This window comes from Cupressus sempervirens, chromosome 2 (genome assembly GCF_028749045.1).
Source record: "Cupressus sempervirens isolate cs-2001-9-10 chromosome 2, ASM2874904v1, whole genome shotgun sequence".
Taxonomy (NCBI): Eukaryota; Viridiplantae; Streptophyta; class Pinopsida; order Cupressales; family Cupressaceae; genus Cupressus; species Cupressus sempervirens.
Genome location: NC_143119.1, coordinates 420,469,958 through 420,614,136, shown reverse-complemented (window position 1 = coordinate 420,614,136; position 144,179 = coordinate 420,469,958). Strand labels below are relative to the sequence as shown.

Genomic DNA, 144,179 nt, shown 5'->3' with positions numbered 1-144,179 from the left:
TCACTCTTAACTATCATCCTACCAAAGGGATTTGCAAAATATCAAATGCAACTATGTCTTTTGTGTTGCATATGAAAACAATTGTGTTATGTTTTCTATAAAAATTAGGAACTATTTTTTGTGTGTGCAGGGGTTGACCCACCTAATCTTATCCATTTTATAAAAACTCTAGTAGATTAGAAAGTAGATTCATAGCACTACAATTTATATGTTTTACAAATTTTGTTATTTTTTGGATGACCCTCAAATGTCTCGTCTAAGTTCAGGTTCACCTAATTTCATAAAGAAGGTGTCCACTTATACCCCATTTTTGTACACCAACTTGGTGCACTTACCCTAACATACAAATAGATGGTGTCATTAATGAAAAAAATAGTCATCAATATAACATCTCAACAACTAATTAAGTGCCAATAAAGGCCTCAATTCCTAACATGTATATGCTAAAAACCCTTGTTTCACACCTCATCCCTAGCTCTCAAACTAATTTTACACAATCTTAGTATCATATCCAAGTCAAACAAAGATTGTTGAATCTACTTTATGATGAATTTATTGACCTAAATAGATCACTCTCCTTCAATATAATTGAATTAAAAATAGACCCAGTTTCTTAATTTGCATGCATAAGCCAGTAAACCCTATTTCCCTACATTACATTAACATAAACTTACAAATGCATATCAAAAAACTAACTATGATGTATAATAATAGAAAAGAGATCTAGAAAGAAACTTGTGCCTAAAATTTGAGCTCAAATTGGGTAGATATCATCAATGGATGGCATAGTGCTCTAGGTGTCCTAGGTTCAAGCATAAGTCAACCTAGTCTTAGGAGCCTCCATTTTATCTCTAGATCAACTTTCAAATCAAATTACAATTATTATGGTGCTAGGTGCTTTGTGTCCTAGGAGACTATGGTGTTAAGTGCCCTAGTCCCTCTAATGAATTATGTCAAATTTATCTTCTCTCAATATACATTATGCTCTTATACCTTAGATCTAAACCTAAAACTTATTTTTGGATTTGAATCTACACAAAAAGAGATAAAATGGTGTTATACTATATAAGGGTTTATCTAAGTCAAATTCTAGGTTGGAAATCAATCCAACAATGATGATGACATGAAAAGGAAATCTCAAGTATGAAGGAAATGCTCCAAGTAGAATGATTATACCCTTGTTTGATTATGCAATACTCTTACTCCATTTGTTGATGCAATAGTCATCATAATATCCATCAAAAACTCATAAATTGAAGATGCTTTGTCGTAGCTTCATACTCCTTGAGTCAAAATTTAGCTTGAGTTGAATCCTTGTTCTTAAGTTGGAAATGATAAAAATGAGATGTTGAGATATAGTGAAATGAATTAGAAGGGGCTCCTTACATAGTCTCCTCAAGATGTTTTTACATTTGGGCCAACATACAATGGTCATGCTCTCATTTCAAGGCTAGATCTAGGAATACCAAGGCCTAAACAATATCAACAAAATCAAAGTGGTCATTTGTTTGCATTTAAATTTTAAATAGGATAAGGCCCATATAATCTTAAAATAAAATAAGAATAAAGGGTACATTAAAATAAGGGTACTAAGAGGAATGCATTGAGATTTAATATAGCATAAGACTCATGTTCTTGAATTGATTGTAAATAAAATAAAATGCGGTCTTAAATGGAATGGAAAACTAAAATGAGTGTTAGGATAGTGTAAAATGGGGCTTGCTAATTAAAAGAGTAAAATTTCACACAATGTAATTATAGTTTAGGGTTGTATTGAAACAAGTCAATTCTATGTGTGTGTGTGCGCGATATATATATATATATATATATATATATATATATATATATATATATATTGATGCAAGAGAACTCTGGGTGTAAGAGCAATATTGCATCACCCAAAAATGTTTTTCATTTCAGTCTTTTCTATTTTAATAAGGACTAGTAGACATTTGGTTACTATTTATGGGAACTTGCTATTTTTAGTAAGTTTCTCATATGAGCTCAGAATGTTCTTATTTTCTACATGAAGGTTCATTTTGGAATTATAAGCCTACCATAAAAATCCCATTGCTCCAGTTTAAGTACCGGAGATGTTATTGTGGATTTTTGGTGGAAAAATTTGCAGAAATTTCTTCAGGCTCACTGTTGGAGGCCTTGAGGTTCTCTGATGAGGTCCAAAAACTTGATGGAAGGGCACTAGCACATTTCGAGCCTATAGATCAGGAGCTAGTGTTTCAAAAAAGTGGCTATAATAGCCAATCGGAGCAATGGTTCGAGAGTTATGGCATTCCAAAGTTGGGCTACCAAAATATCTAAAATAATTTGTCAAAGATGTATTTAGTCAACTTATATATATTGTTAGGGTCCATCAACCCTAGGTATTAAGCTTGAGCATCTAGAACCTTCTCGGGTGGCATAAAATTACCTATTTAAGAAAGGCTCGAACATTGTCTAGGAGAGCTCTGGGTGATATTTCACAGCTTGTCTTGCATATTATTGTAATGAAGGTGCCCATGTGGGTTAGCATATTGTACTTATAAATTTTGTAATTTTGCATTTGCGGCACAATTAAGAAGTCCATATTTTGTTCACACATTTGTTGTTGTTTCTTTGTTTCTGTAATGTGTTTATAGTATTAAGGGGACCACCCTTCGTCATATATGCATATACGTATGTATGTATATATATGTATGTAAATGTATGTATATGTATGTATGTGTATGTATGTGTATGTATATATGTGTGTGTATGTGTGTGAGCGCACGCACATGTGTGTGAGTGTGTGTGCCTTGTATGTGTGTGTGTGTTGTGCATGCACATGGGTGTGTGTGTGCCACACCATCTTTTACAAAATATACAAAAGTGAATGAATTATTCCAAGGGAAATCTTGTTTCACTATGAGAACATGTCCTTTGGGAGATGAATTTTTTTTGTAAAACCTATTTGTGAATGCTAAGTTAATAGAAGCAAATCATTCCTTAAGACCTACTTTCAACAAAGGGAAAAATAGTTAAGATGCTCTACCAAGGGGTTGAATTGAATCCATCTATCATGGGGGCTTGGATCAAACCTAGTATCTCATGAATGAGTTCTCATGGTTTGAATTAAGGTTTGTACCACCTAGCTAGTGGGATAAGTAGTGTAAATTTGTCCTACCTTCAAGTATATTATTAGTTATATGCTCATTGTTGTCATTGATGTCAAATCATTACATTTAAGAAGTTGTGATTAACATTATTGATTGCATGCAATGAAGATTTTTGCTATGTGAGAAAGAGTATTTGATGTTTGATATGAAAAAATAGTAATTGAAGAATAATATATTCTTGACATTGTGTTTTTAGATGATGTTTTGTTGCTAATAGTAAGTTAAAATGAGGTATATCCAAATGTTGGAAGCATGGCAAGCTAGAATATGCAAGAGGGAATTTTTGAAGACCTTGTGGGAGAATGTTTTGCATTCCTTCACATAAGATGATAGGTGGCTTATGGTTTTGGTTATAATAACTATATACTATGATTATTGTACTATCCTATTTTCTAGTCCCCAACTATTTTTTTGAAGAGGTTGTGATGTGTTGTTTGTTGACAATAAGGTTACATGTCAAGAATGATAAGATAAGCTCAAAGAATTCTCTACATTGATATACATCGGTATCTGAAGTTAGGTGATTTGGTGGTTTGGATGACTTGTGTAGTGCTTTAGTTCAGATATTTTATATTGGTTTATTCCATAAGAGAAGATTGTTGTCTTGAGCAGAATATTATTGTGTGTCAACCTTTGGGCTACTCAATTGTTTTGTGATAACTCAATGTAAGCATTTGGTTTGGATGTAGAATGAGGAAAGAGATAAGAGTGATTGTGTCATTGTGTGTTATGTGCCTCAGATTTTAATTGAGCTAACTACTAATGTGTTTTTAATGTATTTCTACACATTACATTTGAGTTAGGCTTTAAAGAGTATTTTGATATGTGCACTTGATCATATCATTTTAGGATGACTTAATGTGATGCATTTGGGTCTCTTGTATCACATAGAATGGATCATATTAAGTGTTTATGTTCATATTCATAATGTCCTACTTTGTGTTGACATTGTTAAGTTTGTAGTTACTGTCAGATTGATATGATCATAAGATTCATTATTGATAGTAAAGCATCATTAGATAAATATTCTTTTCTATATATATATGGTTATACTAACTAATGATGATTAATTATAAAGACATGTCTCCTCTCATATTTATGAGTCCACAAATTTGCATTCAAAAAATATCTATAACAATGGCTATATAATTACATTTGAAGAGATCCTAGAAAATCACCTGGTATCGAAGCCAACTACAAATGTACCAAAGGGAAAAAAACAATGTGGATATGGAAAATAAAAGATAGGGTTTGAATGCAATACAAGGGAGAACCAAAGCTAATTGATATCTTATATGTTCAAATGAGAAGGTCCTAAAGTAAGTAAAGTACTCATGCAACCAAATATTGGACTCGAACCCCATAAAGGTTAAGCATTTGGTGTGATCCAAATAATATAATAGGCATATGTATTTCAAGTCTAAAATCCACCACTTCCTAAGAAACCATCAAACTGGTGTCCACATCTTATAAGAATCATATTATATCAAGATTGAAAATAGAAATCTCTAATGATGTTACCATAGTTTACAGATAAAGGAGGGTTTTAAGGACAATCACATGAAAAGTTAATATATATACAAGAGGAAGAAAATCATTTCAACCATAAGAAACCAAGTTAGTACCATTGAAATTATCAAACTAAGAAAGAAGAGTTCGGATGTTGTGGAAATTGTCATTACAAAATTTATGAATCTAAGACAAAGTAATGGAGATCAAAACAAGGAATGAACATATCTGAACATACACAATTTGTAGATACATTGAAATCATAAAACAATAACCATATATGATAGTATTGGCACATCACCATATATGATGCAAACAATGTTGAGAAGAAATAGATTCCTATCATGCAATACATAGGTGTTAACTGACATCATCGACTATCTATAATGAAGACTTTAAAGCCACGATGAATAGATATGAAGACAAGATAAAATATAGATATACATAGGTATATCATAGACAAAGAATAAACATTGATAGAATGAGAAAATCATATAAAGGAGGAATACATAATAATATATTGGTAGTATTTGATTTTCAAAGAGGTAGTGACGATTTGTCATAAGGTTGCATGTGAAGATTATAGTTTAAGACCAGTATATTTTATATTGCACATGTATCAATCATTAGTAAAATAGAGAGAAATATAAAATGAAATATTATCAAAATGAAAGGTCCTACCATCCTATGAAATACTATCTAGAAAAATAAATTACAAAATGTTTAATCAAAGATATTTTTAGATAAAAATATATGAAGTGTGACTGATATTTGTGCCTAAGATCAAAATATTTTAATCCAGGCATCAAGTTATCACTTGGAAAGAATTTATAAGTGCTTAATCACAAGAATCCATACACACTCAAACTATTAAAGTGTGCACAAAAAATTAAGGAATTCATTTCTTATTAAGTATCAAAGGAGAGAAAATGTGGAGTAATAAAAAGAAAATTTGAACTACTAGTGATGGGTTCAAGTTGCATGATATCCTTGGCATGTACAAAAGACTCCTACTAGAAATCACAAACCATGGATTTTTGGATACAATAGACATTTTTCTCAAAGGAGGTGTCCATCCACTCAAAGAACAAGATTGTGATGGTTGGACTACTCTCCATTATGTTGTGAAAGCCAAAGGAAACGAAATAGAATTTGAGTAAATTATTATTAAGAAAATTCGAAGCTAGTGAAAAGAATATTATTATGGCTCTTATTATGGACCTCTGAAGCAGTCCTAAGCACCACTGATAACAGTCTTAGTAATGATAATCCACTTCACAGATTTCTTCTAGATGAAAAGAATAAGACTATAGAACACCTTGTTGCAGGAAATTCATTGAAAATTGTAAATTTGTTAAAAGTTGTTGTTACAGAAGATATTAGAAATGATTCTTGTGTTCTCCCATCTAAATTTTATATTGAAAAAAAAGAATTGATAAACACGATATTCAATATACATGAGTGTATAGGCTCAAAGAGGTGAATCTATGAATTTGACATTGGTGGCAGGAAGCATGTGGAATAATCAATCATCTGACATGGACTGAGCAAAAGACCTCAATGTCATGGTCTGATCACCATGAGGACTAGAGGGTCTTGTTGTTAAAGTCATATCTTGACTTTGAAAAAGGTGGGATATAAATTCATAAAGATGAAACTTGAAATTATAGGGAAACAAATATGAGAGGTATGTAAGGTTAAGTGTTTATTAATTGTAAAGTTTGTATTTATTTTTTATTATTGTTATTAATATAAATATGACTATTATTATTATTATTATAATATATGAATTTATAATAATTATTTATAGTTATATTATATGACATAACCAAAAAATATATGTTGATTGTTATTTTTTATGAATATAAGTGAAATTGGTTACCTTAGTTTTTTATGTGGTATTTATAAGGAAATAATATGTTAATATATAGATTGAAATATATATAGAACTTTGAATATATGTATGTTCAAAATATATTTTATCTGCATTTTTATTGGAATGGTCTTATTATGTAGAATAATTACTATCCTTGAATATTATTGTAGTCTCTCTCTCATAAAGATATTTTTTATTTTCCTTGATCTTTTCCTTTGAGAATGTTCTTGCAGGAGAAGAAGAAAAAAAAAAAGGGAGATTGAGATTAAAAGGGAGTCGAACATTTGGCATTTCATCAACTGCAACCTTGAAAGAGAAGATCAAATAGAGGATATGGTTTTGTCAACCTTTAGTGATCTCGATCATACTAATTTAGAGGGAGTAAGCCATGTTGTAATAGAATCTTCAGTGATAGATAAATTGTAACAGTCAAGAGGATTGTAATTCATGCAACTATGTGATTTTAATGGGCCTACCCCTTGTGTACATCATAAGAAAGTAGTGACTTCAATTGAATCATCTACAAGTCTCTCTTTGATAGATGAAACTTGACGTATGAGTTGTAGAGTCATTCAAGTGGCACAATCATACTTAATCAAGATATTGGTGTATTCTGGATGAGTTTGTGTTCACTTTTACTACTAGCTTATATATATATATATATATATATATATATATATATAATGTCACGAGTAATCGTTCTTGAGGCGCCTATTTTTATTTAATCTCAAGGTTATTTTAATCAAAATAGAGATTTATGAAAAAAATAGGCGCCTCGAGAACAATTACTCCAAAACTTTTTTGCAGGTGAGATTTCTATTTTTTCTTTTTACATTTTCATTTAGATTTAGATGTAGATCTAAATTGAAATTCAAAATTAGTTATAATATTCTACTTTGATTTAGATTTCAATTTTAATTAGTTTCATTTAGATTTAGAATTCTATTCATAACTATTTAGGCTTGCATTTAATAGTTTAATCTTGCATGTTTGATTTAGATTTAGATTTGTATTCAAAAAAAAATTAAAGTGCATGTTTCAAATTAGTTTTATATTTGCATGTTTCATATTAGTTTTAGATTTGCATATTTCAAAATAGTTTTGGTTTGCATGTTTTAGATTTGAATGTTTCATAATAGTTTTACATTTGCATGTTTCTAAGTATTTATATTTTCATGTTTCTAAGTATTTATATTTTCATGTTTCTAAGTATAATTTTATCATTAATCTGGATGAGAATGCCACCATATCAATACAATTTGTATTTTATTAAATTTAATGAGTTATTTAAAGTAGATGAATCATATATTTAGTATATATTTTATCATTATTGAATTATAAAATAAAATAAAATTCTCAAAATAATAGTTGGCAAAAATAATATTAAACCAAATGGATGCCAAAATAATAGGGCCTAAAAAGAGGGGCCAACAAAGAGGACCCAAAAAATAAGGCCAAAAAAATAGAACTCAAGAAAATAGGGTTGAAATAACTTAATTAAAAATTTTAATATAAAACATTTTCTTTTTGTTAAATATATTTTTGCATGCACATTCATGCTTATTTTTGTGAGGAGTGGGGGAATTTGAAACAAATGCGTGGAATGTCAAAAGACGTCTATTGGGGGATATGAGGGTTCTCTCATAAATTATAAAACAAATGCTCCTCATTTCATTTTCATTTTGTGTTTTTACAAGGAGGAAGAGATGGAGATTATTGGAGCAAATTAGAGTTTTTGAAGAGGAATAGATTAAAGTTTCATATAGTTTAGGCTTGTATGTTTGATTTAGATTTAGGATTCAAAAACTATTTGATTTAGATATTTGATAATACATTTCTTTTGCAAATTTTTAATATGTATGTTTCAATTTAGTTTTACATTAGTTTTAGATTTGCATATTTCAAAATACTTTTGGTTTCCATGTTTTAGATTTGTATGTTTCATAATAGTTTTATATTTGCATGTTTCAAAATATTTATATTTTTAACGTTTTATAATTAAATTTAATCGTTGATGTGGACAACAAGGTCACCTTATCAATAAAATTTGTATTTTATTAAAGTTAATGATTAATTTAAAATAAACGAATCATATATTTAGTTTATATTTTGTCCTTATTTAATTAGATTATATATGTGTTTTATTTAAATATTTTTCATAGTATATATAGATCTTTATTAATATTTATGTTTGTAATGTTTGAAAAGTGGAAGACAATGCCACCATATTTCAAACATTACAATCTAACTATTTCATTTGAAATAGTTTTGATTTTTATTTATGTTATTTTGAACATTATTCATTTGAAAGAATTTATGTTAACTATTAATACTTTTTCATTCTGATTATTTTCATATGTTGATTTTTTTTTATAAGTTTGCAAGTTACTATTTGAGTTATGGATACCTCGAATAGAGAATCAAACACTATTGGATACTAGAGCTTGACTACTTCAATGATCTCAAATGATTTCTTTGAGATCGAGTTTGACAAATGCCTACAAATAATTAAAGAGGCACACACAACTATAATTAAAGTTGTAGAGAAGCAATATTTCCAATTGATTGTGTTGAGGAAATGGAAGAAATGCATATGGAAGATGCATAAAAATTTATGTGTGACACATCTACAAAAGTGGATGGGTTTCCCTCAATGATGAAAGAAGTATTTCACAATCATTGTTCAAATAAAGGTCACAAAAGAATCCTAATCATTGAAGAATGTGACATGTATTTACACCATCATAGATATATTTTTTATATATTGTTCATTCTTGTCTCTGGTTTCAAATTTTTACTTCTAATTAGTTGTGTTGGCAGTTTTATTTCCTCATTGTTCAATGTAACTTTCATGGAGAAGAGAACAAGACAAAATCAATTTATTGTTGTACAAAAAAATTCTTCAATGGATCTGGCTACTAAATATGTTAATTAAGAAAGAAAATTATAAGTCTAAATAGATTCCTTAATGATAGGCATATTTATTGATTACAATTCTTAATCATTGCAATAAAAATTGCATTAGCATTATTAAAAATTCAACAATATATAATGTTCTCACATCATCATGGAGAAATAATTTTCATAAGATTGACTCTTATATATTCTTTCACACTTTTAACATCATCTAAATTATTGTGTTGGGACTTATAATTTCCCTTTCATGAATTAATTTTTCCACTATTCAAGTCATTTGTATAACATATATCCCAAATTTGACCATAGTTGTACTCCAAATATTCCAAAACTATACCCAAATCTCATACTTCCCTTAACTGTGTCCCTTATTTTAGTGTAACATTTAACCACTTATTAACCCTAACCATAACACCAAGTGTCATATAAATGAAATTGTAAACCTTGGATCCTAACTTTAACTCTTACTCTATATATGATCATACTAATCATTTAGTAAATTATATAGCTTAGCCTAACCCTATATGTACAAGTAACTAGAAATAATATTATATTTTTTATAAGTGAGAATATGTATATACACACACCCAGAGAGAGAGAGAGAGAGAGAGAGAGAGAGAGAGAGAGAGAGATTATAAGGTTATCTAGATAGTAGAAAGAGAGACAGATTAGGGGTGTATCTAGAGAGCATAAAGGGAGAGAGAGATTAGGAGGAGTATCTAGAAAGCAAGGTGAGAGAGATAAGTGGGTGTATCTAGAGATTAGAGAGACATATTAGGGAGCATATCTAGAGACTAGAGAAAGAGAGGGTATATTTAGATAGTTGGGGGAGATATTAATGGGTGTAGTTAGAGAGAGAGAGGTAGAGAAAGGGGGGGGGGGGGGGGGGGGGGGGGGGAGAGAGAGAGGCGGGGGAGGGATTACATTATTAACAATGTTAATAACTTGTATCACAATAGCACTAATCATGGGCACTATAATAAAACTAACCCACATTAAAATTTAACCTATCAGTTATCCTAACACCAAGGTAAAGTGTAATAATAGCACTACCATCAGCTATAATATGATTAGTAACCTAAAAATTACCTTAACCACAATAATAACACAAACCCTAACTCTAACTCTAACTCTAACTCTAACTAGATAATTCTAATTTTAACCCTAACCCTAACTTTAACCCTTTATAATCCTAAATATAATGCAAATTCTAACCCTAACCTTAATTCTAGCACTAACCCTAAGCCTTCCTATAACTCTAATCCTAACTCTAATTCTAACCCTAACTCTAATTCTAACCCTAACGCTAATTCTAACCCTAAATCTAATCCTATTTTTAACCCATATTCTAACTCTAACTCCAACTCTATCTCTAACCCTAACCCTACCCATAACCCTAATTCTAACCCTAACTCTAGCTCTAACTCTAACCCTAACTATAACTACAACTCTAACTCTAATTGTAACCCTAACTCAAACCCTAATCCTACCCATAATCCTAATCCTTACACTATATATAATGCTAATCCTAACCCTAACACTATATGTAACTCTAACTCTAATCCTAACCCTAATTGTCATGCCTGACCACTACTTCATTTTTTCTACATATCAAGACTTTGTTGTTATAAGTTCCTTTCAGATGTTATGTTTTTATTTCTATAGAACTTGGTTATATTATTGTCCTTTGGAATACGAGACTTATGTTTAACGTATTTTTTGTCTAGAACTATTTATTAGCATTGAAGGTGATTTAGGATTTTATGATTTGAAACTGGCATATAAATAATTGCATCTTAATTGGGTATCAATTATGTTTATTAAGTTTCAAACTCATTGTAAACTGCATTCTTTGTTTGTATGTATTGGAAAGAAAGTTATATATTGTATGTTGACATTGCAAATATATTTGTATGTCAATATGTTGTATGTATTTGGAACTTTTCATTGTATTTTCATATGCATGATTGAGAAGGGATTGAATTATTGCATTAGATTTGTTTTCAGTATAGCATATAGGCATATGATGTAATGGGTCTAGATACTTTTTATTGCATATAACCTTAGGTTGGTTTTGATTACATAACTTATATTCATTTTTTATTTTTTATTAGGTTTAATAACCCGTAGTCGGTATAGTATATACATATGTTATTAAAAAGGGTTTTAATATTTCTTAAATAACATGCAACCCTAAATGGGTTTTGAAAGCCATGTAACGGGATATCAGCATTGTTCATAGCCAAATTCATGGCAGTGGTTTTGGTACTACCGAATACATGGCTCTGTGATATGTGATGTGTATTGAATGCATGTTTATGAGGAATTATGGCACAAAAGGTTTGGTCAGCCATTTCTTTTTGTGAGTTGGGTTTCTTGTAGAATTTGGGTCAAAAACTTGGCCGCATTGCTCTATTTTTCTTAACATTTGTGACCCTTGTTGCTAAGGTATCGGCATAATGAAGGGTTTTGTTGGAAGGGGATACTTGCATATGTGGCTAAGCACAATGGAGTTACTCATCAGAAGTTGTTTGTAGTTATTGTTGGTTTCTTCTGCTTCACTCCATTGTGAAGTCATTTGTGAGTTATATGTGTGCATTGTGGAGATTTTTTACCAGTTTTGACTTGGCTTTTGGGGCTTTGGCATCGAGCTTTATTGCAAAGCATTGTATTGAGCATTTTCCATCTTCTGTATTACACGTAGGGGAAATTTCTTACCCTACTCTCTCTCTGTTTACAATTGCATTGTTATTTTGATAAGCATGTTGTAAATGGTTATCAGTTTTACATGATGTGTATTGACACTCAAGGATGGATATATGCGGAGCATGGGACTGTGTGCAATGCTTAGCCCTATATATATCCACATTTGAATGTGAAGTATGAAGATATCATTTTGGGTGTTTCTATATGTATATATTTGGGCTTTTCCCTAAACATACTTTTTCTTCTCCGAGTTGAACCCGGTTGGAGACTCATCCTTGCGACAATAAGTATGCATGTGATTGTGTTATACTCATGGGTATTCGGCTTTGTCTGGGCCGAGCTCTGAGAGAACCCATATCTTAGAGTTCATAGATATTTATGGTTCGGCCACACTCACGAGCTCACATTAGGTTGTAGACTCATGACTGATCAAGGGCATAGTCACTCTGTTTTAAGAATTAATTAACTTGAACCGAGGGTTAAGTCATTATAATAAACAGTGCACTTGAATTCTAAAGCTCGGTCATTATATATTAAAAATAGTAATATAGTGAACAGCATATGACAACTGATGGTAATGACATTTTGTCAAATAGTCAAAAGGAAGCTCGAATCAAGTAGAAAATTCTCTGCGACAACATAATTTACCCATTAATATATGATGGAAATTGAGTCGTAATTAACTGTTGTTTTGTGAAATTGTTTGCAACTGAATAAGGCATTATTTTATAAACAAAGACATAGATAGATGTTTTTATTTCAATATCGAAATAGTCATTATGTGAACAGCTAGTGTGCATCTTATGGCTTAGGGATTTTACATTCTAATCACTTTTCGACATTGGCATGATGAAAGTTACATTGCATATTTGTGAATCGCATTTTGAATTGATTTCACATATTGTACTTTCATATGTTGTTGTAGTTATAATTGGGTGGTGGCTTATTTTCAAACAGTGGTATAACTTCAATAGACACTTGAATATTCAATAACATTGTAAATGATCATTTGTTAAGCATTGGTTGCACTTGGATTCAATTATGTTTAATTTTTCTATGAAGTGTCTTAATAGCATTTATGGATTGTTTTGAGAGAAGATGTTTGAAACAGAATCCTTTTATTATAAAGATGTATTTCAGTTCATAATTGAAATGGAAAGTCGTTTCAAGTAATGAGGCAAATTTAGAATGTATGTTTGATGATATGTCATTTAAAGCAAAAATATCATATGTGCGTTGTTTTATTATCTTAGGTCATTTCGAAGGATAAGTTTAGTTTATTATAACAGTAGGAGTAAATAGTATAGTACTATGACTGGTAAATATCATTAAACTGATGTATCTGTTTAGTTATATTTATGAGATCATAATATTGTAGTATTTATTTCTATTGTTAAAATAATCTAATTTTACTTTCAAATTTGGCAGTAGAAGATGAGATTTTCAATAGATGAAGAATGTAATATCATGTGAAAACTGACTTGTTCTTCGTTGCATGTGCATTCTTAGAATATCTGTTTGATGTATATTTTAAGGATAGCTGTAATGATCATATATCCAGGTGGCTGAATATCGATTTATCCTATTTAGTTAATTAATTCAGTGATAATTTTAAGATGAATTGGGTGGGTTAATTACATACAAAAGATAATTGGCCTTACCTATGACTTAAACTAGTAAGGTTAAGTACGGAGAACAAGGCAAGTCTCTATTACGTCATTTCACGAGTACTATAGAGAATTCCACTATGTGTTGTCTATGAGCTTACCATATATGGATGCAGTATCTTAGCACCATAGTGATGACACCTCAGTATATATATGATTCATTTATTGGTTATTCTTAGTGCGAGTTTAATTTTGCATTGTTAAGAAGATGTTTACTTCTTGCATAGTAATTTTAGAATTGCACTATGTTATGTGGTTCAGATATCAGCATTATGGTTTTGTATATATTTATTCTAACATGTATGCAGGTGGACTATGCTTTTCAACTCAGTGTGTACTGAGCCCTCTTTGTGTTGTGTTGCATTTTTGTGTGTTTTTAGGTGTTTCAAGTTGATTAACGAGTAGCTAAGGATGACTATTGAAGTTACTTCTTGAAACAGAATTTGTTACTTGTAGGGTCCATATGTTGGACATAGGCGTTTAAGAATGATATCATACTTCATTATTGTACTGAACTCTTTATGTATTAACATCATTATGGAAATTTATTTGGATGATATCTTCTTCTATTTTGAGGTTTACAAATTGAGAGTGGCTCAATCATTGTTCTTGTTCTTGTAATATGTTGATTAAATAAAATAAAATAAAAATTCGTTCATTATTCTTGTTCTTTGTTTCTAATTTATTTTTTTTGTTTAGTTTAGCATTACATTTGGTATCAGAGCTTGGTTAGAATAACCAAGACTCTTGGGTTATAGGGTTTTACTAGTCATCAATGCATTATTAACAGTTAATTGTTTTTAGGTTGCTATCATGCCTCCTGTCACTATAGGAGCTCGAGGAGACGACATTCCTGAGGATAACTTTTCTGGTAGAGGCAGAGGTAGGGGCAGGGGTCGTGGTAGAGGTCCTAAGCACCAGAATATTGCTGGGGATGGTCAGTTTGATCAGAATGTTGGGGTTGGAAACAACCAAGATAACCAGGCAAATCAAGCTATGGTACTTCAACGGATACTGGAATGTCTCAATAATATTGAGACTAACAACCAGATTCCTGGTGGGGGAGCGAATGTTAGGATACCTCTTGTGTAGGGTATTAACCTTCCTGTAGAGGATGATCCAGTAGCAAGAGCTCAGCTCAAGGATCTTTCCAAGGTGAAAGGGTCGTTATTTTATGGTACAGAATAGGGTACAGTAGCAGAAGCTTGGCTGCTGAATATTGAGTGGTGTTTTATCTTACACCATTACTTGAGTAACGTGACAGTAAGATGGACGGTTATGTATTTGAGGGATTCAGTTCCTTGTGGTGGGAACAAGAGTTGGAGAAGCTTGGCATTGATATCTCTTTAGTTACTTGGAAGCTCTTTGTAGAGCATTTCAAGGACAGGTTCATGTCTGAATATTGGCATCAAGCCCGTGCAGAGGAGTTCTTTTAGATTATGTAGTCTAGCTCTACAGTGGAAGCTTATGAACGTAGGTTCTATGAGCTTAAAAAAAAAATTGGGTAGGAAAAAAATGATAAGGCCATGATACAGCATTTCATCAGAGGGCTTTTGCCCAAGATCGGGGAGGAAGTGAGAACCTTCAGACCTATGTCTATGCAAGAAGCTTCAGAGCGAGCAAAGCTAATTGAGATGAAGTTTGGCTATCATGGGACTTCATACAAAATCAGAATGGATCCACCTACCCCGAATGTCAGTAAGAATCAAAAGCCTCCTCATAATAGTTCGAAATCAGGATATTCAGGTGGGAAATTCAAGAAGAGGAAGTTTGATAAGAACTCCAAGGGTTCAAAACGGCCTAGACCATCTCAACCACCTCAGAGTGTGTAGAGTAATAATCCATCTCCTAGTCCTTCAGGTTAGAACATGGGATTCAGGAAATCTATTGAGTGTTATCATTGTGGACACTTAGGTCATTACCAGCCTCAGTGCCCTAACTAGGACAAGCCGAAGGTTGGACCTAAGCCGGCTAGGTCTGAAGTGACAGTTGGTGATTCTGTCAGGAACCATCGTGTTTTTGCTACCCTGGATTAGAAGCAGGCCGAACACCAGAACACGGTTATTGAAGCTCAGGGTAATACTCAAAGTATGAAAGTATCTATCTTATTTGACTCTGGAGCTACAGACTCATTTATTTCTTCTACTTTAGTTGCATATAGTGGAATTCCTATGGTTAGGGCAAGGAATAGTTGGCAAGTGGAGTTAGTGTCAAGTTCTAGGGTGAACGTTGATATTGTTGTTCCCGACTGTAAGATTCAAATGAAACCTTTTACTACTTTAGTGAACCTTAGGGTTATACCTTTACGATCGTATGACATAGTTTTGGGAATGGATTGGTTAGAACAGCATCAAGCTATTATGGATTGCAAGGATAAGACAATTAATTGTTTAGATGATGTTTAGATGATGTTGGATCAGCTAGGGTTATTGCTGGAATCAAGAGACCCATCTCTTTGCGGACAATTTTTGCCAAGCAATTGGCAAGGTGTGCTCGAAAAGGCTGCAGTTTGCCATATCAGTAAACGACTTAGAAGATTCCATGGTTAATGGTTCTTCTCTCGATCATCCAGTCTTGCAGATTTTTTCGGATGTTTTTGTTGAGGAGATTCCTAGAATACCTCCGAGAAGAGAAATTGATTTTGGAATCGATTTAGTGCCAAGAACAGAACCAATTTCCAAGACTCCATACAGAATGATAGCTCAAGAGCTGGTTGAACTTAAATTTTAGTTGGAGGAGCTTTTGGAGAAAGGTTTGATTCGTCCTAGTGTATCACCTTGGGGTGCTCCAGTAATCTTTTTCAAGAAGAAAGATGGCTCCTTAAGATTTTGCATAGACTATAGACAGTTAAACAAGGTCACTGTTAAGAATAGGTATCATTTACCTAGAATTGATGACTTGTTTGATCAAGTCAAGGGTGCCCAAGTCTTTTCGAAGATTGATCTGAAATTTGGGTATCATGAACTTAGAATCCAGGAAGCTGATATTCATAAGACAACTTTTCGCACCAGGTATGGGCACTACAAATTCACAGTAGTACCTTCTGGGTTAACAAATGTACCTTCTGTCTTTATGAGCCTAATGAATGGTGTGTTTAGAACTTACCTAGACAAGTTTGTGGTGGTTTTTCTGGATGATATTATGATGTATTCTAATACTGCTAAAGAGCACGACTAGCATTTAGAACAAGTTTTGGAATGCCTTCGTGGGAACAGACTGTATGCCAATCCTGTGAAGTGCAAATTTTTCAAATCGAAGATTTTTTACTTAGGACATATCATTTTAGGGGATGGAATTTCTATAGATCCATCCAAAATTCGAGCTATTGTAGATTGGCCAGCACCTACGAATGTGTCCAAGGTTCGAAGTTTCATGGGCTTAGCAAGCTATTACCGTAGATTTGTGTCAAAATTTTCCAAGATAGCGCATCCTATCACATCTCTTCAGAGAAAAGGGAAGAGATTTGTATGGACAAAGGAGTGCGAGGTAGCATTTCAGAAACTTAAGGAATGTTTGACCAATGCACCAGTTCTGGTAGTCCCTGATTCAACTAAGGAGTTCGTGGTTTGCATTGATGCATCTTTGGATGGCATAGGGGCAGTGTTGATGCAAGAAGGACGTGTTATAGCTTATGAGTGCAGAAAGCTAAAGAGTCATGAGGTGAATTACCCTACTCATGATCTCCAACTTGTGGCGATTATGCATGCTTTGAACCAAGTGGTGGTATTTTCTTCTGGGTCAACGATTTGAGTTACATACTGATCACTGAAGCCTTCAGTATCTTTTCACACAACCAGACCTCAATGCTAGGTAGCAAAGATGGATGGAGTTCCTGTGTGAATATGACTTCAAGATTAGTTATGTGCAAGGGAAGGAGAACGTGGTTGCTGATGCACTTAGTAAAAGGCGACATGAATTATCTTCTTTGATCCTAATAGCGGATCTTAAGGATAAGATTTTACATAACCTTTTCGTAGATCATTGGTTTCAGGATGTTAAGGCTATTATTGATAGTGGAAGCATCTTGGAAGGGCGTTTTGAGGGGTATTCAGTAAATTTTGAAGGTTTACTGCTATTTAGAGGGGGTGTGTACGTTCCTAAGTTGGGTGATTTGAGAAATCTTGTTTTGTTTGAGGCTCACAAAGCACCGTATTCGGCTCACCCGGGTGTCAAGAAAATGCATGTTGACCTTAAGCAGCATTACTATTGGCTTGGAATGAAGAGAGACATAGTAGATTTTGTGGCTCGATGCTTGGAATGTTAGTAGATTAAGGCTGAACATCAGCACCCTGCGGGATTATTGCAGCCACATAATATTCCAGAATGGAAATGGGACACCATTTCTATAGATTTTATTACTGGATTGCCTATTACAGCTCGTAGGCATGATGCTATTATGGTGGTAGTGGACCATTTTTCTAATCCCTGTTAGATCTTCCTATAATGCAACAACGGTTACCAAGATATATATGGAGCAAGTAGTTAAGTTACATGGTATTCCTATAAAGATTATTTCTGATAGGGATCAAGTGTTTACTTCTTCTCTTTGGAAATCCATGTAGCGAGAGTTAGGTACTCAGCTGAATTTCAGTTCAGTTTATCACCCAGAGACAGACGGACAAACTGAACGTGTCAACCAAATTTTGGAAGACATGCTTAGGATGTACGTAATGGATAGACAAAATAAATGGGAGGAGTATCTACACTTGGTAGAATTCGCTTATAATAATGGATATCACAGTTCCATAGGTATGGCACCCTTTCAAGCATTGTATGGTAGACCTTGTAGGACACCTCTCAGTTCAGATAATTTGGGGGATAGGACTCTTTTAGGACCTAATTTGTTGCAAGATTTGGAACAGCAAGTTAAGAGGATCAGAGAGCACCTTATTACTACTCAGGATAGATAGAAGAAATATGTCGGTAAGCATAGAATTGACCATCAATTCTCAATAGGTGATAAAGTGTTTCTCCGAGTAAGAGTCCAATTCATTATGGAAAGGGATCCAAGTTAGCACCACAATTCGTGGGTCTGTTTGAAATTCTGGAACAGATTGGACCTGTTGCCTATAAACTTGCCTTGCCACCGAGTCTTTCACGCATTCATAATGTATTTCATATTTCAGTTTTGCATAAGTATATACCTGATATTGCTCACGTGCTTGATTGGAAAAATATGCAGATTATGGATGGTCAAATCATGCTGGAACCAGTGCAGATCACGCAAAGCAAAACTATGAGTTTAAGAGGGAGAGAAATAAGGCAGGTAAAGATCCTATGGGACCCCAATGATGAAACATCTGCTACCTGGGAGGACACTGAAATGATGAGAGCAGCTCATATGTTCTTGTTTACTGACTTCCAAGAGAAAGTTGAATCCTAGCGAGGGAGGGTGTCATGCTTGACCACTACTTCGGTTTTTCTGCATATTAGGACTTTGTTGTTATAAGTTCCTTTCAGATGTTATGTTTTTATTTCTGTAGAACTTGGTTATATTATTGTCCTTTGGAACACGAGACTTATGTTGAACGTATTTTCTGTTTAGAACTATTTTATTAGCGTTGAAAGTGATTTAGGATTTTATGATTTGAAACTGGCATATAAATAATTGCATGTTGATTGGGTATCGATTATGTTTATTAAGTTTCAAACTCATTGTAAACTACATTCTATGTTTATATGTATTGGAAAGAAAGTTATATATTGTATGTTAACTTGACATTGCAAATACATTTGTATGTTAATATGCTATATGTATTTGGAACTTGTCATTGTATTTTCATTGATTGAGAAGGGATTGAATTATTGCATTAGATTTGTTTTCAGTATAGCATATAGGCATATGATGTAACGGGTTTAGATACTTTTTATTGCATATAACCTTAGGTTGGTTTTGATTACATAACTTATATTCATTTTTTTTATTAGGTTTAATAACCCGTAGTTGGCATAGTATATACATATGTTATTAAAAAGGGGTTTAATATTTCTTAAATAACATGCAACCCTAAATGGGTTTTGAATTCCATGTAACCGGATATCAGCATTGTTCATAGCCAAATTCATGGCAGTGGTTTTGGTACTGCCGAATACATGGCTCTGTGATACGTGATGTGTATTGAATGCATGTTTATGAGGAATTATGGCACTAAAGGTTTGTTCGGCCATTTCTTTTTGTGAGTTGGGTTTCTTGTAGAATTTGGGTTGGAAACTTGGCCACATTGCTCTATTTTGCTTAACATTTGTGACCCTAGTTGTTGAGGTATCGGCATAATGAAGGGTTTTGTTTGAAGGGGATACTTGCATATGTGGCTAAGCGCGATGGAGTTACTCATCAGAAGTTGTTTATTGTTATTCTTGGGTTCTTCTACTTCACTCCATTGTGAAGTCATTTGTGAGTTATGTGTGTGCATTGTGGAGATTGTTTACCAGTTTTGACTTGGCTTTTGGGGCTTTGGCATCGAGCTTTATTGCAAAGCATTGTATTGAGCATTTTCCATCTTCTGTATTACACATAAGGGCAATTTCTTACCCTACTCTCTCTCTGTTTACAATTGCATTGTTATTTTGATAAGCATGTTGTAAATGGTTATCAGTTTTACATGATGTGTATTGACACTCAAGGATGGATATATGCGGAGCATGGCACTATGTGCAATGCTTAGCCCTATATATATCCACATTTGAATGTGAAGTATGAAGATATCATTTTGGGTGTTGCTATATGTATATATTTGGGCTTTGCCCTAAACATACTTTTTCTTCTCCAAGTTGAACCCGATCGGAGACTCATGCTTGCGACAGTAATTATGCATGTGATTGTGTTATACTTATGGGTATTCGGCTTTGTCAGTGCCGAGCTCTGAGAGAACCCATATCTTAAAGTTCATAGATATTTGTGGTTCGGCCACAGTCACGAGCTCGCATTAGGTTGCAGACTCATGACTGATCAAGGGCACAATCACTCTGTTTTAAGAATTAATTAACTTGAACCGAGGGTTAAGTCATTATAATAAATAGTGCGCTTGAATTCTAAAGCTCGATCATTATATATTAAAAACAGTAATATAGTGAACAGTATATGACAACTGATGGTAATGACATTTTGTCAAATAGTCAAAAGGAAGCTCGAATCAAGTAGAAAATTCTCTGCAACAGCATAATTTACCCATTAATATATGATGGAAATTGAGTCATAATTAACTGTTGTTTTGTGAAATTGTTCGCAACTGAATAAGGCATTATTTTATAAACAAAGACATAGATAGATGTTGTTATTTCAATATCGACATGGTCATTATGTGAACAACTAGTGTGCATCTTATAGCTTAGGGATTTTACATTCTAATCACTTTTGGACATTGACATGATGAAAGTTACATTGCATATTTGTGAATTGTATTTTGAATTGATTTCACATATTGTACTTTCATATGTTGTTGTAGTTATAACTAGGTGGTGGCTTATTGTCAAATAGTGGTATAACTTCAATAGACACTTGAATATTCAATAACATTGTAAATGATCATTTGTTAAGCATTGGATGTACTTGGATTCAATTATGTTTAATTTTTCTATGAAGTGTCTTAATAGCATTTATGGATTGTTTTGAGAGAAGATGTTTGAAACAGAATCCTTTTATTATAAAGATGTATTTTAGTTTATAATTGAAATGGAAAGTCGTTTCAAGTAATGAGGCAGATTTATGATATATGTTTGATGATATGTCATTTAAAGCAAAAATATCATATGTGCATTGTTTTATTATCTTAGGTCATTTCGAAGGATAAGTTTAGTTTATTATAACAATAGGAGTAAATAGTATAGTACTACGACTGGTAAATATCATTAAACTAATGTATCAGTTTAGTTATATTTACGAGATCGTAATATTGTAGTATTTATTTCTGTTGTTAAAATAATCTAAGTTTACTTTGGAAATTGGCAGTAGAAGATGAGATTTTCAATAGATGAAGAATGTAATATCATGTGAAAACTGACTTGTTCTTCATTGCATTTGCATTCTTAGAATATCTGTTTGATGTGTATTTTAAGGATAGCTGTAATGATCGTATATCAAGGTGGCTGAATATTGATTTATCCTATTTAGTTAATTGATTCAGTGATAATTTTAAGATGAATTGGGTGGGTTAATTACATAAAAAATATAATTGGCCTTACCTATGACTTAAACTAGTAAGGTTAAGTACGGAGAACAAGGCAAGTCTCTATTACGTCATTTCACGGGTACCATAGAGAATTCCACTATGTGTTGTCTATGAGCTTACCATATACAGATGCAGTATCTTAGCACCATAGTGATGACACCTCAGTATATATATGATTCATTTACTAGTTATTCTTAGTGCGAGTTTAATTTTGCATTGTTAAGAAGATGTTTACTTCTTGCATATTAATTTTAGAATTGCACTATGTTATGTGGTTCAGATATCTGCATTATGGTTTTGTATATGTTTATTCTAACATGTATGCAGGTGGACTTCACTTTTCAACTCAGTGTGTACTGAGCCCTCTTTGTGTTGTGTTGCATTTTTGTGTGTTTTCAGGTGTTTCAAGTTGATTAACAAGTAGCTAAGGATGACTGTTGAAGTTACTTCTTGAAACAAAATTTGTTACTTGTAGGGTCCATAAGTTGGACATAGGCATTTAAGAATGATATCGTACTTCATTATTGTACTGAACTCTTTATGTATTAACATCATTATGGAAATTTATTTGGATGATATCTTCTTCTATTTTGAGGTTTACGAATTGAGAGTGGCTCAATCATTGTTCTTGTTCTTGTAATATGTTGATTAAATAATAATAATAATTCGTTCATTATGCTTGTTCTTTGTTTCCAATTTATTTTTTTGTTTAGTGTAGTACTACACTAATTCTAATCATAAACCCAATCCTAATTCTAACCCTAACTCTAACTCTAAACCTAAATCTAACCCTAAATCTGACCCTAACTCTAGCCCTAATCCTAAATCTAACCCTAACCCCAACTCTATCTCCAACTTTAACTCTAACTTGATCCCTTACTCTAACTCTAATTCTAACCATAACCCTAACCCTAATCCTAACCCTACCCTCAATTTTAGCCCCAATTCTAACCCTAACACTAACACTAACACTAATTATAACCCTAACCATAATGCTAACCCTAACTCTAACCATAACCGTTATGCTAACCATAATCCTAGCCCTAATTCTAACCCTAGCTCTAACTCTAACTCTTTTTCTAACTCTAATTCTAACTCTAACTCTAGCTCAAATCCTACCTCTAAATCTAACCCTAACCCTAACCCTAATTCTTATCCTTACCCTAACCCTAACTCTAACTCAATATGTAACGTTGATTATATTTGTAACCCTAATTCTAACCCTAACCCTAATTCTAACCCTAACCCTAATTTTAACTCTAACTCTAATTATAACTCTAATTCTACCCCTAATCCTAACCCTAACTCTAACCCTAACCCCAATTCTAGCTCTAACCCTAACCTAATTCTAACCCTAACTATAACTCTAATCCTAACTCTAACCCTAACTATAACTCTAACTCTAATTCTTACCCTAACCCTAACCCTAACTCTAACTCTAATGCTAATTCTAATCCTAACCCTAATTTTAACCATGATTCTTACCTTAAATCTAACTCTAACTCTAAGTCTAACCCTAACTTTAACCCTAACTTTACCTCTAATTCTAACCCTACCCCTAATTCTAACCCTAACTCTAACTCTAACTCTTTTTGTAACCCTAACCCCAATATTAACCCTTACCCTAACTTTGACTATAAACCTACCCCTAATCCTAACCCTAACACTATATATAACTCTAAATCTAACCCTAACCCTAATTCTAATCCTAATCCCAACCCTAACTCTTACCCCAACCCTAAATCTAATCAGGTAACTTTAACCCTAACCCTAATCTAACCCTGACCACAACTCTATCTCTAAATTTAACTCTAACTCTAACTTGAACCCTAACTCTAACTGTAATTCTAATGATAACCCTAACCCTAACCGTAAGCCTAATTCTATCCCTAATTCTAACCCTGACTCTAACTCTAATTCTAACTCTAACTCTTATACTAACACTAACACTAACATTACCTCTAATTTTAACTCTAACTCTAATTATAACCCTAACCCTAACACTAACCCTGACCCTAGCTCTAACACTAACCCTGACCCTAACTCTAACACTAATTCTAATCCTAAACTTAATTCTAACCCTAAATATTAACCTAACTTTAACTCTAACTCTAACTCTAACCCATATTCTAACTCTAATTCTAATTCTATCTCTAACCCTAACCCTAACTCTTATTCTAACCCTAACACTAACCCTAACTGTATTTGTAACCCTAATTCTAATCCTCACCCTAATTCTTACCCTTACCCTAACCCTAACTCTAACTCTAATCCTAACTATATTGTAACCCTAATTCTAACCCTAACCCTAATCCCAACTCTAACTCTAATTTTAAACCTAATCCTAACCCTAACCCTAACTCTAACCCTAACTGTAACTCTAACCCTAACCCTGACTCTAGCTCTAATTGTAAACCTAACCCTAACAAGAACCCAACTCTAATTCAAACCCTATCCCTCACCCTAATTTTCATCCTAATGCTAACCCTAACTCTAACTCTAACCCTAACCCTAACCCTAACACTAACCGTAACCTTAATTCTAACCTTAACCCTAACCTTAACTCTAACTCTAACCCTGACCCTGACCTTAACACTAACCTTAACCATAAACATTAATTTGCCCCTAACTCTAACCCTAAATCTAACTACCAGAATTGGACTCTAACCATAACCCTAACCCTAACTTTAATCCTGACTCAAAACTTAACTCGAACCATAACTCTAGAACCTTAACCCTTACTCAAGCCCTAACCCTAACCCTAACCCTACTATAATCATAACCATAACCATAAACATAAGTCTAACCCTAACCTTAACCATGAGCATAACTCTAACCATAAACATAACTCTATCCCTAACTATAACCCTAAATCTAACTCTACTATAATTAGACTCTAACTCTAATCCTAACCCTAACTTTAATCCTAAATAAAACCCTAACCCTAATCCTAAATCTAACCTTAACCCTGACTCAAACCCTAACCCTATCCCTACAATAACCTAACTCGAGCCCTATAATAACCCTAACCCTAACCATAACCATAACTCTAACCCTAACCTTAATCATGAGCATAACTCTAACCCTAAATCTAACTCTACCATAATTGGACTCTAACCCTAACCCTAACCCTAACTTTAATCCTAACTCAAACTCTAACCTTGACTCTAACCTTAACCCTGACTCAAACCCTAACCCTAGCCTTACTATAACACTAACCCTAACCATAACCATAACTCTAACCCTAACCTTAACCAATACCATAACTCTAACCCTAACCTTAACCATAAACATAACTCTAATCCAAACCTTAACCATAACTCTAACAATAACCATAACCATAACTCTAACCCTAACCTTAACCATAACTCAAACCCTAACCCTAACTCCAGCCCTAACCCTAATGCTAACCCTAACCCTTATTCTATCCCTAAGGTTAACATTAACTATAATGTTAACTTTGTCCCTAACCATATATCTATGTTTGACTATAACATTTTACATTACAATATGCCAAAAATAAAATTACTTTTTTAAATCTAAATTAAACTCCATAAATTAAATTTTTTTTTTTTAAAATTTTGAAGCATAATTTTATAGTACCTTTATACAACTCTAATTAAAATTAATTAACAATTTTATAATAACCTTGTCAAAATATAAATAAAAAGTAAATGCTTTTCGTATTGTGCCATGACTGCCACTAGCTTACATATATATATATATATATATATATAACACCGAGAGTAATCGTTCTCGAGGCGCCTATTTTTTTCATAAATCCCAATTTTGATTAAAATAACCTTGGGATTAAATAAAAATAGGTGCCTCAAGAACGATTACTCTTGGCGTAATATATATATATATATATATATATATATATATATATATATATATATATATATATATATATATATATATATATATATATATATATATATATATATATATATAAGCTAGTTTATTTTATGATTTAATAATTAAAATTTAATTTAAAAGTTTGTAACCGCTCCCAGTTCTTTTTTATTGACGAAGAATCTTTTTTGGCATATTCTCGTGTTGGCATTTGTGTTGTGATTGTATAGAACGCCTCTCGGCGTAATTAAGTTAAATGAATGTTTGGACTTTCAGTGGCTAACAAGAGCAAGTTAGAACTTAGAAAGGAGTTATCATATTTGATACAAAATTGTTCAAATAATAAGTGGAAATTTTACATTATGGGGAATACTAGTCAATATTATATTCCCATTTTTAGGGGGGAGATGTTCCATTCTCAAATAATTTAAGAAGAAAATTATGAATCTTCATGTGTATATAAATATTCTTATTTTTGACATTTATCTCTCTTGTTTGTAATTTCTATACATACTATAAAATTTATTTGCCTTGATCTTTTCCTTTATGTTTGAGGATGTTCTTACAGGAAAAGAAAGTTAGTACTTTACACATGCTACCAGATATTGTGCAGACTCAACCTAATGATAGTAGCTCTAAAGAACCTAATGATCAAGATGGATTAAATAAGGCTCTCATCTTTGATGATTAAGATTATGAGAATTTTTTGCATTAAGAGAGAGTATGACACTTTTCTGAAGGCAACATAGGAGCTTAGAAGATTGATACTCAGAGAGAGTCTAGAAATACATGTGGATCACTACATGATGTTGATGGGCCTACTCCTATGTATATCATGAGAAAGTGATGACTTATCACCAGAAAATCAAAAAATTGATATCAAATTCAGAGTGAGTTCGACAAGCATTCTTGGGTGAAGAGAGTTTCTGAGGAAGTAACTAGAGGACCTAGCTTCCTAGGATCGATGTTCAGAGGGAGAAATTTTGAGATGTAATCCTTTGTGGATGATATCTTCTTTGTAATGTGTTGTCCCCTATGAGAGAGAAGTCTGAGGTAAAAACCCTTGTTCCACCCTCTAATAGTGGCTATGGTGGGTCCACCCTCTGACTTGGTTTATGGTGGATATCATGTGAGTCACTACATGATGTTGTTGTGATTATGTCATGAAAGGTGACAATCTTTCATCGATGTATATGTTTAAAGGGGAGCTATTGAAAGGTGACGATCTTATCAATAGTTGACCTATCTCCTAACACCAAAATGTGTTGGAGCAAGTGTTATCTTGGTTCTTCAGGCCGGATTTTGCCAAACACCTTGATAACCAACTTATCATGGTTCTTCAGGCCAAATTTTGTCGAACACCATGAAAGTTGTTATGGTTCTTTGAGACAGATTTTGTCAGACACCATAACTTAAATTTATTTTAGACCACACTTAAGGTGGTATTTAAACTTATATTAAAGTTATAGAAATGCTTAATTTCACTCCTTGTTGAAAGAAAAAGTGTTGGGAAATTTAGTCTAATTTTGAATCATATCCAATTCCATATATAATATATATGTGTTGATGGATTTATGTTGATATCCTTAAATATGTAATTCTAGGAATATCATACTAAGAAGATCCTAGAAAATTACAAACATTGCTTATATTTCTAATGGTGGACCTTGTTTAAGTTTTTTACATACAAACTATTACATATTTATGCACAAATGGATGAAAAGTGCAAGAGAATATGTGAGGAAGTTGTGAACACATGTAAATCAAATGTGAAGACAAAGTATCAACAGTTGACCTATCTTTTAACACCAAAATGTGTTGGAGCAAGTGTTATCTTGGTTCTTCAGGCCAGATTTTGCCAAACACCTTGATAACCAATTTATCATGGTTCTTCAGGCCAGATTTTGTTGGACACCGTGAAAGTTGTTGTGGTTCTTCGGGACGGATATTGTCAAACACCATAACTTAAATTTATTTTACACCACACTTAAGGTGGTATTTAAACTTATATTAAAGTTAGAGAAAAGCTTAATTTCACTCCTTGCCAAAAGAAAAAGTGTCGAGAATTTTAGTCTAATTTTGAATCGTATCCAATTCCATATATAATATGTGTGTTGATGGATTTATGTTGATATCCTTAAATATGTAATTCTAAGAATATCATACTAAGATGATATCTCTTCGTATACTCAAGAACATAATATGTTCTATATCAATCCTTCCTAACTAAGAAGGAGTGTTAAGTTTGTAGTTACTGTCAGACTGATATGATCATAAGATTCACTATTGATAGTAAATCATCATTAGATAAACTCTCTCTCTCTCTCTCTCTCTCTCTCTCTCTCTCTCTCTCTCTCTCTCTCTATATATATATATATATATATATATATAAATAATAACTAATGAATCTATCTATCTATATATGGTTATAATAACTAATGATGATTAATTATAGAGACATGTATCATGATGAGACATGTCTCCTCCTCTCATATTCAAAGCCCTCAAATCTACATTTGAAAAATATCTATAACAATGGCAATATAATTACATTTGTAGGGATCCTAGAAAATTACAAACATTGCCTATATTTCTAATGGTGGACCTTGTTTAAGTTTTTTATGTACAAACTATTACATATTTATGCGCAAATGGATGAAAAGTGCAAGAGCATATGTGAGGAAGTTGTGAACACATGTAAATCAAATGTGAAGACAAAGTATCAATAGTTGACCTATCTCCTAATACCAAAATGTGTTGGAGCAAGTGTTATCTTGGTTCTTTGAGCTGGATTTTGCCAAACACCTTGATAACCAACTTATCATGGTTCTTCAGACCAGATTTTGTCAGACACCATGAAAGTTGTTATGGTTCTTCGGGACGAATATTGTCGGACACCATAACTTAAATTTATTTTAGACCACACTTAAGGTGGTATTTAAGCTTATATTAAAGTTATAGAAATGCTTAATTTCACTCCTTGCTAAAAGAAAAAGTGTTGAGAAATTTAGTCTAATTTTGAATCGTAGCCAATTCCATATATAATATGTGTGTGTTGATGGATTTATGTTGATATCCTTAAATATGTAATTCTAGGAATATCATACTAAGATGATATCTCTTCGTATACTCAAAAACATAATATGTTCTATATCAATCCTTCCTAACTAAGGAGTGTTAAGTTTGTAGTTACTGTCAAATTGATATGATCATAAGATTCACTATTGATACAAAACACCCCATACGGCCCTACAATTCTATGGGCGATTGCACTCAAAGATTCTATACGTAACAAGGGTAAATCATCATCATTATATATATATATATATAACTAATGATGATTAATTATATAGACATGTCTCGTCTCATATTCAGAGCCCTCAAATCTACATTTGAAAAATATCTATAACAATGGCAATATAATTACATTTGTAGACATCCTAGAAAATTACAAACATTGCTTATATTTCTAGTGGTGGACCTTGTTTAAGTTTTTTACGTACAAACTATTATGCGCAGATGGATGAAAAGTGCAAGAGCATATGTGAGGAAGTTGTTAACACATGTAAATCAAATGCGAAGACAAAGTAGAGAAAATAAGGAAGAGTACGAGCGTGAATTGTTGAATTGAACAAAGAGGTTATAGAAGGTAATCAAAAGATCCTACATTTTTTCTTTTATATACTTTCTATGTGCCTATTTGAAGACTGCACACACTATTTTCCCAACTTTGTACAACTTTGTATCGTGCATTAGGCATGTGCAAGTCCTCTAGGAATAGTGAGTTCCTCACCCTCTAGACTAAAGCTTTGTAGTCAATTATTTCATACACTGAGTGTCATACTCTAATAGTTTTCTTACATTGAGTTTCCACATAAATGTGATGTGCATATGTGCATGCATGTACATGTTTGTTATATCAGTGCTATATCTCCTGTTGATGATTAATTACATTAATAACAACTGTGAATTATGATCACCCCAGCAATGAGGTGTTAAAAAATGACAGCTTCTCAACCCTTAACACAAGTAGATCCTCATATAATTTATTGGCTAAAAAAGTAGGAAGCCCCATCAATTATAGAATTAGAAGAAGCTTGAATTGAAAGTAACCTAATCCATCAGTCCCCCCATTTCCTGCCATGTCGTACGATGGGAGTGTTGAATAAATTTTGTTGAAGACAATCCAATCAACCCCATACAATCTTCAACATTGTTTGTTTTTGCATTTTTCCTTTTCACCCGAAACTCCCTTATGAACTTTCATCCGTAGCTAATGAAAGTTTCAAGGTGTAGACCAAAGGTCTTTCATCTAATTTATGAGAAAAAGTTATAATATAATTAGCATGCCCCATCAATTATAGATTTGGAAGAGGCTTCAATCAAAAGTGATTCATTCAAACCCAATCCAAACATTGTGGATCGTAGGTGTGTTGATCAGGTTCAGGTGAAAATAAAATGGTTCAATCACTCCAGTGATTTTGGAAATCATTTATATTAACCCGAAACTAAGATTCCCTAATGTTCTTTCACCCATAGCTAATGGAAGTTTGAAAAATAGATTAGGAAACAATCCTCAACATCTGCCATATGGACTTGACAATGATTCCACTGAGGTATATTAAACATGAACTTTATTCAGGTAGCCATATGCTTTTTCTCCTCTGTGTGCCAAAAAGAATTGTAGTGTTTTTATCTGTGTCTTTTAAATAAGAATATAATGTTCATATAATTATAAACAGTATTTTGTGTTCGCCTATTGGATTATTCAAGTTGGATATCAAAGTTAGGTATAACACGAACTACGGTTACCGAGATTTGCAATAGTAGAAATGTGGGATGGAGTATTTTTAGCTTGGGAGCATTTTTTCTGAATATGTTGACAGTCAAGAGAGCTCCTCTGTAAGTTGTAGTCTAGTTTAGGGGTCCAATTGTTTTTGAATTATTCTGCATGCCTTCAATTTGATGGTATCGTCCTGTGTAATTGGGGTTGTCCAACAAAATCTGGCCAGAGTAAAAGCATCAATATATCAGAAGCCAAGGTCTGGTAGAGATCGTATTTCAATATCTTCGGGCTTCTCAGTTTTGGGTATAATTTTCTTTGATTGTGACCCTTTTTCGATAGGAAAGACGAAAGTAATACCACAAATACATGATATTATATAGTTGATTTCAACTCTTTGTGAGAGGCCATCCTGGTTACCTTTTCTTTTAGGGAAAAGCATTTTAAATACTCTCTAAATCAGCTAACAGAACATTATGTTAAACGGATAACTGGATAAAGTGACAGGTTCAGATTGATTCTTATCACTAGGCAATCTCTATTTTCGGGAAAAACAATTCTCAGATCGGGTCTTGGAAGGCTCTAGATTTGAGCTTCACATTTACCAAATTGCATATCCTGCCAACGGACCTAACCATACCCAAATGAGGGCCCCCAGTTTAATTTCCCGCATGGTTCATGCATGCAGGAAAGATTGTTTTGACTAATTCGATGAAACTAATTCCAAAGTATACATTTGCTCAAAGTAAAAGATTTGCATAGACCTAATGCTGTGAACGCTATGTCCTGTAATGCTCACAATATTACCAGTAATTCTGAACGTTGGACTGATTTGCTTTCTGTGAGTGCCAAGACTCAATCTACAGCAATGTTTCAATGCGAGCACTTGCAGAAGGTAGTCCACATCCTGTAAAAGTAATCACTTCCTTTAACGTTTATAACAAAGAATTTTAACAAGGTATTGGGTCTTCTCAGAAAGTGCTTCTGTTCTCAGCCTCTGTTTTGATACGTTTCACAGGTGGGGATTTTGATCGATCTTTGGACTCGAGAATGGAATCGTACAATATCTTTATAGTTCCATCTTCGAAAACTTCCGAATTCTTGGCCAAAACTGGAAGTGTTTCATGCACAGAATTGGAGGCTGGATGTTTTCGATTTCTCTCTTCTTTGTGTATTGGCTCCATATTCCCAGCAGGAATAGTTCCAACATCAACCGCAACATCAGACAACTGCACAAAAGAAACTGTGAGAGCAGAGAGGTTTTGACTCTTGATTGAGTTGTTTGCTTTGTGTTGCTCTTCAAGCATCTTCTGCAGATATCTTCCGTGTTCTTCTATCTGCAACTGCAAAGACCTTTGGATCTGCACCAGTACATATGCCTCATTTAAGAACTTAATCCGACAAACCTTTTATGATGTTTATGTATTACAATAACCAAAATATCATAGCCATAAGTACCTTAACCTGCTCGTGTAACAACATTTGGACCTCCATCTGCACCCGCAGTGTCTCTGTTACCTGCATTCCCCTGCCCCCCAAATAAAAGCATGTCATTAACTGCTATTAAGACAATTTCATCTGGAGATTGCACTTCAAATCAATGAAACACTTAGCAGAAAAACATTTCTATATGCAACAAAAGTACATGCCAATATTTGCATTTTCAATAAACTGCTTATTGGAAAAACATTTCTACATGTAACAAAAGTGTGTGGCATTAGGATACAATTCAAAAACATAATATATGAAAACAGTCAAATTTTAGTGCACAAAATTAAATTAATATCAAAACAGAGGAGTTCCCTGATAAATCTATTTCAGAATCATTTGCTCAGGCATTCTCACATTTAACTTGCTTTGAAGATAAATTAAAAATACATCCAAGCAATAGCACTTCAGCAAATGTCTGCTATTTTAAGCTAAGTTGCCGATTCGGGTTTGGGGACGGATTCAGGTTTGGGGTTCGGGTTCGTGGGTTCAGGCAATTTTTTTTTCCCCATTTGGGTTCGTGAATGTATATATATATAAGTGCAAAAAAAAAAAATAACTCACATAGTTGTAAAAGTAAAACTAAGTCATTCCATAGTATGAATATATCAATGTTACTTGATTATTGATCAATGCCAAATGTCAAAGATAAATGTTAAATACTCACTCATTAATCTATGCTAATGTTGTAAATAAAATCATACATTGAATTACTAAAATGCAAAATGGAATTTCAAAACATAGACTACTTCATCAGATTGATAGATAATAAATTATGACTTAATACAGTTTGAAACTGTGAAACATGGTGATAAATTATAAATAACTCAATGAGTCAATGATAAATGTTTAAACATAGTTTATCAAAGATGCAAATGCCCTTCAAGGGTCAAATGGGTCATCAAAATATGAGGGATCAATAGCTTCATCCTCATCTATATCATTGACATTTTTCTCATCATTGGAATCCAAACTAGTTCCACTAGCCACAGATGCAACCACATCCTCCTCAACATCTAGCAAAGCAATTCTAGATATATCTTGGACAGTCATATCTAAGTCAGAAGTCTCAGGTAGTACATCCCACAACTTCTCTGGTCCCTTCTTATATCCTGGATCCTTGCGTGATAGGAGGTGCAAGTTGTTGTGAATAAATACCAAGTTCTCTACTTTCTTCGAAGCCAACCGGTTACACTTCACTGAGTGGATAAAGGAGTATGTACTCCAATTCCGCTTAGCAGCAAAAGAGCTCGCAACCTAGAGAGACAACCAACAAATTTTTAAAAATTAGCTAAGTAATTTTACAATACAATAGGAATTTAAGAGTGCTAATTCGACAAGCTAAGTGGCCATAAGAAAAGGAAAAAAACTTAAATCCATACTTGTGACAAGATCTTAATGGCAAAAGGTTGGAGGTACATGTAACTTTCCCCATGTAAGTACCACCATCCAATGGCATCCAATCTACTTTGGTCATTGATTGCATCAGGTTTTGCATTTTTGCCGAGACAAAATCAACAAACTCTCTCCTAACATTTGATGCCACATCAGGATCACTAAAGAGCCTATTAAGTGCCCTCTTAGACCCAGCAGCAACTTCAGGATCTTTATATGGTGCCACTCTACCAGGAATAGCAAGTATCTCACTACTATAATATCTAGGAGAAAGTGCATATGCCAGGAGGTGTAAAGGTGTAGTCATCTTGTTCCAACGATGTAGAACAATTTTCTCCACCTTAGTGTACAAGGTATCAGGATCCTGCTCTCTCCTCTGAATGACTTGGGATGTCAAATGATGTACATGTAAGTTATCTTGGTGTAGTGTTAATAACTTAATTAAAATCAAAAATCAAAATCTCTCAATAAACAAGGATAAAGTATTGTATAAAAATTTGAACTTACTAATTTCATTCTTCCTAGCATGGAGTCCATGGCATCATATATGTTCCCCAAACAAGGCTCATCCGTGTCGGCATACCGAAGCATAGACATGATGGGCTTAGTGAGTTCTGATGCATATTCCACCCTATTCCAAAAATCATCACTCAAGATCAAATCTTTTACAATTTTGGCCTTTTCTGTATTAGCTTGCTTCCATCCACCCCATTTGTTGCTCATAACCATTTGACACAATGCCTCTTTCACCCTCACAAGTCGTCTAAGGACGATTGTGTGTGAAGCAAACCTTGTTTCAGCAACCTATTACCATGTTAATTCAAATTGTAAGTTACTATGATAAGTTGATAACACAAAAATTTAAGAATATGTATTAAATTTTGTAAAGTATGACACAAATTAAAATGATAAACGAAGCTAAATAAAGTTTAAAATTTACCTTCAATAATTTCAAGTGGGAGAAAGTTCTGAAAATTACTTGTGACATATGGTGATTTGTCATAAACATTTGGATCTGCTCACCCTCCTCATACACATTTTTCATCCATTCAATTTGGCTGCCCATTGTTTTCATCACCAAGTTCAAGGTGTGGACAGTGCATGGTGTCCAAAAGATATGCTCATATCGTGCTTCTACCAAAGCACCTGCAGCCTTACAAACTTTAGCATTGTCCGTTATTACTTGGACAACATTGTCAGCTCCCACGGACTCTATGGATTCAATGAGAAGTTGGGCAATAAAATTTGCATCCTTTACTTGCCCTTCACAGTCAACCGCCTTCAAAAACATTGCTCCCTTGGGGCAAACAGCAATCACATTTATAAATGGACGGTTTTGCAATCTTTCCATCCATCAGAGACAATGCTCACCCCCATTTGGATCCAAGAATCTCTTTTTAGTTTGAGGAGGTTTTCTACATTCTTTCTCTCCTTATGCAATATGGTGGTTCTCAACTTTTCATATCCATGGGATCGGTAACCATGAGGTGCATCATTTATTCCTTTCACCATCTCTCTCTAATAAGGGGATCTCACTAGATTATATGAAACATCATTTGTAATGAGGCAATGCCCAATTTTTATGTCAGCAATTTCTCTCTTGTCATTTTCAAATGCCGTATCTAATGGGCCTCTCTCGCAGGATGCGGGTGTTTCTATTTCATCTTCATCCACAGATGGGGTAGGTAGGAAGGGATGTGGTCTACTGATTGTTTGAGAGGGTGGTGTTGGTGGTTTTTGCTTTGACTTATCTTTTTTTTCCTTTGACACTAACCTATCAGCCTCTTGTTGTTCTTTTAACATGTCTGCTATTTGAGGAGCCGACAACCTTTTTTTACCTCCCTTTGGGGGGCCCTCACACATGGAAATCCCTTGACCTGGTGGACCTATCAAATGATGTTTAACCCGGTAATAGGAGCTTCTATATTGGTTTTGGCAAAAATTGCATTTCCATATATACCCTCCCCCACCAACACATTGCTCAATTCTTGTTGTATACTTCCACAAAGGAGAGCCTTTATCAATTTTAAATCTTTGGGATCCCACCCCACCCACTGAACCCTGACTACTCATTTTTGGATTCTTGCAATCTATAAAAACAAATTTTAAAAAAATTTCAAAACTTATATAAAACTTGATAAAAATTTAGAACTAAATATTTTTAAAAAAAACTAAAAACAAACTATGAAATAAGCAAAAGGAAGGATCAAATGCCTACCTGGAACACTCAGCACTGATTATTTTAAAGATTTGAGACTCCACAAACAATCTCTACAACCTTCTCTTCAAACTTGCAAAATGGCCACACCAAAATGAGAGAGCAAAATGACAAAGAAAATGAGAGATTAGATGAATGAAATGCATCTAATATGCCTTACTTTAGGGTTTGGCAAAAAGAAAAAAAAAAAACATATTTTTAATGCTTTTTTGGGCCACTTTTTGGCCCCACCTGCCACAGGTCCACCTGGATTCACCCGACGGACCCGAGCGGACCCGCAAGCCAAAACACGGACCCTACCCAGACCCATGACGGACCCGGGCTTGAATCCGGACCCGGACCCGAGCTCGAATCCGGACCCGGACCCGAGCTCCAAGGTCCGAATCCGACAACTTAGATTTTAAGCAATGTTAGTATTGGCATTCATGCTTATGGGACAGACAGGATCTTGTTTGTAGTTCCTTCACATTTCAAAGTCTTATCCAAGGAAAAACAATACAAAACAAGGGTTCCATCAAGAAGGTAGGAGTGTGTCACATACCATAGATGTTGGAATGTTGAACACATGGCAATTTAAAGAGTAAACCATTGCAGAGAAAACAATAAACCGAAATAGATATTCCATAAAAGCTTGACATAACATTGACTTGCTAATGAATTTGGGTGCCCAAGTAAAAATCTACATTTCTCTTAAGTTGCTGATTCGGAAGTGGATTCGGAAATGAATGTAAGATTCGGATGCGGAAATTTTTATTTATTTTTGGATACGGATGTGTTTGGAAATGTGTGTCTGCACGCGCACACACAGAATTTAAGAAACTTATAAATACAAGAACTTAGCAACTTAGAAATGTACAAACATACGTCATTCGATAGGATCATATGATACTTCAAAATTGATCAAGATTCAAGATTCAAGATATTTCATGTCAATTAAATAGTTCAAACTTCAAATTAAAACTTCATAGGCACAAATATTCATATTGAAATTTACTCAAGTTCTAGACTCCAAACTAAAAAGTCAAAAGCATAGTTTATGTTTCAATGTTCACTAACTAGAATCATAAGGATTGTCAAGAAAATCTGGATCCTCCTCATCTCCAACTATTGCAAGGTCAATATCTTTTGAACCAAGAATCGTTCGACTTGTGCTTGATGCACCATGTGTCATGGACCTATCATCACCATCATCTATCATCTTAGTAAGATCATGAAGTGTTGCATCCAGGTTTACACAAGCAAGGGCTACATCCTAAAGTTAGGCTGCCCCATCCATCTATTCATCATCCTTACATGACAAAAGACGCAAGTTGGTATGAATGTAGACCAAGTCCTCAACTTTCTTTGACCCCAACTGGTTATGCTTCACTGAATGGATATAGGAGTATGTACTCCAATTCCTTTCAACAACAGAAGAACTTGCAACCTAGATTGTGTTCACAAAATTAATTTTTAAACATACAAAAAAAAAGCAAATGACAATATGACAAATGTTAAACACTAGATTGTAGAATACAAGTTGTAATCTAAAAATAAAAATAAAAACTTACTTGTAAAAGGATTTTAATTGCAAGAGGTTGTAGATGCTTGTATGGCTGACCATACATGTACTACCACGTGATTGCTCCCATTTTATTTTGGTCCTTAATAGCATATGGAGTAAGCTTTGTTCCGGAAGCAAATAAACCAAACTCTAGCCTCACCTTTTCATGCATGTTATCATCTTTGAAGATTCTTGCAAAATCTCTGGAGCACCCATTAGCAACCTCATCATCAGCATATGGTGCAATTATGTCCGGCATAGGAAGTATTGCCTCACTATAATACCTTGGAGATAAAGCATATGCAAGGAGGTGCAATGGGGTAATAATCTTCTTCCAACGATGAAGAATTATTGCTTTCACTTTACTGCATAATGTTTGACATTATGTAGGGTCACTCTCATGTGCTTGTATAGAATGTTTAACCTTCTCAATCATGGTGTCCATGCCATCATACGCATCTCCCAAGCAAGGTGTATCTGTATTAGCAAGGCAAAGCATAGTCATGATGGGCTTGATGAAAACCAATACAAATTGCACACGAGCCCACCATCATCCAAGACCAAAGCCTTGACATTTTGGCCTCTCTTTGTATTTGAAGGCTTCCACATACCCTGTTGAGGAGAAATGACCATTTGGCTCAAAGCATCTTACACCTTGAGATGTCATCTCATAACAATAATATGAGATGCAAAACGAGTCTCAGCAACCTAAGCATGTTAACAATATGTCAATTGACGATAAAATTATAAATATTAACTAAATTACAAATCCATGAAACTCAAAATTAATTCACCTTCAGCAACTCCAATTTTGTATATGTTCTAAAAATGGATTATGACATGTTGTGGTTAGTCACAAACATTTGTATGTCCTCTCCCTCTCGGTATATTTGCTTCACCCAATCTATTTGAGTGCCAATCTGTTGCATCACCAAGTTGCACCAAGTTGAGGGATTCTACAGTGCATGGTGTCCAAAAAATATGGTCATACTGACCCCCAATCAAAGTACCAACTCCCCTACAATTTGGCATTGTCTGTAACAATCTAGACCACATTCTTATTATGAAGTAATTGGTAAAATACTTGCTTGATATTAACAGAGACCAAGAGGTCAATATATACAAAAGAATAAAATGATGTTTCCTTAGGAAACAATTGTAATGAATAGAAATATTCTATTCTAGCTAAAAGAAAACTAAAGATAGCTATAACATAACTACAAACTAACTAATATTAGAAAAATTCTAATATTTACAATAGATTACAAATAGATAGCCATTAACTAATAATAGAAGCTTATGTATTATCATAATAATTCTCACTACCCACCATATCTATGGCCTCAATAAGAACTCTAGAAATGAACTGTGAATCCTTCATCTCCCCTTCACAATCAATTGCCTTTAGAAACAGTGCCCCTTTGGGGGACATTGTAATCACATTAATTAATGGATTGTAATCACATTAATTAATGGTCTGTTTTTTCTATCTTTCCAACCAACAGACACAATAGTCACACCCGAAGTTTTCCACGAATTTCTAATGGGTTGAAGTGCTTTCTCTATAGAAACTCTCTCCTATTGAAAGAGTGTGGTACGCACCTTTTCATACTCAAGACTTTTGTAATCAGCTAGTGCTTCTTTGATAGTTGCTACTATTTCCTACCAATATGGTGATCTTACCAAGTTGAAAGGAAGGCCATTAGCATAGAGGCAATGTCCAATGGGCCTCTTTTCCGGGCTGATGCTATATTTTCTACTTCTTCCTCCTCTCCTGGTACAAGTACTTGCATGAATAGATGTTTGGAAGATACAATTGGTTTCCATTCAGTGGGTGTTTGAATTTTGTTCTTTGACAAAGGAGGTTGACAATAACCTTTTTTTAATCTTCTAACCAAATGATCAACATCTTCTTGTTCTTTTACAAATGAAGTTATATGTGCATCACACAACCCCTTCCCATCTGCACCTTTGCACATTCCAAAACCTTTACCAATAGGGCCCATGAAATGAAATTTTACCTAGGAATAAGAGGTATTGAAGGTTTTCCTTTGTTACTTTGACAATAATTACAACTCAAAATATAGGAGGCACCTCTTGAAACTTGCAATAATATAGAGGAGACCTAAATCAATTTTGAAATTATCCCCTCCTTACTCCCCCACTGAACTCTAACTGTCGATGGTGATCATTCTTGCACAATACAATGTAGTTTCTTTCTATAATAAGAATTAAATAAATTTAAATCAATAAAAAAAACTATGAATATCAATCTTACAAGTCAAATACAATGATACAAAACTATTCAAATAGATACCTCAATAGGTTTCTTTATTTCTTTCACAAAAAAAAACTTGAAAATTTTATTTACAAACTTGAAAAAATTCATTAAAACACTCAAGAATGGGATCAAATGCTTACCTCTAAGGTTAAAACTCCTTTGTGGAAGCCACCTCTCACCCTTCGATCCTCTTCGAAAATAATCAAGTTGCCTTCAAAATGCCAAAATGGAAGCCAAATGAGAAGAGTAAACCCAACTGCAAACAAAATGGAGATTGAATGGTTGAAAGGCCTCTATTAGGGTTGTTTTAGGGTTTGGCACAAAAAATAATATTAAAATGTGCAAATAAGCACGTGCCTTTCTGGTGTTTTATGTGAAAAAGGCATTTTTTTTACTTTAATTGGGCATCAACCCGTAGGTGCACCCAGGTGCCACCCAGATGCCACCCACAGGCACCAAAATGCAGATGGATGCACAGGCATTTGGGTGCCTATGGGTGGGCACCCACATGGCATCTGTCCGCCTCTAGGTACCCACACACATCGGCTTCGACCTCCACTGTCTGAGCACAAGTATTAGCATCTGAGTGTAATGTCCCTGATTTTGGCAAGTCTACATAGTTGATAGAGTTAGCTCATCATAGCGACCCTCGTGAGCTAACAAGGTGTTTTAGGGGTCTCACTTGTGGACTTACTATTTTTAGTAAGTCTATTTTCGATAGTTGTTATTTTTGGCAGTGCAATGGGTGGCTTCAGCAGTTGGTCATCAACTACAGTTAATAAAGTAATAAATTGCATGAGCTCTTATTTATTTATTAATCATTGAGTTGCATTATTATAATAACATTCATATTATTATAATAATGACTTCAAGAGATATTTCTAAAAAGCAAGTTGGAAAGTTTCCAGTGTTGAGTTCTTTTGGGAAACTTCCACAATTTCTGAAGTGGAGTTTTGAGGAAACTTTGACCAATGGTAGCTTATAAATGAGAGCTCATTTCATTGGAAAACCATGCTTGAATATTTATTTGATTTTGTGCCTTTGCGGCTTTTTCTTGGGTTCCTAACTATATGCCCTTGCTGATGTATATTAGTTGGAAATACTTTGCAAATTAGCTGCTGAGGTATAGCTAAGTTTGCCCAACTTCTCTATTGTCATCGCTGTCTCTCAGGACTGTTTTCATTCAATTGCTGAAGTATAGTGGATCTAATATTTGTTAGATAATCTCCTACTGTATCCCTATGGCTAAGGAGAGAACGGTGGACATCTCCCAAATTGCAGTAATTCAAATTGCCTGGCAGCTGCGAATTCTGATTGGGGAGAGCAATTGACTTTCTGAGGACAGCATTTTTGGTGTGGCAGCATTTGTGAAGTCAGAGTTGTACTCGTAAGACAAAGTTGCATCTTGGAGATTGCAGATGGCTTGATACCAGTCCTGTGTCCATTTTACCTAGCTGTTGGATGTGGAATTACTACCTGCAGTGCTCATTTGAAGGTCACGCATTCATCCAATGCTTCTGTATTAGTGGTCGGCCTGCACATTCATTTTGGGTAGCGATTGGTGTTGGAGTGGAGAGCAACTTTCATCTGCGGTTGTTGTTTGGTTTGAGGAGCTACGTGTTAATAAGGAAAGCATCATTGGTGGTACGACTAGGCAAAACACTTGCTTTCCAGGTGCCAATGAATTAATTGCTATGCTGATATATGTTTGTCAAAAACATAATGCAAAGTAGATCTTCAGTTTCAGTCAGATTATCTATTTTGTGTATTTTAAATTACTTGAAGTTTGTTGATTTATATTTTCAAAGGAATATTACATACGAAATTAGAGAACTTTGAAAGAATTGCAAAAACGATAAGAAGTGCAGAATTGTAGCCAGCTTAGGTCTTTATAGTGGTATGTATTTTATTAAAAAATCAGAAAATCATCCAAACATATAAAAATATCAATTTGTTCATCAATATAATGGTTTGGGCCAAGTCGGGGTTTTTACACTAAGACATTTCTATCAATGATTGAGTATGCACTAGTGACCACCGAATTAACCTCAGCAAGGAGCTTTTCAAAATTCATTCCCCCCGCCCATACATGAATCGAATCTAGCAAAGTAAATAGTTGATTATGCTTTGCACGCCATCCCAGGTTCTTCAAATGAAGATTATCTACAGTTTTGGGCATGCATACTTTTTAGTGAGTTTTGGTAGCAATGACTTGTTAGTGAGTTTTGATGTGGTCTCTCTTTTCACCAAAGTCCCTATTCTTGATATGATTGAGATTTTGAGACGTAAGGTGAGTTCAGACGTTGCATCTTTAGTGGAGTTATGCTTGACTTCAACCTTTTTCACTTTTCAAGGTGTCATTATGAGAAAGCTTATGGGGTAGCTATGGGCTCCCCTCTATCTCCCATCATGAATAACCTCTTTATGGAAGATTTCAAAGGAAAGGCCCTCTTCTCTGCCTCTCTCAAACCTAAGTGGTGGAAATGATACATCGATGACACTAATGTTTGTTGGACCCATGGGTGGGACAAACTTGGTGATTTCTTGAGTCACATCAACAACTTTGCTCCGTCCATCACCTTCACCATGGAAATTGAGTCCAATGGACAACTCCCTTTCTTGGATGTTTGTCTTATATAAAAATGGATGGCTACCTTGGTCGTCGTGGTTTTTGTAAAGCCACCCATAATGATCTTTACCTCCACTCGCTTTCACATCACCATCCTAGTCATAGATTTGGAATCTTAAACAACTCTTTCCTTGAGGGCCTATAGAATAAGTGATGAAGACAATATTAATCAAGAGCTTGACCATCTTTGCCACATCTTTAGGTTGAATGGGTATTCTAGTAAGCAAATTTCTAAAGCCTTCACCTAGGCCAAATCTCAGTTTCTTTCCCATTATGCTCATCTTCCTTCTCTAGACCCCCCTAGCGTCACCCTACCTTATGTTCAAGGTATCTCCCACAAACTATCCAAAATCCTTTGAGCAAGAAAGGCATCTGTTGTTCTTTTAAACCTCTCTCTTTAGTTAGGAATCGCATTTCATCTCTCAAGGACCCTAGAGATTGTCTCTCTAAGTTAGGGGTGTACAAAGTGACTTGTTCATGTGGTACACCTTACATAGGTGAAACTAGTCGTTCTTTCAAAACAAGATTCAAAGAACACAATGCCAACATTAATCATGAGCGAGTCTTCAAATCAGCCCTTACGGAACACTCCCTCACCACCAAACACCACATTTGTCTTGAGGAGGCAAAAATCTATCTGAGGAGGATAATTTCTTTAGGAGAAAAATGAAGGAAGCCATTGCAATCAATAACCACCCATCTAACCTCAATTGTGGCGAGGGGTGGAGTTTAAGCATATCATAGCAACCTTTGCTTGCCAACATTAAAAGCAATAGCTAGCTCTCCTCTTTTGGTCCTAAAACTCGTTGTGGTCAACCCTCCTGCTTGTGTTCGTTGTGTTCTTGGTGCATCCTCTTTTTCCCCCCAACCCTCTCCTTTTTGTCTTGTGTTTTGGTCGTAGCTTGCAGTTTACTTGCTTTCTAGCTCACCCCCTTCCTTTTAGTCTATATATATATATATATATATACCTTTCGAGTTTGCGTTCTTTCTTTTTGCCCTTGTATTTGGTGCGAGTGAGGTCTTGATACACACTCACACACACATATTCTTGTTCATAGGTATGTGTATGTTTATACATACAAACATATATGCATATACATAAACATATACATATGCATACATATAGACGTGTGTGTGAGTATGTGTTCATATATATATATATATAATATGTATATGTGTGTGTGTGTGTGTATATATATATATATATATATATATATATACACATACACACAATTTAGTTTTACTAACATCTATATATAAATATAGATGTGCCTTTGGCTTTTGGATTTTATTCTTCTTGTCTTGGTTTAGGTTTAATATTTAGTAGTTCTCTATCTTCTTTTTGGGCTTGTTGCTTATGGTGTTTTAACACTAATTCTCTCACCCCCCCTTTTTATTGCTAAGTCTGCTATGTTTCATCATTCATGTTCTCTATCTTTCTTCATCTTGATGATGGATCATAGAGTGTGATACGAAACGTTGATGCAAAAAACAGTAACACAATTGAATCCAAAAACATTCTAAGAAAGAATACTTTTGTTGTTTTTTGGCATCTTGGGCCCTGCATGCATCCAAATGCTCATGGATGCTCTCTTGGTGCCTACAAGAAGTGTATCAACGACCTATGGATGCTCTATACATGCATTAATGTTTGGTTAATTTCTATATTGGGTCTTATCATGATGAAATCCTATGTGATATAATGTCCATGGATGCTTGTCACATTTCACTTGGAAGGTTGTGGCAACATGATAGGAAGGCTATTCACAATGGTGAGAAGAACACAAATCATCACCAAGGATGGTAAGGAATATATCTTACAACCACTAAAGGATAGAGAGGAAGAAGCAAAGAACATAAGCCATGTCTTATTTCGGGAAAGCAATTTTTTAGTGAAATCAAGAATGAAAAATTATGTTTTGCTATTACTTCTAAGAATGCTGGAAAAGGAGCAGCAGCAGAAAGGGAAGAAGAAACTCCAACTGCAGTTTGAAATTACTTGAAGAATATGCTGAAATCATGTCTCATGAATTGCCAAGTCTCCCTCTAAAGAGAAGCATTAGTCATCACGTAGATATAATTCCTAGGGCAAGTTTAGCTAATAAGGCTGCATATAGGATGATCTGAGAGGAAAATGATGAAAAAAAGACAATAAGCGCTATTAGATTTCCACAATCCATAATAATGTTGTTTTGGTTTTTGGATTTGATTCTATGAGATTTTTTTGGACATCAACATTTCAGATCACACTCTATGATCCCTCATTAGGATGCGAGTATGAAGCAAGAGAAAGGAAAATTAAAATACCAAGTTGCAGACCGAGGACAAGAAGAAAAAGGAAGGAGGGAGGAGGAAGACTACAAGGTAGCCAAGGATTTCCCTAGAGGATGATAAGAACAAAAACTAAAAATCAAAAAAGTCAAAACAAAAACAAACCTCCAAAAAACTGAAAACTCACCATACACACATGCCTAGAGATAATCAAAATATAAAATATTAAAGAAACGAAAAAGGAAGAAAAGGAAGAAATAAACAGAACTCAAACAAATAAAGAAAATGCACAACAAAGCACACAAAAAAAGCTCAAAAAAACTAAAAACACAAAACAACAAAAAAATATAAAAAGTAAAAACCAATAAATACGAAAAAATATATATAAGTGAGACAATTCAAAATAGTGAAGAAAACAAATTCGAGAGAAAACTAACACGAAAAGAAGCACAAATATAAATAAATAAATAAATAAATATATATATATAGGCAAGGTCATGTATAAAAATTATAAATAAATAGAAAAAATATATATAAATTAATATTCTATAAAGCTTGACATTACATTGTGTTGCACATGGCATTTTAAAGCCTTATTTTTCTTGTGCAAAACTGACTTATGAGAATGAACTTCCCAATCAACAAACTAACCTAAACGAAATATAATATTGAATGGAAACCTTATTTCGTAAAAAGACGTATGGGTTTGAGCTCCATTTTTACTTCACAAAAGGATTCTCGAGAGATTCTTTGAAAATATACAATTCAGATTTGCTGCATCAAAAACAAAGGAAAATGAAGACCAGAAAAGACATTTTGTTGTGAAATGCATTTGGGCTATAGAGTTTTCGTGGGTAAGTGCAACTGATCAATCATATGCGGTCAAAAGGCTTTTGGAAGGGGACCATGGATTGAACAACTACATTAGCCAAGCACATTCGAATAACTAATTTAGATGAGGTTGATGATTGAATCCAAGAACATAAAGGTGAGGAATGAAAGAAATGATAAAAGAATGATTAAAATAGTGAAAATGTCACCTGAATTAAGTAGCAAATGACTGTTGTGCTGCCGGTACAAATTAGCTAATCTTCAATGAGGAAATTTTGAATACCCTTGTGAATTTGTCCTAATCTAGGATAAGGCACACAGTAATGAGAACTTCAAAATACAGATGCATAGCAGATAATTACAACTTCAAATCAGTTTTTCAGTCCTTAGAAAAGCTTAGAAGATTTCCTCCACAACTGATGTTCCTCACAGCTGCACAAAAATTCACTATATGCAGTCTTTCTATTTTGCAACTATCTTTATGCTAATTCATCTAAGAATTGTGAAGAATGCTGAAAGTGCAAAGTGAAAACAAAAAAACAGCAATAGAAATTAAATACACAACACGAGTATTTATCGTGATTCACCACAATTTGTGGCTACGTCCACACTGCAGGGGAAATTTTCTTATTAAAATAAGTTTGAATCTTACATCACAGCTGTAGCTTCAGCTCTTCGAATACGACATATCTAATAAGCCTTCAATGACATATATTTAAAGAGACTCAAATGAAATGAAGAGTCATTACAATTGGAGGGAAAACATAATGAAATCAGAGAATAAAGTAAATGGTTGGGCTTCACACATACAGCCAACAAACACCCACCTGAAGTCCAACTGCTGTAAAGTTAGATACTCCCCTGAATTCCCCTACTGTTATTTCTTTACAATGTCGAGAGAAGCTCAGCAAAACTAAAACTTCTCTTGTGGAACAACCTTTGTAAGTGCATTAGCTGGATTGTCCTTGGTGTTAATCTTCATGACTTGAAGTTTACCCTCCTCAAGTTTTCTTCACACGAAATGATAACAAACTTCAATATGCTTAGTCCTACTAAGAAAATCATGGCACTTTTACTATCACAAAACAAAACTGAACCTTGTTGAGGACAATCAAAATCACCAAACAAATGCTGCAACCAAATCAACTCTTTTGCCCCTTCAGTGAGAGCAATATATTCAGCCTCGGTGGATGAAAATGAGACCATTTGTTGCAACTTTGATGCCAACTGATCGCTACTCCAGCAAATGTAAATATATAACAAGTAGTGGATCTTCTATTATCAAAATTTCCAGCCATATCCGAATTACTGTACCTTCTAAGAGAAGCACTCTTGCCACCAAAACACAACACAAAATCAGAAGTACCCTTAAGATAGCTCAAGATTTGACCACATCCCAATGTTGTTTACCCAGATTGCTCATAAATTTGCTCACAACCCCCACTACTTGGGCAATATCCGGATGAGTACATACCATCGCATAAATAAGGCTGCCCGCCACTGAAGAATATGGGATGTTCTTCATGTAGTTTTATTTTCTTGTGTCTTGGGACACATGGCTGAAGATAAACGAAAATGATCAGCAAGAGTGCTGACCGGTTTGGCATCCACCATGCCAAATCTTTATAACACCTTGAGAAAATAATGTTCTTGAGAAAGTTTAATTTCCCGCTTGTGTCTACCACGAATATATTCATGCCAAGTATCCATCTCGCTGCCCCTAAATCCTTCATTACAAATCTTTGTGACAACTTTTCTTTCAATTCAGAAATCAGTTTCACAGATGAACCAATTACACGCATGTCATCAACATAAAGCGATAAAAGAACAAAGGAACCATTAGGTAACTTCGTATAGTAGGCACACGGATCAGATTCACACCAAATAAAGTTATTTTCAATCATGAATCGATCAAACTTGAGGTACCACTGTCTCAGTGCTTGCTTGAGACCATACAAACTCTTCCTCAATCTGCAACATAAGTTTTCCTTTCCATGTTTGACAAATCCCTCGGGCTGCATCATGTAGTTTTCTTCATTCATGTCACCATGAAAGAATGTCATTTTGACATCCGATTGTTCAAGTTCAAGATTATTAACAACAACTAAACCAAGGATAGTCCGGATTGTAGTCATCTTGACCATGGTGAAAAGATTTCATTGAAATCTATTCCCTTTTACTGATCAAAGCCTTTAACAACCTCATGCAAGAGCATCCTGGGTTGCCTTGTTGTCTTGTTTGTCTTTGTTGTGTTTCCGAGTTCCAGTGTTGGCTGAGTTGCAGTTTCGACCGAGTTCGAATTCCACTGTTGGCCGAATTGTAGTTTCGACCCAGTTCAAGTTCCAGCATTGATCAAGTTGCAGTATGTGCCAAGCGCCAATATTTGTCAAGAGCTATTTTGGCCAAGACTATTCGGTGGTCGTTTTCTCTGATGCTTGATCGTGTCTAAGTCTTTCTTTGGTCGAGCTTCTCTGTACGTTTGTTCTTTTGTGAGCCGACTTGTTCATTTATTTTAAGTTGTGCATTTATTGTAAGGATCATGCATTGGGATGTGTGCAGACCATTATGTGGTTGGCCTTCTCTAATGTGAAGATCTAGAATCTTCTATAAGTCATTTTGGCAAGTACAAATCAAGATGTCTAGGCTCAGGTTTGGCAGTATTGAAGGGGCAGATAAAGGAGGAGTAGCACATAGAGTCAGATTGACAATGAGATCGTGGATCTCGATTTTTAATTTGTAAATCATTTTGTTGGCCACAACTCAGAAGGCCTTACAATGGGTCATGTTTGCGGATCATTAGATGAATTTATAGGATATTGATGTTTCTCTCTCTTTGATGTTGTTCTCTGTGGTTTGCTTCCGTTGTGTTTACTTAGCAAGGTGGTTTGATAGTTAGGCATGCCTTTAGACCTACTTACCAGATTTTCCCCTTGTGTCAGGTGGTATCAGAGCAAGGTTCATCCTTGTAGAGATTGGATCATGTAGAACCTAGTTGATCTTTGTTGTAGGGTGGTAGATCTGAGTCTGACCTGCAGAGGGTTACGATCTTGTAGGAACCTATTCAAGATGGTTTGAGGCAGAGAAAATGTTGATAATGCTATTATGGATATGTTGAGACAAATTGCAGCCAGATTAGATGTTGAGACAGCCCAAAGGAGAGAAGTACATATTGATGATGTTAGTGATAACGAAGGAGCATCTGGAGCACCAAACCCTAATCTTGAAAATGAGGTGGAATCTAATGAGGAAAGATTATTGCGAGTCCTATCGAGGGAACATTCAAAGCCTGTTGTTGAAGTGACAAGTTATGATGGAAAATTGGACACCAATGCTTTGTTGGATTGGATCTCTGAGATGGAGAAATTCTTTGAATTTGAAGGCAACTTTGATAATAGAAAGGTAAAGATAATTGCTACTAAATTGAAAGGTCATGACTCACTTTGGTGGGAGCATTTCCAAATTGATAGGCACGGGAAGGGCAAACAAAAGATAAGAATCTAGTTAAAGATGGTGAATAAATTGAAAAAGTTTCTCCCTGCTGACTATCAAGTAAATATTTTGAGGAAGATGAAAAATTTGAGACAAAAGGGCATGACTGTGAAGGAGTGCATTGTGGAATTTTATAAGGACATCACATCTGGACATGCTGATGATGAGGTTGAGAAAGTTGTACGGTACTTGAATGGTTTGAGATCTGCAACTTAAGATGAGATCAATTTTGTAAAACTAGATATTGTGGAAGAAGCATACCAATATGCCTTGAAAGCTAAGTAGATTTTGACAAAGAAGCATGAGCAAAGACAAAGAGGTAGAGGTGGTAGATTTCAAAGAGGCAGAGGTAGATCTTATGGAGAAAGTGGCATATCTGACAATTATGTGCAAAATAAGGGCAAAACCAAGTGGAAAAATGAAGACAAAGGCAAGGGCGAGCGGAAAGGTGGTAGTTCTTACCGAGGAAGAGGTAGATCTTACCGAGGTAGTTATGGAAGAAGAGGATTTAGTGGTACTTGTTTTAAATGTGGTGAAGGACATAAAGCCTTCGAATGTAAAAATTCTAGAAGGAAGAATGAAGGTAATAATGGTCGAAATGCTATGGTTCAAGGAGATCTTGAGGGTTCACCGAGTGGACCTAAGGCTGGAGAAAACTTGATGGTGAGAAGAATTTTGTGTAGTGAAAGAGTTGATGAAGAACCTGGCTTGAGGAGAAGCCTTTTCAAAACCAGTTTTCAAAACTAGATGTAAGATGGCTGAGAAATGTTGCAAAGTGATCATTGACAGTGGTAGTTCAGGAAATTTGGCATCCGAGGAGATGGTTACAAAGTTGCAGTTGCAGAGGTTGAGACACCCTAAGCCCTATCATGTTTCATGGATCAAAGATAAGCATAAATTGTTGGTATGTGAGCAATATGCTGTGAAATTCAAGATTGGAAACTACTTTGATGAAGTTATGTGTGATATTATGCCCATGGATTGTTGTCATACTCTGTTGGGTAGACCTTGGCAATACAATAGACATATTGTACATGATGGTAGATTAAATCAATATACTCTTTGGGTAAATGGAAGAAAGAAAACATTGTTGCTTTTGATTGAAGTTTCGGATGAGGTAACTTGTACTATTGTTAGAGTTTGTATGGTTAATGGGAAACAATTTGAAAAAGACATGAAGAACAAAGTTTGTTTTTCTATGATTCCTAGAGGATCTAGTTGTAATAGTATTGACCGAGTGACAGCAAAAGATGACAGTGTAAGCTAAGTGTCAGTAGAAATTGAAACATTGCTCAATGAATACAAGGAGATTGTTGCAGAAGTTATACCTGATGGTTTACCACCAGTAAGAAGTATAAGTCCTTGTATGGATCTAATTCCTGGAGCAAGTTTTCTGAATAAAGCACCATATAGATTGACACCTACCGAGAATGAAGAACTTAACAGGCAAATGCAAGAGTTGTTGCAAAAAGGTTTGATCAGAGAAAGCTTGAGTCCATGTGTTGTACCTACTGTATTGGCACTTAAGAAGAATGGAGAATGGAAAATGTGTATTGATTCCAAAGCTATTAACAAGATAAAAGTGAAATATAGGTTTTCTATATCGAGAATGGATGACATAATGGATTGTTTGAGTGGAGCAATATACTTTACCAAGATTGATTTGAAGAGTGGCTATCATCATATCAAAATCAGAGAGGGTGATGAGTGGAAGACTGCTTTCAAAATGATTTGTATGATTTGTAGGTAATGCCTTTTGGTTTGACTAATGTCCCAAGTACATGGATATATCTCCTATATTCAATTTTGCTGATTTATATAAGTGTCATGAGTCAGATGATGAAGTTGTTCTACCGAGTGATTATCCTAAGAATTAACAAGAGTACAAGAGGCAAGGATTACCATGAGTATTTCGTAAAGTGAAAGAACAGACCAATTTAAGATAAGTTATATGGATTTCCTAATCTGAGTTGGATTTAGCTCAGATTGTGACACCTTCATAATTTAGAAGAATCGTTTCTTTTCAACCCCAGTTGTTTGATGCAGGAGCATCCTAGGTTGCCTTGCTATCCTACTTGTCTTTGTTGTTTTACCAAGTTCCAGTGTTGGCTGAGTTGCAGTTTGTGCCAAGCACCAATATTCGCCAAGTGCTATATTGGCCGAGCCTATTCAGTGGTCATTTTCCCTGATGCTCAATCGTGTCCAAGTCCTTCTTTGGTCGAGTTTCTCTGTGCGTTGGTTGTTTTGTGAGCCAAATTGTTCGTTTATTTTAAGTTGTGCATTTAATGTAAGGATTGTGCATTGGGACATGTGCAGACCGTTATGTGGTTGGTCTTCTCTAATGTGACGATCTAGAATCTTCTATAAGTTGTTTTGGCAAGTATAAATCGAGATGTCTAGGCTCAGGTTTAGCGGTATTGAATGCACAGATGAAGGAGGAGCAGCACATAGAGTCAGATTGACAATGAGATCGTGGATCTTGATTTTTAATTTGTAAATCATTTTGTTGGCCGCAACTCATAAGGCCTTACAACCGAGCATGTTTGCTGATCATTGGATGAATTTATAAGATATTGTTGTCTCTCTCTCCTTGGTGTTGTTCTCTGTGTTTTTCTTCCATTGTGTTTACTCAGCAAGGTGGTTTAATAGTTAGGCATGCCTCTGGCCCTAATTACCAGACTTTTCCCTTGCGTCACAACCAGCCTAGCTTTGTATCATTTCCGACCTTGGCCTTCATCATTCAACTGAAAAATCCATCAATTTTTTAGAGTTTTCCAATATGGTGGTGATGGAACCAAATCCCAAGTGTTATTAGCCAATAGAGAATCTATCTCTTCTTGCATCGCTGCCTCCCATTTGTGAGAATTTGATGCTTTGCAAGCTTCTTTTAACCTTGTTGGTTCAACTTGGTTTGATAATAATAATTCGGGCTCTGCTTCTTTGGAATAAAGAAGTACATAATCAGAGAATCTGGTAGGAAGCCTTCTTTGTCAAGTGGATTTCCTCAATCCCTAAGCATTTTCATTTGCATTTTGTATATTCATATGCCTACTAATATCAACACATTCCCTGTTTCTATTGATATTTTCTTGAGTTACTTCTCTGTAATTCAAGAGTGTTGCCTTTGGAAGATATACAATGCTTCTTTTGTGTGTGAGTATGATCAACATTTTTATTTTTTATACTCTTTATGCTTAAATTTGAAGGTGTGTCATTAGAATTACTGGCACTAGAATTTGAAAAATGGTGGCTCTTAGAACATTGGTCCTACCGAAGAATCAAATCTTTGTTATTTTGCCCATCTAAATTGCATTGTGTATTTATGGACTGAGGGCCTTCTTCCAAAACCCTATGACTTATTTGTTGTAGACTGTGATATCCCCATTGTGATATATAATAATAAATAAGTATTATATATTATTAAAAAACATTAATAATGTAGATAAATTGAAAAAATATAAGTTATATATATATATATATATACCATAAATATTATCATATAACTATACATGTATATAATAAATATATATACTTCTATATATATATATTAGATATTAAAATACTATATTATTGAATATAAATAATTAATATACATACACATAAATTAACTATTGACAAATATATCTTAATTACTTCTTAATAGTATTATTAATTACAAGGAATATGATTTATATAATTTATAATCATATTTAATAGAATAATAAATAATATAGTTATCTTATTAATATATTTAATTTTTAATAATGAGAGGACATGTCACTTGGAGATACACACACATATATATAGGATATAGAAGGCATTGGAAAGGATATCAAGAAGGGAAAAATAAAATATACACACAACTAGGGTTAAAAATCTAATGGCCAAAAACGGGTCATTACAAGTGGTATCAAAGCATGATCCTGCCATCCTGAATTAAAAATATGAAAACAAGAAGTTGAAGAATTTATCGCCCAGCAATATGACTTAACGATATCAGTGTGATACATACAGATTTTAGATATTAAATTGGTAAACATTACAGGGAACTGAATATAAAGATGAAACACAGTCTGGGAATGCTTGAGTCAATGGCCATACACACTCAACAATCTGATCAGCGACGGCAAAAGCAAGGCGTAGAAGTTGAGGGTAGCAGTTTGCAATTAATAGAGATGGCACTCATAATCCAGGAGCTGCAAATACGTCATTGAACATCCAGAGAAGAAACCACAAATGAAAAACAAAAACCTACCAAATAAGAAAAGAAATGCGCAGAAAGGCTCTATATTTACAGATGTAAAAGTCCAAGTACCTTGTATTCTGAAAGGGGCCAACTTTATTTGCATAAAGAGGCACACGATCTCCGTCACTGTATTTGTGATCAGAATACCCGGCCTGCACCTGAGCTCCCCATGACAGAACTAGAAAACCCAGCAGAAACACCCAACTTTCCATCCTGCAGATGCCAAAATCATAAACCAGATCTGGGTCTGTGTATCATAAAAAAATTGACGTTTATGTTTGAGGAAACCTAGAAACCAAACTTAGGATTGAACGCAAGAAATGAGATGCTTGATTTGGGATATGGCTCCACTACTGCAGATTTTTACTGATTCGTTCACTTGCGACAAATTCTCCAATCATGCAATTTTGTAGCTTGGGCATCTTTGGATTTAGTTTGGACATAATCATAAAATCACCACTTGAATGACTTCCCGAGACCCAAAAAATATATGGTATTGACTACAACCTTCAAAGAAATGAGGCACGAAGATAAAGAGAGAATAGGTTTTGAGGTGGCTCGGTACATGTTCTTGATCATTTGGTCATGGAGATTTTGGGTTCGTGTGATCTTCAGAAAGAACAAGACAAAATGTCAGATGTTGAATCACAAATGTTGATCAGTCGATTATGCAAAAGGAATCATGGTTATCTCATGGAACTAATTTATTCATACAAGATTTGTCCTTTGGCGTAAACGGGAATAACTATTGCATTGATCCCTAGCTTGCAATACAAGCATCTTGCCCTATATGCAAGTCATCTATGAAAGCACGTCAGCTATTTAGGAGACAATTAGCTTGACATGCAAAGCATGATCACTTTGTTCACATATGCATTTCTGATTTGATGACCGGAGATATCAGGCACTAATGCTAATGAGACTATTAAGTGCTCTTTTCTAATAATTGAGTAATAATGTGTCCATTTTTATCTCTATCACAGCCTGATGGTTTCTCGCCTTCAAGATGTATTGCATCGATGTGTTTATGGAACATTATATATATATATGTTTGAACAAACTATCACAATATGAGAGATAAGAGATATCCAATCAAGGATAGTTTGACCGAGCTAATGATGGGACCCGATTCATATCTGATGTGGTTTCAATTGAGGTATGTTATAATGTTTTGACTATAATATCTCGAATAGAAAGGTGAGTATTTATTCATCTCATTATTACTAAACTCTCATGTTTATAATATTTAATATAGGGGGGGAATTTGTTAGAATCAATTGTATATAAATTAAATATTGGTAAAGAGTTACATTACTAAATATGAGTTACTCACTATTTGAAAAGGAAATCCTTTATCAAAGTTAAATATTTGATAATAAAATAATATGTTTGAGGGACATAGATTGAAATACGTAAATAGAAGGTCTATTATAGATGTCAAAATATACATTTTTGAAGGATCTAATATTAATGTTAAATTATATTGAGTAAAGATGTGTGGATAATACTATTCATGGTTGAATACATAAGGACTATTGTGTTATCCCTGGAGTTGGATAGGGAGTGTGCACAGGGTGAGGAGTAAATCGGTCGCTTTGGGGCGCGAAAATCCCAATATAGATTAAAAATCTAGGGGAGCCCCAAGCTAAGCGTGTCCAAACTCAGAGCCGCAGTAAATCTTCCATCCATGTCAAAATTAAACATGTTCATAGTAGGTAGGGAGTGGGCACAGGGGGAGGAGTAAATCGATCATGTTGGGGCGCAAAAATCCCAATATGGATTAAAAGATCTGAGGGAGTCCCAAGCTGAGCGTGTCCAAACTCAGAGCCGTAGTAAATCTTTCATCCACATCAAAAATTAAGTATGTTCCTAGTGGGTAGGGAGTGTGCACAGGGGGAGGAGTAAATTGGTCACGTTGGGGCGCGAGAATCCCAATATGGATTAAAAATCTGAGGGAGCCCCAAGCTGAGCGTGTCCAAACTCAGAGCCGCACTAAATCTTCCACTATGAAATGATACACCCTATTATAGTACTAGCTATAAAAAATATGCATTTCCAATCTAAATTTGATTTTGAGACAAGGGAAAGGAGCACGACATTCACAATCAAGGTGGTAAAACATTTCCTTACTTTTGCTTATTTCAATTTGTAAGCAAAGTTTTAACATGTATACTATGTGTCTACATCGTGTCTTCATGCATCAATGTGTTTGCTTCATGTCTTCTTCGTGTCTTCCTACATTCATGTATCTACATCGTATTTGTATTGCATCTTCATGCATTAATGTGTCTATTTTGTGTCTTTATACATACGTTCTTGTAAATGCTATTATATACTAACATATTTACTTTGCAAGTATCTAACACATATGCAAGAAAGAGAATGAATCCAGACTATCAATTAATGAGGACCAAATCGATTGCTTGAGGACAAGCAAATTCGAGAGGGGAGGACTGTGATATCCCCATTTTGATATATTATAATAAATAAGTATTATATATTATTAAAAAAGATTAATAATGTAGATAACTTGAAAAAATATAAATTATATATATACCATAAATATTATCATATAACTATACATGTATATAATAAATATATATACTTCTATATATATTAGATATTAAAATATTATATTATTGAATATAAATAATTAATATACATACACATAAATTAACTATTGACAAATATATCTTAATTACTTCTTAATAGTATTATTAATTACAAGGAATATGGTTTATAAAATTTATAATCATATTTAATATAATAATAAATAATATAGTTATCTTATTAATATATTTAATTTTTAATAATGAGAGGACATGTCGCTTGGAGATACACACACATATATATAGGATATAGAAGGCATTGGAAAGGATATCAAGAAGGGAAAAATAAAATATACACACAATTAGGGTTAAAAATCTAATGGCCTAAAAAGGGTCATTACATAGACTGGGAATGTCGAGCCTGCTGGCTATTCCCATTTGATCCTCGGGATGAGTATAAACCTGTCCAAGCTGAAAATCATGACCAAGCTCTGTGTGAGTATTGTAATGCAAGCTTGAGGAAAGACTTGCACGTCTTGAGGCTGAAAAGGGGCTTGTGGACCATCACAAATACAGTCTTGAGAATGTTCACTACCCATATTGCCAAAGGTATGCGCTTATTCCGACCATCATGGAAGTGATTTGCGTTTGGGTAGGCCACTGAGTTCGGAGTGAGAGCATGAAACAACGAGCTGAAGTTGGTAGCTCATGGGTGGGGATTTTGCATGGAGGCATTATGAGTTTCATGGAGAATCATATGTGAATTAATGTCATCACTTGAATGTATGGTATGTTTTGAACCATAAAGAGGAGTAGGGGCATGGTGGGTAAGAGAAAATTCTTCTTTACATGGAGCTATAGAAAGGGACTGTAAACACACAGAGCTTTCATTGTATATATTAGCGTTTGAATAAGGTTCAAAAACAGAGCATGGTCTATTAGAATTAATTTGGTCTTCATTAATATGTTTTGTATCATGATTCCACATACTAGTAGAAGAAGATAGAGGACTTGCTGGTTAGACAGAGGTAGGTGAAAAAACATTTGGAGAAGTAATGTTTTGATTTCTACCAGCATTTATGTTATTATGAAAAATAGAGAAAGGAACATATTTAGAGATTGATTTTTCTTCCATATTAAATGCTGGAAATACCGTTTCATTAAAGCCTATGTCTTTGCTCCTGTAATGATTTGGAGTTAGTAGGATCAAAAAAAAAAAATTAAATCTCCACTTGGGATATTTCGTCAAACAGTTGGCATGTATCCTAAATGCTTTAAATCTTGCCACAGCTGAAAGAAAACTGACTCTAGGGAGTACAACAATATGACAGAAGCTTTGCAAAACTATTTGAAATCTCAAGAAATAACAGTACTGGTTATACTATCCTTTGCTATAGAAGATTTTTACACAATGATATATCTATTCTGAATCATAGCGAAATACAGACTTAATGTATTACAATGTGCTCTTATGTTACACCCTTAACACAAGCCTAAAACGCAAATGGAAATAAATAATGGAACCTGATCTTAGAGCGCATAGAGCGGGAAATCTATATTACTGCTCATGGCCTGACTCTAATAGTCTCAGTTCCAAAACTACCTATTGGTGTAAATAAGTATTTACTTATTACACTTACTTAAGTTTACTTAGGTTAATGCATTATTTAATTATTTTGCATTATTTTATTATTTATTTAGGTGAGACACTTAGGAGTTTGTGTACTCTCATTGATGTACGCAACTCTAATTATGCACATGGTGTCTACAACACAGGTGTTCGCATCATTCACTGAGTTGTCATGTTGACAACACAATTATCCGCACTCCTCATTTAGCACATGTTGTCTACACCACTGATTTGCGCGCTACACCATTGTAGGCTTATCCTCACATCATCGCACTTAATTCCGTGCTTAATGGAGGATAACCCATATCTGGTGGACATGTGCCTAGTTGTATGACTTATCATGTTGCTAACTTCTATCTAGAAGCTCTCTTGAGGCCTTTATATACAGGCACTCCTAGTGTACTCTAAAGCTGGCATATTGAATGAATATCGTCATCCTGATCATACTCTCTCTATTTTGGTCTACTGTGTGTTTGTGTTGAGTTCTTTAGTTCTTGAGTGAATTTTGGCCTAAGCCAAATTCTTACACGGTATCAGAGCTGAGGGAGATTCTCTACACATAGCCATTTGAGACCGTTCATGCTTCAGCACCTCGACACGAATCCGAAGGATCTGCAGAAATTGGGAGCCTCTAGAGCCAAATCTGACCTCACCATTGCGTCCGGAGCATCGATTTGATGAATATCGACTATAAATTTGCCTATGCTGGGTGAAAGTTGATCATGAGGCAAAAAAATTTGCAAATCGGAACCTAAAGGCCACGATTTGCAATTCAAGTATGGTCATTCTATTGATCTGATTATTATTTTTTCAGATCTGAATTATTTTATTCTCTGCAATTTATTTCTGAATCTGGATATTTTCGAATTTTTTAATGAGTTGCACAAGCAGAGAAAAAAAATTTGCCAAACCGAGCAGTGTCACCCCAGCTCAGCTCTGTATTTTGGTGAAGCAGAATTATTTTATTTGCAGGGTTTTGATCAATTAATTGGCGGGTTAATTTACCCAAATTTCGACCGGCATCTCATATTAAACAACAGAAAGCATAGAGTACTAATTCTGCGACAATCCGTACAAGTACTGCCCAACATCTGTGCACTGGCTGTGCAAACCAAATTCCAGCAACGGCCAATTGCAAATTTCTGGCAAGCCACACACTACACCACTGGACGGGCCCCTTTCTACACCAGCGGCCATTTGCAATTCCAACAGCCGACGAGCGCTTTTAAACAGCGTAAAGTCTCCTAACCCCACGCATGTGGGATTTATGCAATCCAACCCAATGATCGGAAAAGGTTTCTAGCACCCCGCAGGCATATTCCGTCAAGCCCAGCAAATCTTCAGCCACCTGCATAGACCTTGCCCTCCACGCATCACAATATCATTCACCCACAATGGACACAGTCAACAACAGCGTAGACAGCGAATTGTGATACGCGGGCAAATCTCAAATGTCCACATGGCAAACTCGCCACGCTGTAATCCAAATCAGCCTTATACAGTCAGCAAATCCGTATGTTGAGTCAGAGGGCACGTAGATTTTTCATACAATTTTGTACAGTCTGTACAGTATGGAACTGCCACATCAGCTGCTGACGTCATTCGAGGGCCAAGGTGTGCTAACATCATCAATTCACTGCATTAAATTTGACGCATGTTTGGACGTCATTTCAGGGCGAATTATAAATGCTGAGACAATCGTATGATCGTCAAATTTAACCCCGTCTTTTACTGGCGCAACCCCTCTCCAGATTGATTTGGTTTTTGAAATCCGACTTCGGGAGGTCATAACTTGAACATCCGGACTCCAAATCATGTGCGATTTTTTTTGAAATTGAGTAGAATTTTCTAAATTTTTTAGCGGTGCAGCTATTTTCTAGTTTTGGTGCACAAATTATTCAGAAATTGCATTTTTTGGCGACTATACCTACATAATCGTGCTTTTTGCAACTTCAAACGCTCCGTACAGGCACATCTGGAGTCAAAATCAAGTTCTGTTTTTTTTTTAAAGTGCGTTATTTTTGGTCTACTTTCTAGATCTACTATCGGATTGTAGGGTTGTGTGGACAAAATTGTCACTTTCAGCAATAGGGTCTTTCTTTACTTTGTAATGCTTCAGAATTGTAGCACATTGTAAAGTTTCAGATTTGTACTCTATTAAGAGGTTGTAATAAGCAAAATTAAAAGTCCACGAAGGCCAAAATTGGCAAGTGGTCCATTGTAATCGCACTACCGATAAAGTGCCCAAAGCATCTATTTTGGGGGAGTTTCTTGATTTAGTGAAAAGGGGGGGTGTTCTTGGTGTTGTGTTCTTTCTTTTCTGCACTTTTTTTTCATTTTCTGCATTATGGGCAACTTTAAGTTTCCTAAGTTAACTCCTCATAACTATGCTACGTGGTCAATTAAAATGTGGTATCACTTAATGCATAATGGAGTCTCACAATATGTAGATGGTACTCTTCCTAAACTGGCAGGTGACAAGGCATTAGATAGTGATATTTCAGCTTGGGTAGAAATGGATAGGAAAGCCCTGAGTGATATATGTTTGGAGGTAAATGATAAGATCATGTATCAAATCAAGAAGTGTACTACATCCAAGGAAGCTCAGGATACCCTTGAAAACCTTTATGGTAAAGTGTCTGAAGAGGATGTGTTCAAAATTGAAGATGAGCTTGTATCCTTAGATCCTATGTCATATGACTCCATACAGGATTTCATCATCAAGGTGAATGAACTAAGGACAAAGCTTACTAATTGTGGGAGTTCTATCAAAGATGATAGACTGATCTATCTCATCCATAACAAGCTATCATCGGAGTATTCCACATTTGTATCTTCTTTTAACACCTCAAAGACTACCTTAGGGTCTGCCTACAAGAAAGTCACTTTTGATGAATATGCTAAACTATTGGATGATGAAGAAAAGAAGTTGAAATCAATGGAGATTCACCTCTGTCTAAAGCATTGGTAGCCAATGAGGGTTCTTAAAATTCAGCTAGACAGTCTTCAAACAAAGGAAAGGGTAAGAAGAAATGGAAGAACAAATCAGAGGATGTAGAAAAGACAACACCACAATCCAATCAACAAAGCAAGTCCTCGAATTCGAACAAGAAAGGGGACAACAATAAGGAGAAGAAGTGCACTTATTGCAAGAAATCGAGTCATGAAGAGCATGAGTGCTATCTTAAAAAAATTGATGAGTTGACCAACATCATGAAGAAACATAATATTCCATTGCCTAATGCTTATAAGGATAAAGGGTCTTCACCAAATTCCAAGGGCAAAGGGCAAGCATTCATGGTAAATGCAAACTGTTCAAAGGAATGGATATTTGACTCAGGTGCCTCATATCATATGGGTTCTTCAAAGGAGGATTTTTCTTCATTGAATCACTCAAAGGTACCGCACATCTTCATGGGGAATGATAGCAAAATGGAAGTTGAAAGAAAAGGAAACGCGGAGATGGAAAATGGAGAGTTTCAAGATGTTCTCTATGTTCCAAACCTAAGTTCAAATCTTCTTTCAATCTACCAAATCACTCACCTTGGAGATGGACATAGAGTTGAATTCCTTCCAGACTTAGTAAAAGTGCACAGTCTTAAAGACAATTCCTTGGTTGTAGTGGGGAAAGTGAATCATAACAAGAGGTTGTACTCTTTCTCTCATTTTGTGCCCAAGTCTCCTTCAAAGGCCTTGTTATCACAATCAAATTCAAACATGCAATTATGGCATCAGCGGTATGGTCATCTTGACTTCTGCCATCTTCAGCAACTTTGCACATATAGAATGGTCAAAGGTCTACCTCAAATCAACTTTTCTAAAGGTGAATGTTCAACAGATTCAGTGGATATGCATTCAGGGGGGAAGTTACAGAGAGGGAAGTCTTCAAGAGCACCAGGTGTTCTACAGATGGTTCACATGGTATTAGCAAGTCCTTTTGCATTCAACCAGGGTCACTATATACTTACCTTTGTTGATGACTTTTCAAGGTTCACTTGGGTCTACTTTCTGCATAACAAGAATTAAGTGTTGGACAAATTTCTAGCCTTCAAGACTCATGTAGAAAGGAAATCCAGAAAGGCCATTTAGGTTCTCCGAATGGACAATGGAAGAATGTATGTGAACAGAAGACTTATGGACTTTTGCAAACATGAGGGCATTGATCTTCAGACTCCGCTAGCATTCAGTCTGCATAAGACAGATGTTGCAACTTTGAGGATCCGAACTCTTAAGTCTATGGCAAGTTGCATGATCCATGCCAAGTCTCTAGATCCATCATTAGAAGTCGAAGCAATCTCTTCTGCCACTCACATTCTTAATCGTTCTCGTCATCCAACCTTAGATGGCAAAACTCCTTTTGAGGCATGGTACGGCAGAAAACCTATTGTGACACACTTCAGAGTCTTTGATTGTCCTGCATGGGCAAACAGATCTTCCAGAGGATGCAAGGCACAATCATCTTGGCCTTGTACTTTCATTGGTTATGAAGACGGTGTGAAGGCATACAGACTTCTAGATCCTGAGACACATCAGATTTTTGTGGAGAAGGATGTTCACTTTGAGGAAAGTTCTCCAAGTTTGTCCTCTACTCCTCTCCACACATCATATAGTATGGAAACTGATAGTGACACCAGCAATAGTGCTTCAACAGATTCAAACACGTGGGGTTCTGTCTACAATTGCAGTGAGAGGCCACTACATCAGTTCAATCCGCATGCATACATCGCCACAGTGATAGGTCTGGAACAGCAGGGTACATTCAGTGTTCCAGATACAAGTTCAGTGACAGATTTGGGCAACAGTATTGATGATTTGCCTCTTCTTCTTGATGCACAATCACCTTCTTCAGTTGTCACGAGGGCTCCATCCGACTCTCTTGTTCATTCTCTACATGATCGATCGTCACAGGTTGAAGTGATTGTGGATACTTATGATCAGCAGTTGCAACAGGGTTCTTCATCAGTTGCAGAGACAGACAGTTCTTTGGGACAAGTTCTTCAACCAGTTGAGCAAGTTTCAGAGACATCACTTATTCATGGGATTCTTTCCACACACAGCGGAAGTGTCTCATTTGTACCTTTGGCATTGTTTCTTCCTAAGGGAAGGAACACCATTCTGCAATCTTGGATCAGCTTCTTCGTCAGAGCAGTCACTGTTTGGCATTCTTCTTTGGGGGGGGGGGGGGGGGAGCCTATCCTATCTCTCTTCCTCTTCTCATCATTCTCTTATGTATATACTGGATGTATGTCGTAATGGGGGGGTCTTGATTACTCCATCCATCCATACATCGTTTTATCTCTCTTTTTGGGGGAGGGTTTTTCCCATGAGGTCTTCCCTCTTTCTCTGCTTTATGAGAGATTGCATATCATTATGTACATGGGTACCTAACATGGCCTAGTAGCCGGGACCCATATTGCATTTCATCCTAGATTTCGTAAGCTTAAGGGCATTCCCCTAAGTTGCACTTAAGGGGGGGTGTTGGTGTAAATAAGTATTTACTTATTACACTTACTTAAGTTTACTTAGGTTAATGCATTATTTAATTATTTTGCATTATTTTATTATTTATTTAGGTGAGACACTTAGGAGTTTGTGTACTCTCATTGATGTATGCAACTCTAATTATGCACATGGTGTCTACAACATAGGAGTTCGCATCATTCACTGAGCTGTCATGTTGACAACACAGTTATCCGCACTCCTCATTTAGCACATGTTGTCTACACCAATGATTTGCGTGCTACACCATTGTAGGCTTATCCTCACATCATCGCACTTAATTCCGTGCTTAATGGAGGATAACCCATATCTGGTGGACACGTGCCTGGTTGTATGACTTATCATGTTGCTAACTTCTATGCATTCTAGAAGCTCTCCTGAGGACTTTATATATAGGCACTCCTAGTGTACTCTAAAGCTGGCATATTGAATGAATATCGTCATTCTGATCATATTCTCTCTATTTTGGTTTACTGTGTGCTTGTGTTGAGTTCTTTAGTTCTTGGGTGAATTCTGGCCTAAGCCAAATTCTTACACTACCAACTTCTAATTATCTCCACGTCCCTTCTAGTCATTGTGCTTGTCCTAGCATCGTATCCCAAGCCTACGGCTCCTTAGTAAATGCAATGCCCCTGCCGTGACCAGACTTTTGTGCTGACCCTATTGTCCTTAATACTTCCTACGGACTATGCTATAGACTTCTCGGTTTGAGTACCTTGTTGTAGCCATCCACCTTTCCAGTGAGTTTGGTGATAGTTTCTGCCTACGTAAACGCTCTCACTCCGGCTTTGATATATCCAATCACCCTGCCTACCGTCAAACACCCAATTGATCCGTAGAACCTGTGTGCGCTACACAAACTACTAAACTTAGATACCCCGGCTTCTTGCTGTCGTGAACTCCAACTTCCTAAAGATCATTGTATTACTTTGAAACTTAATTTTGGAAGTGCAGTGTGAGTACTAGGTTTGCATCTAGTCTCACCATTTTTCCATAAGGAATTTCGTCCTTAGGAAATTACCCAGTCACATTTAAGCAACTCTTAAGATTTTAGAAAATAACATAATTCATGGTGTCAATCCCAAAGCAAAAGCTCTCTTTTATAACCTCAAAGTGAGGAACGATATAAACAACTTAGCAACGTGGGATAAAAGACTATTTCGTCTATTAGTCACATTAAGTCATTTTTTCATAAAGTGACTTTAAACAATAAAGTACTTTATATTCCAATCTTCATAAAATAATGTGACTTTAACCTTAGACTATCCCCTTTAAAATCTCCCCAACTGAAACCAAAGCTCCTATGACTAGGTAGCATTCTAAATCAAATGTCGTTAGCCTATCCGAATGGGAAGATAGACCAACTAGGCGCCCATTACAGTCCTCCCTTCCCGGGATTGCTTGTCCTCAAGCAATCTCAATGCTGAATGTTGTAGGATTGACTCACTTTCCCAAGTGGCATCCACATGAGGAAAATCGTTTCAGCGAATCAGATATTCCTTGATGGCCCTATTACGCAGCTTCCTTTCTGTGACCTCTAACACCTCTGCTAGAACTAATACAAGCTTCCCTTCCTCATCAAGTGGAGGGTACTGCATGCTGGCCAATCACTTTCTTGAGACATGAAATGTGGAACACATTATGAATTCTGCTGTCCTCGAGCAAATCTAGCTCATAGGCGACCTCACCAACCTTCCTAGCGATGCGACATGGACCAAAAAATATGGTTGAAGCTTTTGCGACCCACTCTTCTTCAAGGAACTCTGTATGTATGGTTAGAGACAAAGATAAACCATGTCATTCAACTCAAAACTCTGCTCAATCCATCAGCGATCAGCATACATCTTCTGCTGATTTCGGGCCTATAAAATGTCCTCCCAAAGAGATCAGAGGATATCTTGTTGATCATGTATCCAATCCCCAGCTAGAGGTGCCCTACTATCCTACAAAGCCAAGTCTACGAATGATAGGGGCTCGCTACCATAGAGAGCTCGAAAAGGAGACATATGAATGGTCATGTGGTAGGAGTTGTAATAGTACTCCCCTAGTAACAACCACTTAACCCAAGCTCTTTGTTGTCCTGCTACATAACTCTGGAGATAACCCTCCACCCATTTGTTAACTATCTCTGTCTGTCTATCCGTCTGGGGGTGATAACTTGTACTAGATGTCAACTCCGCACTAATCAATCTAAACAATTCCTGCCAAAAAGTGCTAAGGAATTTGCTATCCCTATCACTTACAATGGTGCGAGGAAGGCCATGTAAATGAAAAACCTCCCAAAAGAATAATTCAGCTACCTGAGAGGCTGACCAATCTGTTGCTATAGCAAAGAAGTGAGCGAACTTCGTTAATCTATCCACCACCACAAAAATAGAATCTATGCCCTACACCCTAGGCAACCCTATAATAAAATTCATGGAAATACTCTCCCATATCTGTGTCGAAATGGGGAGAGGTTGTAATAACCCGACTGGAAACTCATGCCCTGACTTGTTTTGCTGACAAGTCTGACACTTCCTAATAAGCTATAGGACATCGTCCTGGAGGCCTTTCCATGAAAATCTTTCCCTGACTTGTCTGTAGGTTTTGAAGAAACTTGGGTGTTGGCTGATGGTGCATCATGTAGAGTTTCCACTATCTTACCCTTGAATTTAAATCCTAGTACGAGGTAAATACGATCCTTATAGAAAATCGCATCATCTATTACCTTGTACTGACTATCCTGAAGCTGTCCATCCATAATCTAACATGCTTGAGTATTCTTAGAATACTCTACTAGCAACTGAGACTTCCAATTTGCTGAAATCTCAAAAATAGCACAACATTCCGCTACTGAGGGTCTCCTAAAAAATGCATCAACAACTACATTGTTCTTACCTTTGACGTACTCAATGTCAAAATCATATGCCTGAATCTTGTTGACCCACTTTTGTTGTCTTTCATTAAGGTCCTTCTGTTCTAAGAAGTAGCACAAACTATTGTGATCTGTCCTAACTATGAATTTGCCCCCACTAAGTATTGTCTAAACTTGGCTAAAGCATGCATAATAGCCAACATTTCCTTATCATAAGTGGAATATAGTCTCTCACCATCCTTGAGATTCCTGCTCTTGTAAGCAATAAGATGCCTATCCTGCATAAGAACCGTGCCAATACCACTCCCTAAAGCATCACACTCAAGAACAAACAGTCGAGAGAAATTAGGCAGTGCTAATACTAGGTAGATGCTCATCACCTATTTGAGCCTATCAAAGGTCTTGTCTGCCTTAACTATCCATCTGAATGCCCCTTTCTGTGTGAGGTCGATGAGGGGAGCCGCTATCTATGAGAGACCTCTAGTGAACCTCTTATAATAAGAGCAAAGACCCATGAATCCCCTCAAGTCTGATACATTCCTCAATGGTGGCCAATCTAGGATCACCTAAATCTTTTCTTGATGTACCTTCACCCCATCTGCACCAATCACATGACCAAGGTAAAGAATCTCGGTCAATCCAAACTTACACTTGGACTCCTTGGCCAACAACGAGTGCTCCTCCATGATACTGAGTACCTCGTCTAGATTTTGCAAGTGCTCCTCCCAAGTTCTGCTAAAATTCAATATGTCATCAAAAAATATTAGTACGCTCTTCCGCAACTGCTTTCTAAAGATGTGGTTCATACATGACAGAAATGTAGCTGGCACATTAGTGAATCCAAAAGGCATAACCAAGAACTCGTAGTGATCATAGTGACACTGGAAGGTTGTTTTATGCACATCCTCCTCGTGAACCCGTATCTGATGGTACCCTCATCTAAGATCTATCATTGAGAAGTAGAATGCCTCGTGTAATTCATCCAGTAGCTCATCAATGTGAGGGATTGGGTACCTATTCTTGATGGTTCTCTTATTGAGAGCACAGTAATCGATACACATGCGTAGAGTGTCATTCTTTTCACCAATACAACTGAAGAAGCAAAGGGACTGGAGCTAGGTTTGATGTGTCCTATGTCTAGAAGTTCCTTAATTGTCTTTTCTATTTCCTCCTTATAGTGCCTGGGATGATGATAAGGTGTCGTGATGACAGGTTTGGCGCCCTCCTCCAACTCGATGATATGCTCAAACCCTCTGTCTAGGGGAATGCCCGATGGTATGTCCTCAAAAACCCTCTCGTGCTTATCAAGCACTGGTTGAATGTCAATATGAAGCTAATGTCCTAAGTTTAAGGTAGCCTTAGAGGAAATGAAACAATGTGCTGCCCACTCCATGTCATCATGCCTCATAATAGCCTCCATCCTGTGAGCTGAATTCAACCTAGGTTCACCCTCTGGCATAGCCTTAAGAATCAACTGTTGGCCATCCTATAAGAATTTCAACTGCATCGTTTCATGATCAACCGTGTACCTGCCAATGGTCTGTAACCACTGTCTCCCCAACATGGCGTCTAGCCCAAACAAATCAACCACATAAAAATCTGCCTCAAGAAGGAAATCATCAAAATGAATCGAAAGTCCTGACACCTTCCTTACACATCTCAATCTCTCTCCTCCTGCCACTCTAACCTCGAACTCAGGTATGTCATCAATCTGTAACTTCCTCTTGGTAACCTAGTGTGAGCTTATGTAGTTATGCGATGCCCCTATATCTAAGAGGCATATAACATGCTGCCCTCTAACAATTCCCTTCAAATGAACGGGGGTGTCCCGTGGGATCACTAGAAAGTGATACTATAATAGGAGGTTGTCCCTGAGTGCATTCCTTCTTTCTCCCTCTATGTGGTCACTCCTCATTTTCTCCCTCATCGCTGGCCTCCTGCTGCTCATCCTCCTTTGAAAGTACCTCAACATAATGTATCTTGTCTTTACTAAGGCATCTATGATCCGATGTCCATGGCTCTTTGCAAGTGAAGCATAGCTTTTTCCTCCTAAGTTCATTTCATGTCTCAAAGTCCATCTTGGGAGGTGTAGCCTTATGCTAGTTCTTGTTCTTTCAAAACGAAGTGGACCCCTTATAAGGTTTCTTAGGGGGCTGTAAGATCGAAGAGGGTGAATCTAGATCGTGTGTGATCCTGATAGCATCATCCAAGGTGTTTGGTTTAAGTACCTTAACCAAACCTCTGTATCTGTCTTGTAAATCCTCAGTGAACAGCATTACCTTGTGTTGTTCTGACATATCTGGAACCATCATCGATATTCGTTGAAACTCGTCAATGATATCATCCAGAGATCCACCCTGTTGTAATTGTGTCAAATCCCTGTAATAGATCTCTATATCCTTTCTGTCAAAGCGAGTAATCAGCTTAGAGCTGAAAATCTCATAAGACATAATGAGACCATGATCTTGGGTGACCAACCCATGATGCCACCAATCATATGTTGCTCCATCTAAATGCATCGTAGCAAATTTGATGGCTTTTGTCTTTGACATAGGTTTAAGTGTTAGGTAAGCGTCTAGCTTGTGAATCCAAGCTCTCGCAGATGTCTTACTACCACCATCAAAAATAGGGAGGGATCGTTTGTTCATAGCACGCTCTCTGTTCGGTGCCCTAGGTCTCCTGTCATGTTGTTGTCTTTCTATCTCCCTTTTTTTATTTAAGTGTTGCATGAAGGACATATTCTGTTTAACTGGGTCAGGGAATAAATCCCACTCATCGTACATTTCCATAACATTTTCTAGTAAGTTTGGTGCTGCTGGTGGTGCCACCTCTTCATCTACATTAAAAATGGGCATTAAAGGCTTATCAGTGTTTCATGTGGGGGGCCTAATAGCTCAAGGTGATCCTGCCACACTACAACCTCCACTATGTTGGCTCGGGGCTCTCCTATTAACCGGAGCTAATTGTTGCATAGTACCTACAAGTTGCTGAAGCACATTAGCAATATTGTTTTGTCCATCTCTGATAGCCCTCAATGTTTCCCTTACTTCACGTTCCTGTTCAGTCACATTATGAGCCATTTGAATGTTGTTTGCCCATTTAGCCTGTCCAATCTATTCAACCTGAGTAGCCTGTTCAACCTATTCACTTGTTCCAAAAGTTAACTCCTCATCTACAGAATACCTATCTTCTATGTCGATCTATTCTAAAGACTTAGCCTGTTCCGATTGGAGATGACTAAATTTATAAAGTTTCTTCCTCATGCCTGGCTATCATTTTTTCTGTTTATTCCAACCTGGAGTGTAATAAATTTTCCCACCAGATGGCAGGATTTATGGCTCTGATACCACTGTAATGATCTGGACTTAGTAGGATCAAAAAAATAATTAAATCTCCACTTGGGATATTTCGTCAAACAGTTGGCATGTATCCTGGATGCTTTAAATCTTGCCACAGCTGAAAGAAAATTGACTCTAGGGAGTACAACAATATGACAAAAGCTTTGCAAAACAATGTGAAATCTCAAGAAATAACAATACTGGTTATACTATCCTTTGCTATAGCAGATTTTTACACGATGATATATCTATTCTGAATCATAGCGAAATACAAACTGAATGTATTACAACGTGCTATTTCGTTACACCCTTAACACAAGCTTAAAACACAAATGGAAATAAATAATGGAACTTGGTCTTAGAGCGCATAGAGCTGGAAATCTGTATTACTGCTCACAGCCTGCCTCCAGTAGTCTCAGTTTCGGAGCTACCAACTTCTTATTATCTCCGCATCTCTACTAGTCACTGTGCCTGTCCTAGCATCGTATCCCAAGCCTGCGACTCCTTAGTAAATGCAATGCCCCTGCCGTGACCAGACTTCTATGCTGACCCTATTGTCCTTAATACTTCCTGCGGACTGTGCTATAGACTTCTCGACTTGAGTACCCTGTTGTAGTCGTCCAACTTTCCAGTGAGTTTGGTGATAGCTTCTGCCTACATGAACTCTCACTTCGACTTTGATATATTTAATCACCCTGCCTACCGTCAAACACCCAACTGATCTGTAGAACCTGTGTCTAAACTTAGATACCCCAGCTTCTTGCTGCCATGAACTCCAACCTCCTGAAGATCGTTATATTACTTCGAAACTTAATCTTGAAAATGCAGTGTGAGTACTAGGTTTGCGTCTAGTCTCACCAGTTTTCCATAAGGGATTTCGTCCTTAGGAAATTATCCAGTCACATTTAAGCAACTCTTAGGATTTTAGAAAATAACATAAATTCATGGTGTCATTCCCAAAGCAAAAGCTCTCTTTTATAACCTCAAAGTGAGGGAAGATACAAACCACTTAGCAATGTGGGATAAAAGACTATTTCGTCTTTTAGTCACTTAAGTCATTTTGTCATAAAGTGACTTTAAACAATAATGTACTTTATATTCCAATCTTCATAAAATTATGTGATTTTAACCTTAGAATATCCCCTTTAAAATCTCCTCAACTGTAACCAAAGCTCCTGTGATTGGCTGGCATCCTAAATCAAATGTTGTTAGCCTATCCGGATGGGAAGATAAACCAACTAGGTGCTACTATAGCTAGCGCAAAGAAGGGGACATTACAACTCCTGATTTTCTTCTCAACCAAATTCCAAATTCTGAAACCAAACTAGTCTTCGCCATAACCCATGAATATACCTCTGGGTGGCTTACGATCAAGCGTCATTCTCTTCTCCTTAGGAACATGGACATGTGCTTCACATCCAAATAGTCAAATGTGAGAATATGAAATTCTTTTACCCAACCATTCTTCCTCCAGTATGCCAAAATCTAACCGAGATGGACTTCGATTAATCAAGTACACTATTGAATTACATGCCTCTGCCCAAACCAGTGTTAGAGAGCATACAACGAGATCTCTCAAGGATTGTCCTATTCATACTCTTCGCTGCTCCATTTTCTTGAGGAGAGTATGGGACAATCTTAATTCTACGAATACCATTATCCGTACAAAATGAATCAAACTCTAATGAACAAAACTCTCCACCATTATCCGTTTACAAACACTTTATATTGTAACCAATATGATTATCAACCAATGATTTAAAAGTTTTAAAATTGCTGAAAACGTTAGACTACTTCTGCAACATGTAAATCCATACCTTTCTAGTGCAATCATCAAGAAAAGTAAGAAAATAATTTGCTCCTCCAACGGAGATTACCTCGGCAGGTTCGAATACATCGGAGTAGACCAGCGCTAAGGGTGTGCTCTTTGTGTCATGCCCAGACCTCAAAAAGTTGACCTGCTTTTGTTTTCCATAAAGGCAATGTTGACAAAATTGCAAATCAACTGATTTCAGCCCTGGTAATTGCTCCCTCTTATGCATAACATCAAGGCCCTTTTTTCTCGTATGACCAAGCCTTTGATGCCACAATTTTGAATTACTATCTACAACTGTCATGTCAGCCCCCACTTACCAATATTTTCTACAATATATAAACTCTCAATCTTGTCTCCTTTCGCAACTATCATGGATCCTTATGTGACTTTCCATGAGTCAGTCAGAAAAGTGAGAAAACCTTGTGTAAATAGGTGACTTACGGAAATCGGATTTCTTTTTAATTTAGGAACATGACACATCTTTTAATAGCCATTTAATACCTCCTTTCAAAGACAACAAAATATCTCCTTTGCCAACTATTTCACATGCTTTATTATCACCTAAATAGACTTCACCGAACTTACCTTCTTGGTAATTCGAGAAGTATTATGTACATGGAACGGCATGAAATGATGCATCGGAATCCAATACCCAAGAGGCTGAAGTAGTTTCGGTTGTCGATATAATCAAGACACTATCATCTTTCTCATAGGCTATGTTGGCTTCACTTTCCCACATTCATTCTTGTGCTCTTTTATAATTTCTACAATCTTTCTTCATGTGGCCATTTTTGCCACAAAACTTGCAATCTCCTCCTTTGCTTTTCTTGGACTTCGAGTGCCTAGCTGATTTGGATCTTCTATTATGGTTGTTTCTCCCCCTATTGTGGCTTCTTCCTCTAGTTTTGGTGCTAACCGCCATCAAGGCTTCATCGGATGAGGATTATTTGTTGCTTCTTCTCATATCCTCACTAAGTAGAGTGGCCACTACTTCATCATAGACCAGCTTGCTCTTAACGGAATTTGAAGTCCTAACGGTTGTAACTAAGAATCCCAACTGTCAGGTAAGGAACATAACAAGATGAAAGCCTTAGTTTCGACATCTTGAGTCATGCCAACCGAGGTTGCCTAACATAATAAGCTGTTCAACTAATTTATATGATTTGACATCACAATTCCTTCCGTCATTTTACGCTTGTAGAGCTTCATCATAATAAAAAAACTATTTGCAACAAATGTTGTTTCGTACATGCTTTGGAGTTTATCCCAAACTTCCTTTGTTGTTGCTTTGTTCAGTACATTGAACAAAACATTTTGAGATAATGAAAGAAATATTGTTGCCATTGCCTTTTCATCAAGTTTTTCTCAATCTTCATTTGAAATTGCAACCTGCTTCTTGGTTTTACCCCCAATTGCAAGTGAGAGGTCTTTCTTAACCAGCAACAAATGCATCTATACTTTCCACAGACTAGAATTTCGTCCAAAATTTTAAACATTGAAATCGATCCCAGCAATTAAACCTAGCTTTGTACCAATTGTGAAGAATGTTGAAAGTGCAAAGTGGAAAGAAACAAAACAGCAATAGAAATTAAATATACAACACGAGTATTTATCATGGTTCACCACAATTTGTGGCTACCTCTACAGTGCAAGGGAAAATCTCTTATTAATATATGTTTGAATCTTACATCACAGTTGTAGCTTCAGCTCTTCGAATATGACATATCTGATAAGCCTCCAATGATATATATTTATAGACTCAAATGAAATGAAAAGTCATTACAATTGGAGAGAAAACATAATAAAAATAGAGAATAAAGTAACTGGTTGTTGGGCATCACACGTACACCCAACAAAAATCTAATCCACAAAAAATCAGCCTTACAAAAAACATCTCTATTTTTCGAAATTAAGGTCTCTCAACCTTAGCAATTCCAAGGTATTTATTTATTATTATTTTATATTTTCCAATGCTTATTTTACATTATGCTACTAAAATAATTGTGCTCCACCATAAGGTGTGTTAGTATTATGAGTTGGTACTTTTACCACATGTCAGTGACTTAAAAACAAGGTATTACTAGTTGAAATATACCTATTAAGTGATATAACATGGAATGCCTATTTTAAAGGATATTATGGACTTATGAGAACTGCAAGAGCTAAAAAAATAAAATTGGACTATTTTGGATGTCAGAATCAATTATTATGACAAATGTAAGAGTCTTGAAATAAGTTTTTAATAGTCTATGATGCATGTAAGAGCATCTCCCATTTTGGGGAGATTCTTATGGCGATCTGTAAGAAAGTTTAATGCCATATAATAGACTATGTTTGGCGTGTAGAGGTCGGATGAATTTTCACCATGGCATTTCGGAACCTTGTTTTGACCCATGGTAAAAGTGTTGTGGTATTTTCAGCCCCCATGAGGATGTGTATTAAGGAGTTGAGTTGGAGACAATATGTGGTGTCTCCGAATCAGAATAACAAGATATTCAATTAAATAAACTTTAATTGAAGATTTAAACTTATAATATTATGTATATATGAGGACAATTCGTATCCATATCACCATTACAAGGACAAAGGCACAATCATATGTTCAGTAATACATTGTGAAAGAACTTATTACCCACTATAGAGGGTAGCGCTGATACCAATATATAGATAAGTAGAGAGAAGACTAGAAATATTCAATGATGAATTCAAGCATTAACATAATATGAGGAAGCTGCAGTAATAGTTAACTAAGATTAAGAGCCAAGCCAAGCATGATTAATTATTCACTAGTTATAATTGCCACAGGATAGAGTACTGCCAAAGATTGAATCTATCAACGGAATATGTAACGACTAAACAAAGATTAATATATACAAAAATAATAAACGATGATATGGTGATATTAGAAACATAACCAGTAATAGATTACAATCATGAAGACGTGGACATGGCCAATACACTTACGGAAGAATCCATCATCAATAACTCCAATGATGAACAATACTGTGGACTATAAAGGGCCAGTAGAGATTCATCACTGTCAAGAAGATATAGTAAGATGAGTTGATAAAGATTATAATCTTGATCATCCTATTGATAATTATGTATAGCTTCCGTTACCAGGATACACCGCATGTTATTGTCATGGAAAAGCACACTGATTAGTGAGAATAATAATTGCCTAACTATTAATTTAATATGGAGAACCAAAACCTACATCAACCGGTCAAAGACATTAAATATATTGATTGATTATTGCTAATATAAATAGGAAACCCTCAATAACACATAATTATTCATCGTGAACAGAAAATTAGACCATTATTGCCGAGGAATCACCATTCACTATGCCAGAGTAACAAGACTCGCCACGAGTCAGGCAAGTCATCCAAGTCGGCGAGTCGAGTTACCTCAACCGGGTCAAAATGACCCATGACCCTAACTCGACGGGTCAACTCGGCTAACTCGCCCAACTCGGCTGACTCGCCTGGCTGACTCGGTTGATTCGTCTGAGTTTTTATTTTTGTTTTCAAAATTTTCTTAATACATCTAAAATTTACTTTTGTACTTATGTAATCGATGTATGTTATGTATATGATCAAATTACCTTCTATTTCATGATGTTATTGTCTTTAAGCTTTATTTAATAATGGGTGCATGGAATTTCTTTAAATCCTAAAAAATATATAAATTTCAAGGGTTTTGTCACTTTGCCAAATCACCAGCAAATCCAAGCCAGGTCTTGAGTCGAGTTACCCTTGCGAAGTTTGGGCAGGGTCCGAGTCTCGTTACTATGATTCAAATCACTAAAAAATAGCAAATAACAGTTTTCCAACTATGGCACCCAAATATTGATTATTTACTTTATCAAATACAACAATAAATATTGTTAAATCATCTCTAACAAATCTACAAATGGGTGCCCAAAATGTTTGACTACTTCTAGCAGAAGCAAATTGTATTTCCCTTACAAGTGGTACATCAGGCCACCAAAAGAAAAAAGGAAGTACAATAGTTATTAAGTTTTCTGCAAAAAGTTCAGCACTGGCTGGGAATGAGGTTTGCAGCTAGAAAACACGTGTAATGTCTGAAACTCTTCAAATATCAACAAAAAAACCATAATGGCATTTCAGATCCTTGAAACTTGCAAATCAGCAATAAATGACCTGAACAGTAGCAAGACAGTGGCTTAAAATAATGATGATAGCAGCAATGTAATCAAAATAGAGGATTTAGGCTTCGAAACCCTGAAAATGGGCAACTCTTTGCCTGTATGATAGCAATATTAAGAAACCCTTTGCCTGTATGATAGCAGCAATGTAATCAAAATAGAAGATTTAGGCTTTGAAAACCTCAAAATGGGTAACTCTTTGCCTGTATGATAGCAATAAATTGGAAACCCTCAATAACACATAATTATTCATCGTGAACAGAAAATCAGATCATCATTGCTGAGGAATCACCATTCAAATCACCAAAAAATAGCAAATAACAGTTTGCCAACTAGGGCACCCGAAAAATGATTATTTATTTTATCATATACAACAACAATAAACCTTGTTAAATCATCTCTAACAAATCTACAGATGGGTGCCCAAAATATTTGAATACTTCTAGCAGATGCAAATTGTAATTCACTTACAAGTGGTACATCAGGCTACCGCAAGAAAAAAGTAAGTACAATAGTTATTAAGTTTTCTGCAAAAAGTTCAGTACTGGCTGGGAATGAGGCTGGCAGCTAGAAAGCATGTGTAATGTCTGAAACTCTTCAAATTTCAACAAAAAAAACTGTCATGGCATTTCAGATCCTTGAAACTTGCAAATCGGCAATAAATCACCTGAACTGTAGCAAGACAGTGGCTGAAAATAATGATTATAGCAGCAATGTAATCAAAATAGTAGATTTAGGCTTTGAAACCATGAAAATGGGCAACTCTTTGCCTGTATGATAGCAATATTAACTGATGTGGTGGATGAAAGTGAAGATAACAGTAGAGTGCAGTAATAGTTATCCTCCAAATCCTGGCAAATATGAATATTAAGATGTTATTAGATAAGTTATCTTGCAAAATACTCAACCAATGCAATCCTTGTTGATTAAATCTTCAATATAATCTGACCCAAAAAAAAGGCTGTACCGATGTTCGGGGGCCTCATGCCTATAAAGGCATTGCACATAAGGCCTCAATATATTAAAAACTACAAAAAAGATTGAAAATTGACAGGAAAAGATTAGCTGATTTTAGTTCCCTTGTACACCCATATATACCTATCAAGACAATAACACCAAGTTGTGACCCCAAATATTTGCTGATAGAGCATGATGTGGAGATCCAATCCACAGAATATGCTGAATATAAATGGTCAGAAAGGGGAAATGTTCAGAAGGCCTTAGTTATTAAATTCTAATAAATGCATGCAATCATATGGTTTTGGGACCTGAATGCATGGCAGAGTTAGATTTGGCTCAAAATGCTCCCAATGTTAAGTTATCTACGGATACCTAACAAAGATATTTCCTTCAAACCCTTCCACAACTCATATACTTTCATTATAATGATATTGTCTATGAGTTGCTCCATCATTCACCAAACAAACCTACAACATGATGCCATCAAAGGGAGTCCAAGATCATAATCTCTTTTTCAGACTTCTCAAATTCAACAAATCATTTGAAGATTCAAAAGAAGAGCATTTTAAGTTTTAGGAAGATCTTCTTTCTTCAGCGAAGATGGGCAAGCTTGAAGCCATAAACTACTTTGATGTCATATAAGAGATACTACAATCTGCTCTGATAATATGTAAGATTTTCTATAGGGGCAAACCTACCAAACTTTAATTACACAAAAAAGTCCCAATAGCAAAGGCACGCTAAAAGTTGCAGATATGCAATATGACTGCTCTTCCAAAACTAAAAGATGCTATATAATGAATGAGATAAGCTATACAATGTATGCTACAAGTGAATATATATAGAATACACAACTATGAGATGTGAATGTATAATATATGTGGGATAAATTTGTAAAGGATTTAATGCACCCTTCTCAAGTGATAGTCAGATGGGCAAAGGGTTGACCTATCACTCAAGTTCCTGTAGGTCAACGCTAGGATTAGGGGACTGATTATGAGGGTCATAGAGCATTGCAAAGGCTCTATGAGCCATTTATAGCTTTCAGATAGCAGTTCCTACTTTTTGTTGCCAGTTTGGCTAGATTACATAGTGTGAAGTTGTCATTTATGGCAACATATAATCAAGATTGAGTGAGAAGATCTTGAAGATGAGTTTTGGGTTGAAGATTTAGAAAATTGTCTAAGTATCACAGAGTTTATCTGTCACCACAGAGACTATTTTGATCAGTGCAATTCACAAAGGTATTTCTGGCACGTGTGCACTGAGTTACAGATAGAACAAGGTATGGGGATTCTACATCTAAGTGCACAAAGTTGTATGGACAGTATGGACAAAGATATTCCAGTTTTACAGTGATAGTGTTGAACAGACAGCACAGAGCAAAGATAAGGAAATGTTAGGTTAAGGAATTATTTTGTTTACCGAAACAATTACTTAACTAATTAGGGACAACATCCTAGTTGTTAACCTAAGTCAGCAAGAGTTAATTTTGTATTTTGGTAAGTTTATAAAGAAATTAAGGCCATCAGTCCAGGTTATTGTGAAATAACTTGGTATAGAGGATAGTACTTGGGACGCGAAGTTGGTAGAGGTTTATGATATTGTAATGCTATTGTTTGAGATGCAATCTCTGATGTAAGATCAGAGCATAACAGATTTGTTTTGCGAAGAGTAGCAAAGGCAAATCATATATTGAAGATATCAACAGTAGTAAGAGGTTTTGTACTTATCTCTTGTATTGAAGAACATTATTGTATATTACATGTTTGGACAATGGGCTCATCTTGCATACTTTGTATAATTGTAATAGCAACCCCTAGCAGGGTTGAGGCTTCTAGCAAGGACCAGGACACTATATGGATATAATAGACTCCTAACAGAGTCAATATCTGTCACCGGATACTTTTGATTAGTGGATCATGTTGTGGGTATCATCCCCAATGGGGTTTTCCCTTGGCCAGGGTTTCCCTAGTTAACAAAATATGCTGTTATGTGTTGCATTATTTTATGGTTGTGTTTACTATTCAACTTAATCAATTTACTTTCATATGCAAGTTATAAGATTGTTAATGATATCCATATTTGGTCAAAAGTTTGTAGAATAATGATTCACCACCCCCACACTCAATATCTTCTATTTCTAACACTTTTTGGGGAGGTCTCCTATTTTTTAGGGAGAATATAATGTCCCCTTTTTGGATTGTATGGGACACTACGTGACTTATATAATCCTTTCTTGAAATGCTTAATTTATTGATTAAACACAATAACCAATCTAGATGAATGTAGATACAAAGATAATCACAATATGAATGACTAGTAATTCCAAATGCAAATGCTGCAACTTAATATGCTTCAAGAATGCAGTTCACAATATTGTGCTTATTTCTTATATAACAATATAATATATGCACAATACCTTGTATGGTTGTATCTGATCTTTTGTATGTGATGTACACTGCATCTACAGGATGATATAATGATCTCAGAATCAGATATATACCGTCTCCGATTTTATGTAATTGTATATGCAACTCTTTGATATATGAGTCGTCTCTGATATTCCGATAATGGTTTATGTTCCTCCATTAGATTTTGTCTCTGATATTTAGCTGAAATGCCTACACCAGCTTCTATGCTCTATAACCAAGTTCTTCCACAAGGGAAAATATAAGTTTATAAAATATAAATTCTTCTCATTAATATGTGCTATGCATCATGAAAGGGCATGGGTGCAAAGTCATCACTCGTCATGAATATAATTTATTATTCACAATGGTCATTTAAGATTATTGTGAATTAATCACACATGATCATTGGTGATAATATCATAACTAAACATGAATTCTAGAGTTTTGTCGATTACATGGTTAAGCATGTAAAATTGATCTGCAAGACCGGTAATGTCATCAGCTAGTATAATAACACATTAACAATTGTATACTCTAATACATGAATCTGAAGTAATGCCCGATCATGTATTATCAATGCATAATAATATCAATTATGATGATCTACATATTCATCGGCCTTATTATCTGATTGAGGTGTACGTGAATATGATGCTTAATGCAATATGCCATGGATGCATATCCTATGTAGTATTGATGCTATACCGATATACTTATGTCTATGTCGATATATTTATGTATGATGTGGATGTCTTATGTGAGTATGTATGGGACGTCATATCATGGATAGATGCATTCATGTGGATGCCCCTGTCTGTGAGATGTGATGCATATCATAATGGTGATCACATAATGATGAAGCTCACTAGTACATATCACTAGGGTATGTGTCTCCATGGTGGATGGATGCCTTGGTGAGAGTTAAGAACCATCAGTCATAGGATCCACTCTAACTACTAGGAAAAATGCAAGGAATGCAGATATATATACAAGAGAAGGTATGTTTCTTTCCTTGCCCTTATTTACATGTTTCTTTTATTGCTTTCTAAAATAATGTGATATCACAGTCTCCCCTCCAAAAATGCTTGCCCGCAAGAATTTGACTTTTCAGATCTTATGGGTTTCGTTTTGTAGCTGATGCATACTCTGAATGTTCTATCACTTCTTTTCATTATCTCTATCATCGAATGTGATTTCTTCCTTGAATTTTGGAGGAAGAAAAACTCTTTGAGGTTGCAAAGTGGTGTCTTTTTGAACAATTTCATTGTATCTTGAGCGTGTGAGATTTCCTTGGTTCGGAATCCATTAAGGGTGAATTTCTTATTTCCATTCTTGAAGGTAAATGGCTGTTTGTTAATATCTTACTCAAATGGCCCTATACTTTTCATTCATGGAAGTCCTAATATGAGTTTAACATTTCCCAACTCAAGGTTGTGGAATTGAGTAGAATAATTGTAAACTCTTAGTTGCAAAGTGAAAGATGGAGTTATGGTGTTATCGTAAGTGGTTGTTCCATTGGCTAACTTGATTTTAGGACCCTTGTGATTGAGTTCTAGAATGTTTTGTTCTTGAATCCAGTTTTGACTGACGAAAGTGTGAGGAGAATCACTGACTAAAAGAACTCTTATGTTTATATCACCAATTTGACCTAGTATTTGGAAGGTTTCTTGAGTAGGTCCTTCTAGGTTAGCTAGTGTCCCTTCTTCCTTTTCTTCTCCTAGGAGCTTCCCTTCGAAATTTGTAGCACTACTCAAACATCCATCGTCCTCGTAGGGTCTTACTTCAATGTAGTGAATTTGTCCCTCCCCTGAGGCATAACCTTTATCTTCTAAGTTCTTAATGAGTCTCGAAATCTAGTTTGGGTCTTGGGTTTGGTTTCTTGTTAAAAGAAGTAGGATTTTCCTTGGAAGCCAAGTGTTCTTAATTGGGTGGTTTACTCTACTTGATCCAAAACCCATATCCCTTGCTTTCTTGATGGCCTTTTGTAAGGAAAGAGGATTTGATGCTTTCACCCGGCCTCTTAAGGGATTCTGCAATCTATCCATAAAGAGCACAATTAATCTTCTCTCAAATATGTTTGTTACTAAGATTGATATCCTTTGGAATTCGGTGATATAGTCTTCGATAGTCCCTCGTGTTTTACTTGAATCAACTCCTTGAAATGCAACTCAAGGTCTTTATTATCAAACCTTTCTATTAGTTTCGGTGAACTCGAGATAGGAGGTAATCCTCGAATGCCCCGTTGTTATCATTTCATGATGCCACCAATCATGTGCTATAGCATGTAGATGGAGGGCTGCATATTTTGTCTTCTTCCTCTGCCATAGGGTTTAATTGGAAATAAGTCTCCAAATGTTATTAATGGTTGTTGTTAAAATAATCATAATTATCTCCTTCCAGGACTGTGTCCTTCTATCCTTTCTTTCTTATGGTATATGTTATTAATGGTTTTCTCATTCACTTTAGGACAGGACAATAGGCTCTGATACCAATTGTAATGTCCCCCTTTCGGATTGTATGGGATACTACATGAAACATTTAATCTTTTCTTGAAATGTTTATTTTATTGATTAAATACACAATAATCAGTGCAAATGAATGCAGATACAAAGATAATCACAATATGAATGACTAGTGCTTCCAAACGCAAATGCTGCAACTTAATATGCTTAAAGAATGCAGTTTACAATATTGAGGTTGTTTCCAATATAACAATATAATATATGCACAATACCCTGTATGGCTGTATCTGATCTTTTGCATGTGATGTATGTTGCAACTACAGGATTATTCTATGATCTCAGGCAGAGATATGTTGTCTCTGATATTCTGTAATTGTATATCAAACTCTCTGATATATTAGTCATCTCTGATATAATGATATTGGTTTATGCTCCTCTATTAGATGCCATCTTTGATATTTAGATGAAATGCATAAACCAGCGGTTCCTATCGCAACCTTCTATGCTCTATAACTGAGTGCTTCCACAAGGGAATAAATAAGTTTATAAAAAATCAATTCTTCACTACTTCTTGGTGAGTCAATCTGCTTGCATAAACATGTGCTTTGAATCATGAAAGGGCACTGGTGGAAAGTTGTCAACAATCATGAATATAATTTAACATTCACAATAATCATGTACGATTATTGTGAATTGATCACAAATGATTATTGATAATAATATCATAACTAATTGTTGATTACATGATCAAGTATGTATCATTGATCTGCTAGCCCAGTAATGGCATTGGCCAGTAAAATAGCACGTTAACAACTGTAAAATCTGATACATGAATCTAAAATAATGCCCGATCAAGTACCATTGATGCATGAGAATGTCAATTTCGATGATATACATATTCATCGGCCTTGTAATCTGACAGAAGTGTGAATATGATGCTTAATGAAATATGTTTTGGATACATATACAGTCTACGTGGATGCATTTATGTATGATGTGGACGTCTCATGTATGTGAGTATGCATGGGATGTCATACCATGGATGGATGCACTCATGTGGATGGCCATGTATGTGAGATGTGATGCATACTATGATGGTGATCATAGAGAACTAGTAGGGTACTGGAAAACCACCCAAGGGACCACAGAGAAATACAAGAACTTCTTGAGCAGTTTTTGGTGTTTATAGCGAGGTTCATGTTGTTTTAGGGTGAATTCCTATTCTTTAGGAGGAACTACCAGTTAGCTTGCAGGGATTAGTCAAGAACAGGAACCATAGTGTTTCAAATGGAATTCAGATCTGAACCTGAAATTGCATTTTATGAATGAATAAGAAAATATTTCAATATTTCCTGAGTTATGGATTTAAATAAATTAATATTAAAGTGATATTATAATGACTTTATAATAAAACTAGTATAGATAACTTATAATAAAACTAGTATAGATATCAGTTATAAAATACTTAAAATTTACTCTCATAATTTTAGCAAATCATATTTTTATTTTTTATTTTTTATGTGACATTTATGAAATTATTTTGTAAAGTATATTATGTTTATAACAAATATTGAAATTTTGATGTGCAAATGGTTATCAAATTTAAGCTGAAAAGTAATTGTTAACATGAACACACTCACACCATCATAATCCACCCTTTCTGCCATTGTAGAATGCCTATCGGCATTAATAAGTTACATTAATATGGCCCTCTTCCCTAGGTGCATTGACATGAAATAGATTAAATAAAGATGAGAAAACATTATAATAATGAAAAATCCCCCTTAGTGGTCGATCTTTTCATGAGGGGATGAAATTTTATTATAAGCTAATTAAATAAAAGTGCAAAAGTTAATTAATTTGAGGAGAGCTCTTGACATGTTTTCATCAGATTGTGATCTCAGGAATGAAAATTCTTGAGATCCCGGACGTTCCCCCTGATTGTTGGTGGATTGGAATTTATTGGTTCTATCGCCTGATTATAGAATAGAGGTGTTGAATTCTTGTAAGAATCTGAGAAAGGGGATTGAATAGATCACAGAGGTTGCAGATTGAACTAGAAGTGGCAAAATTGAAGAACATTCTACTCCAAGGCATAGCAGTACTTCACCAGGAAGAGGTAGCAGCATGTATTGAAAGGAAATCTGCACTGTTTCAGACTGGTTTTGGACTGATTTGATGTGTTCATTCCAGATTGGTGGTTGAAAATTATGAGTGCAGACATTTTGGTGTGTTTCAGCTAGCCACAAGGTTTGGGCCAAACCATTGACTTCATTCTGGCCATACAACCTACAGAAGCTGCCTACGTCAGCATTACCGGTAAAGAATATAACAGATCTGCAGTGGACTGCACCCAGATTTGTATGTCTCAGTCAGTCATTGAGATTGGGAAGTAGATACAAGTCTATTAACCTTCAACTTATTGACATTTTATCCTGGTACAATTTCTTGTGTGATGTGTTTGGGTGATAATAAAAAGAAATTTAAATTACAGTGAGGGATTAATGTCTGAATCATTTCCATCAGAAATGTAAGTATTTTTTGAATGATTTGAACTTTGAAGTAATGAGCGTGAACTACCTTTATATTTTGTTATTCCTTGAATCTTTGCTTTCACTTCTATGTGCTTTACTAGTTATTTGGTTTCAAGAATAACTGCTGTCAGCCATAAATCGCAGACCAGACTTTGTAATTCCAACAGTTTCACAGAACTCCTCTGGAACTTGCTCCATATTTAAGGGTAAATATTGGTAGGGTTTTTTTACGAAGGAAGATTTATACCATGTGAAATTTTCCATTGGGGTGAATCTCGTCGAATTAAATGGCATTAACATACTACAATTCCAATGCACCACTAAAGATTATAGAAATGCAATGACTCGTTACAGAGAATATAATACAATGGATAAGATGAAATATATAATGTATGCTACAAGTGTACAAATGTATTCTACAAGTGTGCGTGTGTCTATATATATATATAGGATGTTTGTACGAGTTAAGTTTGCTTAATAATCCTACTTTTGGCCCACTGTGGACTACATGCATTCCTAAGCTGGTGAGAAATAATGCCTTCAATCTTATATGTTATATTTATTGTGCCTGGCTTTATCTCTTTAGGTTCAACCCACTTATTGGCTTGGCTCTTCTAATACAGTGTTTTTCTTTAATATTTAGGTTGCAGTTTGCTTTGATTCTTAGTTTTTCTCGTCCATATATTTCTACTAGCTATACCAAGTCTAGTCAATATACTATGGTAGTCTGTGGACATGATAATATGTTTTCTCCAAATAGAAAAAATATTTCACCATTAGTGCTAAACATTTCTACTCATTGCATCAGGATTTTCAGCACATGATTCTTATTAACAGAAACCTTACCTGTATTCCACAAATCTCTAAAGACTATCATATCTGATTGCAGATTTCACTTCACTTGCTACTGATTTCCTATTTAAAATATTGAGTAATGCATGAATAATACCCATCTTCCTTTTTTTCTAGTGCATATATCATATTATCATCATCGAAGACAACTTCTCTTGTTTAAGGAATAGACATAACAAGTGAATACTTGGTACTCCAACAAATCCACTTAGATATGACCTTGAAGCAACTAACCATGCGGTTTTGCACAACTCATCATTTTCAAGGAAAGCCAACAAAAGCTAAAAATAAAAACCCAATGAAGAAATTTAAAAATCAAGGGTGAAAATGACTTCAGCAGACAAAAGATGAACAGTATTAGTCGCCAATGCTTTCATATCTAATACTTCAAAATAATTAAATCGTTTAGATCATATATGAAACAAGAGTGCAGATTAGAGATACCAACACATATACTAAAGAAGCATATAGGAGAGCACATGGTAAGCAAGGTGAGAAACCAAAAATGAGCAGACAAATATGCTTACATTTTCGGGTCCAAAACTGCTACATTGTCAGAAGAATTATTTTCCTCGTGTCCAGCACTGCAAGAAGTTTTGACTGGTACCAAAAAAGATTATACAGATGAGCATTCTAAGGAGAATCAGCAAAATAAAACATGTTTGGTCTCACAACCTTTTTAATTTTCATATCTATTGTTATCTACCAATTTAACTGATTTTTCAATTTATTAAATCTTATTACACAGTTTAACCTTAGTTATTACTTTAAACTAATAGTCTTTCATAATGGCATATATTTCTGTGTTTTCCTTGAGAGGTGAGGAGATGAGCATTAACTAGGAATCTTTTTGGTTTATAAATTTTAGTGAGTTCAATATCAGATTAGGGATCATACTTCTGCCACGGATCAGGAAAATGTTTATGGAGAAGGGGATAAGGTGCGCAGGCCTAATTTATTACATAGAGGTAATTTGGAGATATCGATGGGAATAAAGATATGGTGTCAAAAGATATCTGTCAAAGGAAAGCAAGATTGTCAGCAAATTAAATTAAGGACAAGCACCAAATGAAGCAAAGCAGTAATTTAAAGAGAAAATGGTGGAATTTCTTTTCAGTCCTCATTACTTAAGTCTCTAAGATTTCAGGAACAAAAAATGGAGGTGTAATCCAAATTGGATAACAAAAGTATCATCCAAAAAGCTCAGCTTTCTTGTATCTAGTCAAATTGGTTAAATGCAACTTGAAATACTCTCAAAAACAATCAAACTCAACTTAGAACGAGGTGTGACAGTTGTATAGAAGTCTATATAAATTGCAGATAGTTCTAAGGTGAACTTCAAATCTGGTGCAGGAGCACCTATGCTAACTCCTAGTCCTAGCTCCGGTTTTTGGCTTGTTCTGACCTTAGCCAAGTCAGTTGGTTGTGTTTGGACCTAAGAAGGTCATGTGTGTATACTCCTAGGTGGATTTGACTAGGCTCAATCTATTCTAGTTGTTTTTGTTTACCTTGTATTTAGGTTGTTAGGGATTATGTCTTGTACCCTAGAAGCCTGAGGAAGGTGTGGTTTTGTACTTATTTTGTCCTCTATGATGTTTTTACATCCTTTTTTATAGGTTTGAGGTCATACATTGTCATTTGGCAAAAAGGTGAGAAAGATGTCAAAAAGATGTAAATTGTTGCAAAAGTTGTCAGATAGGTCAAAATGGTCAAGATCATGTAAATTGATGCTCTGAGGGCTAAATCATGCCTAGACATCATAAATGGATCATAGTGGACCAATTTGGAAGTTCCCAAAATGATGGAAGTCAAAGTTGCTAAGAAAAGCAAAAGTTATCAACAACTTTGAAAAGTTGTTTGACAATTTTTTGACAAAAAAGTTGCATAGCGCAAGAAAGAGGTTGTTAGTCAAGATAACTATCTGAAACCTCCCGAGGAACCTATAAGACCATGAGCGAAAACCATTCCAAGGGTTGGAAATTGTAAGAAGTTGTTGTAGGTCAAATCTATATTGTAGCCAACAGGTAGAATTGTATCCGAATAGGCACGTGACGATTGAATCACCCCTTGGGAAGGTATATGTACATCGTCCAGAATGGACTTGGAAGCATCATCATTGTAATCAATCATATCAAATATTGTAATATCTTCTGTATACATGCGAATAATAAAAGGAATACTTATGTGTTACCTGTTCTTGTCTATTGTCTAAATGCATTAATAACCGTTTACCCTGTACGGTAAACATTTGGCGCCATTGCCGATAAGGACGAGGTGCTATGAATGCCGAACACATTGAATAAAGATAGAAATAAGAATCCAGAAGATGATGGCATAAGGGTGGCATGGGAAGTATTAAACCACACACAGCAAAGCAACTAGAGGCACAGACTCCAACAACTCACTGAAGGGTACGGCAGTGGTGGCACAGGAGGTGAACACGGTACCATGGAAGCACTGACGAACAGAGTGCAGTCGCCAAGTCGATCAAGGGAAAGGTTGATAGAAGAAGCCCAAGAAAGGCGAAGGGTGATCGAAGGAACAAAGGAAGAATTGGCAAACTGGTATACGCCCAGGGGGAATCCAAACGGAAAGGAAAGGACCAGCATGGCTCGAAGTGTCGAAGGAACTCGAGCGTAGGGTGAACTCTTCATCCTTGATACACCTGACGAGCAAATACAGTTTGGTTGAAAAAACCAAGTCCTTGAGGAGGCTTTCACACCACTTGAGAATGTAGGTGTTTGTAACGCGAGTGTTCAAAGCAGTATGAAAGTATAGAACAACGCGGGTACAGACAATAGTGCACAACAAAAGAAAGGCAGGGAAATGATAGCCGGTCCAAAGGACAAGTTACCAAAGTTCAACGGGGATGGCACAATTGACTTGATCAGACACTATAAAACTTGCAAAACGATTTGGACAGCGAATGGAGAAAGCAACCATGACGAATGGGCAAGGCGATTTCCAGCCACCTTACGAGGTGTAGCAATCGATTGGTTTTCAGACACTGATCCGGCAAAGCTAACGACATGGGAAAACATAAAGGAATTTATTATAGAGTTTCAACTACTACGAGACAACAATGAGATAGTAGCAAAAATCTACACCACAAAACAAGGAAAAAATGAAACAGTCTGTGTATTTGCTAGGAAGCTAAAAGAATTAGTAAACAAAATGGAAAGTAAGCCAGCAGACGGGCTGAAAAAGAGATGGTTCATAGAAGGACTACGCACAGAGTTAAAAAGAAAAATGAAGATTGTACTGCCATCGTCATACACTGAAGCATACAATTGAGCGATGGACTTAGAGAGTGAATAGAAGACAAAAAAGAAGAAGAAAAGTAGATCATCCGACTCGGATGAATCCTCTTCTGTAGATAGCAGTGGGGATGAAAAGGGTACTAAAAAGGTCCGAGCTCTCCAGAAAGATATGATTAGGATGATGAAAGAGTTTAAGAATATGCAAAAAGGGAATAGCCAAACCAAAGAAAACGAGCTATGGTGCATAGAATGCAAAACCAAAGGTCACACTAAGGCTGTCCGAAGAATCAGTTCTGTGATATCTGCCAAATTGTGGGATATTCCACAAAGGAATGCCCGTTCAATATGAAAACAAGAGGGCATCAACAAGTGCTCCTGACACAAGAAGCATCCACATCAAGAGGGAACGGAAACACAAACAATGATGGTGCCACCTCAAGTGGGTACAAAAACAATAGAAGAGGACAAAACAACACCAACAACAACAATAATAACGACAGCTGCAGTTGAATTCAGTATGATGCGAACGGCCAACATATGGTTCAATGTCAGGCATACAACTTGTGAGGCCACTTCGCATGAAACTGTACAACGGCGAACACACCGAAGTTTTTATGCAGATGGTATGGTCCTAGAGACCATGAAGATGCCAAGTGCCCGAAATCAAAATCAGGAGTGAATTTGATCAGTATCGAATCAGGAACGGACGAAGAGGAAGTCCTAGCAATTACACATAAACAGGCAAAGCTGTACCTAGACCCGACGGAAGAAAAGAAGAGACTGGAAGAAGCATGTGCGGAAATTGAGAAAGGAATGCAGATAGAGAAATCACAAACAAAGAAGGGGGACGCTGCAAGTACCTCAATGAGGAACTGCGTAGAACAAAACATCATAAGGCAAATATTACAAACTGAAGTACCAATAAAATTAAATGATCCGATCCTCACAATGCCCCAACTACGAACAGCACTCACAAACATGGCTTCGGCTGCTAAACTACCAGAAGAACCTAGGAAGGCAAAGGAAAGCAGAACAAGTGCGACAGACTCAATGCTGCTAGCTCTCACATCAAGAAGGCATCTGGCGGTCGTAGAAATGGATATATTGGGAACAATCCTCTCAAACACAATTGTGGATGGAGGTATGGGGGTAAATGTCCTACCAGAAGATATCTAGAAGAAGCTGGGACAACCGACGTTGTGGCCACCCATGTTTCAATTGCTAACTGCAAACCAACATGGCATTAAGCCTCTAGGGATCCTAATGGCACAACCAATGACTATTGGAACACAGTCGTTCCTACTCGACTTTGTAGTCATCCCGATAAAAAGAAGGGGATATGATGCCACTCTTGGACAAGGATGGCTCGTATAGGCAAAGGTTAAACATGATTGGAAGAAGAATACACTACCAATGGAGAGCAAAGGACGGAGATTCATTATTGATTTACACACACAAATGGTGGGAGAAGAAGCCGGATCGTCCGATTCAAAAGGAGAGGATGAAGGTAAAAAGCAAATGGAACTGAATGAGGAAGGAGTCCTATGGTTAGAAGGTGGATCGAAGGACAACAATCTGGATTCGGTAAATGGTCTACTCCACTAGCAGATAGAGGATTATGAACTCTTACAAAGCTGCAACATACTAACGATAGAGGAAGAATGCAACGGAGACGGATTTCCAAAAGAATTTAGAGAAATAAAAGAAGGGAACGCACAACTGGATGAAACACCTGCACATGAATTCAATAAGGAAAAGCCAATAAAATATGAAGAGGCCACAGTACAAACCATGAATCTGGGAGATGATACCGAACCAAAGAACACACTGGTGGAAGATAACTGAAATGCAGTATTAAAAACAGCTGCATTTAAAATAGTACAGCCTTTTAGGAAAGCAAAGCAAGTACACCGTACAGACAAGCGTCAAAAGAAATTCTGGTCGTACGAGCATGTGTGGAGAGTGGAAGGGAGTATGTTTGCCATGAAACAAGGTCGTACAACCTATCAGGAGCGTAAGCAAGAAAGGAAGGCAGTAAAGAAAAATAAAATGTTGTACGACCTAGGAAGGACGTCGTACGACCAGACAAAAGGCAGCAAGAAATCACAAGTGATCTACCGTACGGCCAAACAGGAGAAGATATTGTACATGACACACTATATGGCTCAAGAGGGGAAGAAGTATCACTGTACGGGTAATAACTAGCTAGTGAATTAGACCGTACAGACTCAAGGAGAACATAAGTTAATGCACCATATGGCCTTAAGGAAATCACAAAGACCGTATGGCAATTTGCATGTTTGGGAAAGATTGTACCAAAATCCAGAGAGAGCTTTGACCCATGCGGAGAAGAGAAGAATACACCGTACAACTAGAAATTTGCAAGAAGAGACCTAGAGGTGCACCGTACAGCAAGCACAAGGCAAGGGAAAAATACCGTACGGATTGGAGGTATCGTACGAACAAGGAGCTACCACCATACGACCAAGTAGATGCCTACCGTATGAACATGAGTACTGTACGACCAAAGAGGAGTACCGTACGAACATAAAGTAAAACTGTACAGACAACAGATAAGACCATACGATCTAGGACATCAACACCGTACGGCCAGACAGAGGAGTACAATTCGGGCTAAGACACTATACAACAAGAGAAGAGGTGATAAGAAGCAAACCACACGGCCGTACAACAGAAGAGAGTAACACAATTGCTGTACGAAAGTCCATACGGCATGGGAAGAACACAGTATGACCAACTATAAAAGACAAATATTGTCGTACAGCCTTGATTAGCATACTTTGTGGTGACCGTACAAACTACTTGCAGAGGCAGTGCATTGTGTAGCCGTACACCATACGGTATTGGCAGCGAGGTTGTAACACAACACAAAAGTCTGAGATCACCGAACAAACTCTCTTGAAGGTAAGGAGATTGCAGTACACCAGTAGACACAGAAGACAGGTGCTAGGAGGTTGTAAAAAAAAAGACGACAAAAAATAAAAACAGTTGAGAATGGAAAACGTATGGTACTGGAGGGATAGACATAAACAAGTATGAAGAAAACATAAGCAGTTGGCAGAAAGAGTGTGGGATTGGAAGAAAATCACAAAAATGGTGTGTTCCATGGACTTCTGTGTGGGTTTGAGAGTGTTAATTTGGTCTTGGCGGCCCCGCCCTATATCTCGACAGGGAGCGCGCCTGGGGCTCTGCCCCTCGACCCGCTGGGGCGATGCCCCGTAGACCCCCAGTCAATTCAGTTATCAGTCGTGGGAAGTGTGACCAATTGATGAGACCTAGAGCTGCTGCAGGCATGGAGTGTTTGTCTGCCAAAAGTGGAGAGAGCACTGGAGCAAGCCTTTCGAGAGGGATGCTACGCTTTGAGGCATTCTGAAGTAGGTGTTTGACGTGAGGTTGTCTTGGTGGATGCACAAAGAGCTTGGGAGGAGCTAATCACCCAGTTGGAGGCAGTAGAGCGACACTTGGCTCGGTGTACCCAGGAGTTGGAAGCAAAGAAGGCAGCACAGGTGGCTATCAAGGTCAACTTGGCTAAGGAGACAATATTGTTTTAGCAAAGGCTACAGATGCAATGTGTTTTGGAGACCAGTTTGGTGCAAGCATGGGAGAAATGTGAATGTGATGTGAAGGAAAAAGATCTATCCTATTATAGTTTGTCAAAGCTAATGTATTCTATTTTGTTAATCTGTCTCGAATATTTTGTAATTGTCATCTGAAGACGACTTTTCTTTTAGGGGGGATGATGTTGTCAGTAAATTCTATATTGTAGCCAATGGGTAGAATTGTATTCGAATGGGCACGTGACAGTTGTAACCCCCTCGAGAAGGTATATGTACACCGTCAGGAATGGACTTGGAAGCATCATCGTTGTAATCAATCATATCAAATATTGTAGTATCTTCTGTATACATGCGAATAATAAAAGGAATACTTCTGTGTTACATGTTCTTGTCTATTGTTTGAATGCATTAATAACCGTTTACCCTGTACAGTAAACAGAAGTGAGTTTTGAAAAGTGAAAGGCACAAGTTGTTGTTCCAATTTTTGACAGTTTTGAGGTTTTTCATTGCAAGAGTGTCTTAATGGACTAAATCACTTCTATTTCTGTTTCATCCTTGTATCATGCCCATACAGTGCTTTTTCATTTAGAGTGCAAGTTGATAGGAAGTAGATTGGTTGTAGTTTGAAAATCATGTGTAATTAGTCTGTTTGTTGTTCTATTTTGGCAGTTTTTGTGTAAAATGACTCCTCCATCAATCCTCACCGTGGAACCATCATGGCTTTGAGGGACATGGAAGTGGAGTCTATGTACAATGTATATAGCAAAGGAAAGGCCTGGACAAACTATTTTGCTCTTTTTCAAGCGATGCCCTAGGAAAGATTTCAGTGCATGGCTAGGCGATCACAATGCTAGCAAGTGGAATTTGGTGGATTGAATGTGTTAGATACTTCAATCTGAGAGTTAGATAAGGAGGAGGGATGTGTGAGGAAGCCATGTGCCAAAGGAGAAGGTTACAAGACTAGTTTTGTTATGAATTTCACTAGACCCTAGTGAATGCTGATTGGAAATGCTTGAAACCCTTAGTTTTAGGCATAAAAATAGCAAAGGGGTGTATAGACAAGTTGAGGACCTGAGACCCACAAAATCTTGAAGCTTTCCCAAAAGGGTATCCACAATGGAGGTTAGTTTGTCACCTTGTTAAGAGAAATTTGGAGCTATAACCCAAAAACCAACTTTAGAGGCCTAATTCTACTAGGTCTAATTAGGATAGTTTTGTCAAGTTTGAGGGAATCGATAAGAAGACCTATGGATTTTGAGTCCAAGAGGTTAGGGGAGGACTAAAAACCATCAAGTTGCATTCCTCACTCCATGTTGAAGATAGAATGTCCATTTTTGGTATAGTTGTAAGCTTGAGAAATAGGTGGGAATGTCCTTACGATGAATGCAAGTTGTAAAATCAGTGGTGTAGCTAGATGGTGAAGAATGGAGGGTAGGATAGATATCCTCTTGAGGTTAGGGTGACAAAGGGGAGCCCTAATAGGCTAGAAGAGAGCCTAGGTGAGTCCTTAGAGAAGGAAAGGACTAGTAAGCAATCCAGCTTACATCAAAATCTCAGGATCAACCACAGGTCCCAAGCAAAAACAATTTTTTTAAAATGGATAGTTGTGTAAATGACAGCTTCCAATTGCAACAAGTGGCGATTTGAGAAACACCACATATAGTGAGGGTTCAGGCATTTATTAAGTCATATTATGCATTTAATATTTGTAGCAAGGTAGTTGCACCTTATCTAGTGGTTATGTGTAATCTATTTTCTTATCGGCCCATGAAGGCAATGTAATTTTCTAATTAGCCCACATGGTGGTGCTTAATTGTAATTGGGTGGACTTTGACATTTGTAACTATGGTTATGATAACCCATAGTTACACCACCCTGGGAAACAAGGAGACAGGGGGATAGGTTCCCAGGACGGGGGGACAGAGGGGCCTCAATTTGGGGATGGCAGCGGGAGACAGGGTGTGTATAGTATATACTATACATATGGTACTTAAAATGCTAATTATGAAAATGTATAACAATATAAGACATAAAGATGAAGTATAAGTTCATCATGACTGCTATTGCTAGCTTAGTTCTCCATTGCATTCTAAAATTGAACAATAGAAGAGATTTAACTTCTAACTTCTAACTTCTATCAACTAAATTAATAATTTAATAATCAAAGATTTACATTCAAAAGTCAGATATCAATTTATCAGAAGTATGAGTATCACTATCTCATTAATGTCATCATACAGATAATTACATCAAGTACCATCAAGCATGATATGATCACAATGTTCAATGGTTCATATATCCAAGATCAGAAACAAGTACAAAATCAAAATGTCAAGGCCCAAGGGTTGCCAAAATACAATAAAGCCTAGAGGCCTCTAATCATCCCCATTAGTCTCAACAAACTCATCATCATCCAAACTCTCAGACTTTCCAAGGGGGTAAGACCCACGAGAGGAACACCAACCAACCCTACATCAGAAATCTCCTCATCCTCATCAATCTATGATGGCTCCTCTGGCTCTACATCCCATCATGTTGCAGGGCTCTCCTTGTACACACATGTTTTGCAATCAGTGATATACAAGGCACAATGTACAACCCCTAGCTTCTCTTCTCTCTTGTTCCTCTTAAGAGAGTGGACAAAGCTATAAGTAGACCAGCTTCTCTGATAAGTTACAAAGCTAGATACCTAAGATAGCAATCAAATGACAAGTATGAGAATCAGAAAATTGATATTCATAACTAAAAGTGAAAAATTATAATTTAGGTTTTAAAGTTGAAGAACGAGAAACTTGAGATAGGAGACAAATGGCTAGTGTGGTAGTTGTTGATTTGGGTCCATGATAATTCCACCACAAAATTGGATCCTCTCGTGCCATTGTTTTTATGTCCGCCTTCACTCTAGTTGCATAACCCCTAAGAGTAGCAAATCTGGTCCACCCTATTATCTCAATGTCATACATCATATCAGTAGTCTTGAAGAACCCTTCCTTCACTTGAGAATCAAATTTTAAATTTTAAAATTCATAAGTGTGAGTGTACTAACTTCTAACATCTAAAATCTAAGACATAAAGATGATTAGGATTACAATGAGTAGCATGATAACATGACAAATTGATAATAGATTACCTCATCATCATTCAGTGGTGTAACTCTACCAAGCCTAGGAATATACCACTACAAATTCAATGCATAAGAAGCCATGTATAAGCGAGTGTTGAGGCTGTCCCATCTATGTTGAATAATAGGCTGAATGTGTTCATTGTAAAATGCTAAACTAGGGTCCTCTCTTGCACAACTGCCCTCATCTAGACAAGCATAGAATTATTGCACTCATACACCTCTCCAAGGCTAGGTGAATCCCCATCCCCATATTTGATGACCTAGAAAACTGGAGTGATGATAGCAACTATGTATTTTGCATCACTCCAAATGTCGCTCTTCACTATCTCCTTCACCCTCATCCCTACTCTATCCTAGACCCATCCCACCTATTCCACTCATTCGTCATAACCATGAGTTGCAATAGCTCCTGCAACTCAAGCATTATCTCCACAAGAACGAAGTAGGATGCATATCGGGTCTCAACTAGTTTCAGGAACTCCTTTGCAAAGCTCCCAGAAAGGGCATGTGAGGTGTAGTGATTGCAAATAACCATTTGCACATCTCTACCATTGCTCACTACTCCCTTAATCCACGCAATCCTCCCCATGTCCTTTAATGCATTGTTCATGGCATGCACACAACATGGAGTCCACGAAATATGTGTGTATGCTGCCTCAAAAAGTCTTCCCCGTAGCTTTACACACAAGTGTTACAACTATCACTACTTGGACCACATTCTGTGGCCCAACCTCAATAATTGTTTGAGGATGTCAAACTGAAAATCTGCACCCTTTCGATGCCTTGAACAATCAATAGTCCTGACAAAAAATGGCCCCTCTGTGCATATAATTATGATATTGATGAGTGGATGGTTCATAATGTCCATCAACCCATTCATGATGATGTTGCACCCATACTCCTCCAAACTAGCCTCATTCTCTCCATCTGTGTAGCAATCTTGGCATACTCTTTATCCAAGACTGTAGTCCACAATATGTGCTCACCTGGTGGTACAAATGAAGGTCCTCCTCCCCTTGCCATGAGCTGCATCATCTCCTTATAATAGGAGATCATGTCACATGAAGAGGTATGCCATTTGAAAAAAGAAATCTCTCAATGGAACCCTCTATCTCCTCTTTTATGTGGGTATTAAATAAATCAGCTATGGGGTTACTTTAGATGACACCTTTCTTTTTCCCTTGCTCAATTGTGCTTCAGCCATAGCACTAAATGTGTAAGAAGGACCCAAGGCTGCCCCTCCAAATGATCTCTCTGCCGCAGTTCTAAGAGTAGGAATGTGTGGTTCAGCCTGCTAAAGAGTCTAAATTTGTTGCTTGCCAGTTAAGGTAATAGGTATCTCAACTCCCAAGTCATTTGGAACACCCTAAAGCTTGTTGAACTCGATTTTGTAATGCAATTTTTTTTTTCTTCAAGAAATCACATGCATCCAGATGTTTTCCTAACCAAAAGAGGAAGTGTGCATTCACTATATTGATGTTGCCAAACCATTTTGTTCCGCCAATGTTGCATTTCCACTTCCTTGTACCACCACTTGATGGTCTCCGTGCATCTATTCTTGTTACAAATTGTTAGAGAGGAGATTTAGGATCATAACTACCCCTAGCCCACTTTGCCAAAATAGTGGAGGGGCAATCTGTAGCTGGTGGACCAGGTGACTAATTATCTACGGATTGAGATTCGGTTCCTCATTCTTTTCATCATGTTGACGGTAATAATCTTCTTGGTTGCTATGAGAATGGGCTTCTAATTCCATCTCATCATCAGTCTGACTTGAGTCATGATTGTGGGAGCTCATTTTCACTTTGCATTTCACAAAATGAAAAAAAATACATGCTTTCAACCTATGCTCTTCTTCAAAATCACAAATTTTTTGATTAAAATTTAAGCAACAAAAATTTGGAAATGAAACATCAAGAATCTACTAAAATATAGAAATAAAATTCAACTAGAACTAATAACTAATAACTAAAAACTAAAAACAATGAACTTGACTTGAAAAATCAGAAAATAAAATTAAAAAACCATGAAAAACCGTACCTTTTGCTTGAAAAATCTCTTGAACAAACTGAAAAATCTTCCTTCTCTTCTTCTTGCCACTTGTCGCTCTTCTTTGCCTTCCAATCACTCTCTTCACTCAAACATGAACCATTTTATGAGCTCTTAACTCTTCTTGCTGCTGTTGCAAAAATTGGAAAACCATGAAATGAATAGAAATGAGAAAACATAGAGGTTTTACTCCAAATGGGCCCCATACCCTAGGGCTAACAAACAATTAAAATTTAATATAAAACCTTGCAAAAAAAACTTCACTTTTTGGATTGCAAAAAATGGTGGACACCCCTTTGTACCCTAAAGGGGTTGAGGGACGTTTCCCTATCCCCCCAAAGGATGCAGGGAATCCCCCTACCCCTGATGAAACAACAGCCCACTGGTGAAAGTTCCTTGTGAAGGCTTTAAAATATTGATAGGAAAAGAGCAAAGTGACAAAAGAATTGCAGTGGACGAAACAAAGGTAAAATTTGATTTTGTTGAACATTGCTTTTTTTATCAGTGATTATTAATGATTTTAAAAATAACATAAGTTGATACATCTCAAAATAAAGTCTTTCTAACACTGAGTATGAAATCTACATCATCCACCTAGCTATACATCTTGTGACTACATATGTAGCAAACTACTTACATTACAAAGGATTAACAATACTTCCCAACGCAAAGACATCCATGAACAAAATGAAGCAAAGGACCAAAATTTCCATAACCAATGCTAGGCTCGAGCTCAAACAAATTGGTATTTAAGCATATCTATGACAAATTTTGACTAGGACATCAAAAAAGAACGCCAGGCCTACAAATTGAACAAAACCTCCATTAGCCTCCCTAATGCCACGTCATTTCTTTATCCCGGTTTCTGTAGCAAGCATTGATCCCTCAAGAAAAATACACCACACACATTCTGCTTCGATATGGGCATGGTTCCCACCACCCTTCTTGTCATATACTTCCCCATAGCTCGCTTTCAAGCTTTCTCCACTTCTTTTGCTTCCTTCTAAACAAACTCTTTCAACAAAAGTCGTCCTCCCTTCACTTGTGCTAGCTGCAGTTCCTTGCACATAGTCATACTGCAAACAAGGGTTGCGTAGCATCTCCTACACTAATCACCTGCCTCCAGCCATTCTTCTCAATCACAAAACCCACACCAGGCTCTGCGTAAATAAGAACCAGAGTCATTCCACCCATCCACTCAGGTTTAACTAGACCCCTCATTATCCACATTGTTTCTTCCTTGGTTCCAAGCAACATAGCCCACTACCTCATCACAAACGAAATATTGACATTAACCCCATATCATTGATCACTTTCCATGAATTCATCGCCAAAAAGCTCCTCCAATATCTGCATAAGCCTAATATCTTTATAAGGAAAAATCCCCTTCATCTTGCAATAATCAATTTTGTGCATAGTCTTTAATGAAAAATTCACTTCCATGGCTTCTAGCGGACTCCTAACCTCCCTGTCCTTCAAACCCATAGGAAATAAATGAGTTGAAAACCCTATAAAAACAATTTAACTCCTCTACACAAATCTAGAGGCTTCGATGAAATATGGTCCTCGTATCTTGTCATTATGGCCTAGGTACTCTCACACAAGAGCAATACACACCACCTTCCCCAAAGCCTACCAACATATTTGTCGTCATCGTTACTTAATAAGATGTGAACAACTAGTAGGAATTAATGCCTTCATCATTCCCAAATTAATAACCAAAATTTTATAAAAAAGAGATGATAGTTGGCGCATACAAACTGGGGTATACAAATATAAAGGAATTAATTCTCTTCTTACTCACAATCCAAAAGGTTGCCATCCAAGATGCTAAATCCCTCCATAATCTCCTGATGTCCCATGTCTTTTAATTTAACTGCTACATTATACATTATGTATGTTCCATATTCTTTTCTCACTTAACATGTGAATTTTGAAGTCCTCAAACTCACCTTATAAGAATCTTAGGGTCTTCACATACTTTTTTAAATACCAGACTTGCGATTCTCCCTTGCAAAGGGCCATAATTGTAAGAAAACAATCTCCTTCCAAATAGGGTTTTTTCGCTCCTAACTGCCTTGTCTTGTGCACTGCTACAAATGCACCTTACATTTATGCTTCATTGTTAGTTCCTTCAATCAACCTCTTGGCCCCAATTGCCAAGGTATCACCTTTGTTGTCTTTGAAAATAAATTTTGCACCACTTGGTACCAGATTGCTTTTTGAGACCCCAACAAAATCCGCCTTTACCTAATCATCCTCCAGAGGAGGCCAACTATTAGCCACAAACTCAAATGAAGGATGCTCCCTTCTAAGCCCCTAAATAGGCCTATCGAACATTGTTATGAAGATGGATATTAGCATAATTAGGTTGCAACAAAAGAGATTCCTTTGGAAAAAATAAAGCAAAGTGAAGAAGATGATTTTCTAATAAAGATTGTAGTAGTGGAGATAGAGTGGAATGCCTTGGTTGGAGATAAAAAAAGTGAACCACTTACATGTCTTGTTCAAGGCATGCAAGAAGCAAACAAAGTTGAAGATGTAGAAGAGGCTGATCGAGGACCTAGTAAGGATGACCCTATCCTTGGAGAAGAGATCACTTTGAGTGAAGGGAATGACTTACCTAAGGAAGTTCTAGTCCTAGCACAAGGTAGTAAAGGAGATGTTGTAGTTGATAAGGTAAATATTTATGAATCATGGGATGTTAAATTTGATATGAATTTGTATATGGAAGTGAATAAGGAAGATGTTGATTTGCATGTTTTGGTTCAAGAACATTTTGCTAGTGATGTGTGGTATGCCAAGAAAAATTTAAATGGTGTTGTAAAGTTTAATGTAAGTGCATTATGGTGGAGGTGGTCAAATCACAATGGGTTGCGTCCCATAATATTGGAGGAAAATGAGACTTGCACTTGGAGGAGGTTGGTGTAGAGAAGCATTGTCCATGAAGGATACTTTTTTGTGGCTAGGTGTTGGAAGAGAAGAAAAAAAAAATATATATATATATATATATATATAAGAGCTACCAATATTAGTGGTGGAGTTTGTTAAGGATTGTTGGTAGTCTAAAAGGGTGGTAACTATCACTCAACTTCATTTTTTGTGAATCCATATTTACAAAACTTTTCCTACCCCAAGTGTTTGATGCAGGAGCATCTAGGGTGTCAGAGCAATCTTGCATCATCCAAAAAAATTGAGAAAAATTTTGAGAAATAACAAAGGCAAAAAAGAAAAAAAGAAAAAAAAAGAGGACAAATTAGGAAAAAACTAAGAGGAAAAAGGTAAAAGGGGAAAAGGAGGAAAAAGAAAAGAGTTTGAAAAAAAACTATTTACTCTTTTGCATTTTTTCATTTATCAAGGTGCATAGGTGACATTTTAGAAGTTTGTGGAAAGCTCCCTATTTAAAAAAATGCTCAAGGCATTTCTTAAGTTACATCACACTTTTAATATTTGTAGCAAGTTAGTTGCACCTTGTCTAGTGGTTAAGTCTAATCTGTTTTCTTATTAGCCCACGAACGCAATGTATGTTTTTGAATGGCCCACATGGTGTGGTGCTTAATTGTAATTGGGTGAGCATTTAATATTTGTAGCTATGGTTATCGAAATCCTAATTAGGGCTAATATGGTCTAATCTTGACCCTTCAAATCAATCTTGGCCATTCATTATAATTGAGCCCCTATATAAAGGTTTTCACACATCATTTGTAGAGTTGTTGGAGTGGTTGGGGGTTGGAGTATTGTAAGATCCTCAAGAAGAAAGGAATTACATCATGAAGAAGCACTAAGCTTGTAAGCTCTAGTTTACATATTTGAAAGCCAACTTGGCTGGTATTTGTATTAGTGGTGAAATATTTGATTCCAATGGAATAATAAAGATTCAACATTTTCTCTTGCATTTCTCAAGTTGTTCTTGGAATATTGTTGGGTTATTTTTGAAGAGTGTTTATAATGATCTCATATTGTGAGAAGTTTTAAGGATCTCAGCCTTAAGTATTTGGAAGCAAGGATTTTCAAGTATTATGAATGTCTGCTTTGTGAAACATTTCTATTTTCTCTGTGTTGTTATGTCTTTGGCTATGAGTTGGAAAGGGTGGTGTGGCCCTTCATCAAGTGGTATCAGAACATATATTGAATGTGAAAGGAAGTTACCCCTCCATCATCAATAATTAATGTTCATAACATAGCGTGTTATGTTTCATTTTGGGTATCATTTCTTTGTATTCCTCTTTGCTGTATCATTTCTTTGTATTCCTCTTTGCTGGATGATAAGTTTTCAGCTGTCTCACATTGAACTTGAGTAGGTAATGATTTATTAGGACAAAATTGTCCCTTTTCTTTGGGTGCACCTTGCGAGCATGTGAGAGTTTGGCAATGGTTAAAGCCACTATTCAAAGATCCGAAAATGAATATTTGGTGGCACCTTATGTTGCTGATTGACTCACCAAGTAGCTGGACCGGGTTGGAGATTGTTAGCAGCTTGTGAAAGTCAACCCATGAATCGGCCCTGTCATATTTGGATGCCTAGTTAGTGCTGGTCAAATTTCTAAGCAATCTATTACAATTTATGGTGATCATATCAGGTCTGCAAATTAATAGTTCAGTCTGATTTCTATAATACTGTCCATTAATATCTGTTTTGCAATGCTTGAAAAAGTTCTATGAAGTTCGAATGAAGTCTACAGGTTATCAGAAGTTGAACTATATTTTCTATGATATGTTGCAAGTATCGTGCTTTATGTTTGGTTTTCCTCTATTAAAAGCAATCAGAAAGTTTCAATCGGCAAACATGCTTTGTTAGTTCATAAACTTGCATACAAATACTTCTTAAAAAAACACTGCTCAAATTTATTAATCGATTATTTTTTAGTTGTAACATGATTCGTGATAGTTCTATCACAAGATACTAAAAACAAGACTATGTTTGTGATGACTGGGTTTGAGTTGTGCATTTTTTTAAATGGATGCTTTATCTCATGACGTTTTCAGCCGAAAGTTTGACATTGATAAGTGTCTTCCTAATAAATATGAATTCTAAAAAGAGTCTAGTGCAGACGTTATAACACAGAAACCTTTAGTGCTGACAGACAAAGGATACACATCATGATATATAGCTTTACCTTCTGTTAGATCTGGAATGTGTTTGGCTGTCCGATATTTCTGTAGATTAACACAGAAAAATTTATGCTCCTTAAAAGGAGAACCCTCTAGCAAACAAATTTCCACATGTACGATAATCATCATTTCAGACAACAAACCTGCAAGTGGCTTTTCACATGATCTGCTTTCAAGCCCTCCACCTTCATAATTCCTAAAACACCTGTTGGTGTCGCTTCTACAAGCCAGATATGATTCGTCAGTAGACTAGCTTTCAACTTCATTACTAACGAAAAATATCATAAATGGTACCGTTGACAACATAAGATGCCAATTACTCACTACTGGCACCTCCTAGCTCCATAACAGCTTCCACAAATCTTTGATGTAGTTCTGGAGTCCATCTCAACCGTTGCCTGGTAGAAGTCCCAGTTCCAGAGGATGTTGAACTTGAAGCTAATTGATTTCCTCCCGCAGGCGCAAGCAACTCCTGAGGGAGCTGCCTCTGAGATAAAACCGAGTCTATGTTTGACAAATTTTGAGCCTGATCTATTGTCTATTAAGAAATTGAAATTTTACCAAAAGAAATCAGTTTCTGAAGCTCAAATAAGCTGTAGCAGGAAGCAACTAATTCAAATTGAGTGAAGTATGAGTAAGTACAGCCAGTCCGGTCAGCTCAACATGAAGCATTATATAGATTATAGGGAAAGGATACCTACATTCAAGCCAGGACCTTCACCACCTTCCACGAGAAGGTAGTTAAGCCAAGTAGCAGCCGAAGAGTCCTCCTCAGCAACCGGTTGGTGCGCCCATTCTGACCAGTCTGCAGGCTCATTATGATCGCCAACAACCAGTCCACTATTAACAGTGCTTTGATCATACTGACTACATCCAGACTCAGCCTCGGGGAAGTTAAAAAAATCTTCCACCCGATTTCCAGAATCTGTATCGCGAAATCTCCGTTGCATATAAACCCCACTAAACATAGACTCAGAAAATGCATATTCACGGGGCAACATCACAGAAGGGTCCGGTGAAGAATCTGATGGATGAGCAAGGAAACTGGGGGCAACAGTTGTATGTTGATGTTGTGAGAATGAGGAGGGAGAGAAATGCAAATCAGTACTAAGTGTTGCAGAAGCGGAGCAACCGTTGTCAGCATCAATAAAATTTGTTACCGAAGAGAGATTTGGGGACACGGGTGCAGAGTTCAGTTTCTCCTTTTATGTGGATAATAAAAACGGCGAACGGGATTTTTTAACGCTAAAATCCCCTGTTTCCGAAGAGTTGGACGATACTGCCTGGAAGGGAAGCTGTTGAGCAGAAATCAGATAATTAGGCTTCCCAGACTTAAATATTTGATGACCAACAAGGGTAGGAACACTTTTGACAGCATCTGTGGGTTCTACAATGAACCCTTCAAGCTGCACACTATCCAATTTCCAAGAGCTCATCAATTCTGCCAATAACGAAACAATTTGTCAGCAATCTTAATCTCAAATATCTTTCTTCTACAAAATCTAACAGCTTGCCAAAAAAATTCTGCACCCAGAACCTTGATTTCGTTTTTAAAACGCACCATAAACGACTGAAACTCAGTAAGTAGAGTTTCTCCTGTGACTCGTCATTCACAACTCACCTTTCACATTACTGTTTTTGCTTACAAGTTCAACAAATCCCAAAAAGCTTTAAAACAGCATCCTTTGAATCCTTAAATCACCAACATTGAGCGCATATTTTTATTTTAGAATTTGTCTTTTTCTAAATAGCCCCCTCGCAATTATCAACGACTGCATCACCTATGCATGCTATCTAATGCTTGTTAATTAGTCCTATGCCTGTCACGGAGAGCGGAGTTCATCAAACCAATAAAATATGTATGTTAAAAAATCTTACCTCCTTGTAGCTATTTAAGGACATTTTATGTTTAAATTTAAGCAATTAGGAGCTGTTATTACTTAGGAGTTCAAAATAAGAAATTTAGGACCTGTAGGATCCGTTTGGTTGCTGGAATAGGAATAGAAAATTTGGAATACGTTTTCTATTTTTTCTTTGGTTTAATAAAAATATATATTCCTATTTTACCTCTAAAATGAGCTTATACCCATTCCAAAAGATAGTTGTTAATGGAATAGTCATTCCTATTACCAATATTGCATTCCTATTCTCCATTCAAATCAACCAAAATGAGAGTTGGAAATAAGGAGTGACACATATTGTTAACTATATATATATTCATTAAATTGCTATTTTTATTTTATTTTAAATTAAAAGTTAAATAATTACTATTGATTGAAATAAGTTGAATAGTGGTTAATTACTATTGATTGAAATAAGTTGAAGATAAAGGTTTGGGAATGTGCCCTTAGTGTCTAAGATCTACACATTAGTTGAAGATAAAGGTTGTTGGCTATGAGACAAGTTAAATGAATATGTTTATGTGCTTTTTAATTTTCAAGTGTGTTATATTTATACTGTAGACACCTAGAATCTTTTAGAAAATAAAATATTTTTATTTTCTGAAAAAGTTTCTGATGACATCATCATTTATTAATTAATTAATTATTTTATTTATTTATTTATTTTTATGTCATTAAATCTCTTTATCTTAATTAAAAATATTTAATTAAGAAATCCCTCCCAAAAATGTTTAAATCTTATTTAAACATTATTTCTTTATTTATTAATTATTTAATTAATAAATTAACCAAAAATTTTAAAATAAATAATTTATTTAATTTTTTCTCAAAACTTGGCCAATTTCCTTAAGATCACTAACCTCTTTCAAAATCTTCTAATCCTTCTTTAATTTTGATTAAAGATTAATCCCATCATTTCCTACCCCTAATCCCAACTCAAAATATTTAATTAAGATTAAATATTAATCCTCATGTTTATTAAAAATGTTTTAATAAATATCTCCTAAACCCAAACCTTTGAAATAAATAAACTTTATTTATCCTCATCCTAGGAAGTTCTAGACTCTTCTAGAAGGTCTTCATCCTCATCCTAAGCCTATCTCGAATCCTCCATTTAACCTAATCCACCCCATCCACCCATACTAACCAAACTTAGCTACTAACTCACCCACCCTCATTAAATGACATCCACTTGCCCATCTCTAACATCCCTAATCTAATCCTAAACCACCTCTAATCCTACCCTTAATCATTTGCACAATCCTAAACAAGCTTAAGACTTTCCTAAGCCAAGCCAAAGTCTTCCCTCAAAATATCCCAACCACCAAGCCATAAATGCTCTTACAAAGCCATAAATGACTCTTACAAGCCCATTCATTGCTCTTACAAGCCATTATGAAGGTCTTTATGAGCTTTGAGCCTCCTTTGTTGACCCCTCAACCCCTCTTGCTCTAACCAATGACCTTCTCTGATTGGTTGTAAGGAAGCACAATCCATGTGCTCTCCTCTCATGCAATTTGAGCCCTCCATAAGCTTTTCCCCATCCTTGCATCTTAGCCTTCAAACCCTCAAGCCCTTAGCCTATAAATTGGATTTAGTAAAGTTATCATGCTAGTTTGAGAAACAAAGCCATCAACCATACCCTCATAATGCCAAATTGAGAGCTCACAAGGCTACCAATTTGCCATTATCCATTTTCATTGAAGCAATTGAGCAAGCAAGTGAGCATACATCATAAATCTATCAAATAGACTCATCCCTAAAACAAGAAAGGCCTCATTGAGAGAACCTCTTAATGGTTCATATTCTCAATTGAGGGTTTGTCTTTGTCTAGCATATATGTTATGCTTTTTAAGTTTGTAAATGCTTTTGATTCCTTAATTTAGTATTTCTTGCATGCTTATTTCTCATATGCATATACTACATCTAGGTGCATTCTAGTTACACCATAGATAATGTCTAGATAAAGGTGAACCTAACTATTATAAATATGATACCATTTTATTAAAATGGTACTTAAATGAAAAGAATGTGCAAAAGTCATCTTGATAGTATTATATATTTGTCAATGACTAATAATCACTAAATATATAAAAAGAATTTTATTAGTGATTATTATTTATGATATATATGAATTAATCTTAAAATATTAAATATTTAAATATTAAATAATGTAAATTAATTTAAAAGTCTAAAACATATGGAATAGCTTTACAATAAAAAAAAACTTTTAGAACTTATGAAAATGGTGAAAAGAGATTGAGTGTTCTAGAAAAATAAATTGAGACATAAATATGGGTCCAATACTTATTGTTTTTGTGCAAAAAGATGATAATATGTTGGTACAAATGCATGCTACTATGTCATAAAGAGAAAATGGGCATAGTTTATTCCCTATGATTAGAACCTTAGACAAAAGTGGTTGCAATTTGAGGTCTTGCTAGATCATATAGTTTCACCATCATACATACATTAAGATTTAACAGTATAGAATCATTAAATGGGAAAAACAAGACAGAAAATGAAAAATCATAGAATTTAGTGGGGAAAGCCCTTTAGTGTGAAAAAGATTCATGCGCCAAAAAACAAAAACTCATTGTACTATTCAACAGCAAAATGTAGTTATTATACAATCTTATTAGAAAATGCAAAAGGTATGTTGGGAAAACCCTTTTTGATAAAAAACCCCACACCAAGGATTTTGGCCTCATTGAAATACTTTTTCAAAATCATGCAAAAAAAAGAAATAAAACTATACAACCACTTATCACAAAATTGCATCTTAGTGGAAAACTTTTGCATTTTTTTCCCCAAAACACCCTTCCTTGTAACATAGGGTACAACCTCTCTTTCTTCTAAGTACTATTTGCACCCAACTTCCCATTGGGCCCTACCATTAAAACCTATGCTCTTTGGAAGTTCTTATAATATAATATTTTAATTCATTAAAATGATAACACGTGACCAATTAAAAAATAAAAATAAACAAACTCACTTGGGAATCCTAAGGCTAAGGCACCTTAATCCCAATATTCTCCCACTTAACAAAGACCTTATAAGAGTCACTAGAAATGTTAAGATTTACATTGTTAAGAGTCACCTAATAATAATAAAATTATCATAGGCATCCATGAAACCACATAGATGCCAAGACATGCTCCTGCGCTCCATTAAGACACCTGCAAAAGCATCAAATATATCCACCATCTTAGGCAACAATCGTATAATCTTCCAAAATGTCACATGTAGAAGAAAAGGAAACAAATCAAGGTAAATATGAACCAATCTGGAAAGAACACAAGTAAAATATCCAAATGACATCAAGAGCTATAAGACTACCACCACTCTTCTTACAAGCTATATAGAAGCATCAATAATGTCAACTTGAAAGCCCACAATTATGAAGTAGTCTTCTAGAAAAGAAGATAAAACACTACCCAAAACAGCAATCAAATTGATTGCTCCCATCCAATTGATAAACCCACACAATTGAAAATACTATCCATAGAAAATGTTAATTCAACTAATCATTCATATCACAAACGTATACAGCATCAAAAAACTCATGCCATCAATATAACCAACCTATAAATTACAACCTCGAGCTCCATCTATAAACCAAACAATGAAGACCAAACACAAACAAAAACCCCAATATGCATGGATAATGTCAAATCTAATAGACCAAAGGAAATACCTAGAAAATTTAGCCATGTACTGTCAAGCATCATCCACCCACATATGCAAATACTATAATAAAATTACTGCAAGAAATAACTCTCTCAATTGGTCTCCATAGTCCTCTCATACTCTCTACACCCAACTAAAGAAAGAGATGCAAGAATCTTCATGTCATCATCCATGAACCAAATGATAACACATGATCACAAGCTAGTGATTCGTACAACTCTACATAAAACCTCATATCTAATGTCAAGTGGATCCAAACATACAAGAAGATCACTACGACTAAAGAGAGAAACTATAAAACATAAACATATAGCACATCATTCACAAACACCTCTAAATGTTAGCTATGCCAAGTATTATATCCTTCACAACCCCAAGAGAAAGGCCACAACTATTGGAATATTAGGAAAGGTAGGATGTTGAGAGGGGGAGGTGAATCAGTATCCTCAAAAACTTTTAATCTTTAAACAATGTTAGTATTCTCCTTCCTATCTCTGTCACTCGGTAATCACATAACATTTACTACAATGCTTGTAAATGAAAATAGCTTTATCTAGTCTAAATTGCATCAACCATGTAAACATAAACATAAAACCATAATACATAACACTCTCATTTGGTCATGCAAAAACCCTTGGTTAGAGGGAATTTTGCGGTGGCGATGGTACCCACAATCCAACACTACTGTAGTAAGAGGGTGTCTAGTTAGGGCTACAATGTTTTATCACTTTTTGTGACTTACTCTATTAGGAGTATACAATTAGATTTGCTAGGATCTACCTTTCACAAGGATTCCACAACACTCTTCTAAGTGTGTACTCGATTAAGAGATTTACATAAAAGATTGTTAGGTCCACCTTTTTCAAGGATTTAGAACTATTATAGTGATTAGAATGTAGCATCATAGCAACTTACTTTGCTTGATCAAATCCCTCTTATATTCACTGATATATCACCTTGTGTGATTGATTCTTCAATTCCTTTCAACTCTTTCTTAATCTCTGAACTTCTGATATACTTTGTATCTTACTCTATCATTTGATCTCCTTCCTCACTTCAATACATCTCTCAATAGCAGCAACAACCTTAAAATTGTTCTTGATGGGTTCTTTTATAATTTCCTTTTGTGTCATCGATTTCTAACCTAATTAGGGTTTAGGAACTTTCAAGAATACAACATTGATCGAAATCAACAATCTAGAACAATCCATTATTTCATTCCTTTTCCATTCCTCGTTCTTATTGGACTTTTTTGTCTTGTAATCACAAAATAATCAATTCACATTCTTCAAGAAATCTTTGCAAATATTTACTTCAAACTATGTAAACCATTTTTCCAGTTAGTTTGATTGTGTCTCATCAAATTTTGTGCCCATTCAAACTTTTATATTGCTTTTGTTTCACTTGGTAAGTGCTCTATTATTCCTGTTGGCATCCAGTGTAATACGTGCTCGATTATAACAGTGTAGCTCAATGATCTCTTTTCTCAATGATTTTTGTTTAGCTCGGTGAGGTCTTGTTTGACTTGGTGATCTCTTTTGTTCGATGTGTATAGAAATACTCAGTAAGTACAGAGCTCAGGTATAACTGTAGAACTCATTCATCTCCTCCTTCATTGCTCAATCAATGATGTAACTCAATTACTATGCTCTCTTTCACTTTTTTTTTGACACTAATTGGCAATATGATTATTATGGAATTAATGTTCATCCCCTTTGACATTAACGACAAAGACACTATGTAGAGAAATGATTATAACTCCTCCTATACATATGCTTCCTCTATTTGTTTTCCAAATCTTTTTCAAAAACTATTTTTGTTTGTTTTTGTTCAAGGGGGGAATGACACCAATGATAACAATGCAAACAAGACTAGGCAAGTTGAACACTTTCTCCCTAAGCCATTTAATACAAGAGAAAAAGGGGCTCCCAAAGATAACTCTCGATAAGCCTTAAATTTGTTTAGAAAAACCCCAAAGAGGATAAAGGGATGCCAATGCAAAATCTAGAAACTCATCAAGGAAGTACACTAGCGAGTTCTTTCTCATGCAATGTAAACAACATATATGACAAATATAGATCTGAAATACACACAAATAGCCCAATGGAGATCTAAAAGTAAATGTATGCTAAGAGGGAAAATAAATGATAAGGTACTCACCTCAAAATGTGAAGAGGAAGATGTAATTTAGCTTCAAAAATCGCAGATTTGAATTGGTTTTGAACTTTCAACCGTAGATTTTGGAATAAAATGATGAAAGGAATGAAACCTATAAATATCCCTGAAAACAAAAATTGAAGAACTAGGTTGACTTGGGAAGATGTCTTACGATCAAGTTGACGTAATCTAATGACCTAAAACTAACTTCTCCAAAAAGCTCCCAGAAAGTAGGTTCCAAATTTGTAAACCTTTCGTTGATATCTTGCAAATTTGTAACAAGTTTTGTGTGTGTGGGTGGCTATATAGGGATTTTCCTTAGCCAACCCCCTGTTTTGGTGATTTTCACCTCCACCAATAGTTGTTAGGAAAAATGTCATGTTTATGTGTGTAACCCTAGTTTTTTAGATCTAGAATGCAAATATGCTAAGAATCTACTCTATGAATGAAACCCTAGCATGTAAGTGTGCATGTATATAGAATGTATGTAAATGTATGAAGGTGCAAAGGATCATAACTGAATCATAATATAGAAATCATGCCAAGCTCCCAAGGTTAAAGTACTCTAACCATCTTCGAGATCCCTTTGCAACTTCATGTTTGATATATTTGCCTTTGAATGTTTGATTAAGAATAATAACCTCACTTGCAATGAAGAATAAGAAATTAGCCTTTCTTTCACCTTTTAATTTCTCTAAGTTAGATTGGGATGTGCACAAGTTATTTCTCCTTGATCCTCGCATACCATGTCATGTACAAATGAGGGATTGAATGCCTTCTTATAGGAGATTTCATGAAATTACTCTGCAAGCGCCAACTACACAAGCAAGATTTTAACGAGAGAGTTAAACTTTTCCAAACCCTTAATTAACAAAAATCCTGGGACTAGGTCTACCTCCATCGACTTAGTCCAAAAAGTTGACCTTTAGGGTCTTTGTGTCTAGGTTTCAGACTAGTAAGGGTCAAACATGGAATTAGAGGGTCAAACTGTCATTCAGAGATCCACTCTGGGATTTTGAGATCCTAGAAAGAGAGAATACTCACAAATTAGGTCCTAGTATAGCAAATATGTGAAGGAGCGAAATCAAGGAGGATTTCTTAGGTCCTACCTCAATTTCACCTAGAAGATGAAGGAGAAATGAGGTGAAGTGTGTCCTTAAGGTGTGAATATGAAATGCAAACACACTATAAAGGAGCTAAAAGGTTTTAAATTGAAGTGCATCCAATTTAAGATGGTACATTTAGCCCCCACTTTAGCAAGATATGACACTACGTGCATATGCAAGCTAAAGTAAAAAAACATAATTATAACTTGTAAAAAGGATATAGCAAAGTCCATATGTGCAAATTCTACAAAAAAAATTAGTAACTACATCTCGCAAAACCACAAGATAGTAAGAATAAAAAATCACCCAGGAATTACTATAGAGGATGGTGAATCTCACGAATATCCATGCCCCTCCTTATTTTGACTTGCTTATTAGAAAAGAAGAAACAAGGGGTCACACTAAACATAGTGAATTATAGATAAAAGATAATGAGAAGAATCTACCAAAAAACTACTAGATGAACTCTAAATGCTTTAAGAGGGTCTTGGAAGATTAGGTAACTGAATCACTATTCCAACACTTGGCACGATGAAGAAAACAAATTTATTAAACTCAAGATATGATGGAAAGAGTGAATATGTGTATTACTTGCAAAATAGGGTTTTCTAAAACATATTCAAAATGTAACCTAATTTATATAGATATAAGCTTGTGTTACCTTTTGAAAGATCATTTATTACTAGTGGTTGAAGGAGAGAAGAAGAAGGAAGAAGGGTGTTGAAGATGAAGCCTCTATAGCCCACACGGATGGAGGTACTTTGATAGGACAGGCTGAATGATTCTACACTTGAGGAGGTAAGCATCAGATCCATTATTTCAAGTCTTTCTTCACATTTATGCTTTTGTTGATGTAGATTGTAGATGTAGAGGTGATTTCTAAGATCCAAAGGATGAGATCAAGCTAGTCCTAAGGAAATTTGACCTAGTCCTCAGGAGATCTAGGTGGTCCCAGGGTCATGTTGATCTAGCCCAGAGGTAGGTTGACCTAGTCCTTAGAAGGTCGACCTAGTCTAGATGTAGACTAGGTAGGTTGCATTGATTTACTGAACTAGTAGATCTCTTGTTTGATGCTTGTATAAGTTCCACCAATCATGAGAGAGCACTACATGTTGGATGTGTTGATATATATCTAAGAGCACATCTAGGATCTAGGAGTAGCAGATGTCCAAATACTCAGGGACACAAGGTTATACTAGGTAGCACAACAACCATAGGTGAGATTTTACAGGGGTAAGCTACTAACACCAATGGAGAGATGGGATGATACTACATGCTCATTCCACTTACCAGTGAGAGAGATCACAATCACCTTGGAGTATTTTCACCAAATTGTGTGCTTGCTAGTTTGTGGAATGAGAGTGAGACCTCAAAGATACAGATTACATATAGAGATAGGCACAAATTTTGAGAACTGCATGGGCATACTATACAAAGATAGAGAGAGACCAGACTAGGTATGCCTAAACAACATCATCCTAGGGTGGGCACCTCTACTTAGGAAGATTATGCTATTTTCTAGTGCCACTACTGTCATACCCGACACAAAGGGTATGATATTCCTAACTCCTCTAGCACATATAGTTAGGCATATGGAGAGAGAGAGTCAACAATTTATGCATGAGGAGAGAGCATGATAGCACATATGTATAATGAGCTAGGGAAGCTTGTAAGATGTCAATGACTGAGTCTTACAACATGTATAGTCTTATAGGTGTGGGCTTTCGTGCACTTCACATGCACCAATCCATTTGTTTTCCCAACTACGATACCAACAGAGTCACTATGAGTATATGTTTACGCACTTAGTCATTCTTGGCATTTTGGAGATATATTATACTTGAGGATCATATTTGACCGGTTACAATCTACTGATGTTACTTGGGGACCATGGCTAGACTTAGCAGTACAACTAATATAGATGTAGAGGTAGAGGGTATTAGAGGGCAGATGCGAGTAAATAGTGGTACCCTATTATTATGATAAAATATTATGGCAATTTGGTCTTCAACATGGTTCTCCTCCATCTATGCCTCGATATTCATACAGAGCTAGATACAAAGATACCTCTGAGACTAGACATCAACTGACAGTCGATGATGTGATATTGATAGATACTAAGAATCTAGGCAACACAGAGGTGGTCCCTTCATTGGAGGATGCAAGAGTATTAAGATACTATCTATGGTATTTCTGTGTTGAGGGGGTGAGATCCATTTTCCCAAATGACTACCCTATAAGATATTTGGGTCTATATTTTTAGAGCATCATGAGGAGACATGGATGAGAGTGACAATGATGATGATGAGGCTCCACCCAAGGGGGAGATGATGGATGATGAGGGTGGGGTGGACACATCAGTAGCAGGTGGGAGAGCACAATAGAGGATTTCATCTCCTATAGCAACCAAAATACTATGATCCTACACTCTAGGAGGTTAGATCGAGACCTCTCCTTCTAGGATTAGATAGGAAGAACATGAAGAGTCAAGTTGACCACCCCCATCTACCCATATCTGAGACATAGATCCTAAGCTCCAAGAATGAGATCTAGGTATGAAGAATGATATGAATTGATTTTATGAATAATGGTAGAAACTAGATGACTAATAAATATGATAATTACAATTGGTATAGAGGAGTGGAGGTCCTTCATAAGGGACATCCTGATGGACATGGCCATAGAGTTAAGGATTCCTTCCATTTCGCACATCTGATATATGAGGAGACGAGATCTTGAATGTCATTCAGGCATCTTTACACCTATAGAAATAGAAATGGAGCTCCAGTTGATGCAAGAGAAACTAGATCAATAGGGTCGCGAGCTATAGGAGCTACATGTGCACCAACATAGATCTCATAGTCGATCAAAGAGGAGTAAATCTAGGAGTCACACATATGTGTCAACCACCCATCATACAACTCCATCACCACATCATAAAGGAAAGAAATTAGGATCTCATTATCCTATGGACGAGAGTGGATTGTATTATTTTGATATAGTGCACATTTTGTATCTAGTGCCTACTATGTATACCAAAATAGTTTGATGATATATATATATATATGTATATATATATATGAACATGTTTTACTATTCCTTATGATTAATTTTCATTACTAATCACATAAAGAAAGAAAGAAACATGGGAATGAAGATAGCATGTACTGAGCATTCTTACAATCACTTTTTAGAATACAAAAGAGGAGAAATACAAGCACACATGAGAAAATTAAATGATTAAATGTAATAACAACATAAATGCATAATATTGATAGGTTCCTCAAAAGACACGTCATTCACATAAGAGTCACGAGCTATAGGAGCTATATGTGCACCAACATAGATCTCATAGTCGATCAGAGAGGAGTAAATGTAGGAGTCACACATATGTGTCCACCACCCATCATACAGCTCCATCACCACATCATAAAGGAAAGAGATTAGGATCTCATTATCCTATGGACAAGAGTTGATTGTACTATTTTGATATAGTGCACATTTTGTATCTAGTGCCTACTATGTATACCAAAATAGTTTGATGATGTATGTATGTATGTGTATGTATATATATATATATATGTATGTATATATATGTGTGTGTGTATGTATGTATGTATATGTATGTATGTATGTATGTATGTATGTATGTATGTATATATATATATATATATATGTATATATAGATATATATATTTATGTATGTAATTTTATATATATATATGTATGTATGTGTGTATATATATATGTATGTGTATATATATATGTATGTATGTATATATATGTATATGTATGTGTATATATATATGTATGTGTGTATATATATATATGTATGTATGTATATGTATATATATATGTAAGTATATATATGTATGTATATATATGTATGCATGTATATATATATGTATGTATATATATACATATATGTATGTATATGTATATATACATATGTATGTACATATATATATGTACATATGTATATATACATACATACATATATATGTATGTATGTATATATACATACATAATATGTATGTATGTATATATATACATACATATTATATATGTATATATATATATGTATGTACATATATATATATATATATATATATATATATATATATATATGTATGTACATATATGTACACACACACACACACACACACACATATGTGTGTGTGTGTGTGTGTGTGTGTACATATATGTACATACATATATATATATATATATATATATATATATATCTATATGTATGTACATATATATATATATATGTACATATAGATATATATGTACATATACATATATATATATATATGTACATATACATATATATATATATATATGTATATGTACATATATATATACATATATATATACATATACATATGTGTGTGTGTGTGTGTGTGTGTGTACATATATGTACATACATATATATATATATATATATATATATATATATCTATATGTATGTACATATATATATATATATGTACATATAGATATATATGTACATATACATATATATATATATATATGTACATATACATATATATATATATATATGTATATGTACATATATATATACATATATATGTACATATACATATATATGTACATATACATATATACATATATATGTACATATACATATATATACATGTACATATACATATATATACATGTACATATACATATATATACATGTACATATACATATATATACATATATACATATACATATATATATATATATACATATACATATACATATATATACATATACATATACATATATATATATATACATATATATATATATATATATATACACACACATATATGTACATATATATATACATACATACATACATATACATGTGTGTGTGTGTGTGTGTGTGTGTACACACACACACACACATATATAAAAACATGTTTTACTATTCCTTATGATTAATTTTCATTACTAATTACATAAAGAAAGAAAGAAACATGGGAATGAAGATAACATGTACTGAGCATTCTTACAATCACTTTTTAAAACACAAAAGAGGAGAAATACAAGCACACATAAGAAAATTAAATGATTAAATGTAATAACAACATAAATGCATAATATTAATAGGTTCCTCAAAAGACATGTCATTCACATAAGCAATTTTATATGCACCAAATCCATATACTTCTGTAATAATATAAGGACCTAACCAATTAGAACTAAACTTAGCTTTTTCATGTGGTAAGGCATTTAGATTCCATTGATTCTCATAAAGAAATAAATCACCTATGGAAAAAGAGTATTCAGTCACTTTACCATTAAATTGCTTATTCACAGTTTTATGATAAGCTATGATGTATTCCAGAGTATTAATTTGTTGTTCATCAAACATTTCAAGCTCTTGTAAACATTATTCTCTAAACGTATCTTTGTCAATTATACCTTTGAAAGAAACGTGTAAAGAAGGAATTGCTAATTCTAAAGGCATTACCACATCTGCCCCATACACTAAGTCATAAGGAGATGTTCTAGTAGCAGTTCGAACACCAGTTCTACAAGCCCATAGAGCATAAACCAACCAAGTATGTCAATCTTTAGCATTTTTGTTAATAGTGTTCTGGAGGATCTGTTCGATAACCTTATTACAAGCTTCAGCTTGTCCATTAGATTGAGTGAAGTAAGGAGAATAAAAATGATGATGAATATGACATTTCTCCAAAAAGGCCTTAACTTCTTTATTTTTAAATTGAACTCCATTGTCTGAAATGATAGCCATAGGGATACCAAATCTAGTGATAATGCTTTCAAGAATGAAGGCACAAATTACATCTGTAGTGGTAGAGCGCAAAGGCACAACTTCCATCCACTTAGTGAAGTAATCTATAGTAGTGAGGATATAAGTATGTCCTTGAGAAGAGGGATGAGAAATCTTATCAATAAGATCAAAACCCCACACACCAAAAGGTCATGGTGGAACTTGAGAATGCAAAGCATACACATGAGCATGAATAAGATTATTATGGTGTTGACATTGCAAACACTTTTTGAAAAAGGTGAATGAATCTTGTTCCATATTTTGCCAATAATATCCCATCCAAAGAAATTTTTTAACTAAGGATTTCCTGCCAAAATGGCCGTCACATGGTCTAGCATGGGCTTCTTGCAAATCCACATGGATTTTGGCTTTAGTAAGGCATCTAAGGAGATGACCATCATAAGACCTCTTATAGAGAATTTCAGCAAGGATGATATAACGAGCTACAAGTTTCCAAATCCTATGCCTAGAATTCCTAGTTATGAACTCAAAGAAAGAGCCATCTTTAAGGTATTGATAAATATGAGAATATCACTCATCTAAATGTAAGTTAAGACATGTTGCATTTAATGGGGTATCATGTAAAATCACAGGTTAAGAAAGAATATGAATCATGAATTGAAAGTCTAAAACACCCTCCTCTAAAGTAATAAGGGATGTTGCACTAGCCATGACATCAACATGTGGATTATCCTTTTGAGGTAGGTTCTGAATAGAGTAGGAAGCAAATTTCCCAAGAAGATCTATAGCTAGATCTCGATACTTGGTCAATTTTTCATTCTTTGTTTGATATGTATCATTCATATATTAAATGAAAAGTTGTGAATCACCAAATATTTTAATGTGCTTAATGTGTAAGGATAAAGTCTCTTTTAAACCAACAATAAACAATTCATACTCGACAGTAACATTCTTAGTACATGAAAAGGTGAGGTTTTAAGACAAGGGAATAGGTTTCCTAGTCAGGAGTGTTAATATAACTCTAGCTTCGAATCCATTTTGACATCTGGATCCATCAAAGTAAAACTCCTATGTCTCATCCAGATTTATAGGCAGAAAAAATTCATTAGGAAACTCAATATATTCTAATGTTGAAATAGGAGAAGGAGCCTCAGCCAAATGACCAGTCAAGGCTTTCGCTTTAATAGATTAATGAGAAATGAACATTAAATCAAACATTGTTATGAGCATGACCCATTTAGCAAGTCGTCCAGATAAATCCATTTTTGAAAAGAGATTCTTTAAAGGAGTAAACTTCACATAAACATTAATTTTTGCATTAAGGAGGTAATGTCTAAGTTTTTGACAAGAAAAAACTAAAGCAAGATATTATTTCTCAATTGTACTGTAATGTATTTCATAATTAATCATTGTACGACTTATATAATAAACAAGGCATCCCTTACCATATTGATCATGTTGAACCATGACAACACTCAACACCTTAGAAGAGGCAGAACCATAAAGAAAGAATGACTTATTAGGCTAAGCTGACTGTAAGATAGGAGGATTAGCAAGATAAGTCTTGAATTATTCAAATGAGAGCTTACAATCTTCATTCCAAGAGAAAGTAGAATTTATATTCAGAAAGGAAGTGAGAGGAATATTACAATCCACTAGTTTAGAAAAAACCTATGAATAACTTGTATCTTTCCTTTTGTTCTACAAAGTTGTGATATATTGTGAGGAGTAGGCATATTGACAATAGAATCAATTTTCTCTCTATCTACCTCCATACCTCTATCAGATATGATAAACCCTAGGATTTTTTCACTATCAACCCCAAAGGCACATTTTCACAGATTTAGATGCATATTATACTTTCTTATTCTCTCAAAGATTTGTCTAATAGTAGGAACATGCTCATTACTTCCATAGTTTTTCCTAGAATGTCACCGACACAATCCTCAATAATCTTATGCATGTAATCATGAAAAATCAAAGTCATAGCTCATTGATAAGTAGCACCCACATTTCTTAATCCAAAAGGCATCATTACCCATCAAAATGTTCCCCATGAAATATTAAAAGTGATCTTATATTAATCATAAGGAGGAATAAAATCTTATTATACCCAGAGAATCCATCCATATAATATAATAGCACATTTCAAACAATTGAGTCTACTATCATCTCAATGTTTGGTAAAGGAAAGTCATCTTTCAAGAAGCCTTGTTTAAGTCACAAAAATTAGTACACATCCTTATCCTATTTTCACCCTTAGAGACAACCACAATGTTAGAAATGCAAAGGGAATAATCTATAGGACGTATAAAACCAATGTCCAAGAGTTTTTTTATCACAACCTTAAGAAGAAGAACAATACTAGGATTCATTTTATGAGTCTTTTTCTTAACAGACTTAGCATAAAGTGTCAAAACTATGTTGTGAGTGACAATTTTAGGATCAATGCTAGGCATATCAGAATATTTTCAAGCAAAGATATCATAAAATTCCAAAAGAAGCTCAGTAAGTTTTTCTTGTTCAATTTCATCCAAATATTTTCCAACCTTAATAATCCTTTTAGAATCACCCTGATCAACAAGCACGTCTATCATTTCAGTGGTTACAAGGTTGCTCTTTTGTGCTTTCTCCTTACAAGGAAGAGAATCAACATGTTATTTTGATTTTGTTTCTTCTCCAAAATAATCGTTAATATCCAAACAATAAGGTTTTCTTATATTATGATAGAAAGAAGGTAAATCTTCATATGCATCTATAAAGTCTACCAAAGCATTATGAGAGGAGAAAATATCTACAGAAGGTGATTCATCAAATTTGATAGGATGCGGTTTTGATAATTCCAATAGACCACTACAAATATAATTCCATTCAAAAATAAGGAAGGTTTCTTATAAGGATTAAATCCAAAACCATAGGTATGTTCACAACCATCATTAGATAAAGGAACATGTATTCCTTTCTCAAACTTTCCACAACCATGACCATAAAACTCGTGTTTAGCAAGAAAATAGTATCCAGGATCGTAATGATTAGCCATGTCAGAGATAATCAAGTGAGCTTTGTAAGAAACTACCTCTTGGCCACCAAGTTTAATAGTTTTAATAGTTTTCATAGATGAAGTAACGATGAATTTATTACTTAACTCTCCAGAAAGAGGAGTCAAAATAACTTTTTCATCCTTAGGTTGTTCAGGTGTTTTCGTGAAAAAAAGATTATAGACCTTGCATTCTCCAATGAATGTTGGATAAAATCTAAAGTGCACCAATCATCTTTAGATAAAGAAGAAGGTTCTTCACTTGATTGATTGTTATTTTCAATTTTATCCTTTAATTTCTTTTCTCTAGGCTTTGACACCATATAAGATTCAACATTATAGAAAATATTAGGTCTATCATATGCATGAGGAGTATACATGAAATTTTCATAGATAAACTTAACCTTGTGATGAAGATTAGAGGGAATAATATGCATATTATGTAACAATGGTCTTCTCAAAAGAAGGTTATAGTTGAGAGGTCCAGGCATCACATGAACCAAAGTATCCAATACAATAGGACCAACCTTAATAGGAAGAGTTATAACTCCCAAAGTCTCAGTACTTCAACTTATACTTATGTATGCATTGATCATTCAACATCCTAAACTTTTGCATATCATTGTCCTAGGTCAAAATAACTTTGTAGAAATGTAAATATGAAATGTAAAAAAATCAATCACACATTTTGAACAAGGATTTAACATGGAAACCCAATTTGGTAAAAACAACCAGTAACATGATACCAATTTTCACTCTTCTGAAGTGAGCCCTATGAGGAGCCAACTATGTTAAAGGTTACAATGCACATTGTTAAATGTGACCTTGATTAAAGGATTTCAACCACCCTATTAGGAGTGAGCCTTGTCAAATGAATTTAGAACATTACATTAGAATGTCACCCTATTAAAGGATTTACTCATGACTGTTAGGTCAACCTTAGTGCAAAGCATTATCTAGACTAATAGAGTTGTTAGAAAGTAACAATAGGTTTTGATCTGATAACAAAAATAACTAACTTGTAGATTACAAATCACTTTTTTAATCCTCCATTCTATTTGGCATTCATCGTCTTCATCTCTAATAGCTTGTTCACCCTTCAAGCCTTCATATCCTTAAGCCTTCTTTCTTAGTATGTCAATTGCAGGCTCTTTCATTTAGCCACCATATGAAGCAACATCCTAGACTTCTTTTCTATCTATGGTTTGCACTTTGACAAATTGCTTCTTGCCTGTTATTTCTGTAAATATAGAATTTAGATCTTTTGTCACTTAACCACAACTGTCGATCTTAGGGTTAGGTTAGATTCATTGAATCTTCCCATCTTTCTATTTTGTTCCTTCTAGAAACTTCCTTTACGATCTTCTTTAAATTCATCTCAAGATGGTTTATCTTGAATTTTGTGACATCAGTTCATCATACTTATCTTCCACACGCTTCACACAATTCAAGAAATCAAATTTCTTGGCTCGAATTCATCAAATCTTTGATCAAACTCATTTTATTATCACTCAACATTAACATGTTGTTTGCTCGACAAACACTATCTTTTGATGCTCAGTCAACACTAGGTTGCTCAACATACACTAAGTTTCGTTTGCTCGCTACTTCCATCTTTTGACACTTGGCACATACTAAGATTTCTTCGCTTGACACCTACTAGATTTCTCTTTACTCAGCACATACTAAACTTATTGCTCAACTTCAACTAACTTACTGCTTAGCTTGCACTAAATTACTTGGCTTCCACTGTTTGCTTTGTCAGGCTTGGCAAAAATATTCTTTTCTTAGGCTTCTTTTAGTCTTTGCTCAAGTATCCTTTCATTATAGCCTTAAGTAGATAAACAATACACTATATCTTCAAAGAATTGCTTGGTCTTAGTGCTCCTTTTATACACCATATAGCTCAACCTTTCTCTAGGTTCTCTTGTTATCCTTTCTTTTCAAATCCTCTTCATCAATCAATCAAATGATAACATTTAGACCGAAGTAAGCAATTGTCTCACCAACAAGTAGTAGGTTTCACATCAGTGACAAACTAATGATTGTTTCATGATAGGTTTCATCAATCTTCTTCATTTCAACAATCTTCTTTTCAACAATCTTCTTTTCAACAATCTCCCTCTTTGGCATTGATGGCAAACCAATACCCACAACAATACCAAAAAGAAACTTAATAGCTTTTATTGAAATCTCTCCTCTATTAATATGTGTCCCTTCCTCTATATATTCATATATCTTCCTCAGATTTCTCCCTCATCTAGTCTTGTCCCTCTTTGACACCAATGCTAAAGACTTGTTATCTATACATGCAGTTATAATCAATTTAGGTTCTCGTCCTGTCACCTTGCATGTGACTGTAAATCTTTTGTTTTTAGTTCCTTCTTTATTGTAGGTAAGTCCTAAAGTAAGATCCATTGCATCAAGTTGTAAAATATGTCATTCAACTCAGTTGATGCAGGACACTACCCGTACTTCTTAAGTAGCTTTGGATAGGGGTATCACCCCTATTTTACCTCTAAGATATTCATGTGCATCCTTAGGTAAAGCCTTTGTGAATATATCAACTATTTGTTCCTTTGTATTCACATATTCCATTCTCACTTATTTGTCTTGAACCAAATCTCTCAAGTAATGATACTTGATTGCAATGTGCTTTGTCTTTGTGTGCATCATAGGATTCTTAGATATGTTTATAACACTTGTATTGTCATAGTAGAGTACTATAGGTTTAGTGATTTCTTCCTTCATTCCTTTGAGTAACTATTTAATCCATACCACATTTGTGCAATTCACTGCAGCAGCCACATATTCAACTTCAATAGTAGATTGTGAAATACAATTCTATTTCTTGCTAGTCCGGGAGACTAATATTTTTCCTAAGAAAAATGCTCCTCCACTTGTACTTTTCTTGTCATCGATGTTTCCAATCGAATCAACATCTGTATAGGCTCTTAAGTCAAACTTATCATTCTTCTTGTATTATAGACCACATTCTTCTATCCCTTTCAAGTATCTCATAATCCTTTTAACAACTATTAAGTGATTCTCCTTAGAATTTGTAGAAAATCTTGCAATAATCCCAATAGCTAGTGCAATGTCAGGTCTACTATGAACTACATATTGCAATTTGCCAATCGTAGACCTGTACAATGTTTGATCTACTTTAGCAAAATCATTAGTTTTTGATAGTTTATTTCCTATCACCATAGGAGTACTAATTGTTCTTGAATCTTCCATACCAAAAAAAATCAAGATTTCCTTCACATACTTGGACTGAGTGATGTAAATACCATATTTCATTTGATAAACTTGTAATCCAACAAAGAACTTTATTTCTCCAAACATAGACATCTCAAATTCTTTCATCATTTCATTTACAAATGTCTTACAAAATGCATTTTGTCCTCCAAATATGATATCATCAACAAATATTTCAGCTAGTAAAATTTCTTTACCTCTATCTGTCTTCAAGTATAGATTGTTTTTGTCATCAGTCTTCTCAAAACCAATCTTCACAAGATAGTTGTACAGTCTTTCATACCATCTAGTAGGAGCTCGCTTTAAACCATATACAACTTTTTGTAGTCTACATACCATGTTCTTATTGTTTGGATCAAAAAATCCTCCAGGTTGTTCAATGTAAACCTCCTCTTCTAGTGTACCATTCATAAATGTTGACTTAACATCCATTTGATATACTTTAAATCCTTTGTAAGAAGAGTAAGAAAGCAAAGTTCTTACTCCTTCCAGTCTTGCAACTAGGAAAAATATTTCTCCATAGTCAATTCTTGCTTCCTATACATATCCTTTGCAAACTAATCTTGCCTTATTCCTTGTAACTTCACCATTCTCATCCAATTTTTTTTTGTACACCCATTTTGTTCCAATAACATTCTTATTCTCAGGTCTAGGTACTAGTGTCCAAGTTTTGTTCTTCTCAATCTGATCAATTTCTTCTTTCATGGCTTGATTCCAAGCTTCATTCTCTAATGCATCCTTCACCGATTTAGGTTCATACATTCTTAAAAAACATGTGTCATTTCTTAATCTATTCCTTGTCATTGGTTTGTCTTCTTTATCTCTAGTTATTTGTTCAGCAGGGCGATGTCTTCTGAAATACTTTGACAACCTTGGCTTTGTCCTCCTTTCTACAATGAGTCTTTCATGAAGTTCAATTTTAGATTCACCATGCACTTCTCTATTAGGTAACTCAACATTCCTTTCATGAAAATAGAGTATTAGAATGTACCTCGGCTTCTAATTGCAACTCAGCTCCTGAATGCAACTCAACATCCATTGTATGTGACTTGACAGTCATTGATTCTTGTTGATTAACAACTTGGTTTGTAGAATTATTAGCATTATCATACATGTCTTCATAGAAGTACATAAAGGTTCTATAATTTTCAGGTTCTTCCTTTGGATCATCTTCACACACTTCTATATATACATCAAACTTTACATTTGCACTTTCCACAAATTTGTTAGTGTTAGTATTTAAATACTTATAAATTTTATTTCTTATGCAATAACCTAGGAATATACCTTCTTTACTTTTAGCATCAAGTTTACCTTTTTTTTGTCCTTAAGAATGCAACACTTGCTTCCAAATACCTTAAAATACTTGACATTGGGTGAGTATCCATACCATAATTCAAAAGGTGTGGAATTTGTACCTTTCTTGACTTGTACACAGTTCAAGGTATAGATAGGTGTACTAACAACTTCTCTCTAGTATTTCAAAGCAACATTCTTCTCCATCATTAGTGGTTTAGCTTAATCCATTTCAAACCCGTTCCTCCTTTCAGTAATCCCATTTTGTGGAAGGGTCCTAGGTGTAGATGTATGTCTTTTGATTCCTCTATCATTGTAGAAATTTTTGAACTCATTTGATGTAAACTCTCCACCTCTGTCAGATCTTAGGAATTTCAAGCTTTTACCACTTTCCTTTTCAACTCTTGTTAGATACCACTTAAAATTTTGAAAAGCATCAGATTTTTCTCTTAAAAATATTATTGTCACCATTCTAGAGTAATCATCAATAAATAGGATAATGTACTTGTCACCTTTATAGCTTTGCACAGTAATTGCCCCACATAAATAAGTATGAACTGATTCTAGATTTTTCTTTTGAAGTATGAGTCTTAGTTTTAAAACTAGACTTTGTCATCTTGCCTAACAAACATTGTTTGTAAATCACATTATTAAGTTTCTTCAGTCTTGGCAAGCCTTTGACTCTTTTCATCTTACTAATACTTACCAAATTGTCAAAATTTACATGACATAACCTTTTGTGCCATAGCCACACATCATCAAATTGTACAACATGACAAGTAGCATCATTTATGTCAAGATAAAATAGATTACCTCTAGTCTGATCTCCACTTTCAATTAGTTTTCCATTAGTTTCATAGATCTTAACCTTCCTGTTATCAAATTCAACTTTGCATCCTAAACTATTCAATTGTGACACACTCAAAAAATTATAGTTAAGCCCTTCTACATAGTAAGCATCATCACACAAGATCTTGTTTATCAATCTTATTGATCCTTTTCCTTTTTTTAGACAGGGTGCATCATTACCAAATCTAACACTATTCTGTTGTAATACTCAAGGGTAATGAACTTGCTTTTGTCTCCAATCATGTGATGTGAAAAACCACTGCCAATGATCCATCTATCAGTTTTGTTCACATAAGATAACAATGTGGGTTCCTCATCTTTATTAGAATTATCTTTCATAGAAACATAGACAACTTCAATATCATGATCATCAAATTCATCATTGGATTCGTCTTCAGCAATGTAACAAGCTTTTTTTCCTTTGTCCTTATAGCCTTTGCTACTGTAATCTTTTATATCTCAATATTTGTCTTCATTCTTGTTGTTTGACTTCTCAGGACATCTTGTTGTAATATGACCAACCTTATTACAATTAAAACATATGATGGGTAACTTACCTTTGTATTTTCCTTTGGCTCTGTGAAATTTCTTAGCAAATAATGCTTTCAGTTCTTCTAGCTCTTCATCATATGTATCACTATCACTAGCAACATGTTTGACCTTTTTCTTTTTCTTATCTTTCAATTCTTTTAGTGTTAGCTTATCTTTGAAAGCATATTCAATATTCTCAAATTTGAAATTATCAAAATTTGAAAGTTCAAAAGTAGTGAGTCTACCAACCAGTCCTTCAAGGGTCAAATTACTACCAGGAGTACACCTCAGTTCTTGTATAATAGAGAGTCTAATAGAATAGATAAGCATCAGGGTTCTCAATACTTTGTTGATCATAGTCTCATATTCAATTTGTCCATCAAATCCTTGAATTACATTGATAACATCTTTGATTATTGCACAATACTGAACTATAGTCTCACCTTCTTTCTTTCTCATTTCATCAATTTTACCTCTAAGACTTTCAAATTGGCTCTCAGTACATTCTTGTCTCCTTCATAGATCTTCAATAGGGCATCCCACATCTTCCTAGTAGAATCAAATATTTTGATGTAATCAAACTCTAAATAGCTTAGGGAAGATGCAATCTCCAACATTGCCTAATTGTGTTCCTTCTTTTATTTCAATTGTTCAGAAGTTGGGGCTCCAACTACATCAACATGTTCAGTAGTTCACTGTGCATAATCTCCAAATCATCCTAGATGTAGCTTCATCAAACTTTCCATGCAGGAATTTTTTCCTTGTTTAACTTGGACATCTCTGATGGAGACACAACCCAAGCACATAATGGACACCACAGGAAAGGGAAATTTGATTAACTTTGTAAATAAGCTAATACATCCAGTACAGAGAAAATAGACTTCAAAACATGCCCTATGGGCTTACAATAGCATAAATCTAGAGATAATTTCTCCTTTCAGCACCTCCTCTCAAACTCCACTCCGAACTGCCTTTTACAATGCCAGAAATCTTCTTAAATAGACCCCAGAGGGTTAAGGACTAGGAATATATTCTAGAAAGTTCTAGTAGACATCCACTGACCAAATAGAAGGCTCCAGAAATTGTGTTAGAAGTCGATGCAAATCTAGAGGAATCTAGAAACGGTAACCGAACTTTCGGGAGGCATAACCTTTGAACCATAGCTCCGATTGACGAACTGTTTACATTTTTGAAAAGCTCTCGAAGTGCTCTATAGCCCTATGGACCAGCTTCGCTCGTCCCCCATTTTTTGGCCCTTTTCAAGGTCATTTAATGCCCCTAACCTGACTTTGAAGCATTCTTAGGAGGTCTCCAAAATCTGAAAAATTGCGATAACTTTCAAACCGTGGGGCCTTTTGACCTGATTCTTTTTTTTTTGGAATGCTCTAAATTAAAATTACATTCATCTGGCCAATTTACACCTCCTAGTTCACCAAAATGATGACTCAATTACATACTCCTATTTTTTTGGCATTTACACATATCCCAAGGTGTTCAAATACTCTATCCTAGAACACTAATAGTGGAACTGTAAGAGTTGGAACCTTTATTTGACCCAAATGGGTATCCAAATATGAAAACACATGAAACAGAAACTAAGTCTAAGTACATTTTATTTTGGGTGACACAGGATTGCCCTTATACCTCTGGATGCTCCTGCATCAGACACCTAGGGTAGATTGAAAAGTGACCCTGCCACTTTATGAATGGTAGAGGAAATCTGATGCAGGAGCATCCAAAGGTATAAGGGCAATCCTGTGTCACCCAAAAAAATGTACTTAGACTTAGTTTCTGTTTCATGTGGGTCAAATAAAGGTTCCAACTCTCACAGTTCCACTATCAGTGTGCTAGTAAATCTCAAAAAAATAGGAGTATGTAATTGGGCCATCATTTTGGTAAACTAGAAGGTGTGAATTGGCCAGATAAATGTAATTGTGATTTAGAGCATTCCAAAAAAAGAATCAGGTCAAAAGGCCCCACGGTTTGAAAGTTATTGCAGTTTTTTAAGTTTTGGAGACCTCCTAAGAATGCTTCAAAGTCAGGTTAGGGGCATTAAATGACCTTAAAAAGGGCCAAAAAATGGGGGATGAGAAAAGCTGGTCTATAGGGCTATAGAGCGCTTCAAGAGCTTTCTGAAAATGTAAACGGTTCGTCAATCGGAGCTACGGTTCAAAAGTTATGCCTCTCGAAAGTTCGGTTACCATTTCTGGATTCTTCTAGATTTGCGTCGACTTCTAACATAGCTTCTAGAGCCTTCTATTTGGTCGGTGGATGCCTACTATCACTTTCTAGAATGTATTCCTAGTCTTTAACCCTCCGAGGTCTATTTAAGGAGATTCCTGGCATTGTAAAAGGTAGTTCGGAGTGGAGTTTGACAAGAGGTATTGAAAGGAGAAATTATCTCCACATTTATGCTATTGTAAGCCCTTAGGGCATGTTTTGAAGTTTATTTTCTCTGTATTGAATGTACTAGCTTATTTTTCAGTTAATACAATTTCCCTTTTTCTATTGTGTCCATTCTGTTCTTGGGTTGTGTCCCCATCAAAATCCCGAATGGGAAACCTCAGCTGCTGAAATCCAAGTTGAGTCCTCGATCGACCGTCCTTTCCACTTGACCAAATACTCTTCATACTGCCTATTTTTGGTACTCCTACCCACACGATGATCTAGAATGTCTTCTATCTCCTCCTTCTTAGAAGCAGGAATTGGACATGGCTCTAACACCAGTTCCTCGACTGCACCATCATCATGATACTCTGTTAAGTCTGCAATGTTGAAAATAGGAGAAATGTGAATACCATTTGGCAGATCCACCTCATATGCATTTTCTGAGTCATGTTTCTTCAAAATTTTGCAGGGGCCAAATTTCTTCATTTTCAGCTTGTTGTAAGTACCAACTAGAAATCTTTCTTTCGTAAGTGTACCATGACTAGATCCCCTACTTGGAATTCCTTATGTCTTCTCCTTTGATTAGCCCTAGTTTTATACTCTTGATTCATCTTGGTAATGTGTGCCTGAACCTCCTCATGTAGACGCTTGATATGTTCAGCAAATTCCTTAGCTTCAGCACTTGTCCTCTCCCCTTGTTCTATCTTCCTCAATTTCGGTGCAGTCCTTGGGCTACTTCCATATACAATTTGGAATGGTGATTTTCCAATACTCCTATTTACAGAGTTATTATAAGCAAACTCTGCCTGTGGTAGAATCAAATCCCATCCCTTGGGCTTATCCCCAACTAAACATCTCAGCAAATTGCCCAGACTTCTGTTTACCACTTTTGTTTGGCCATCAGTTTGCGGGTGATGTGTGGAACTGAATTTCAAGTTTGTTCTCAACTTCTTCCACAATGTTCTCCAGAAATACCCTACAAATTTAGTATCTCTATCAGAAACTATACTCCTTGGAAGACCATGTAGTCTTACCACCTCTCTGAAAAACAAGTCTGCAATATGGACAACATCATGAGTTTTGTGGCATGGAATGAAATGTGCCATTTTGGAGAACCTATCAACCACCACAAATACTGAGTCATTACCCCTTTGTGTTCTTGGCAATCCAAGAACAAAATCCATACTTATGTCCTCCCATGGCTTTGATGGAACAGGCAATGGCTGATATAGTCCAGTATTGTGGCTAAATCCCTTGGCAACTTGACAAACTTGGCATCTCTGTACAAAATTCTTCAGATCTTGTGAAATCCGAGACCAAAAATAATGTTCTCTAAGAATGGCAATGGTCTTATCTCGACCAAAATGTCCTGCCATCCCTCCACCGTGTTTCTCCTTAATCAGATTTTCCCTCATGGAACTCCTTGGAATGCATAATTGACTGCCCTTGAATAACATACCATCCTGAATCAAATAGTCCAACCACTTAGTTCTGTCTACAGCAATAGGCTCTTTACAAGCTTTCCATGCTTCAGCAAAATCAGGATCCTCAGGGTACAGATTCTTGAGTTCATCAAACCCAACTACTTCAACCTACATTGCTATAAGCAACAACTGGCTCCTGCTTAGTGCATATGCAACCCTGTTAGATTTTCCACTTTTATGCTTTAACACAAATGTATAGTTCTGCAAGAACTCTACCCACTTTATATGCCTCTGATTCAATTTACCTTGGCTATTTAGGTATTGTAATGCCTGGTGATCAGTATACAAAAAAAATTCTTTTGGAAACAAATAATGCCTCCATTTCTTTAAGGCCTGAACTATTGCATAGAACTCTTGATCATAAACATAATACTTCTTCTTTGCATCATTCAATTTTTCACTAAAATATGCAATAGGCTTACCTTCTTGGCTTAATACAGCCCAAATAGCGTTGCCACTAGCATCACAATCCACCTGGAACACCTTTCTAAAATTTGGAAGTGCCAACACAGGTTGTTTTGTTACCTTCTTCTTCAACAATTCAAAACTTCTTGCAGCTGCCGCTGTCTATTTGAACTCTTTTCTATCCCCTCTTATTGTGTCAGTCAGGGGTGCACATATGCCACTGAAATTCTTAATGAACTTCCTGTAAAAACTACCCAAACCATGAAATGATCTTACCTCGGTAGCAGACCTTGGAGTAGGCCATTCCAAGATGGCTTTTACCTTCTCTGGATCCATTTTGAGACCTTCATGTGATATAACAAACCCCAAATAGACTAACTCCCTTTTTGCAAAGATACACTTCTTCAGATTAATTAACAGTTTCTCTTCCCTCAACCTCTCAAGAACACTACGAATATGCAATAAATGTTCTTCCAAAGTCTTGCTGAAAATTAAAATATCATCCAAATAGACAATAACAAATTTTCTCAAGAACTTCTTAAGTACCTAATTCATGAGCCCCATGAAGGTGCTTGGGGTGTTTGTCAATCCAAAGGGCATGACTAACCACTCATAAAGACCCTCCTTGGTCTTGAAGGCTATTTTCCACTCATCTCCTTCTCGTATCCGTATCTGATGATAACCACTCTTGAGATCTATTTTTGTGAAGTACTGAGCTCCACTCGAGCAGTCCATAAGATCATCCATCCTTGGCAAAGGAAACCGGTACTTGATGGTTATCCCATTTATAGCTCGAGAATCTGTACACATTCTCCACTCTCCATCCTTCTTTGGTGCGAGTACTGCAGGTACTGCACATGGACTTAGGCTCTCCCGAATCAAGCCCTTCCTCAATAGCTCTACACCTGTCTGTTTAGCTCCTCAATTTCAGTAGGAGTCATCCTATGAGCAGCCTTGTTAGGAAAACTAGCTCCTGGGATTAAATCTATCTAATGACTGATTTGCCTTACTGGTGGCAATCCTTCTGGAACATTATCAGAGATAATATCTCCAAACTCACCTAGTAAATCTGAAACTTCAAGTGGTATTTCACTACTACCTTCTTTATCTTTCCTAGGAATCAAAGCATAGCACATACGCTGATGTTTCATGCCATCTAAAAAATTTCTTCCATCAACAAGACAAATCTTAGCACTGCTACATACCTTTTCGCCTTCCTTTTTCATGGGCTTCAATTTGTGGCGAATTCCATCCTTTGTTAGAGAGTATGTGTTTTCATATCCATCATGTACTGCATGTCTATCAAACTGCCATGGTCTACCCAACAATAGATGGCAAACATCCATTGGAATAACATCACAGAGAACTTCATCATGGTAACTCCCAATTTTGAATTTCACTAAACATTGTTCAGTTACTAGAACCTTATGATCATCTTTCACCCAAGCAATCTGATAGGGCTGGGGATGTCTCTCCCTCTTGAGCTTTAGCTTAGAGACTATCTCTTCTGATACCAAGTTATCAGTGCTACCACCATCAATGATCAAGTCACAACATTTATCCTCAGACTTGCATCTGGTACGAAACAAACTCCTCCTTTGTTTTGGTTCAACCTCACCACTTAGTAGGACCCTTTCATTTACCAAGGTCTCTCCTCTTTTTGCATCCTCTGAATGTGATGATTGTGCATCCTCATCCACATGAGCAACCCTAGCTTGGTCCTCAGCTCTCCTATCTGTCCTTCCTTGTCGTTGAGGGCATTCAAAGGTACGATGACCTTCTTCATTGCAATGGAAACAGGTACCACAGAAGCCTCCTCTTCCTTGTCCATGTCCTCTACCTCTTCCTCTCTGATTTCCAAAGTCTTGATCATGGGAGCAGTTGAAACCCTCATTCCTCTGGTTCCTGCTAGTACCCACATCTTCATTTTTCTTTTGGGTTTCATTACGGCCTCCAGATGATCTACCGCTTCCCCTTCCTCCTTGACCGTGCCCTCTTTGTCTTCCTTCAAACCTTTTATTCAGCTTCTCTTCAACTTGTAGGGCAAATTGGTATGCCTCTTCAACGCTGGTCATTCTTACTAGACTTAATTCCTCTTCAATGCTGGGTATGGCCCTTCTGCCATGCTCTCTTCATGGAGGCATCTTCTAACTCGAACCCACAACCACACAGTTCTGGTGCAAACTGCCTCACAGTTGGCACTCTATCTACACACTTAGGAAAACCAGCTCTGATACCACTTGATGGAGACACAACCCAAGCACAGAATGGACACCACAGGAAAGGAAAATTTTATTAACTTTTTAAATAAGCTAATACATCCAGTACAGAGAAAATAGACTTCAAAACATGCCCTATGGGCTTACAATAGCATAAATATGGAGATAATTTCTCCTTTCAGTACCTCCTCTCAAACTCCACTCTGAACTGCCTTTCACAATGCCAGAGATCTCCTTAAATAGACCCCGGAGGGTTAAGGACTAGGAATACATTCTAGAAAGTGCTAGTAGACATCCACCGACCAAATAGAAGGCTCCAAAAGTTGCGTTAGAAGTCGACGCAAATCTAGAAGAATCCATAAATGGTAATCGAACTTTCGGGAGGCATAACTTTTGAACCGTAGCTCCGATTGACGAACCGTTTACATTTTCGAAAAGCTCTCGAAGCGATCTATAGCCCTATGGACCAACTTTGCTTGTCCCCCATTTTTTGGCCCTTTTCAAGGTCATTTAATGCCACTAACTTGACTTTGAAGCATTCTTAGGAGGTCTCCAAAACCCAAAAAACTGCAATAACTTTCAAACCGTGGGGCCTTTTGACCTGATTCTTTTTTCTGGAATGCTCTAAATTACAATTACATTCATTTGGCCAATTTACACCTCCTAGTTCACCAAAATGATGGCTCAACTACATACTCCTATTTTTTTAAGCATTTACACGTATCCCAAGGTGTTCAAATACTCTATCCTAGAACACTGATAGTGGAACTGTAAGAGTTGGAACCTTTATTTGACCCAAATGGGTATCCAGAAATGAAAACATATGAAATAGAAACTAAGTCTAAGTACATTTATTTTTTGGGTGACACAAGATTGCCCTTATACCTCTGGATGCTCCTGCATCAATCTCCTTTTTGTACATCTTGATCTGTAGCTTTAAGTACCTTCAAACTTTTTCCTTTCACAAGCACTTAGTGCTCTGATACCAATTGTTAGAATGTTAAGAATAACTAAGAGTGGGGTGACTCAATTATCCAAGGTCCAAATGTAGAAATAAAACTTTTCAGTACTTCAACTTATACTTATGCATGCATTGATTTATTTAATATCTTAAACTTTTGCATATTGTTGTCCTAGGTCAAAACATCTTTGCAAAAATGTAAATATGAAATACCACAAAATCAATCACGCATTTTGACACAAAGATTTGATGTGGAAGTCCAATTTGGGAAAAACCACTAGTAACATGCTACCAATTTTCACTCTTCTAAAGTGAGCCCTGTGAGGAGCCAACCCTGTTAAAGATTACACTGCACACTATTAAATGTGACCTTGACTAAAGGATTTCAATCACCCTGTTAGGAGTGAGCCTTGTTAGAGGACTTTAGAACATTCTATTAGAATGTCACCCTTTTAAAGGATTTTCTCATGATTATTAGGTCAACCTTAGTCCAAAGGATTTATCTAAACTGATACAATTGTTAGAAACAAGACTTGATCTAACAAAAACAACTCACTTGCAGATTACATATCACTTGTTCAATCCTCCATTCTACTTGGCATTCATCCTCTTCATCTCCAATAACTTGTTCACCCTTCAAGCCTTCATCTGCTTAAGCCTTCTATCTTAGTATGCCAACTGCAAACTCTTTCATTCGGCCACCATATGAAGCAACACCCTAGAATTCTTGTCTACCTCTAGTTCACACTTTGAAAAATTGCTTCTGGCATGTTATCTCTTTAGATAGAGAATTTAGATCTTTTGTCACTTAACCACAATCGTCCATCTTAAGGTTAGGTCAAATTCATTGAATCTTTCCATCTTTCCATTTTGTTCCATCTAGAAACTTCCTTTACAATCCTCTTTGAATTCATCTCAAAATAGCTTATCTTGAATTTTTTGCCACTAGCTCATCACACTTATCTTCCACACGCTTCACACAATTCAAGAAATCAACTTTGTTGGCTCAAATTTGTCAATCTTTGATCAAACTCATTTTATTGTCACTCAATAATAACATGTTGTTTGCTAGAAAAACAATGTCTTTTGATGCCTAGTCAACACTGCGTTGCTCAACATATAGTAAGTTTCACTTAGTTGCTACTACCATCTTCTAACGCTTGACACATACTAAGATTTATTCACTCACCACCTACTACATTTCTCTTTGCTTGGTACATATTGAACTTACTACTCGACTTCGACTAACTTTCTGCTAGGCTTGGACTAAATTACTTAGCTTCCACTATTTGCTCGGTTAGGCTTTGCAAACAAATTTCTTTTCTTGGGCTTCTTCTAGTCTTTTCTCAAGTATCCTTTCATTATAGCCTTAAGTAGATAAACATCACACTATGTCATCAAATTCTTTCTTGGTCTTAGTGTTCCTTTTCTACACCATATAACTCAACCTTTCTCTAGGTTCTCTTGTTATCCTTTCTTTTCAAATCCTCATCATCAATCAATCAAATGATTGCATTGAGACCAAAGTAAGCAATTGTCTCACTAGCAAGTAGCGGGTTTGACATCAACGACAAAATAATAATTGTTCCATGATAGATTTCATCAATCTTCTTCATTTCAACAATGTTATAAAAACCACAAATAGGAAGACTATTCTGTTTCATATTAGACATATCAACATTGATAGCTTTCAACATATCCTAGCTACAAACATTAAGTCTCAACCCATTATTGATTAAAGTTCTTTAAATAAGATTTCCATTGATAAGGAAAACAACCATAAGAGTGTCATATTGATCTTGAACTTACTCAGGTGGTAAGTCATCCTTAGTAAACACAATATGAAGAGGATGAGGTGTAGCATGCATATACTCTAACAAATAATTAATGTTATCCTAATAAGGTGGAGGTTTAGGAAGAGCAGATAAAACCTTTTGCAAAGCTTTGTGATGAGTAGGGGATGTTTGAAGAAGTTCCCTTAGAGAGATCTTAGCAAGAGTAACATAATAAATGCTCAACTAAATCATACTCTTTTCCAAAGGAACCAGGTAAACAAGTTGCTTGAGGAAGCATTGGTTGATAAGGTGGCAAAGATGTAGGAGCTACCAAAATATTTGGTTGAGGATTATTTTATGTTTGATAAGTGTGAGCAATTGAATTTTAACTAGGTATTGTTGACAACTAGCTAATAGTGATATGCAATTGTTGTCATTTATGGCAACACATGACATACTTGCTCATAGGAAACCTTAGAAATAAAGATACTTAGTGTTTTGTAATCAAAAAATTATCTAAGTACAGAATCTGGTTTACAACAAAGTATTGTTTTGTTTATAACTTGTTGTTGACATCATATTATGACTAGTGAAGTTAGATGCAGATAGCATGCATGTTGATGATGATGTTTATAACCTCGAAAGTAAGTAGAAACTGTATGGAACATAGATAATCATGTTTTAAGTGAAACAGGACAACGAAATTGAAGGAAAGGATTATTTTGTTTACAAGATAATTACTTGTCCAATTAGGGTTGACATACTAGATGTTTACTCTAAGTTGGAGAAGTAGATTGCGGTCTTAGCTGACCTAGAAAAAATTTGTGTAAAGGCATGGTATTTATGCAAAGGACATCTTGTGATAAGGATTGTGATTTTGATTGCAAGTGCTATCTTATAATTGTGATTATATGTGAACTTTTGTGAAAGTGATATATGCAAAGTTTTATATGAGCTATTTTGTGATCCGAGATCGAGCTAAAGATCAAAGATCAGTCAAGGAAGAAGATACAATACCTATATTCCAGAAGTTCAATTACTTGTTAGGTCAGTGAGCTTTTCTTGTAATTGGAAGTGCATGTTTGGGCAGTGGGCTCATCTTGCATCTATTGTACCACAACTCCTAACAGGGTTGGAATCTCCTAATAGGGATTCAAAGTCTCCTAATAGGGACTCATATTGAATTTTCTCATTGACTCCTAACATGGTCCATCTTCTAATAAGGAACTTATATATCTGTATATTATCTAGTGAGTATTATCCCCACTAGGATTTTCCCTTGGCCAAGGTTTCCCTAGTTAACAAAATATGGTGTTATTAGTTATCTTTGTGCATTGTTACTGTTACTATTTAGCATTACTTTATTGCTTTTTTATGTATGGTTTAAATTAAGAAATAATATCTAGATGGCGACTAAAGTTTCTAGATTACTGATTCACCCCACCCCTCTCAGTAATCCCTATTTCTAACAGGTATCCCTTTAAGGACTATAAGAGGTTTATAATCCTAAGGAAATCCCTTAAGAGTGATAACAAGTTGTTGAGGTGGACATCCTTTAAGAGTGATAAGGGGTTGAGAGAATCACGTAGGTTCAATACTACACATAGTATCACACATAGGAAGCCATGACATAACCCTACTGCAAAGGTGGGTTGTAAAAGATGTAGAGGAAGTCATAGGAGGAATGGATTCAATGAAAATATCATTCATTTCTTCTAACCCTCTGCTACTAGACACCTTTAAAGGTTTTCTAATAGACACATTGTCAAAATACTGATGAAAGAAATCATACATCTTGAAGAAAAGCAATATCACTCAAGTGCATATAAAAATGTAAAATACAAAGTAATCTTAACAATGCAATATAATTCTATATTTTTAATTTTATGAATGCAATGCATAAAAGAAATATCTAACTACCAAGATCAAACAAAAGGAGGGTTCACATTGGGTTCACCCTAATGTTTAGGGGGGAAATGACACCAATGATAACAATGCAAACAAGACTAGGAAAGTTGAACACTTTTTCCTTGAGCCATTCAAGAGAAAGAGGGGCTTCCAAGCATAACTCTTGATAAGCCCTAAATTTGATTAGTGAAACCCCAAAGAGGATAAAATGATTTCAATGCAAAACCTAGAAACTCATCAAGGAAGTACAAATAGCAAGTTCTCTTTCATGCAATGTAAACAAGAGATATGATGAATATATATCTTAAATATAGACAAATAGCCTAGTAGAGATCTGAAAGTAAATGTATGCTAAGAGGGAAAATAAAGGATAAGGTACTCACCTTGAAATTTGAAGAGGAAGATGTAATTTAGCTTCAAAATGCATACATGTGAATTATTTATGAACTTTTGACCACAAATCTCATAATAAAATGATGAAAGGAATGAAACATTGAAATCTCCCCAAAAATGGAGACTGGAGGACTGGGTTGACTTGGGAAGACATCTTAGTACCAGGCTGATGTAGTCTAGGGACCTTAAAAAAACTTCTCCAGAAAGCTCCTAAAAAGTAGGTTCTAGATCTGTAAACCTTTCCCTCATATCCTGCAAATTTGTAATAATTTACATGTGTGTGGGTGACTACAAAGGAGTTTTCCTTAGTCAACCATTTGTTTTGGTGATTTCCACCTACACAAATAGTTGTCAGGAAAATTTTGTGTGTATGTGTGTATGTACGTAACCCTAGATTTGTAGATCTAGAATGCAAATATGCTAATAATGCTAAGAATTCACTCCATGAGTGAAACCCTAGCATGTAAGTGTACATGTATGTAAATGTATGAATGTGCAAAGAATTAGATCTGAAGCATGATGTAGAAATCATACCAAGCCCCCATGGCTAAAGTACTCTAACCATCTTCAAGATCCCTTCACAACTTCATGTTTTATATATTCTCCTTTAAATGCTTGATGAATAATAATAACCTCACTTGCAATGAAGAATAAGAAATCAACGCTTTCTTTCACCTTGAAATTGTTCTCAATCTAATTGGGATGTCTACGAGTGCTTTCTTCTTGCTCCTCTCATACCATGTCATGCATAAATGAGGGATCAAATGCCTTTTTATAGGAGATTTCATGAAATTACTCCTCATGGAATTTAATGGAAGAGTTAAAAGTTTCTAAGCCCTTAATCAATGAAAACCTTGGTACTAGGTTGACTTGGGTTGACCTAGTCTAGAAGGTTGACCTTTAGGGTCTTCCTATCTAGGTTTCGAACTAGTAAGGGTCATACATGGAATTAGTGTCTTAGACTATCATCTAGAGATTCAATCTGGGATTTTAAAGTCCTAGAAGTAGTGTATTTGAAGAAGGGAAATCAAGGAGGATTTGTTAGGTCCTACCTCACTTTCACCTAGAAGATAAAGGAGAAACAAAGTGAAGTGTGTGCTTAAGATGTGAATATGAAATACAAACACACTAAAGAGGATCTATAAGGTCTTAAATCAAAGTGCATCCAATTTAAGATGATACATATATATTATATCAAATCCTAATAACTCCATATGTCAACATAATACAAATAAACATATAGACATTAACTTATTTCCCCTTTTTTTTTCAACCTAAAAATGGTAGAAAGAATTTTTAAATCATTTTTGGGCAAGAATGGTGCAGAAGGGCAAGCAAGTGAGTCTCGAGATGGGATCACAACATATTCAGAGCTAGTAGGATGTGGGGAGACAATTTTGGATGGGGTCCATCATTTACAACAATTTGATCCAGAAAAAGATGGGGGCTTTGTACCTATCAAGATTACTAGCGTAGGAACTGGTGCGGGGCCGTTTGATTTAATGGGACAAAGAAGGGACCCATTACGATCTTAAGAAGAGTGAGTCTTCTCTAAACCATGGTATTCTCTCTTTAGGTTTAAGCCTTCAGATAAGTTATCCTTTCGCCAAGTTAGGGTTGTTTCTAAATTTGAGAAAGGAATGAGGATTATTGTTATCCTAGTGAACTCCTTGATCATAATATCACTTTAATGTAGTTGACCTTAGTTGGGAAATTTTTGGGGCCTAGGCCAAATATAGATGTTATTCACATATTTGCAAAGAAGAAATGGGACCTCAAGGGCAATGTTGAGATTTTAGCTATAGCAAAAGGGTTCCTCATTTTGTCTTTCTCTTGCCATGAAGATCTTGTGTGGTGCTCCCTAGGTGATAGGGTGGGCCTTCCTTTCATTGCAAAAATGGACCACTAATCTTGATCTTAATGACTATTTCTTTAAGCAAGCTCTAGTTTGGGTCTGATTTTGTGGGGCAGAGAAGGGACCCATTACGATCTTGAGAAGAGTGAGTCTTCTCTAAATCATGGTCTTCTCTCTTCAAGGTTAAGCCTACTTGTAAGTTATCCTTCCCCCAAGTCAAGGTTGTTTGTGAAATAGAGAAAGGAATGAGCATTATTGCTATCCCTAGTGAACTCCTTGTTCATAATATTGCTTTAATGGAGTTGACCTTGGTTGGGAAATTTTTGGGGCCTAAGCCAAATATAGATATTATTTGCTTATTTGTGAAGAAGAAATGGAACCTCACAAGCAATGTTGAGATTTCAACTATGGAAAAAGGGTTCCCCTCTTTCTATTTGTCTTGCCAAAAAGATTTTAATAAGATCTTGTGTGGTGGTCCCTGGGTGATAGGGCAGGCCTCCCTTTGATTACAATGATGGACCACTAACCTTGATCTTAATGACTCTTTCTTTAAGAAAGCTCCAGTTTGGGTCTGATTGCCAAAATTGTCGATGGAGTTTTGGTATAAGGGTTTCTTCAAAGACATTATTGATTCTTTTGGGGAACTTCTCTCCATTGACCTAGTTACTACCTCTAGAAGAAGGCTAAAATATGCTAGAATTTGTGTGGGGGTAGAGAAAGGAAAGGACATGCCCAAAGTGGTAGAAATCTATTCCAGGCTAGGCAAGAGGATTCAACAGGTGGACTTTGAGAGTGTCCCATTGGCTTGATTTCACTATAAGAAGGTTGGAAATTTGGCTAAGGCCTACCCCTCGGTGAAGGATATTAAGAAGAGGAAAAAAGCTCAAAAAAAAGAATGAGGGGTTAAGGAGAAGGAAAACAACAATGAGGCTAGACTGGAACAAGTTGAAGGAAAGTCAACACTAGGAGATATAGCTCAACCTGAGAGGAACAATCTAGACCTTAACTCCAAGGCTCATTCGGTAAAAGAGAGTGAGCCCCCTAGCTTTGAAGGAGGGGAGGGTACAATCAGGTTTCCCAAACCTTTTTGTAAGGCCTCTATCTTGGTGGTCCCAGACTCTCTTGGGGAGAAAATATTTGAAGAAGGGGAGATTAGGGGTCAAGAAAATCCTAACAAGAATGGATATGCCTAGTCTATGTTTCAAGAAGGTCAGGGGTGTAATGTGTTGGGAGACACAAGTTTAGGCCAGAAAATATAGGGTGAGGAAGGGGGTTTTCCTTTCAATGAATGAAAACTTGTAACTTCTAGGAAACATAGGAAGAAAAGCAACATAGACCCTTCCCCCGTCTCACCGGCTACCACAAGAAGCAGGAATAAGCCTGATGTGGGAGCTAGGTATAAGAAACTAGGAAGAAAGAGGGCATCCTTGATCAGAGAAGAGGAAGCACATAGGAATATTGCAGATGAGATCCAACTCAACATCCAAGAGGCCTACTCTCAGAAAAATAAATGAAGATCATTTCCTAGAATACACATTTTTTGAATGGACCACATAAATAGGATGTCTTGAGGAACCTAATTAGGGACCATAACTTAGATGTATGTATGATATAAGAAACCAAAATATAGAAAGAAAAATTGGATAGATTGAAATTCTACAAGAACACTTATGTTTATGATCAAATTCTAATGCAACCTCAGGAGGCTTGGCTATCCTGTGGAACTCTATTGGGTTTCTGGAGATGTAATTTTTGAAGGAGATAATATCATGTTGATGAAATTTGTTAACTCCTGGGATAGGGAATGCTGGTTCATTGTAAATGATTATGCTCCTAATTGTAAAAGAGGTAGAGCTAGATATTGGGACAGATTAAAAGGCTTGTTAGGGAATTTGGATAAAGAAAGGTGGATAATGATGGGGACTTTAATACCCCTTTGAAAAGCCAGGACAAGAAGTGGGGGTTTATAGTGATTTAGCTAGAATATTGGACCTTATGAGTTTTATTAATGACATTGGTCTTTTGGATATTGATATTCAAGAAGTGGATTTCACTTGGACTAATAAAAGATCATGGAAGGAGTGTATTCAAGTTAGACTAGACAAAGCACTTATCTCTCTAGTATGGCTAGGGAAAGCCTCCTATTCTCTCTTGGATCTAACAAGGGTTGGTTCAGACCACTTCCTATCTCCTTGAGTATAGAGGCTTTAAGTAGAAGAAAAGGCTTCCCTTTTAGATTTGAGAAAATGTGGTTGGAGCACCCATGCATCAATAATGCAATTCTAGAGTGGTGTTCTATTGACATCAGGAGAACCACCATGTTTAGGATAAGCAAAAAAATGATGAACATAAAGGACACTATCAAAGTTTGGAACATAATAGATTTTGGAAATATATTTGTAGCAAAGGTTGGGTTACAGACCAAATTAAACAAGATTGAGATGATGGTGCAAAAAGAAGGGTACCATTATTTCTCTATGGCTAAGGAAAAGGCTCTACTATTAGATTACCATGATATTATTAGCAAGGAGGAGACGTTTTGGAGATAGAGATCAATAACTAAATGGCTTAGAGAGGGGGATAGGAACTTGAGATTCTTCCATCTTACCACTCTCAAACATAGATCACCCAATCACATTTCTCTATTGATGAGTAATGGTAGATGATTGCAAGAGGAGGATGATATCATATTAGTTGCGAAGATTTTATTTCATTCCTTTCTCTCTAAAGACCTTTCTCTCTTGGAGAATGACCATGATCTACTCTTAAGGAACATTCTTTCTATTATTGATTATAAGGAAATAAGTATTTGCAAGTTATCCCAAAGGAGAAGGAGGTTACTAAGGTAGTATTCTCCTTTGATGGAGACAAGTCCCTAGGGCTGGATGGCTTCCCCTTGGTCTTCTTTCAACATTTTTGGGCCATTGTCAAGGAGGGTTTGGTGAAAGTGATGCAAGAATTCTTTGGCTTAAGGAACCTTCTAAAAGAATTTAATGCAACCTTTCTAGAATTAGTTCCAAATGTTGTTGGGGCTAACTCCATGGACAAGTTCAGACCCGTAAGCCTCTATAATGCTTTTTATAAGATAATCTCAGAGGTTCTCACTTCTAGAGTATTGAAAGTTCTCCTTTGATTATTTCTCCCCAACAATTTGGTTTTACCCCTGGTAGGTAGATTTTGGATTCAATTTCCCTTGTTCATGAAGTCCTTCATTCCATGATGGCTAAAACTAAGGAAAGCTTTTTCCTAAAGCTAGACCTTTCTAAGGCCTATGACATGGTAGATTGGAATCTCCTTTTCTGATTCCTCTATGTGTTTGGGTTTAATGAAAAGGTCTTTAAGATGATTATTCAGTTGGTATCATTAGCCTCAATGGTAGTCTTGGTGAATGGTCCCCCATCTTCCTTCTTTAAACCTTCTCATGGCCTTAGGTGGGGGGATCCTCTTTTCTCAACCCTCTTTTTTCATAACTGTGGAAGGACTAGGAGAATGATATCAGATAAGATCAATAGAAACATTTTGGAAGGTATCTATATCATCTTAAAATGGAAGGATTTCCATGTTAAGAGCATTTAGCCCTCTAAGGAAGTGGTTTTGGGGTCATATAAAGTGCCTTGAATGGGTCCTTGGCTTAGATCTAGATTTTTCCCTTGACTGTGCCCCCTTTTCCACTCTCTTTTTGTATTTTTCTAGCATTGTAGACTGAGATCCTGAGATTTTTGACCTCAAGGTCAAGGTCTACCTTTTAGGTGAAGATTAACCTTTACCTTGACCTAGGTCAAGGATGACCTCAACCCTGACCTAGGTTAGAGTTGACCTCAACCTTGACCCAAGGTCCAAATTTCAAGGTTCCATGATTTATGGATGTCGGGTTTCATAAAGAAATTTTTTCCACTTATGGGTTGTTTGTTTTGGTCTCTAAAATGGTAAATTCTTAACTAGCATTTAATCTAGGTCTATTTCTTTGGGTTGAGGTAATTGGGATTTACTTCTCCAATGTTGTCCTCTCTAGAAGTTTGTGCCCTAGATCACTATACAAGGAAGCCTTCCTCTCTCATTTGATCCATCTACTATCTATTATCCAATATCAAGCATCCACTTTCATGATACAAGAAAGCATTCAAGCATTCAAGCCTTCAAGAGTTCATGCATTCAATTCATCAAGGAGATCCATTTGTAGTCATTGAAGGATTCAAGCTCTATGGAGCACTCTTGTTGAAGATTCATCCATTTCCATTCAAGCCTCACCCTAATCCAAGATCCATTCAAAATTGGTGTTGAAGATCTAAGATAGTTGATTTGATACATCATACATCCTAGTCTACATTCATTTGGAGCATCCATACTTGTGGATTCAAGGATTTGAATCCTCCACAAGGATTTCAACATAAGTAAGGTGAATAATTCCATTTACTTTGTTTATACATATTACAATTTCAATTACATTTCAAGGTTGATTCCAAGTTGTGGTTTGACTAAGACAAACCCCCCATCCAAAAAAAAAACCATTTGTATTGTAGGTATAGGTGTGGGACAATGAGTATCCATGTAGATTTGAGTACCCTTTTCACCAAACTTTCAAGATAGATAGATAAGATTTATATCAGAGTAGTGTAGGTCAAAGTTGACTTTTTTGGGTACAATTGTGCCCTGGGGTAAGATTGTGCCTTGATATCTCAATTAAGGTCAACCTGACCTCGAAAAAGAAAAATATTTCTGGGTTTTGAAGATCTCGTGGTTTTGATTTAAAAATTAGAAATTGACAATTTTTTAGACTATTTGATAGGGTTTTTAGCTGATTCTTTTTTAGAGGTAAGTACCTTTGATTTCTTCATTTCAATATTAGTCATCTAGATCTACTTTCCATATCATAAGAATCTATACGTATGCGTAAAATATGGATTTAGGGTCTCTTTCATGTGCACTATCCTAAAACCCTATTCATCCATATTTTTCATCTCACATTTTGGTGAACCTGACACACTTATCCTCTTTCCTTTTGTGGAATTAGATGCCCTATTGTGTTTTTGGTGTTAGATTTCCATTAATATTATCTTGTGTGTTCACCTTCATCTTACATTTTGGTGAACCCGCGCTAGACAACTCTTTCTTTTTGGTGTTAGATTTGAATTTTATGTTAGACCTTACATGCATATAAAAGTAGATTTCTTTTATACTCTTGCATTTTTCAGAAATATAAAAAAAAATTGAAAATTTTATTCAAAAATATAAAAACATTTACATTTTTTACGCTTTGTGGAATTAGATGCCCTATTGTGGTTATGGTGTTTGATTTCCTTTTCATGCATATGAACTTCATCTAAATACATCTGATATATATATATATATATATATATATATATATATATATATATATATATATATATATATATATATATATATATATATATATATATATATATATGCATTTCTTTATTCATTATCATGTTGCACAAGTTATTTCAAATGTTTTCCAACTGCTCTTCTTCTCAGATTACACAACAACCTCCTCTTACCTTACCATTGCATGGGGTTAATACCTAGAAAGACTTTGTTTAGTGCATGTGATGATGCTTTATCCTCTTTTAAATTACCTTTTAAGGATGTATTAGAGCACAAAGATGACCTTAAACTATATCTCCATCATATTTCTCTTTGTGGAGATGATTCGAGGATTGATGTTAATTCTCCACTTAATATGTCTCCTTTCTATGAGCCTACTTTAGAATATGATTGCCTTCTTCCCCCTTTGGGGATCAAGATTTAGTGATTTATGGTGCTCCTACAATGTGCTTTATTGATTGGGATGATAATCCTCCTATTTGTGATGAACTTTGGGATTTGGATGTTGATTACTCTCTTCCTCACGAAACCGTTGTGGTTGATTTCGTGGATAAAGACATTGATTTATTACCTGCTCATGAAGAATATTTGATACAAGAGGGTGATTTAATAATGGATGACATATTCATTCATGATGAT

The 144,179-nt window shown here is 35.6% G+C and overlaps 2 protein-coding genes across 5 annotated transcripts; both read right to left on the bottom strand.

Annotated features, from left to right (window-relative positions):
- Positions 1-31,124: 31,124 nt before the first annotated feature.
- On the bottom strand, positions 31,125-103,073 carry LOC149572885 (protein PHR1-LIKE 1-like). Of its 4 annotated transcripts, none has more exons than XM_089813987.1 (8): positions 102,769-103,073; positions 101,909-102,648; positions 101,532-101,745; positions 101,351-101,427; positions 101,213-101,252; positions 84,612-84,684; positions 32,091-32,160; positions 31,125-31,993 (listed from the first exon to the last, which is right to left on the bottom strand). In XM_089813987.1, exons 2-8 carry the CDS (start codon positions 102,206-102,208, stop codon positions 31,604-31,606), a joined length of 1,164 nt encoding a protein of 387 aa, XP_089670113.1. In that variant the 5' UTR covers positions 102,209-102,648; positions 102,769-103,073; the 3' UTR covers positions 31,125-31,603. The 4 variants fall into 4 exon arrangements, with proteins under 4 accessions (XP_089670113.1, XP_089670116.1, XP_089670114.1 ...); XM_089813990.1 differs by having other exon boundaries at positions 101,532-101,738; positions 101,905-102,648; positions 102,769-103,070; XM_089813988.1 differs by having other exon boundaries at positions 102,829-103,070.
- LOC149572886 (uncharacterized) lies at positions 32,910-34,319 on the bottom strand. The gene is made up of 3 exons (XM_089813991.1): positions 34,023-34,319; positions 33,503-33,899; positions 32,910-33,377 (listed from the first exon to the last, which is right to left on the bottom strand). Exons 2-3 carry the CDS (start codon positions 33,539-33,541, stop codon positions 33,003-33,005), a joined length of 414 nt encoding a protein of 137 aa, XP_089670117.1. The 5' UTR covers positions 33,542-33,899; positions 34,023-34,319; the 3' UTR covers positions 32,910-33,002.
- Positions 103,074-144,179: the final 41,106 nt, after the last annotated feature.

Bases quoted from the DNA above. Each gene is read 5' to 3' on its own strand.
- LOC149572886 (XM_089813991.1), bottom strand. From the start codon at position 33,541: ATGTACCTCCAACCTTTTGCCATTAAGATCTTGTCACAA. The intron at 33,378-33,502 runs GTATGGATTTAA...TTGTCTCTCTAG, and splicing joins CCATTAAGATCTTGTCACAA to GTTGCGAGCTCTTTTGCTGC.
- LOC149572885 (XM_089813987.1), bottom strand. From the start codon at position 102,208: ATGTTGCCCCGTGAATATGCATTTTCTGAGTCTATGTTTAGTGGGGTT. The intron at 101,428-101,531 runs GTGAGTAATTGG...TCTGGCTTGTAG, and splicing joins GGAGCTAGGAGGTGCCAGTA to AAGCGACACCAACAGGTGTT. The intron at 101,253-101,350 runs GTTTGTTGTCTG...GTTAATCTACAG, and splicing joins ATGTGAAAAGCCACTTGCAG to AAATATCGGACAGCCAAACA.